Source organism: Mobula hypostoma, unplaced genomic scaffold (assembly GCF_963921235.1).
Source record: "Mobula hypostoma unplaced genomic scaffold, sMobHyp1.1 scaffold_36, whole genome shotgun sequence".
NCBI lineage: Eukaryota > Metazoa > Chordata > Chondrichthyes > Myliobatiformes > Myliobatidae > Mobula > Mobula hypostoma.
The window spans coordinates 1,192,167-1,336,345 of NW_026948187.1; the positions used below are offsets into that span (position 1 = coordinate 1,192,167).

At 45.5% G+C, this 144,179-nt stretch overlaps 2 protein-coding genes, 3 non-coding genes and 1 pseudogene across 10 annotated transcripts; 4 read left to right on the forward strand and 2 right to left on the reverse strand.

Moving 5' to 3' along the window:
* Positions 1–8,109: 8,109 nt before the first annotated feature.
* On the reverse strand, positions 8,110–11,972 carry LOC134341615 (GPI-linked NAD(P)(+)--arginine ADP-ribosyltransferase 1-like). The gene is made up of 2 exons (XM_063039506.1): positions 11,739–11,972; positions 8,110–9,054 (listed from the first exon to the last, which is right to left on the reverse strand). Exons 1-2 carry the CDS (start codon positions 11,779–11,781, stop codon positions 8,186–8,188), a joined length of 912 nt encoding a protein of 303 aa, XP_062895576.1. The 5' UTR covers positions 11,782–11,972; the 3' UTR covers positions 8,110–8,185.
* Positions 11,973–28,700: 16,728 nt separating this feature from the next.
* trnai-uau (transfer RNA isoleucine (anticodon UAU)) lies at positions 28,701–28,794 on the forward strand. Its single transcript has 2 exons — positions 28,701–28,738; positions 28,759–28,794. It is a non-coding gene; the product is annotated as a tRNA-Ile (tRNA).
* A 3,780-nt stretch (positions 28,795–32,574) lies between these two features.
* On the reverse strand, positions 32,575–60,069 carry LOC134341601 (NACHT, LRR and PYD domains-containing protein 3-like). Of its 6 annotated transcripts, none has more exons than XM_063039461.1 (11): positions 56,523–56,548; positions 52,169–52,261; positions 50,811–50,977; positions 49,602–49,773; positions 49,452–49,502; positions 38,309–40,046; positions 34,477–34,563; positions 34,149–34,319; positions 33,822–33,992; positions 33,498–33,665; positions 32,575–33,345 (listed from the first exon to the last, which is right to left on the reverse strand). In XM_063039461.1, the coding sequence occupies exons 1-11, from the start codon at positions 56,533–56,535 to the stop codon at positions 33,258–33,260; spliced, it is 2,919 nt and encodes a 972-aa protein (XP_062895531.1). In that variant the 5' UTR covers positions 56,536–56,548; the 3' UTR covers positions 32,575–33,257. The 6 variants fall into 6 exon arrangements, with proteins under 6 accessions (XP_062895531.1, XP_062895535.1, XP_062895536.1 ...); XM_063039462.1 differs by lacking the exon at positions 56,523–56,548 and adding an exon at positions 59,588–60,069 and having other exon boundaries at positions 32,576–33,345; XM_063039463.1 differs by lacking the exon at positions 56,523–56,548 and adding an exon at positions 58,940–58,982 and having other exon boundaries at positions 32,576–33,345.
* A 29,190-nt stretch (positions 60,070–89,259) lies between these two features.
* On the forward strand, positions 89,260–89,341 carry trnas-uga (transfer RNA serine (anticodon UGA)). Its single transcript has one exon. It is a non-coding gene; the product is annotated as a tRNA-Ser (tRNA).
* A 1,035-nt stretch (positions 89,342–90,376) lies between these two features.
* Positions 90,377–90,488, forward strand: trnal-cag (transfer RNA leucine (anticodon CAG)). Its single transcript has 2 exons — positions 90,377–90,414; positions 90,456–90,488. It is a non-coding gene; the product is annotated as a tRNA-Leu (tRNA).
* Positions 90,489–104,776: 14,288 nt separating this feature from the next.
* On the forward strand, positions 104,777–108,353 carry LOC134341533 (probable G-protein coupled receptor 139; annotated as a pseudogene).
* The last annotated feature ends 35,826 nt before the right edge of the window (positions 108,354–144,179 follow it).

Here is a 144,179-nt window from a genome sequence, read left to right on the forward strand (position 1 = left end):
GCCTCAGACGAGGCAAGGCGAGGCAAAGCTTCAGGAGGAAGGTGAAGGGAAGGGATACAGACGGGGGTTTGGACAGGAACAATCCAGCAGCCTGCGGCTGAATCCTGAAGCTATTTATGAAGCCAGCCCAAACGAGAATCAGCTGCCTCAAAAGAAACTGGGGGAACCAGAAAACGTGGAATAAGGAACATGAACCGGAATACGGCACCATAAAAGCTGCCCGGGAGGGGTGAAAAGCATTATCAAGGATGCATCTCACCCTAACTATGGACTTTTTTACTCTCCTCCCCTGTGACACTGCTGAACCTCACATCACAGCGCGAAGCAGTATTGCACCCATATTGTACTGTCTCAGAACTTCTATATTTGTGTGCTGTGGACTCACTTTTTTATTCACAATTATTTTGTAAATAACACCATTCTTTGCATTTCTGGTTAGATGCTAACTGCGTTTCATTGGCTTTGTATCTGTAGTCGGCACAATGATAATAAATTTGCATCTAGTCTGATCTAATCGCTCAATTCAGACCAAACCAGAATTGTTCAGGTTTCATTTAAATCAGTCCATGTATATAAGCACTAATTTCTACTCACATTCCTCCAGCCTCACTGGACAGGAACACTGAAACATCAAGTCAGAAACAGCAAGAAGTGGCCATTCAGCCCCTCTATCAATAAGATGACGGCTGCTCTCCCATCTCAGCCACATGTTTCTGCCTGATCCTCATTTCCTCGATCACTTCGGTCTCCACTCATCTGCCGGTCTCCGTTTTTATGTGAGGACTTTCAATGAGTCTCCACCGCCCTCTGTGGTGGGGATTTACATTCATCAACCTCGGAGTGGAGACATCTCCCCTCATCTCAGTCCCGGACAGTCCACCCCCTTTTTCAGAGACTGGGATCCCTGGTTCAACCGGTAATGATGTTGTGCATTTCAATGTGATCACCTCTCAGTCCTCGATTCTCTAAATGAAAGGGTTATCACATTTGATCTTTCTTCATATGATGACGCCACCACTCCAGGGATCAGTCTGGTGAATCTTCATTGCACTCTCTATGACAAATACTCTCCAACCTCTTTGTTAATCCTCTATGGAATTAATTTCCATTTTCTGCAGGCCCGTGTTGTCCCAATCACTCACCTCCCACCCCTGTCACTATTTCCACCTTCCCACCTCCCCCTCACCTGGACCCACCTCTCACTCCCCAGCTCTTGCCCCATCCCCACCCCTCACCTCTTTTCTCTGACTATTTCCCGTCCACTCTCAGTCCAGAGGGAGGGTCTCGGCCCGAAATATTGACGGTCCATTTCCCTCCACAGATGCTGCCCGACCCACTGAGTTCCTCCGGCAGTTTGTTCTTTGGTCTGTATAACCCGTGTTAGTGTGGGGAGCGGGATTTTACACCATATTCCCGGTACAATCTCAACAAAACACAAATAATTGTCACTTTGCCCGGACCATTGGCCCCGTTTGCAGGGCAACAGTCTGCCGGTGTTTGCCCCCCAATATGGTGAATCGCCACCACCGTGGGCTCAGACATTTCCACAGATGAGCCCCTCCTGTCCCCACCGGGACAAACATCCTGTCCGCCCCCTCTCTCACCGTCTTCATCCTTTCAATAAAATCCCCCTTTCCCTCCCCGGGGAACCGGCATCAAACCGACGGGCCGAGCGGTCTCCTCCTACCTCTCAGCGATACATCAGACTCCGGCCGCAGGAGACGCTTCACAAACGCCCCAACTTCCCTCGGAGGGAAATGGAAATAAATCAGAAAGCGGACATTTACTTTGGGATTTGTTCCGCTCTGATGAGGAGTTTGTCTTTTGGGCGGCGAACGGAGTCAGCGGGGTAACGCCCTCTCGGCTGGTCCGCCTCCACTATTGGGTGTAACCAGTGATTGACATCGCTTCGCACCAATGGGAATAGCGCAGCTGTGCAATCAATTCAATTCCTCTGTTGACTGTTCGGGGGGGGCGTGGCTCGAGCTCAGTAGCTCAGCCGTTAAACCGAAAAAGCTCCAGCACAGCAGCGCGTGTGTGACGTAAGGCACCGTGCTCGTGACAGCAGATGCAGATACGGGGAGACCATCGGTGACGTCAGGCGCGTGGGAGGGGGGTCTGCTGTGTGACGTCACGTGAAGGGGAGTGCTTCAGTTTTAAAACTCCTTTTGTTGGGTCCGATCTGGAACAACAAAATTAAATTCGGGTTTCATCGGGACCGGATCCGGTGTTGTGAGATGTGTCCGGCTGTGCCGTGTTGTTGGTGGAGTGGGCAGCGGGGTGTTTGTCTCCGGGCTCTCCTCAGCCCCGGTTTTCACTTTGCGACCGAGCCCGGGCCGTGGATCAATTCCTTGTGGTTGTGCAGGGGGTTTGGGGCGAAGGGACAGTCTGTCTGTCTGTGTGGGTCGGGGTTATGAGTGGGTGTGGGTGTGGGTCCCGGGACAAATTAACTTGTAAACACCGGACCATCTGGTGAATTGGATCAGACAGCTTCGCTCGCCTGTCCTTTCAGGAAACAACAATTCTCTCTTCATATTAATGACTGTCTAAACTTGCTGTGAACAAGATTCTGTGTTACAAGATTGTGAGTTACAGAGTCTAGGACAGCTGTCACCGTCATGGGCTGCGAGTGCAGACAGGGATTGGGGTCACTGAGCTGTGCATCAGAGAAGGACACGGGTTTGTACAGCCTCCTGTGGGGTAGAAATGTCCACACGGTGAATTCGGATCTGCTGGCACATCGGGAGTCTGAAAGGGAAAGGGAATAGGGAAGGGGCTGAGCAGAGAGTTTTAACAGGGGAACCTGTTCAGGGGTGGAGGGGTACAGGAGCTGTCTGATAGATCGTTTTAATTGTTTTTTATAATCTGACAGATGGTGACTGAGGAAGAAGCTTGTTGACGGAGGATACCCGGAGGCGAGCAGGTCAGATACGGAATCAGGAATTGAATTGAATTGATTTTATTTCTTACATCCATCAGGTGTAAAAATCTTTACGTTATGTCTCCATCTAAATGTGCAACGTGCAATCATAGTAATTTATAATAGTTTATAATAAATAAAACAGACAACGTAATATAGAGTACACTCAGATCAGCGTGAGTTCATCACTGACGGCCTGGTGGAAGAAGCTGTCCCAGAGCCTGTTGGTCCTGGCTTTTATGTTGCGGTACCGCTTCCCGGATGGTATCAGGAGAGTGACAGTGATGTGATTTCCTGTGTCACGGGTACAGACAGTCGTCTCAAGTGAGGAGTTTGTGTGGAGATGCAGCTTCCCTGGAGGTGGAGGAAAGAGGAGACACCAACAGGTGGAACCAGCTGTGGGAAGACATGGTTTGTCAGGTCTGACGATGAGCTGAATGTACCATAACCTCCAGACTGAATCAGAAAACCATTCTGAGGGTATTTGAAATGTCAGAAGCAGGGGAGATGTGATCACATGTGCAGAGGGCAGGGGTTGTGTCTCCATCAGACCCTCAGTCTCCATCAGACCCTCAGTGAGATGGTTCAAGTTGCAAGGTGCAGGGATGAAAGCACAATGTTTGGCCCAGACTTTATCACTGATTCTGACACAGTGAGAGGGTTAATTTTGCTGTAAGGAAGCAACATTAATGGAAGAAAACACAGGAACTTCATCATTTGCAGAAGTGACCAAATTGTATGTTACCTCGACAGAAACAGATATTCACAGTGGTGATAAAGGGGTTCAGTCTGGTTTATTTCAGGTTGGAGAGGGGTGAGGGGTTTTGAAATCAATGCCGTGCGGTGTCACCATCGTTAATTTGTCATGTCCGGAGTGCTGGATCACACAGCACGGAAACGGGCCTTTGGCCGGCCATACCTGTTCTGACCATCCACTCACTGTCTACACTGGTCCCATTTATCAGCACTTGGTTCATAGCCGACTGTATCTCGGTAGTTTCAATGCTCATCCACTTCGTAATGTTGTGAAGGGACCTGCCTCCACCACCACCTCGGGCAGTGTGTTCCAGATTTCAGCTACCATCTGAGTGAAAAATCTCTTCTTCAGATCCCTCTAAACCTCTTCGTCCTCTGTTTAAATCTACGCCCTCCGGTCTTAGCACCTCTGTCCCAGTATTGTGTGTGATATGGACTACAGTGAGGCCTTTGATAATGTCCAACATGGGAAGTTTCTGTGGAAAGTTTGATCATATGGGATCCAGGGGGAGCTGGCTAACTGGGTGCCCAGTTGGCTTGATGGTAGGAAGCAAAGCGTGATTGTGGGAGGCTGCTTCTTGGACTCCAGGCCTGTGCCTGGTAATGTTCCCCAGGGTTACGTCCATTGCTACTTGTCATCTGTATCAATAATTTGATTAATATCAATAATATTATTAATTTGAGAGTGTACAGGTAAGTTACATGATAGCAGCAAGTAAGTTCAAACAATTACATTTTTTGTAAGATAGTAAGTATAAACACTCCTCACTGTTTCCCCCTCCCCTACAACCGTCTCCATGCTCCCGCACCTTCTGCTTCCCACCTGCCTTTACTCTCCATCCCTTCTCCTTCCTCATGCGCCAGAGGTCATAGGTTAAAGGTGAGAGGTGATTTTTTAAGGGGAACTTGAAGAGGGTGCTTCTTCACTCAGAGTTTGTTGAGAATGTGGAACTGCGGAACTGGTGGATGGGAGTTCAATTTTGCTATTTAAGAGACATTCGAATAGTCCATGGAGGGAGGTGTGTGTGGGCCATGGCGCAGGTAGATGGGACTATGCAGAAAAAACGGGTCAACATGGGCTAGATGGCTGAAGGACCTTGTGCTCTATGACTCTAATAATAGCCTGATTTGTAATTTCCACAGTCAGTGCTTTGCTGCTGATAACTGGACACCAGAAATTTACTGAATGGGTGAAGAGTTTGCTCTGTGACTGTTCCTATGCTCAAGGTCACTGGGACGTCCCATCACTGAGCAGATATTGCCTTCTCCAGGTTAATATGGCATTACCAAACGTGTGACAGCTGGTTGATAGTTCAAAAAGCAATAACTTCAACCAAAAACCATTACTAATAACACCTCTTCTGAAGTAAATTGTGTTAAATTTTCACTGCAAGCAATGATGAGGTGAGCAAAGGGGGTGCGAATTAGAGGATGAACCGAGCTGGTACGTTGCTCAATTGACGCAGCCATTTAGAGAGGAGAAATCGAGCCGGAGGACTGCGTTGGTCAAGTTGGACAAAATGCTGAAAAATGCTCTGGAGCTCAGTGTGGTAAAACAACGCACTGAATTGAAAATCACATTGAAACCTCGTAGACTTAATATTATAGAATGTAGGCATAGAACAGTCCAGTTTGGGATCAGACTCTTCAGCCCAAAATATTGTGCTGAATCAAATAAATAGCTCACCAAAAGGCCAACCTAACTAATCCCTGATGCCTGCACAATTTTCTTCAGATTCATGGGTCTGTTTAAGCATCACTTAAAAGTCTCCAATATATCTGCATCTACCACCATGGCCAGCGTGGATTTTAGCCTCCCACCAATCTCTGTGTGAAACAACTTGCCTCGCACTTCTCCTTCCAGCTTGGCCCCTCTCATATTAAATGCATGGCCTCTGGTATCAGACATTACAACACTGCAAAAAAGAAACTGCGTGTTTTCTCTAAATATTCCTCTCATAAGCTGATAAACCTCTACAAGATCTACCATCAGCCTCTGCTGCTCTCGAGAGAACAATGCAAGTTTGGCCATCCACTTATCATAGCATCTGCCCTGGATTCCTTGTCAAAAAACCCTCACGAAGATGCATGTAAACAACATCCACAGCTCTACCTTCATCGATCATCCTTGTCACCTCATCAACATTTACAAACAAGTTTATAAAATATGTCTTGCTCCACACAAAGCCAAGATCGCTCTCCCTAATTAGGTCCTGGCTTTCCAAATGCTCGTTACTCCTCTCTCTCAGAATTCCCCTCGGTAAATTCCCTGGCATCAATGTGAGACCCACCGCTCTATGGTTTCCAGGTTTATCCCTGGTTCCCTTCTAAACTGATTACCTTCTCACCAGTCCTTCGGGCCTTGCATAAGGCTGGGGGTGGCACAAAGATATCTGGAAAGTCCCCAGCAATCTCTCCACTTGCCTCTCTCGATAACTCAGGCTTTATCCCATGAGACTCTGGGACATATTCATCTTGATGCTTATTTAAAAGACGTAGCACTACTGGTATTTCCAAATGCCCAGTATGCATATATAGCTTCCAAATCTTTAGTTATTTTTCCCTTTCCTTCTTGACGACATTCCTACCTTCCCTCGACATCCACAGTTCTCTTACCTTGCCATCCTTGTCCTTCCTTGTGACTGGAACATACCCGTCCTGTACTTTGTTCAGATGGTCTTCAAACCTTCCACGTGTCGGATGTGGATCTGCCCACTTTCGCAATCCTGGGAACAAACCTATATTCTGCCTTCAAATTCGTCCTTCCCAACTGAATCACTTCGTACCTTTCGAGGTTAAACTGTATCGGCCACTACTTAGGTCAGTTCTGCATCCTGTCAATATCCTGTTGCAACCTACAACAACTTCAGCACTGTCCAAATCTCCTCCACCTTCCATATCATTGCAAGCACACTAAACCAACCTTCCACTTCCTCATCCAAATCACTTATAAAAATCACCAAAAACAGAGATCGCAGAACAGATCTCTGTGGAACACAACTGATCGGCCACCCTGCAGGGAGAGCCCACTCCAAACGTAACTATCCTCTGCCTTCCATCCTAAATCCACCAGCCAACTTTTTCTGGATACCATGCCTTCTGGAAGAGCCTACATGGTGAACCGTATCAAATTCCTCACTAAAGTCCAATTACACCACAACAACTTCTCTACCTTTATCAATCTGCTTTGTTACATCGTCACACAATTCAACCGGACTCGTGGGGCTTGACCTGCCCCTCACAAAGCCAAACCGACCATCCCCAATCAGGTTTTACTTCTCCAAATTCCCGTAAGTCCTGACTCTAAGAATCTTCTCCAATAGTTCACCCACCACTGAAGTAAGACTCAGTGGATTATACTTTTCAGAGTTATCCCTGCTTCCTTTCTTGAACAAAGCAGTAATGTTTTCCACGCTCGACTCCTCAGCCACTACTTCTCTGGCGAGTGATAATGCAGAGATCAGCAAGTGTGCAGCAACCTCTTCCCTCACTTCCCCCGGTTACCTGAGCATAAAGGAGGATTTATCTATCGTGTATTTCAAAAGGTCCAGCACCTCCTCTCTCTTGACCTCGACGTGTTCCAGCACATCAGCCCATTTAACGCTGTCTTCACAAATTTAAGATCCCTCTCACTGGTGAATACTGAAGTAAAGTCTTCAGTAAGGACCTGCCCTACCTCCACTGACTCCAGCGCGTGTTTCAACTTCTATCCCTGAGTGGACCTACCCTCACTCTGGTCATCCTGTTCTCCACGGACATCGAGAAAGCCTTGGGGTTTCCTCAATTCTAGTTAAGACACCCTGAGGCCCTTTCTACTCTCCTAATTCACTCTTCATTTTGTCCCCGGCTGCGTTGTGACTCTCTACAACACTGTCTGACCTTGCTTCCAAAACCGTAAATCAGCTGATTTCATCCTCTGACAAGATGTCTCAAATCGCTTGTCAACCATGGTTCCTTCACACCATCATCCTTTCCTTGCCTCAATGTGCCAAATCTATCCAGAATCCCCTGCAAGCGCTCTCTAAAATCCCCCCACATTCCCACTGTGCATTTCCCGGAGCACGTGCTTTCCCGATTTATGTTCCGAGGTTCCAGACTGAGAGCATCATAATTGCACTTCCCACAATTAATTACTTTGCAGACGGACACCGACCTGCAGCGAGAGAGCGGGGCAGTGTGGTCAGTTTGTGGTCTGACACCGGGCTGTGAGAAGAGGGGGGACAATGGGATTAATTTGGGACAGACACAGGGCTCAGGGACATCATGGGGCAAAGGGATTACTTTGCGACTGACACGGGGCTGAGGACTTTTAGAGTGTGTTTCCCGTTTATGAAGGGAGGCTGCTGGAACAGAGTGAATCAAATTAACTGTTATTTTTATTATGTTTTACAAAAGTCTTCGGTTTGTGGTAATCCTTAAACGGTTAAGATATCTCCTTCACCATCGAGCAGCTCCCTCTCAAGGCCCAAACCCGCATTCTCGCGCTCTCACCCGACAATTCCTTTGACCTCAGGACCACGGAATCCCCGAACCCAGCAGCAGCACCAGCCCCAGCAGTGCCGGTACTCCGGGGCTCCCGCCCTCTCTGCCGCCGGAGATCCCCCGGAGCAGCTCCACCGAGGTGAGGAAGATTTCCACCCTTCCTTTCCCTCCCCACGGCCCTTTTGACCTCAGGATCTTATCGACCTGGAACGCTTCGCAAGGGGGTATCAGCACTTCCCTCTCACCGGGGAAGGGGGAGAGAGAGCCCACCGGAACCCCTCTGGCCGTCCGGATGTGGAACAGGGTCCCATCCCCTCCAGTAAAAGCCTCCGCCACTTCCCGGAAAGCCGAGGCCGAGGTGAATGCTCCAAACTCGATCGTCTGCCCCTGTTTGGCCCGGAAGGGGAGTGAGGCCCCTCTGTACACTGTCCAGGGATGGTCCACCCCCTCCCGCTCCCTCAGCTCCTTTAGTGCCCGGGACAGGAGGCTGCGGTAAGTCCGGAAGGCCACACAGGAGGTTGGTGCAGTTGGGGTCTGGAGACTGGAGGCTAGGCACAGGCGGGTCTCTCTATTGAAGATGAGGTAAAAGGGAGTGGAGGGCGGAGGAGGGTGCTCCAGGGTATAGGTCATGACGGTCCGGGCCAGCTCCTCGCTAATGGAGGGGCCGCTCCCTCCTGAACTCTCACGGAGCTCGAGTCCCGCTCGGCTCCAGGCTGCACTGAGCTCTGGCTGTGACTCCAACTCAGACTGCAGACGGGACAGGAGGATGGCTATATCCTTGTCTGCGTCCAACCCGGGACCCCCCGCTTCCCGCCGGCAGCCAGGAACCCGTCCCAGAGGGATCGTCTTGTCTGAGAATCGCAGGGGACGGCCGCAGAGCGCAGGAAGGGCGATCCCTGTGGAGAGAGAGAGAGGGAATGAGGGTCATGTCGGAGGAAGGGTGGGGAGCGGGAGAGCAAGGGAGGGAAATGTACCATCAGAACGATTGCGACAATGTGGCAGGTGCGCATGCGCTGTTTGATGGTGCGAGGTAACTCACACAAAATGCTGGAGGAACTCAGCAGGCCAAGCAGCATCCATGGAAAAAAGGTACTGTTGACATTTCGCGCTGAGTTGCTCCAGCATTTTGTGCGTGTTTCTGCCCAGTCTCTCTCCTCAGCTCACTACCGTCCTGGTATCTGTTTTCACCCCGTCTCTCTCCTTCCCCTGGTCTCTCCAAACCCCCTATCTCTCCCTTCTCTTATCTGTCAGCTCATTCCAAATCACTTTTCCCATACCAGATCCCTCTCCTTACCCGAGCCCATCTCCCCATCAAAGGACCACTCCCCTCTCTCTCCTGGTCTCTCCCCCCTCCCCCCACCTAGTCACCCCAATCTCACTCTTTACCATCAGTCTCTCTCTCCATCTCTCTCTGTCTCTCTCTCCTCCATCCCACCTCTCCATTCACTACTTCACTCTGTCTTTCCCAGATTATCTCTCTCCCCAGTCTCTTCCTTCCCCCAGTCTCCCTCTCTCCACACTCTCTACATCTCCCCGTCTCTTTCTTTCTCTTTGCCCCATACTGTTTCTCTCTTTTTGCACGGTGTCTCCCACCAGCCACCTCCCTATATCTTCCTCTTTCACTACTTCCCTCTCCACAGTCTCGCTCCATAGCGTCTCCTCCCCTTCTCTCTCCTCCCTGATCCTCTCTACCCCCATCTTCCTCGACTGCCTCGCGCTCCTCCATTTCTCTTAGTGTACCCTCCCAGTCATTCTCTCGCCTTCGACACCCCCCATTTTCTCCCACAACCTGTCTATCTTGACTTATCTCTCCTTCTCCCTTCTCAGTCTCTATCCTCACTTACTCTTCATCAGTGTCTTTCTCCCATCCTACAGTCTGGTCTGTTTCCACAGTTTCTCTCTTTCGACCCCTCAGCCCCTCTCTTAACCCCAATGCCCTTTTCTTACTCTATCTATCGTCCCCAATCCTTTCTACCTCAGTCACTCCCCAGGTCCCTCTCTCTCCCATCCTTCCCAACCTCGTCCTTCTTCCCCATTAATTCAACCAATTTCTCTTTCCCACCAGCCTCTCCCCGACAATCTCACTGGCCTCCCACAGACCCACTCTCATTCCCCAATCTCTCGTTGTTCCCAGTCACTTCTCCCAATATTTCTCCTGACCCCCATTCTTCTTGTCTCGTGCTGTCTCTTACCGCATTTCCCTCCCCCACTCTCTCATCTCTCTCTCTCACTCTCTCTCTCTCTCTCTCTCTCTCTCTCTCTCTCTCTCTCTCTCTCTCTCTCTCTCTCTCTCTTTCTCTCTCTCTCTCCATCAGTTTTGCTCTCCATGCCCTGTTTCTATCCTCCTGGTCTCTCTGTCCTCTCAAACTCACAGCCCGTCTCTCTCTCTCCAACGTCTCTTTCTCTCCCCGTCTTTCTCGCCCCGTCTCTCTCCCCGTCTCTCTTCCCTCCCATATCGCCCAGTCTCTCACCTTCAAGTTCATTGTTTCCTCCAGATTCTCTCTCCCTTCCGGTTTCTCTCCCTTATTCCCTCTCTCACGGAACGCACCCAGTCTGTCTCTCTCTCTCTCACTCTGATCCCGCTGTGTCCCCCTCTCTCGCTACAGCCCATTCTCTCTCTCTCTCTCTCTGATCCCGCTGTGTCCCTCTCTCTCTCTACAGCCCATTCTCTCTCTCTCTCTCTGATGCCGCTGCCCCCCTCTCTCACTACAGCCTATTCTCTCCCTCTCCCTCTCTCTCTCTCTCTGATGCCGCTGTGTCTCCCTCTCTCTACAGCCCATTCTCTCTCTCTCTTTCTCTCGATGCCGCTGTGTCCCCCTCTCTCGCTACAGCCCATTCTCTCTCTCTCTCTCTCTCTCTCTCTCTCTGATGCCGCTGTGTCCCTCTCTCTCTCTACAGCCCATTCTCTCTCTCTCTCTCTCTCTCTCTCTCTCTCTGATGCCGCTGTGTCCCTCTCTCTCTCTCTACAGCCCATTCTCTCTTTCTCGCTCTCTCTGATGCCGCTGTGTCCCCCCTCACTCTACAGGCCAGTCTCTCTCTTTTTCTCCATCTGCTTCACGCAGCTCTGAATGCCTGTAGGTTCCAGTCTCCGGAACGAACACTAACTCTATTTTTCTGGCAGACAAAAGCGCTTCTGTAGCCATCACCCATTGAAAGAGCGGGGGTGGTATTCTGGAATGAACAAGGAGAAAGATTCAGTGCCGAACAGTAGTCGGGAAGGGGAATGGGGGGGGGGGGGGGAGTCCAAATAGTGGATAATGAAAGTGGGAGGAACTGCTGCTGGGGAGTGAGGGGGAGGTGATGGAGAGAGGGAGTGTGAGGGTGAGGGGGAGGTGTTGGAGAGAGGGAGTGTGAGGGTGAGGGGGGAAAGACGGAGGGAAGTCAGAATGGGATCAGAGAGGCTGGAGGGAGGAGGGTGCGCTGAGGTGTGAGAGGATGATGATGTATGAGGAGGAAGAGAGAGACGAGAGTCGGTGACCGGAGTGTGGAGTGCGGAGGGAAGTCGAAGATGAGGGAGCAGAACTACACAGAGGGGAGGGGTAGGTGTGGTGGTAAGTTTCATTCCCTCAGTCTCACTCACAGTAACAGAGGAAGCAGAAGGCGAGGGGTCTGAGTTTCCTCATTCTCGCTCAGTTCGCAAATTCCTCTTGTTCACGGCCTTCGGAACAAGTCCCCGTTGTTCTGAAAAGATCTGTTCAGTGGTCGCTTCTCTGTCTGCCTGTTCCTTCTGTTCCTGAGCCTCGGAGCGAGTCTCTTTCCGCTGCTCTGAAAGGATCCGTTCGCTAGTCGGTGCTTCTTCCGCCTGTCGTCTCAGACTGACGCCAACTCTGAAATACTGACCTCTCTAACTCTCTCTCTCTCTCTCTCTCTCTCCCACCCGCCCCCCCCCCGTTGATCCCTCTCTCCCTCTCTTCCTCTCTCCCGCTCTCTATCCTTCTGGTCTCTCTCTCCCTCTCGCCACCCCCCCCCCCCTCTCTACACACCATTCCTGTGTATTGTATCAACTTTCTGGTTAATTCATTTCTTTAGCGGTGTTTGCTCACAGACACAATTGGGAAAAATCAGCATGCCTGAGACCATCTGGAAAACAGAACCCGACAAACTGTCTGATCGGACAAGTTCACTATTGTATTTTGCTTTACATGCTCCCGGATGTGTTGAACTTCAGCTGCAATATCTGCCTGTGTATCACATATCCAGCATCTGTAGGTAGAAACATAAGAAACAACGTAAGAAATAGAGGCAGGAGTCGGCTATCTGGCCTGTCGAGCCTGCTCCGCCATTCAATATGATCACGGTTGATCTGACCATGGAGTCATCTCCACCTACTGCCTTTTCCCTAAAACCTTTAATTCCCCTACTATACAAAAATCTATCCCACCCTGTCTTAAATGCATTCACGTGTCTATCCAAGTGTCTCTGAAAAGTCCAGAATCTGTCTGCCTCAGCCAGCACCACTCGTACATTCCAGGCTCCCAACAACTTTTGTTTAAAAGGAATCTGCCTCTGACAACTTCCGACAGGGCTGCGGAGAGGGAGAGTTTAAACTGGGGAAGCATGGTCAGGGGTGAAGGGGTACAGAGGCTGTCTACTAGGCCAGTGACGGAGGAGGAGACTGAGCCTGGAAGTGAGCAAGTCAGACATGGTATCAGGAGAGAGAGACAGCGATGTGGTTCCCTGTCTCAGGGTGATGAGCAGTCTTCTCCAGCGAGGAGCTTGTGTGAAGATGCAGCTTCCCTGGAGGTGGAGGAAAGAGGACACACCAACAGGTGGAACCAGCTGTGGGAAGGCATGGTTTGTCAGGACAGACGACGGGCTGGATGTACCATAACATTCAGACTGAATCAGAATATTAGAAATCAGGATAGATGTGATCACATGTGCAGAGGGGAGGGGTTGTGTCTCCACCTGTCCCTCAGTGAGATAGTTCAAGTTACAATGTGCAGGGATGAAAGCACAGTGTTTGGGGCCGGATTTAATCACTGATTCGGACAGTGAGAGGATTGGTTTTCCTGTAAGGAAACAACATTAATGGTAGAAGATACAGAAACGTCATCAATTTCCAGCTGTTTCGAGGAAAGTGACCAATTTGCATGTTACCTTGACAGAAACATATATTCACAATGGTGACAAAGGGGAGCAGCCTAGTTTATTGCAGGTTGGAGAGGGGTGTGGAGTTTTGAAATCAATGCCGTGCGGTGTCACCATCGTTAATTTGTCATGTCCGGAGTGGTGGATCACACAGCACGGAAACAGGCCTTTGGCCGGCCATACCTGTTCTGACCATCCACTCACTGTCTACACTGGTCCCATTTATCAGCGCTCAGTTCATAGCCGACTGTATCTCAGCAGCTTCAATGCTCACCCACTTTGTAAATGTTGTGAAAGAACCTGCCTCGACCACCACTCGGGCAGTGTGTTCCAGACTTCAGCTGCCCTCTGAGTGAAAAATCACTTCTTCAGAGCCCTCTAAACCTCTGCTTAAAGCTGTATCCTCTGATCTTTGATATCTCTGTCCCAGCATCGTGGCTGATACGGACACCAGTGAGGCCTTTGACAAGGGTCAGCATGGAAATTTGCTGCGGAAAATTAGAACACTTGGGATCCAGGGAGAGCTGGCTAATCGGATGCACATTTGGCTTTGTGTGTAGGAAACGGAGAGTGATGGTAGGAGGCTGTTTCTTGGACCTAGTGGTGTTCCCAGGGTTACGCCCATTGTCACTTATCGTCTGTGTCAATAATTTGGATGAGAGTGTACACTGTATGGTTAGTAACTTTGCAGCAAGTAAGTTCAAGTGATTACTTTATTTGAAATATAGTAAGTATAATCACTCCTCTCTCGTTCCCTGTCCGCACTCGCTCTGATCCTTTCCCGACCATCGTCCTCCCCCTCTCCACCCACTTCCACACTCCACGCCGTCTGCTCCTTCACGTCACAGAGGTCATAGGTTAAGGGGGAATATTGTTGGTGACCCTTAGGGGGAACTTCTTCACTCAGATGTTGGTGAGGGTGTGGAATGAGCTTCCTCCCGAAGGGGCGGATGCGAGTTAAATTTCAATATGCAAGGGAAATTTAGTTAAGTGCAAGGATGGGAGGGATATTTCGGGCGATGTTGAGGGTTGACGGGAGTAGACAGAAACAAAATGTGTCGGCATGGTCTAGACGGGCCGAAGGGCCTGTTTCTGTGCCGTTGAGCTCTCTGGATAATAACATTCTGATTTGTAATTTCCACAGTCAGTGTTTGCTGTTAATGACTGAACCAAGAAATTTGCAGAATGTCTGAAGAAGTTACCTGCTGTCTGTTGCTGTCCTCAGAGTCACTGGGACGTCCCATCACTGAGCAGGTATTGTCTTCTCCATTCTCTTTCACTCAGTCTGTCACTCAACACGTTGACAGGCATTCACATAACTCACAGAGAAGGGAATCTCGACAGAGGGGTTCCTGCTCTTCCTCAGCCTGGTGATGGGGAAACTCTCCCAGTCCCAGGGAGTGATGTGGGATTCCTTGCTGGAAATAAGGAATGGGTTGGCAACATTGGAAAAAGTGCTGTAAGAAGTTCTGGGGCTCGGTATGGTAAACTGAAAATAAATACACTGAACTGAATCTCCCATTGAAACATCACAGACTTAACAATGTTATGAGACACAGACATAGAACATCGAACAGCCCGGCACAGGGACAGGCCGTTCAGCCCACAGTATTGTGCCGAACCAATTAAATTAGTAATCAGATGGCGAACTAAACTAATTACTTCTATCTGCACAATGCTCATATTCCTCCCTTTTCCTCACATTCATGTGCCTATCTATCTTTTTCATAAAAAAACCATCATGTATCAGCCTCTACCACCAGGCCAGACACACACTCCAGCCACCCACCAGTCTCTGTGTAAAATCACTTGCCTCTCACATCTCCTTTGAACTTATCCCCTCTCACATTAAATGTGTGGCCTCTGGTGGTAGTAGACATCCGCTTCTCTATGTTTCTCATAATGTTATAAACCTTCATCAGATCTAGTGTCTGCTGCCCCACTTCCAAGAAAGCAACACAAGTTTCTTCAACCCCTCATTATTACCTCATTTTAACCACCCAGTAATCCTGCATAGGCACTGATCAGGAACAATGAACTTGTACCCCAAGATCTTTCTGCTCATTAACGCTTAAGAGTCTTACATTTAACAATGTGCTGTCTCTGTACATTTGACTTCATCAGTTAAAACACTTCACATTTGGCTAGGTTAAACTCCATCTGCCGTTTCTCTACCCAAAACTGCAAATGCTTGATCGGATATCCCGCTGTATTCTTTGCCAGTCATCTATGCTGTTTACACCACCGATATTTTTGTCATCTGCAAATTTATTAACCTAACTATATGCATTTTTCTTCATGTCATTTATATATATATCACAAACTGCAGAGAAATTCCTGTGGAGCACCACTAATCACCGACCTCCATCCAGAATTCATTTCCACTTCCACCCTCCGTCGTCTATGGGCAAGCCAGTTCTGAATCCAAACTGTCAATTCAACATTGACCACAGGGATCCTAATCGTCTAGACCAGACTCATGGGGGAACGAGTCAAACACTTTCCAAAAAATCATGTAAAGGACATCCACAGACCTACCTTCGTCAATCATCTTCGTCAGCTCGTCAAAAAGTCTATCAGGTTAATATGACACAATTTTCCCCACACAAAGCCACGTTGACTCTCTCTAATTAGGCCATCATTCTCCAAATGCTCATAAATCTTATCCTATGAGCATCCCAATCACTGGTGCAAACTCACCGGTCTTTAGTTTCCAGGATTATTTCTCGTGATTATTGGATCAACATTAGTTACTTTCCAGTCCTCCAGGACCTCGTCTGTGGCCAGGCAGGACACAAAGGTATCGGTCAATGTCCATGTAATCTCTTAATTTGCCTCGCTCAATTACCTGGGGCATATCCCATCAGGCTCTGCGGACATCCACCTTCTTTAAGAGAAACAACAATACCTCCTCCTTTACTACAAAATGCCCTGGCATGTTAACCGTCTCGGTACTGATCTCCCCATCCAATACATCCTTCTCCTTGGTAATGCAAACATAAAGTTCTCATTAAGTACCTCAATGACATCCTTCATATCCTGGTAAATATCCCCCACCCCACTTTATCGTTGAGTTGTCCCACCTTCTCCCTAGTTAGCCTCTTGCTCCTGATCTATGTGTAGAATGTCTGAGGGCTCTCATGAATCCAACCTGCTAGGGACATTTCATAGCTCTCCTGCCTTTCCTAATTCCCCTCTCGAGTTCTTTTCTGCCTTTCTTGTAGCCCTCCAGTGCTCTTTGATTCTGGCTTCCTAATCTGGGAATTCACTATTTTTTTTTCTTCTTGACTGAATTCATGACGTCCCTCAACACCCACGGTTCTCTTACCTTGCCATCCTTGCCCTTGCCTCTTATTGGGACGTACCTGTCTTGTATTGGTGCAGTTAATCTTTAAACAGCCTCCGCATGCTGGATGTGGAATTTTCCAAAATCAGCCATTCCTAAATTACTCTCCCTAGTTCCTGTGTAATGCTCATGTAATTTGTGTTGCTCCCGTTTTAAACTCTCCCACAAGATGAATGCCCATCTTTATAACTATCTTCAAATTTAAGCTGTGCTCACTGCTCACCCACTGAAAGGCCCCTAGCCTGGCCAGACTCATTACCCAACACCAGATCCAGCACATCTTCTACTCTGGATTTAGGAACCTTCCTTGGAGGCACCTAACAAATTCCGTCCCATCTAATCAACTTGGACTAGGAAATCCCAATGAGAGGTCTCGGCCCGGAACAACTACTGACGAACGCTTCAAATTCGACCACCTTCTGCTGATGGGCCCGATAGGAGAGCAAAGACCCTCTGTACACAGTACCGGGACGTTCCCTCTCCTCCCGCTACCACCGCTCCCGCAGCGCCTGAGACAAAAGCATGTGGTAAGTCCGTAAGGTCATGAAGGAGTTTCGGCTGTTTTGTGTCCCGGGAATGGAGACTAGGCACCGGCTGGTCTCCATATTGTAGAAGATAAACCACAAACAACAGAAGATTTTGGAAATCCAGTTTATACACACAAAATTCTCGAGTAACTCAGCAAGACAGCCAGCGTCTTGGAAAGCAGTAATCAGTTGAGATTTCGCCGAAACCTTTCAAACATCTCCATCTCTCTCTCTCGCTCTCTCTCTCTCTCTCTCTCTCTCTCTCTCTCTCTCTCTCTCTCTCTCTCTCTCTCTCTCTCTCTCTCTCTCTCTCTCTCTTTCTCTCTCTCTCTATTTCTTCCCAGTCTATCTCTCCCCCCGCCATGGTCCGGTCCGTAAGGTCCGGTCAGTGAAGTCCGTATTCCGATTCACGGTCCGGTCCAACGACCCTTGCTCCAGGTTTTCCTGTCTACCCTGTTTCTGTTCTTGTTCAGCTGCTCTAATTGAGGCTGCTGATGCTCGTTGGGGCTGGCTGCATAAATAACTTCAGAGACCAGGCCGTGGCTGCTGGATTGTTCTTGTCCTTACTCCTTGTATCCCTTCCCCTGCCTTCTGTTTCCTCGCCTGAAGCCCTGCCTTGTCTTGCCGGTAACTCTCGCCTCGCCTGAAGTTCTCGTTTCGCCTTGCCTTGCCTAAAGCCTTGCCTGGTCTTGCTGGTAACTCTCGCCTCGTCTCGCCTTCAATCTTGTCCTGGAGTCACCCCGTACCTAGCTCCATTCCTGTCCCTTGCCTCCGTCGGGTTAGTTAGGCCGTATTGCCGGTACCTACGGTTGGTTCTGTCCCTTCCTAACCCTTGCCTCCGTCGGGTAAGCCAGGCCGTCTTGCCGTTACCTGCGGTTGATTCTGTCCCTTCCTGTCCCTTGCCTGCGTCGGGTGGTGATCCGGCACTGCCCAGGAGTACCGCGTCCTGCCCAGGAGAAAAGAGCCCTGCTCAGGAAAACCGCGCCCTGCCCAGGAGAACTGTGCCCTGCCCAGAAGACCCCAGCCTTCTGCCTCCTGCCAAGCCTCGTCTCTAGTCTGAAGACTCCAGCCTCAAGCCTCCTGCCAAGCCTCGCCTCAAGTCTCTAGCCTCAAGCCTCAAGCCTGAAGACTCCAGCCTCCTACCTCCTGCCAAGCCTCGCCTCAAGTCTCTAGCCTCAAGCCTTAAGACTCCAGTCTAGTCGTGCCTGCCAGCCGCCTCGTCCGTGCCTAGTTCTGTGGTCCGAGCCAGAGGCAAGACCCAGGTACTGGGTCCTTGACCAGTCTCTGGCTTGGAGTCCAAGCCCGGGCTCCTAGCTCTCTTGTCCAGTCCTATTCCGAGTTCCCGGTTTTCTTGTCCACGTCTTTGCCCTCGCGCTGTATCCTATTCCTGTCCCTAGTACTTCAGTGTCTGTGTCTTGCACTTGGGTCCGTTCCTAGCCACCTCCGTATGACACCCCCAGTTTCTCTCTCCACCACTCTCTACACCGCCTCTCTCTCTCCACCGTCTTTCTCCTCCAGTCTCTCCTGTCCATTCGCCATTTCTCCTCTCGATCTCTAACCCGCAGACTTTCTCTCAACCCAGTCTCTGTCCCTCTGTCTTTTCTTCCCTCGCAGTCTCTCGTCCCCAATCCTGTCTCCCCCGCGTATTATCCCCGTCCTTTGATATCCCTCTTTCCTTCCTCTAGTCTCTCCTCTGTTCCGCCTTCTCTCTCTTTCTTCCCCCACGGTGTCTCTCCATATCGCTGTCTTTATCTCTCTTCCTATCGTGTTACTTTGCCTTCGTTTTTATCTCCCCCCCCCATCTGTCTCTCCCCGACTTCTTCTTCCTGTGGTGTTCGAGATGTAACAGCATATATACCATCTAGATAACGTCCAATATTAAGCATGACCATGGATATTTCTATCTTCCGGTATTTTCCCTCTCTCCTTTCCCTCTCATTTTACTATGGCCCGATACTCTTATTTTTACCTGCATATCACCTCCCTTTGCTGCCCCTCCTCCTCTCCTTTCTCCCATGATCCTCTCTCCTATTGGAAACTTTCCTGTTGGCATTTTCCACTTACCATCCCAGACCATTTACTTCGTCCCTCTATTCCATCAACTTGGCGCCACCTAACACCTTCTAGCTTGTCCTCCTCTCCTCCCGCAGACTTCGTATTTGGGCATCTTCCCCTTTCCTTTCCAGTCCTGTTGAAAGCCGCGACCCGAAATGTCGACTGTTTATTCATTTCCATTGCTGCCTGACCTGCGGAGCTCCTCCAGAATTTTGTATGTGCTGCGTATTGGTGCAGTCCCTGGTATAGTAAACCAGCTGCCATCGAAGGTCACACCACTATGAAGCAAAGTAATTCAGTCACTGTACACATGTCTCTGGAGTTGGTGCAAATACTTAAACCGACAGAACATCTGCATTTATTGCATGTGTACCAACAATGACAATTGCTTTGCAGATGCTCGAAATTGGCAGCGTTGTTAACGAGAGGTAGATATTCGTATTTACTTATCTGACGATCTTAAACGTCCTTTCACTGTAAATACAACACAACAATCTATATAGTTTATTTTTCCGGACGTGTTAACTCCATGTGCTCAATGGTCTGAACAGAACGGCACAGAAGGAGAGCCTTTCACTGTGTCTCGATGCTGATTGCAGTCATAAGCCAAAGGCTCGTCACATATGCGATGAAATTGATCATTTTGTCTGATGGTCCGACAAGAGCAGGCAAGGATAATGACAAGGGCTGCGAGATTCACATAAAGTGACGGCATTCTCGTGATGTAGAGAAGGACAAGAAAACGGGTGTTCAAACATCAATAACCTTTTCAAATGCCGATTGATAACGTGGTGTTGAACACATTCCGAATATCTGCCTTCACTGACCGGAAAGGCCAAGACATAATAATATATAATACTTCACAAACAAGGGAAAATCTGCAGATGATGGAAATCCAAGAAACACACACTGAAATGCCTATATAATATTTGTCTGATTAGAGTTCTTAACTTTCCTGCTGTGAATGCAATGGAACCGATGCAGCAGGGTTTCATCAGGAACATGGAACATTTCAAATATCAGCGGAGAATCCTTCATTCTCTCCTTGAAGCAGGGGAAGAAGAGATGCTTCATACAGATGATTAAAAAGTATCGGAGAGGTACTTGTGTTCACTATGGTCACCATTTCTCCATATCAGCTGCATCTAACACGGTGTACACAGGTTCAGTGGAAGTGTAGGTTTTAGAGGATGTCGCGTAATGTGTTGACGTTCTTTGTTCCATTCTGACGTAATACAATGACGCGACGATTTAATTGAACATTGCCGGCCGAGGCTACTGCACTTTCATTGTTCACAACGAGAAACATTATAACAATAAACACACTGAGTTTGGCTGCTCAATCTACGGAATACTTGTCCACGCGGTTGATCCCGAGTTCCTGATTAATGCTGAATCCACTGATATCAGGAACTTAATCTCCATCTGCGGTGGGGGATGTGTGTGTTGATGATCCTGCCGCCTTTTGTTTCCTTCTTGGTTTCATTTCCTCCCGAATTAGAAGAAGATTTGTGTAATTTGATAATAAATATACCTTTTAACCTCAAGTTATACCCGCTTGAACTGAAAGCGAAGATCGATAAGGAGGTTCATCGATCAACCTTGCTTTTATAAGATAAAACTCGCTCTTATTAGTCGAAGCCTTAAGTTCAAAAGTGAAGGGGTTGTGTTGCAAGTTTATAAAACTCTGATTAGGCTATTTCTGGAGTATTGCATACAGTTCTGGTCGCCCTACTGTAGGAAGGAAGTTCAGGCTTTGAAGAGGTTGAAGAGGAGGTTTACCTGGACGTTGCCGGATTAAAGGAAATGTGCGTTTATGAAAGGTTGGATTAACATGGTTTCTTTTTTTCTGGAGCACCGGGGGTTGAGGGGAGATCAAGTAGACGTTTAGAAGATTATGAGGGGAAGAGTTAGAGTAGACAAGGTGTGTCGCTTTCCCAGAGTTGAAGTAATTAATACCAGATGGCATGCATTGAAGATGAGAGGAGGTAGATTCTGGGGAGATGTCAAGGTCAAGCTTTTATGATATGTTTACGAAGACACGTCGTTCTCTTTTATTGTCATTTAGTAATGCATGCATTAAGAAATGATACATAATTTCCTCCGGTGTGATATCACAAAACACAGGACAAACCAAGACTGAAAAAACTGGCAAAACCACATAATTATAACTTATAGTTACAAACAGTGTAACAATACCATAACTTGACGAAGAAGTCAGTGAGGACAGAGCACCTGCATTCATTGCATGTGTACCAACAATAACAATTGCTTTGCAGATGCTCGAAATTGGCAGCGTTGTTAATAGAGAGGTAGATATTCGTATTTACTTATTTGACAATATTAACCGTCCTTTCACTGTAAATACAACACAACAATATATATTCGGTTTATTTTTCCTGACGTTTTAACTCGATGTGCTGAATGGTCCGAACTGAACATAAAAAGAGCCTTTCACTGTGTCTTGATGCTGGTTGCAGCCAAAAGTCAACGGCTCGACAGATATGCGATGATATTGATCAGTTTGTCTGCTAGTCCGAGAAGGACAAACGAGGATGAATACCGTCCATGGATAACAAGGGCTGGGCGATTCACAAAGAGTGACGGCGTTCTCGTGATGTAGAGAAGGACAAGAAAACAGATGTTCAAACATCAATAACGTTTTCAGATGCCGGTTGATAACGTGGTCTTGAACACGTTCCGAATACCTGCCTTCACTGACCGGAAAGGCCAAGATATAGAAAACTTCACAAACAAGAGAAAATCTGCTTATGATGGAAATCCAAGAAACACACACTGAATTGCGTATATAATATTTGTCTGATTAGAGATCTTAACTTTCCTGCTGTGAATGCAATGGAACCGATGCAGAGGGGTTTCACCAGGAAGGTGCCGAACATGGAACATTTCCGATATCAGCGGACATAGAACATAGAATAGTACAGCACAGTACAGGCCCTTCGGCCCACAATGTTGTGCCGACCCTCAAACCCTGCCTCCAATGTAAGCCCCCACCTTAGATTCCTCCATATACCTGTCCAGTAGTCTCTTAAACTTCACTAGTGTATCTGCCTCCACCACTGACTCAGGCAGTGCATTCCACGCACTAACCACTCTCTGAGTAAAAAACCTTCCTCTAATATCCCCCTTGAACTTCCCACCCCTTACCTTAAAGCCATGTCCTCTTGTATTGAGCAGTGGTGCCCTGGGGAAGAGGCGCTGGCTATCCACTCTATCTATTCCTTTCATTATCTTGTACACCTCTATCATGTCTCCTCTCATCCTCCTTCTCTCCAAAGAGTAAAGCCCTAGCTCCCTTAATCTCTGATCATAATGCATACTTTCTAAACCAGGCAGCATCCTGGTAAATCTCCTCTGTACCCTTTCCAATGCTTCCACATCCTTCCTATAGTGAGGTTACCAGAACTGGACACAATACTCCAAGTATGGCCTAACCAGAGTTTTATAGAGCTGCATCATTACATCGCGACTCTTAAACTCTATCCCTCGACTTATGAAAGTTAACACCCCATAAGCTTTCTTAAATACCCTATCCACCCGTGAGGCAACTTTCAGGGATCTGTGGACATGTACCCCGAGATCCCTCTGCTCCTCTACACTACCAAGTATCCTGCCATTTACTTTGTACTCTGCCTTGGAGTTTCTCCTTCCAAAGTGTACCACCTCACACTTCTGCGGGTTGAACTCCATCTGCCACTTCTCAGCCCACTTCTGCATCCTATCAATGTCTCCCTGCAATCTTTGACAATCCTCTACACTATCTACAACACCACCAGCCTTTGTGTCGTCTGCAAACTTGCCAAGCCACCCTTCTACCCCCAGAGAATCCATCATTCTCTCCTTGAAGCCGGGGAAGAAGAGATGCTTCATACAGAAGATTAAAAAGTATTGGAGAGGTACTTAGACATAAAACCATAAGACAAAGCAGCAGAAGTAGGCCATTCGGCCCATCGAGTCTGCTCCACCATTTTATCATGAGCTGATCAATTCTCCTATTTAGTCCCACTGCCCCGCCTTCTCACCATAACCTTTGATGCCCTGGCTACTCAGATACCTATCAACCTCTGCCTTAAATACACCCAATGACTTGGCCTCCACTGCTGCCCGTGGCAACAAATTCCATAGATTCACCACCCTCTGACTAAAAAAATTTCTTCGCATTTCTGTTCTGAATGGGCGACCTTCAATCCTGAAGTCATGCCCTCTCGTACTAGACTCCCCCATCATCGGAAATAACTTTGCCACATCCACTCTATCCATGCCTTTCAACATTCGAAATGCTTCTATCAGATCTCCCCTCATTCTTCTAAACTCCAAGGAATACAGTCCAAGAGCGGACAAACGTTCCTCATATGTTAACCCTCTAATTCCCGGAATCATTCTAGTGAATCTTCTCTGTACCCTCTCCAACGTCAGCACATCCTTTCTTAAATAGGGAGACCAAAACTGCCCACAGTACTCCAAGTGAGGTCTCACTAGCGCCTTATAGAGCCTCAACATCACATCCCTGCTCCTTTACTCTATTCCTCGAGAAATGAATGCCAACATTGCATTCGCCTTCTTCACTACTGACTCAACCTGGAGGTTAACCTTAAGGTTAACCTGTACGAGGACTCCCAAGTCCCGCTGCATCTCAGAACTTTGAATTCTTTCCCCATTTAAATAATAGTCTCCCGTTTATTTTTTTCTGCCAAAGTGCATAACCATGCACTTTCCAACATTATACTTCATTTGCCACGTCTCTGCCCATTCTTCCAATCTATCCAAGCCTCTCTACAGACTCTCCGTTTCCTCAGCACTACCCGCCCCTCCACCTATCTTCGTATCGTCAGGAAACTTAGCCACAAAGCCATCTATTCCATAATCCAAATCGTTGATGAACAATGTAAAAAGAAGCGGCCCAACACTAATTCCTGTGGAACACCACTGGTTACCGGCAGCCAACCAGAACAGGATCCCTTTATTCCCACTCTCTGTTTCCTGCGAATTAGCCAACGCTCTATCCACGTATGTAACTTTCCGTAATTCCATGGGCTCTTATCTTGTTAAGTAACCTCATGTGTGGCACCTTGTCAAAGGCCTTCTGAAAATCCAAATATACAACATCCACTGCATCTCCCTTGTCTAGCCTACTGGTAATTTGCTCAAAAAATTGTAATAGGTTTGTCAGGCAGAATTTTCCTTTAAGGAATCCATGTTGAGTTCTGCCTATCTTGTCATATGCCTCCAGGTACTCTGTAACTTCATCCTTGACAATAGGCTCCAACAACTTCCCAACCACCGATGTCAAGCTAACAGGTCTATAATTTTCTTTTTGCTTCCTTGCCCCCTTCTTAAATAGCGGAGTGACATTTGCAATCTTCCAGTCTTCCACAACCATGCCAGAATCTATCGACTTTTGAAAGATCATCGCTGATGCCTCCGCAATCTCCACAGCTACTTCCTTCAGAACACAAGGGCGCATTCCATCTGGTCCAGGAGATTTATCTACCGTTAGATTATTCAGCTTCCTGAGTACTTTCCCTATCGTAATTATGTCTGCGCACACTTCTCTTCCCTGCCACCCTTGAGTGTCCGGTATACTACTGATGTCTTCCTCAGTGAAGACTGATGCAAAATACTCGTTCAGTTCCTCTGCCATCTCCTTATTTCCCATTACAATTTCTCCAGCATCATTTTCGATCGGTCCTATATCTACTCTCACCTGTCTCTTACTCTTTATATACTTGAAAAAGCTTTTAGTATCCTCTTTGATATTATTTGTTAGCTTCCTTTCATAGTTAATCTTTTCTCTCTTTATGACCTTCTTGGTTTCCTTTGGTAAGGTTTTAAAAACTTCCCAATCCTCTGTCTTCCCACTAATTTTTGCTTCCTTGTATGCCCTCTCCTTTGCTTTAACTTTGGCTTTGACTTCTTTTGTCAACCACGGTTGCATCCTTTTTCCACTCGAAAATTTCTTCTTTATTGGAATATACCTGTCTTGCACATTCCTCATTTGTTGCATAAACTCCAGACACTGCTGCTCTGCTGTCCTTCCCACCAGTGTCTCTTTCCAGTCAACTTTGGCCAGTTCCTCTCTCACGCCACTGTAATTTCCTTTATTCCACTGAAATACTGACACATCAGATTTCGGCTTCTCCTTTTCTAATTTCACAGTGAATTCAATCATGTTATGATCACTGCCTCCTAAGGGTTCCTTCACCTCAATCTCTCTAATCACCTCCGGTTCATTACACAATACCCAATCCAGTACAGCCGATCCCCTAGTAGGCTCAACAACAAGCTGTTCTAAAAAGCCATCTCGCAGACATTCTACAAATTCTCTCTCTTGAGATCCAGTGCTGACCTGATTTTCCCAATCTACTCGCATGTTAAAATCCCCCATAATTATCATAACACTGCCCTTCTGACAAGCCTTTTCTATTTCCAGTTGTAATTTGTAGTCCACATCCCTCCAGCTATTTGGAGTCCTTCAACCAGGTCTCAGTGATGACCACAATATCATACCTGCCAATCTGTAGCTGTACGACAAGATCATCCACCTTATTCCTTATGCTGCGTGCATTTAAGTACAACACCTTAAGACCAGTATTTGGTAATATTTGCTTTGATTTCACTGCAACTTTATTGCACTTCAACTCATCCCAATGGTTACAAATTTGTCCCATCACCTGCCTGTCTTTCCTGACATCTTTGCTGCTCACTATCGTAGATTTATTTCTGTTTTGCCCTTCCTCCGCTCTATCATTCTGGTACCCATCCCCCTGCAAAATTAGATTAAACCCTCCCTAACAGCTCTATTAAACTTTCCCGCCAGGATATTCGTCCCTTTCGGGTTCAGGTGTAACCTGTCCTTTTTGAACAGGTCATACTTCCCCCAGAAGAGATCCCAATTATCCAAGAATCTGAAGCCCTGCCCCTACACCAGTTTCTCAGCCACGCATTCATCTTCCTGATCCGACTATTTTTGCCCTCGCTAGCACGTGGCACAGGTAGCAATCCCGAGATTACTACCCTGGAGGTCCTGCTTCTCAACTTCCTTCCTAACTCCTGGCAATCTCTCTTCAGGACCTCCTCCTTTGTTCTATCTATGTCAGTGGTACCAACATGTACCAAGACAACTGGCTTCTCACCCTCTCCCTTTAGAATATTCAGGACCCGATCCGAGACATCCCGTACGCTGGCACCTGGGAGGCAACGCACCATGTGGGTATCTCTGTCAGGCTCACAGAATCTCCTGTCCGTTCCACTGACTATGGAATCCCCTACGACTACCGCATTTCTCTTCTCCCTCCTTCTCTCCTGCACAACAGCGCCAGGCTCAGTGACAGAGACTATGTTCAGTATGATAACCATTTCTCCCACATCAGCTCCATCTAACACGATGTACATAGGTTTAGTGCAAGCGTAGGTTTCATAATATGTCCCGTAATGTGTTGACTTTCTTTGTTTCATTCTGACGTAATGCAATGACGCGACGATTTAATTGGACATTTGTCGGCCGAGGCTACTGTACTTTCATTGTTCACAACGAGAAACATTATAACAATAAAATCACTGAGCTGGGCACCTCAATCGACGGAATACTTGTCCACGCGGTTGATCCCGAGTTCCCGATTAATGCTGAATCCACTGATATCAGGACATTAATCTCCTTCTGCGGTGGGGGATATGTGCGTTGATGATCCTGCTGCCTTTTGTTTCCCTCTTGCTTTCATTTCCACCCGAATTAGAAGAAGATTTGTATAATTTGATAATAAATGTACCTTTTAATCTCAAGTTATACCCGCTTGAGCTGAAAGCGAAGATCGATAAGGAGGTTCATCGATCAACCTTGCTTTTAAAAGATAAAACTTGTTGTTATTAGTCGAAGCCTTAAGTTCAAAAGTGAGGGGGTTATGTTGCAAATTTATAAAACTCTGATTAGGCTATTTCTGGAGTATTGCATACAATTCTGCTCGCCCTACTGTAGGAAGGAAGTTCAGGTTTTGAAGAGGTTGAAGAGGAGGTTTACCTGGATGCTGCCGGGTTTAAAGGGTATGTGTGTTTATGGAAGGTTGGATTAACATGGTTTGTTTTCTCTGGAGCACCGGGAGCTGAGGGGAGATCTAGTAGAGGTTTAGAAGATTATGAGGGGAAGAGTTAGAGTAGACAGGGTGTGTCGGTTTCCCAGGGTTGAAGTAACTAATACCAGATGGCATGCTTTGAAGGTGAGAGGAGGTAGATTCTGGGGAGATGTCAAGGTCAAGTTTTTTTGATCAGAGTGGTGGATGCCTGGAGTGCACTGCCCAGTACGGTGGTAGAAACAAAAACATTAGAAGCTTTAAAGAGATCAGATCCAAAATTCAGAAAAAAAAAGAATAGGGTTTATTATCGCCAGCATGTATCGTGAAATTTTGTAACTTAGCAGCAGTAGTTCAAAGTAATACATAATATCGAACAAGAAAATAAATAATAATAAATAAGCAAATCAATGATAGTATACGTATATCGAATAGATTAGAAATCGTGTAAAAAGCAGAAATAATATATATTTGAAAATTGAGGTCGTGCTTATGGGTTCATTGTCCATTTAGAAATCGGATGGCGGAGCGGAAGAACCTGTTTCTGAATCGCTGAGTGTGTACCTTCAGGCTTCTGTGCCTCCTGGTAACAGTGGGAAAAGGGCATGTCCTGGCTACTGGAGGTCCGTCATAGTGGAAACTTTCTGAGGCACCGCTCCTTGAAGATGTCCTGGGTCTTCGTAGGCTAGTATCCACGATGGAGAGGAACAAATTTTACAAACCTCTGCAGCTTCTTTCGGTTCTGTGCAGTATCCGCCACCCACCCACCCCCCATACCAGACAGCGATGCAGCCTGTCAGAATGCTTCCCAATGTACATCTATAGAAGCTTTTCAGTGCATTGGTTGACATACCGAATCTCTTCAAACTCCTGATGAAGTATAGACGTTTTCTTGCCTTCTTTATAACTTCATCGATCTGTGGTGACCAGGATAAGTCCTCAGAGATATTGACACCTAGGAATTGAAACTGCTCACTGTCTCCACTTCTGATCCCTCTATGAGGATTGGAATGTGTTCCTTCGTCTTACCCTTCCTGAAGTCCACACGCAGCTCTTTCGTCTTGTTGATGTTCAGTGCCAGGTTGTTGTTGCGACTCCACTCCACTAGTTGGCATATCTCACTCCTGCAGGCCCTCTCTTCTCCATCTGAGATTCTACCTACAATGTTTGCATCATCAGCAAATTTATGGGTGGCATTTGATGCGCACATTTGATTACTCGATATGCACATGGATGTCAGGAAGATCGAGGGATATGGACATGGTACGAAGGAGGGATTAGAGTTTGAGTATCTTTGATTTGCTGTTTAGATGCTACGGCAATACACTGTGGGCTGAACGGCCTTTTCACGTATATTTCTATGCTCTTTGCTCCACGATATAGGGAGTTCTTCCATTTTTTCTTTCCAGATATTTAAAACGAAGTGTTTGCAGCACTGGGCTCTAGTGGCGCAATCGGTTAGCGCGCGGTACTTATATGGCAGTACACGGCGGAGAAGTGCCGAGGCTGTGAGTTCGAGCCTCACCTGGAGCACTTGTGATTTCAATGTTTACAAAGCCCAGGTGACTGGGCGTTTCTCAAGCTGAGCATTCAACTGAAATGTTACATTTGATTTTGTGCTTGTGAGAGGCCCTGCTTATTATTTGTATTTAACTTCGAATGTCAGTCTGGACTCTGAGTATTGAGGAGTCTGATGGCTTGGGGGAAGTAACTGTTGCACATTCTAGTTGTGAGAGCCCGAATGCTTCACTACCTTTTGCCGGATGGCAGGAGGGAGAAGGGTTTGTATGAGGGGTACGTGGGGTCCTTCACAATACTGTTAGCTCTGCGGGTACAGCGTGTGGTGTAAATATCTCTAATAGCGGGAAGAGAGATCCCGATGATATTCTCAGCTGACCTCACTATCCGCTGCAGGGTCTTGCGATCCGACAGGGTGCAATTCCCGAACGAAGCAGTGATGCAGCTGCTCAGGATGCTCTCGATACATCCTCTGTAGGATGTGGTGAACATGGGAGGGAAGCTGTATGTCTAATCCGGGAAATCTGTGATAGGACGATGCGATGGAGCTTCACTCTGACTCTGAAACGAGGAGTGTCTGATGGGACTGCGTCGAGGGACCTTCATGTTGTGTCTGATGCAGGGAGTAGAAACATAGAAACATAGAAAATAGGTGCTGGAGTAGGCCATTTGGCCCTTCGAGCCTGCACCCCCATTCAGTACGATCATGGCTGATCATCCAACTCAGAACCCTGCACCTACCTTCTCTCCATACCCCCGAACCCTTTAGCCACAAGGGCCGTATCTAACTCCCTCTTAAATATAGCCAATGAACTGGCCTCAACTGTTTCCTGTGGCAGAGAATTTTAGAGGTTCACTACTCTCTGTGTGAAGAAGTTTTTCCTCATCTCAGTCTTAAAAATCTTCCCCTTTACCCTCCAACTGTGACTCCTCTTTCTGGACTTCCCCAAAATCGGAAACAATCTTCCTGCATCTAGCCTGTCCAATCCCTTTAGAATTTTATACGTTTCAATGAGATCGCCCCTCAATCTTCTAAATTGCAGAGAGTACAAGCCTAGTCGATCCGGTCTTTCATCATATGAAAGTCCTGCCATCCCAGGAATCAATCTTGTGAACCTTCTTTGTACTCCCTCTATGGCAAGGATGTCTTTCCTCAGATTAGAGGACCAAAACTGCACACAATACTCCAGGTGTGGTCTCACCAAGGCCTTGCACAACTGCAGTAGTATCTCCCGGCTCCTGTACTCGAATCCTCTTGCTGTGTACCTGCATGCCCACTTTCAATGACTGGTGTACAATGACACCCAGGTCTCGATGCACCACCCCTTTTCCTAATCGGCCACCATTCAGATAATAACCTGTTTTCCTGTTCTTGCCACCAAAGTGGATAACCTCACATTTATCCACATTAAATTGCATCGGCCATGAATTTGCCCACTCATCTAACCTGTCCAAGCCGCCCTGGATCCACTTAGCATCCTCCTCACAGCTAACACTGCCACGCAGCTTCGCGTCATCCGCAAACTTGGAGATCCTCCATTTAATTCCCTCGTCTAAGTCATTAATATATATTGTAAACAACTGGGGTCCCAGCACTAAGCCTGGCGGTACCCCACTAGTCACCGCCTGCCATTCTGACAAGGTTCCGTTTACTCCCACTCTTTGCTTCCTGTCTGCCAACCAATTCTCTATCCACATCAATACCATAACCCCAATACTGTGTGTTTTAAGTTTGCACACTAATCTCCTGTGTGGGACCTTGTCAAAAGCCCTTTGAAAATCCAAATGTATCAAATCCACTGGTTCTCCTCTATCCACTCTACTAGTTACATCCTCAAAAAACATTATGAGATTCGTCAGACATGATTTTCCATTCACAAATCCATGCTGACTTTGTCCGATGATTTCACCGCTTTCCAAATGTGCTGTTATCACATCTTCGATAACTGACTCTAGCATTTTCCCTACCACCGATGTCAGACTTATACGTCTATAATTCCCCGGTTTCTCTCTCCCTCCTTTTTTAAAGAGGGTGAGGGGGTGTGTGATGAGACTTCGTCGAGGTATCTGCATTCTGTGTCTGAATCGGGGAGTGTGTGATCGGACTGCGTCGAGGGACCTACATTCCGTGTCTGAATCGGGGAGTGTGTGATCGGACTGCGTCGAGGAAGCTTCACTCTGCGTCTCATCTGGAAATATGTGATGGGACAGTGCCGAGGGATCTTCCTTCTATGTCAGATGCAGAGAGAGTGGGATGAGACGGTGTGGAGGCAGCTTCACTCTGTGTTTGATTTGGGGAGTTTATGATGGGACGTTATGGAGGGAGTTACATTCTGTTACAAATCCGAGGAATGTGCGATGGGAGACTGTGGAAGGAGTTTCGCTCTGTGTCGTCCCCTGAGAGTGGGATGATGCAGAGGAAGCTTCACTATGTGTCTGCCCTGGCAGTGTATGATGGGACGGTGTGGAGGGACCTTCACTCTGTTTCTGAACCCTAAAGTGTTTGATGAGATGGGGTAGAGGGAGCATCCGTCTGTGTCTCATCCAGGGATTGTGTGATGGGTTGATGTAAAGGGAGCTTCACTCTGATTCTGACCCGTGTTCTGTATGATGGGAGGGGGTGGAGTGAGCCTAACCCTGAATCTGATCCGGTGTTTGTGAGGTAGGGTGGTACGGTGGGAGATTCTCTCGATGTCTGACCTGTGAGTGTGTGATGTGACGGTGGGAGGGAGGCTCAGTCTGTGTCTGAGACAGGGATTTTGTAATGGGATGGCACGGGGTAGATTTTCTCAATGTCTGAACCTGGGGGTGTATCATGCAATGATGTGGAGGGAATGCTCTGGTTCTGAACCTGTGAATGTGCAATGGTACTGCGTGGACGAAGCTTCACTCTCCGTCTGATGTGGGGTTTGTGTGAAGGAAAATTCACTCTGTTTCTGATGCTATGAGTGTGTGATGGGATGGTGGAGAGGGAGCTTCAATCTGTTTATATCTCCTGTAGTGCTTGGCGGGACGGTGCGCAGGGAGTTTCACTCTGTGTCTGACAGCGGGAGTGTTTGGTGGGACGGTGTGGAGGGAGCTGCTCTCTGAGTCTTATCCAGGGAGTTTTTGATGGGACTGTGTGGAGGGAGCTGCACTCCGTCTCTGATGCGGGGAGTATGTGATGGGACGGTGTGGAAGCAGCTTCACTCTGTGTCTGAGCCGGGCTGTGTGTGATGGGACGGTGTGGAGGGAGTTTCGCTGTGTCTAATCCCCAAAGCGTGTGATTGGACGGTGTGGCGGGAGCTCCACTGTGTGTCTGATTCGGGGATGTGTGTTGGGGCAGTGTAGAGAGAGCTCCACTCTGTTTCTGGACCCAGGATTGTTTGATGAGATGGGGCGGAGGGAGCTTCACTGTCTTTGACGCTGGCATTGTGTGATGGCACGGCGTGATGTCATTGTGTGATGTCACGGTGTGGAGGGAGATCACCCCATGTTGATCGCTTCTGTTCCATTCCCCATCCCTCTCTTCTTCGCGACCTTTGTGGATACAGGTCAGACGTTATACAGTCTATGAACTTCCAATCTCTTTTGTCGTTTTTGTCTGCCAGAGCACGGAGAGCGCGCAGGAAGACGGGGGCAGAAGAGTGCGAGTAGGGGGTGGTCAGCCTGGATGGGGATGAGGAGTGAGGAGATTCTGGGAAGCCGATATTATCGGACTGACATCCCCCAGACTGGAGCTGAGACGCTGCTGTACCAGTGTGAGGAGCTCAGACCCATTATTGCAGTTCACCAGGTGCGACGGGCAGCAGTAACCCCAGGTCACTGTTTCTCCTCTAATGAGACTCAAGTCCGACACCAAGACAGGAAGTTACAGCGGTTTATTGATTTCATCAGGACAAATGTAAATTAAGCAATGTGGGAGCTGCTAACCGGCGGGAATAAAGAAGCTGCTCCCGATTCACTCACAATCAAACACAATTAACTGACCGGCGACAACGAGTGACAGGTTGAATAGTCAGTACCGTTTCTCACCGTCACTTTGCATTGGGGAACCGATAATTATAAAATCATTCAGGGGAGCGTCCGATTTCGCTGCAGATCCAGGACCAGGACTGAGGAATTTGTCTATTTAACATTATTATATCGGCCAACCTGTCGAATTCACCACCTTCAGCAAAGGGAGCAAAAAAAAAAAATCTCTCCCCGGATAATGCGACCCGGGACAATGATGTATCAGAGTGAGCCCTGCCTCGGGGCTCTTCCTGTCTCTGTAATTCCCCGGGATCTCACAAAGCCGAACGTCCGGCGGAGGCAGGGCCGCTGGACGGGAGGAGGAAGTACGTCACTGCGGGACCGCCTCTGACGTCCTAACGTGCTTGGAGCGAGTCAGGGTCCGTTGGCATTTTTGGGAACTAAACCTGGACCTCGGCCGTTAAAGGGGAGGGTGGAGAATCACGCTACATATCCCCATCCCGCGAGTGGGGATGTTCACATATTCAGATGTTCACTGTCAGTCCGGGTCTGGGTTCCAGCAGAGACCTCAGTTTCTTCTGCCCAGTCCAGGTGAACAGGTTCCCCACCAGCCTGAAACAGATGGAAATATAAAGGTGAAACAGACTGAATGCACAACAGTGTCAACAACAAGAGACTGGAGTTAATGTTTCAACAACACTCACCGAAAAATATCACAAGAAAACACGCCGATGTATTTTATTACATTGTATATAAGCACTCACACGATCTGCTCCAGGCTCGGGAGGGTCATTATGAGGCGGCGGAGAGCGGGGACAGATCGGTCCTTCAGCGAGTTTGATCCCAGGTTCAGCTTCGTCAGTGATGGGATTATACTGAGATCGGAGACGAGAACTTCGGTACCAGAATCTGTGAGACCGACATCGTTCAGCCTGGAGATGAGAGAGATTGAGGGTGAAGGACACAGAGAGGCAGGAGACGGTACAAATCCCCAGTTTTTAATCAGTAACAAACTTGCTGATCACATTAACATTCAGTGTCATATACACAGTGACTGTAAACACAACCTCCCATAATCTGGTACTTACCACAGTTTCTGTATTTTACACTCCGGGTTCCTCAAAGCCGCAAACACCAATTTCACTCCTGAATCTCCCAGGTTATTGATACTCAGGTCCAGCTCCCTCACAGATCGGTTTGTACTGAGGGCGGAGACGAGATCCTCGACACCAGAATCTGTCAGACCGACATCCCACAGCCTGGAGATGAGAGAGAGTGAGAGTGAAGGACACAGAGAAAGAGGAGACGGTACAAATCCCCAATGTTTTATCAGTAACACAATTACTGATCATTTTAATGGTCAGTGTCAGACACCTAGTGACTGTAAACACAATCTCCCACAGTCTGGTACTTACCGCAGTTTCTGTATTTTACACCCTGGGTTCCTCAGAGCCGCAGACACCAGTTTCATTCCTGAAATTCCCAGTTCATTATGACTCAGATTCAGCTCTGTCAGTGATAGGTTTGTACTGAGAGCGGAGACGAGATCCTCGGCACCAGAATCTGTGAGACTGACTTTATTCAGCCTGGAGATGAGAGAGAGTGAGGGTGACGGACACAGAGAGAGACAGGAGACGGTACAAATCCCCAGTGTTTATCAGTAACACTATTACTGATCACATTAATGTTCAGTATCAGACACCCAGTGACTGTAAACACAATCTCCCACAGTCTGGTACTTACCCCAGTTTCTGTATTTTACACTCCGGGTTCCTCAGAGCCGCAGACACCAGTTTCACTCCTGAATCTCCCAGTTTATTGTCCCCAAGGCTAAACAGAAAAAAGCGAATTGATGACCAAAGTGATTCAAACCGTGTGTCTGATGGAATTTATCTCACTCTGATATTTCAGGAAATATAAAACCGTTCAGTAAATCACTGGTCGGAGTTCCTATCACTGTTAATGTCCCTCACTACCCACCTGCAGTGTATTCACCGAATGTTAGTAATTTCGTCTGTCGGTGTGACCCTGCAAACTCCACATATTCTGTCCCATTCGCCGACGGCGAGATAAGTGTTCCTGAGATGTGAAAGGGTCGTCAGGGGCAGGGTTGAAGGATGGAAAGAAGTCCCACAGTGAGGAAGGGTTGTGGATGGGAAAGTGTCAGTGGGAGATGGTGGAAAAGACCCCACCCGAGGAATAGGGATAGGAAGACAAACCTACAGCAGGGAGGTGGCTGAGGAAGATAAATCCCACAGGAGGCATGTGGGTGGGAGTGAGAAGCCCACCCACCTGAGGATACCGATGGGAAAAGATCACCATACAAGACGAGGAGGCACAAATAGATTGCGCATGAGAGGTGGTCTGAACTGAATCAATCGGGAGCGGAGATGTCTACATGGGGCCTGAGTATCTGATCGTGAGCAAAGTCACACCGGTGAGAGTCATACCAGGTGAAGGGCAGGGGAGGACAATATAGAAGCATAGGAATACAGAAGAAACGGCGCAATACAGGCCCCTAGGCGCACGATGTTGTGCAGAACATGTACTTGCTTTAGAAATTACCCCAGGATACCCATAGCCCTCTATTTGTCGAAGCTCCATGCAGCTGTCCAGGAGTCTCTTGAAAGACACTATCGAATCCACATTTACCACCGACACCAGCAGCCCATTCCACGCACTCACCACTCTCTGAGTAAAAACCTTACCCCTGGCATCTCCTCTGTACCTACTTCCAAGCAACTTAAAACTGTGCCCTCTCGTGTTAGCTATTTCAGCCCCAGGAAATAGCTTCTGATCATCCGAACGATCAATGCTTCGCATAATCGTATACATCTCCATCAGGTCACCTCTCATCCTCCATCGCTCCAAGGAGAGAAGACCAAAGTCACTCAACCTATTTTCAGTTCCCCAATCCAAGAAACATCCTTAAAAATCTCCTCTGCACCGCTTCTATAGTTCCCACATCCTTACTGTAGTGAAGTGAGCAGAATGATCACAGTACTCCAAGTTGGGTCTGACCAGGGTCCTATATAGCTGTAAGATTACCTTTCGGCTCTTAAATTCAATCACACGATTGATGAAGGCCAATGCACCGTGTACTTTCTTGACCACAGAGTCAACCTGCGCAGCAGCTTTGAGTGTCCTATGGAGTAGGACCCTAAAATATCTCTGATGCTCAACACTGCCAAGAGTCTTACCATTAATACTATAAATCTGCTGTCGTAATTGACCTAACAAACTGAAGCAAATTATTCATTAGTAACTCCGTTATCTCCTCCGGTTCCATACACTCTTTTCCACTGCCAGACTTGATTGGTCCTATTATCCCACGTCTTATCCTTTTGCTCTTCACGTACTTGAGGAATGCCTTGGGGGTTTCCTTAATCCTTCTCGCCAAGGCCTTCTCATGGCCCCTTCTGCCTTTCCCAATTTCATTCTTAAGTTTCCTCCTGCTAGCCTTGGAGTCCCGTCTTCAGCAAAGGGAGTTAGTGTTAGAGATAGAGCTCCTTCTTGAACTCTATCATTACCTAATTTTTTGAACCTTTCGTAAGCTTTACTTTTCTTCTTGACTAGATTTTCAACAGCCTTTGTACACCACGGTTCCTTTACCCTACGATCCTTGCCCTGTGTCATTAGAAAGTACCTACTTAGAACCCTACGCAAATATCCCCTAAACATTTGCCAGATTTCTGCCGTACATTTACCTGAGAATATCTTTTCCTAATTTATGCTTCCAAGTTCCTACCTGATAGCATCATATTTCCCCATTCTCCAATTAAACGCTTTCCTAACTTGTCTGTTCCGATCCCTCTTCGATGCTATGGTAAAGGAGATAGAATTACGATCTCTATCTCCAAAGTGCTCTCTCACTGAGAGACCTGACACCTGAACAGGTTCATCTCCCAATACCAGATCAAGTACAGCCTCTTCTCTTGCAGGCTTATCTACATGTTGTGTCAAGAAACATTGCTGAACACACTTAACAAACTCCACCCCATCCAAACCCCTTCCTCTGGGGTGATTCCAATCAATATGTGGGAAATTAACATCTCCCACCATGACAACACTGTTATTATTGCACCTTTCCAGAATGTGTCTCCCTGTCTGCTTGTCGATGTCCCTGTTACTATTGGGTGGTCTATAAAAACACCTAGTAGGGTTTCTGATCCCTTCTTATTCCTGACTTCCATCCACAGAGACTCCGTAGACAACCCCTCAATGACTTCCTCCTTTTCTGCAGCCGCTTTGTTGATAATGCTTTTTGCATTAAAGTAGACACATGTCAAACCATCAATCTGAGCGCTTCGCTTCTCTATCGCGTGCCTATTCTCTCTCACACACTACCTGCAAACTTTCTCTATTTTTGAGCCAACCGCTCCTTCCTCCGTCTCTTCGGTTTGTTTCGCACCCCCAGCAGTTCTAGTTTAAATTCTCCCCTGTAGCCTTAGCAAAACTGCCTGCCAGGATATTGGTCCCCTCGGTATTCAAGTGCAACCCGTCCTTTTTGTACAGGTCACACCTGCCCCAGAAGAGTCTGCTCCAGAAATTTGAATCCCTGCCCGTGCTCCAATCCCTCAGCCACGCATTTATCCTCCACCTCACTCTATTCCTATACTCACTGTCACGTGGCACAGAAAGTGATCCCGAGATTACTACCTTTGAGGTCCTGCTTCTCAACTTCCTTCCTAACACTCCGAAGTCCGTCTCTTCTCTTATCCTCCCTATGTCATTGGTACCAATATGTACCACAACGTCTGGCTGTTCACCTTCCCACTTCAGGATATCGTGGACGTGATCAGAAACACTCCGGACCCTGGCACCTGGGAGGCAAAACCATCTGTGTTTCTTTGCTGCGTCCAGAGAATCGCCTGTCTGACCCCCTAACTATAGAGTCCACTATCACTGCTGCCAATCTCTTCCGTTCCATACCCTTCTGAGCCACAGAGCCAGACTCTGTGCCAGAGGCGCGGCCACTGTTGATTATCACAGGTATGACGTCCCCACCCCCCAAAAGCACTCAAACAGGACTACTTACTGTTAATGGTGACACCCACAGGTGTACTCTCTAGTGTCTGACTCGTGCCTATCCCTCTTCTGACTCTTCCACGGCCCCAGTGTGAGTACTTGCCTATAACTCCTCTCTATCACCTCCTCACTCTCGATTTCACAGAGGCATTTCTTTCCTTATCACTGGGACAGCCTGCTGACGGTCTCTTGTCCCTCACCAGTGAAGCTCTGACCCACCTGCTGCAGTCAGGGTTGGTCTGGGTGTCAGGAATAGTGAGGTGGAACATTGTCAATGGACGTGTCACAGGCAGCGAGAAACACGGCCGTTCCTGTGCTATACTACCATTAAACCAATGGCCGTTTTTCACTGACCTCATAGAGTCTCCAACATCCCCTCACGAAAAACAACAGAACCCTCCCGTCCTTCGGGGATTACTGCAATATCCCTGGAAATTTGTCACAATTCTTATCAATTGGACTTACTACAGCTTTCCCAAATTTCTTTACATTGAAGCAACATAATTGAACAGTTTCACTGTTAATAGTAAGAGATAAATCAAGTTACCTCAACTCCTGGCACTTGTACAGCACAGGTCCGAGCCGCTGGACTCCTTCACACTGAATGTGGCAGCCAACCAAGTCGAGGTGTTTTATTGTACCACAGTTCCCGATGACATGAGACAGGACCGCGCAGTCAATCGGGGTCAGAGTCCTTCCACGGAATGAAAGTATTTCCACTGATTCCAGTGTGTCCTGAGCCAGCCCACGATTCTGTGACTCAAACAGGTAGTGCAATGTGTTCAGGAGGCTATTTTTACCAGCTTCACTCTCTGTGTTTCCACTCTGGCGTTTAACCTCTTCCTTCACCCAGTCAATCACCCGGCAGGTTGTTTGATGAGGAAATGGACCCAGAAACTCCTCCAGGCCCCGAGCTGTCATTGGGGAGGACAGACCAGCAACAAAGCGGAGAAATACCTCAAATCGCCCATCTGCCATGCTGTGGGCTTTTGTGAGGAATTGGAGGATATCCCCGGGATGTGGATTCAGGAATTGTGCAACTGCAGCTACAAACTCCTGGATGGTGAGATGTGGGAATGTGTACACCACACAGCGGGCAGAATCCTCTCTCTCCAAAAGCTGCATCTGGAACCCGGACAGGAACTGAGAAGGCTGCAGATTGCAGTTGATCAAATCTCCATCTGTGAACACAATCTTCTTCTCGGACACTCCTCTGAAGGCCATCTGACCAACCCTGAGTAACACATCACGTGGGTTCTCAATCTCACTGCCGTGGTTTTTCAGGATGTTGTAAATATAGTAGGAATACAGTTGGGTGATGGTTTGGGGAACTCGCTGCAGGTCCCTGTCACATTTTGTGAAGAAGGGGCCCAGTACCAGAACGAGGATGCAGCAGTAGGCGGGGTTGTAGCTCATGGTGTACAAAATCTCGTTTTCCTCCACGTGTTTAAAAACAGCTTCTGCTACTGTCTGATCTTCAAAATGCCTATAGAAATATTCCTTCCGTTCCTCACCAGAAAATCCTAGTATTTCAGCCCAGAAACTGATCTTAGCCTTTTCCAATAAATGCAACGCAGTGGGGCGGGTGGTCACCAGCACTGAACACCCTGGGAGCAGCTTGTGCTGGATTAAACTGTACACAATGTCAGACACCTTGCACCGAAATTCAGGATCAGTGCATGTGTACTGCGGTTCTGTGTCTCTCCGACTATCAGCAAAATCAATTTTGTCCTTGAACTCATCCAAACCATCGAAAGTAAACAACAATCCCTTTGGGTTCTTCCAGACTTCACTCAGTAAATTCCCAAAGTAAGGATACTGATCCAGAATCAGTTCTTTCAGGTTTATCCGACTGTTAACGGAATTTAAATATCGGAATTTGAAGCTGAAGATAAACTGGAATTGTTGGTATATTTTCCCTGTGGCCCAGTCATAAACAATCTTTTGCACCATCGTTGTTTTCCCAATCCCGGCGACTCCAGCCACTGCTGTTGAACTCCCAGATTTGCATTTACTCCGGGAAAAGCTGTTCTGAAACAATTGCTCAGTCCGGATTTTTTCTTCTTCTCTGCGAAACTGTTTCTCCATCCACTCCTCGTGGTCTCTGCCTCTTGCGAGCAGCTCGTGTTCCACCAGTGCCCGATCTCGGACAGTAGAAATGACCGTGAGCTCAGCGTATCGATCAACCAGCTGGAAAACCTTCACCTTCTCCCTCATCAGGATCGGGTTCACTCTCAGTGTCTCAGTTTGCGCCCGCAGAGTCTCCTTGTGTTTCTGTTGGACATCTTCCATGGGAACAGAGAGTGGTCAATCTGTTAGATGTCTCAACTCAGAACTCAGTATCTGTGTACACAAGTGTTAGCTCAAAGCTATTGCATTAAATGAATTCACCAATGGATGTTCGTACATTGAGGTAAACTCGATTGACAGACCCCAGACGGGACAGAAAGTCGCGGTCTAGATAAACACATCATCATATTTCCACACTAACTCTGCTGTGAAGTTGAGGATTTCCCTGGTAATATACTGACCCCGACTGTCCCGTACTGGACAAATTCCCACTTCTGCCACACCCCTATCATTGCTGTTTTGGAAGAACTTTGAAAGCCCAGTGTTGATGTAGCGTGTGGAGATAGAGAAAAGGATAGTTGGCATTCTGTCAAAGGAACAGGTCGAGGAATCACAGTTCACCCCTCCCCTCTCATCGCCACTGATTCAAAGTACAAAGAATATTTGTTGCTCAGTACGTGTACTGTGGGTGGGCAGCTGAAGTAGAAAATGTGACTGTCTTGTTCGGGTAAGTGAGACAGTCAACATTTTGACACAAAACGCAGACAATTCCCCATTTCCATCATCACAGATGCTGCTCAGCCCACTGAGTTCCTCCAGAAAATGGTTTAAGACGGCAGATATGCAGTCTCATGTCTCTTAAAGAGTCTGTGTTGCAAATAATTAACAGATTCAAGATATCAAATGTAAAGGAGAAGGAAATAGTTATTATTCCCGATCTGATGTAGAACAAAAATTCAGATAAAGAAAGCAATGATAAACACAATAAATATAAATACATACGATACAGGAGTCACTCTGAACTCAGGTAGTTCTGAAGGGAAAATTTTAGAACCGTGCTGGTGGTGGGGTGGGGGTTGTTAGATGTGGAGGGGTGGCTTAGTCTTTGGAGATGTTGATCAGCCTTACTGCTGGAGGAAAGTAACTGATTTTGTTCTTTTTTAATCTTTGTATTAGTTGTCAAGTTCATAAATATAATAACAGTCGTGATACAGAGAGATTGTAATTACATAATTGGTAATAAACATATACAAGAGAAACTACAAATAGCACAAGTGTAAATGAGACCATAAGACCACAAGACAAAGGAGCAGAAGTCGGCCATTCGGCCCATCGAGTCTGCTCCGCCATTTTATCATGAGCTGATCCATTCTCCCATTTAGTCCCACTCCCCCGCCTTCTCACCATAATAATCTTCCAAGCTCTTGATATAATTAATCATGAAGAAAAAAGAAATAAAAAGAAAATGATATCACAAAGAGAAATCCCAAACAAACAAAAAAGCTAAGAAAAATGTACTAAATTATTAGACCCACCCGCCAAAAAAAAAACAAACGGAGCAAAACAAGGTTGAACCAATATATTAGATCAAATACATTCATTCATATCGTCAACTCCGCTCCTCTATTCATATATTCTAAATTAATAAAAAGGATTCGGAAAAGGTCAAACTACATCATATGAAAATGTTGAATAAATGGCTTCCAAGTTTCTTCAAATTTAACTGAAGGATCAAAAATGACACTTCTGATTGTTTTTTTCTAAATTTAAACATGATATAATTTGGGAAAGCCATTGAGATGTAGTAGGGAGACGAGTCTCTTTCCAATTCAATAAAATGGATCTTCTGACCATTAATGTAACAAATGCGATCATCCGACAATCTGAAGAGGATAAAGAGCTATGTTCCATCATTGGCAAACCAAAAATTGCCGTAATAGGATGGGGTTGTAAATCAAAGCGCAAAACTCTTGAAATGATATCAAAAACGTATTTCCAAAAATTTTCCAAGAGAGGGCAAGACCAGAACATATGAGTCAAAGAAGGCACCTCAGAGTGATATCTGTCACAATTAGGATTTATATGGGAGTAAGAACGAGCTAGTTTATCTTTAGACTTGTGGGCCCTATGCACTACCTTAAATGTATCAGCGTATGTTTAGCACATATAGAGGAAGAGCTAACTAATTGTAACATTTTCTCTATAGGTAAGTGAAGTTAAAGTTCCCTTTCCCATTCATTTTTAATTCTATCAGATATAACTGGCTGTATTTTCATAATAATATCAGAAATAGTTCCTATTAATCGCTTCTGATAAGGATTTAAAACTATTTTTTTCCCCGTGATTTCAGCTCAGTATGAAATCGGAAAGGTAGGCAGCGTGGTATTTAAAAAGTTTGTTATTTGTAAATATCTAAAAAGAAAAGGATCTGGGCAAGTTATATTTATTAAACAAATGTTCAAAAGACATGAAACAGTTATTCAAAAATAAATCACGGAAACATGTTATACCCCTTATTTTCCATATCAAAAAGCCTTTATCCATAACAGAGAGTTGAAAAAAATAGACATAATAGGGCTCGATAATATAAATTGGTTCAAACCAAAAAAAAACAAAATTGGAATTATATTCGTAATGTGTGTTTAATTATTGGATTAACCATCTGTTTATTCAATTTAGAAAACACAAAGGGAAGTGAAGTTCCTGAAATAGAAACGAATGAAAACCCTTGTACAGAGTGACCTTCAAGATTTACCCATTGTGGACTTGGAATTATATCCCAATCTTGTGTCCAAAATACTGAATATTGAATATTATTTGCCCAGTAATAGAATCTTATTTTCGGCAGTGCTAAACAACCATCATGGACTTCTTGGACTTCTGTAAATATTTTTTACTATACCTAGGATTTTTATTCTGCCTTATATAAGAGGAAATAGAATCAATAGTATCAAAAATAAAGGTCTAGAAATAAAAATTGGTACCGCATGAAATACATATAAAAATGAAGGTAAAATAATCATTTTAATGACATTTACTTGGCCAATCGGTGATAGGGACAATGGGGACCATTTAGCAAGCAGTTGTTTAATCTGACTAATTAAAGGTAAAAAAAAAAATGAGCTTGAATAAGTCCTTATGCCTCTTAGCAATTTTATTCCCAAATAAGTGGAATAGTCAGTAATCAATCTAAATGGTGAACATCAATAAATGGGAGCCTGAATTTTTAATGGAAAAAGTTCACTCTTACTAAGATTCAATTTGTAACTAGAAAAACTACTAAACTGAGCAAGCAGAGATAATACTGCCGGAATGGATTTCTCAGGTTCAGAAATATATAATATATCATCATCAAACTTGCCAACCCACCCTTCTACCCCCACATCCACGTCGCTAATAAAAATCACGAAAAGTAGAGGTCCCAGAGCAGATCCTTGTGGGACACCACTAGTCACAATCCTCCAATCGGAATGTCCTCCCTCCACCACGACCCTCTGCCTTCTGCAAGCAAGCCAATTCTGAATCCACCTGGCCAAACTTCCCTGGATCCCATGCCTTCTAACTTTCTGAATAAGCCTACCGTGTGGAACCTTGTCAAATGCCTTACTAAAATCCACATAGATCACATCCACTGCACTACCCTCATCTATATGCCTGGTCACCGCCTCAAAGAACTCTATCAGACCTGTTAGACACGATCTGCCCTTCACAAAGCCATGCTGACTGTCCCTGATCAGACCATGATTCTCTAAATGCTTATAGATCCTATCTCTGAGAATCTTTTCCAACAGCCTTCCCACCACAGACCTAAGGCTCACTGGTCTATAATTACCCGGACTATCCCTACTACCTTTTTTGAACAAGGGGACTACATTCGCCTCCCTCCAGTCCTCCGGTACCATTCCCGTGGACAACGAGGACTTAGAGATCCTAGCCAGAGGCTCAGCAATCTCTTCTCTCGCCTCGTGGAGCAGCCTGGGGAATATTCCGTCAGGCCCCGGGGACTTATCTGTCCTAATGTATTTTAACAACTCCAACACCTCCTCTCCCTTAATATCAACATCCTCCGGAGCATCAACCACACTCATATTGTCCTCACCATCATCAAGTTCCCTCTCATTGGTGAATACATATTGCGCCAGTGCTTGAACTCCCCAGTATGTCCTCTCTGAGTGCAGCTTTGAAATTGCCCAGATCAGTAAATAAACCTCTCCAACTGTATTACCTCATCTCTCAAATCTGATATATCACAACTCTGGAATATCGAGCAGCGAATTCTGTCTCTCTCAATCAAGTTCTCATAAAGGCAACAACATCACATTTCCATGTGCTGATCCACTGTCAAGGTCCAAGTACGTGACCCGCAACACTCTCTCCACTCAACTAACCAGCTCAGACTCAACCATTACATCATGTTAACTTGTCCGGCCCTGCCGGCCGGCCTTACAATGAGGATTATTAGCCTAACCTTTTTTCAACCCTTCTTGTCAGGAGATACTGTAGCTGGACAAGTGTTTGGAGTGTCATTTGTAGAGTATTCTGGAAATAGAGACCAGCTCTCTCAGTTATGGAAAGAGGTGGCGATGCCCCGCGTATTGAGGTCCTGAATTAGGGGAAGACAGATTTCAATGTAAGACGAGATCTGGATGAAGTGTGGGAACAGTTACTTGCAGCTACACGACACCTGATGGCAGACTTTTAAAAGGATCTGGGACATTACGGTCTATTAGGACCCTGGTAGGTAAGTACAGGATTTCACGGAGTTTGAAGTGCATGTGAGGTGTGTGCGGGATCTCACAACGTGTCCAGACACTGCCACTGGTTTATGAAGTCTCGCAATGTGTTCGGACCCTGCCAGGAGTGTGCGGTGCCTCACAGTACATCAGGACACTGCCAGAGGGTGTGGAGTCTCATAGTGTGTGAAGAACCTGCCAGGGGCGTGTGGGGTCTCATAGCGTGTTAGGACCCTACCAGCAGTTTGTAGAGTCTCACAGTGTGTCAGGACCCTGCCAGCGGTGTGTAAAGTCTGACACAGTGTCAGGGCCCTGCCAGGGATGTGTGGGATCTAAAGGTGTGCAAGATCCTGCCAACAGTGTGTGGTGTTTCCCAACGTCTCAGGGCCTGAAAAAACAATAAGGGGAGTTTAGAAAGAATGAGGGAGAGAAGCTGAGAGAAAGGACGGCAAGGATACTAAGCTCGAGATTGCTGCCTGTACCACGCGATAGTCAGGACAGGAATACAATGAGGTGGCAGATAAATTCGTGTCTGAAGAATTGGAGCTGGGGCAAGGATTCGGATTTGCGAATATTAAGGACCTCTTCTGCGGTAGTTGAGAACATTTCAAAATAGATGGGTTGCACTTAAATCCTAGGAGTGCCAATACTCTTGCGGACAAGTTTACTCAAGCTGTTGGGAATGGTTTAAAGTAATATGGCAGGAGGATGGGAACCAGTATGATATAATTGAAAATGAGCCAGCGGGTTTACAATTAGATGATGGGTGTAACATGAATGCAAGAAAGTTACCCATGTCTGGATAACACAGAGAGTTAATTTGTACCACTGAGGCAAAATTCAAAAGGGTGAAGAATGCAGGACTGAAGGTGCCGCATTTAAATACGGGTAGCTTTCGGAATAGGGTGGATGAACCCGTGATGTCACTAGACGAATTGGTGGGCATCACTGCGTCATGCCTGAAATTAGACCATAGTTGGGAGATTATCATCGAAATATATTCTTTGCATCGAACGGACAGGCAGGAAGGCATATGTGGTGATGTGGCTCTGTTAGTAAGAGATGGAATTACATCTTTAGAAAAGGATGACATAGGGTCAGAGAATGTTGAATTTTTGTGGGCGGTGTTAAGAAATCGCAATGGTTAAAAACCCATTGTGGGAATCATATATATAAGCCTCCAAATAGTAACCACGATGTGGGGCTGAAATTACAAAGGGAGCTGGAAAAGGCACGTTATAAGGTTAATGACATAATTGTAATGGGGACTTGAATATGCAAGGGGATTGTGAAATCAGGTTGGTGTCGGATCGCAAGAGCGGGAATTTGTTAAATGCCTACGAGATAGCTTTTTTAGAGCAGCTTGTGCTTGAGCCCGCTCGGGGAAATTCTGTCTTATTTCGGGTTCTTCCAATAGGCCAGATATTATTTGGGAGCTTAACGTAAAAGAACCCTTAGGGGGCAGTGATCATAATATGATTGAATTCATACTGCAATTTGAATTGTATTGTATTGAATTGAATTGAATTGAATTTATTTCTTACATCCTTCACATACATGAGGAGTAAAAATCTTGATGTTACGTCTCCATCTAAATGTGCAACGTGCGATCATAGTAATTTATAATATTTTTTAATGAATGGAAAAGTCAATATAATATAGAGTACAGTATAGTCAGCGTGTGTTCATCAGTCTGACGGCCTGGTGGAAGAAGCTGTCCCGGAGCCTGTTGGTCCTGGCTTTTATGCTGTGGTACCGCTTCCCCGACAGTCGCAGCTGGAATAGACTGTGGTTGGGATGGCTTGGGTCCCCAATGATCCTCCGGGCACTTTTTACACACCCTTCCTTGTAAATATCCTGAATCACTGGAAGTTCACAACTACAGATGCGCTGGGCTGTCCACACCACACTCTGCAATGTCCTGTGATTAGGCAAGTACAGTTCTCATACCAGGCAGAGATGCATCCCGTCAGAATGCTCTCTGTTGTGCCCCTGTAGAAAGTTCTTAGGATTTGAGGGCCCATAGCAAACTTCCTCAACCGTCTGAGGTGAAAGAGGCGCTGTTGTGTGTACAGACCACGTGATGTCCTCGGTGATGTGGATCCCGAGGAACTTGAAGCTATTTACCTTCTCAAACCCAGATCCATTGTGTCAATAGCGGTTACCCCGTCTCCATTCCCCCTGTAATCCATAACCAGCTCCTTTCCTTTTTGCGACATTGAGGGGGAGGTTGTTTTCTGGACACCACTGTGTCAGAGAAATTACTTCTTCGCTGTCGGCCACCTCGTTATTGTTTGAGATTAGGCCAATCAATGTAGTATCGTAGAAAATTTAATTATCAGATTGGAGCTGTGGGTGGCGATACAGTCATGGGTACACAGGGAGTAAAGGAGGGGACTCACTACGCAGACCTGTGAGGCTCCTGTGCTGAAGTTCAAAGGGTCGGAGTGAGGGAGCGCACACTTACAACCTGCTGGCGACCTGAGAGGATGTCCAGGATCCAGCTGCATAAAGCCAGGGTCAAGGATGAGGTGTTTAAGCTTCTTGTCGAGCCTGGATGGAACTATTTTGTTGAATGCTGAAGGAGAATGCTGAAATGTTTGAGAAGGAGAAGCATACCTCACATGTATCTGTATTGTAATGGAATAAAAGGAATTACAGATTCATGAGAGAGCACCTTGCACCGGAGGGTTGAAGGAGGATACTGCCGCGAATAATGGCAGAGCAGAGATGGCTGGAGTACATGGGAATAATTCACAAGGCACAGGATAGATATGTGCCACAGAGGAATAAGTACTCAAATGATAACCGGTAACCGTGGCTAACAAAGAGAGCCATTTCTTAGAGGAAATCAGAAGCAGGGTGAACAAAAGAGAGGCAGTGGATGAGAAGGCGTTTGATAAAGTGCAAACATGAGGCTGATGAACAAGATAAAGCTGGTAGAATGAGCAAAACATTGGTATATGGAATACAGTGTTGGAAATTTTATGGCAATGCATTTTTGGTAAAAAAAAAGAACAGTAGTGCTAACTATTATCAAAATGACGAAAAGGTTCAAACATCAGAGGTGCAGACTGAGTCTGTGGTAAAGAAGGCAAATGCGTGTCTTCTTTACCACCGAAGGGTCCAGGCAACTGTGTGTCTGGACGCTGTCAGGAGTGTGTGGAGTCTTACCGTGTGTCAGCACCCTGTTAGGTGTGTGTATGGGTTCTCACAGTGAGTCAGGACCTTTTCAAGTGTGTGTGAGGTCTCACAGTGTGTCAGGACCCTGCCAGGGGTGTGGGGGTCTCACGGATGTCAGGACCCTATCAGGTGTGTGTGTGGGGGGTCACAGATGTCAGGACCCTATCAGGTGTGTGTGGGGGGGGGGTCTGAGAGTCTGTCAGGAACCTGCCAGGGGTGTGGGGGTCTCACGGCGTGTCTGAACATGCTGTGAGTGTGTCGGCTCTCTATTTAACGTATTCGGTGAAATACGGATCGTAGGAAAGCATTGAATGTTGGAATAGTTAATTTAGACAATGTGACAGTGGCAGAAATGTTGTTCTTCAATAATCAGGGATAGAATCTGTTTTGGCGGTGGGAATTTCACTGCTGGGTCTGCTTCGTCGGTAAACAACATGGAGAAGAGTGAAGAACAAGTTTGCAGGCAATTTGTAGAGATTTACCAAATCCATGGTGCCGGTAAACTGAGGGGTTTTATTGCCTGAATGCGGACTGGAAAAGCATTAACAAAGGTGACAGAGACGGGAGCAATTTGTAAACTTCCTGAATCATCTCTCTCTCTGGTCCCAAATTAAAATTAACGTCTTTGGAATTTGTTCTTGGAAATGAGAGAGGCTGAACTAGGGTTCTGACCGAGATTCCTTATGTTTCTGTTCAAGAGCTTCGAATAATCGGATAAGATATGGTCTGATGCAATATCAATAAGTTTTGTGATTTCCCTTTCCTTCGCACTTTCCTCTGTTAAATGTGGAGCTGTGTGATACAACACAGACAGCGATGGTGAAGCTTTACAACACGATGTGCTTACGGACGTAGTGAGCTTCTCATCCACACGGTAACAAATTAATGATTTTTTATATTATTTATAGATATATTCAGTTCTTTCCACCTTCCCTGCCGCAATCTCAAAATACCCGGTTTCTCTGTCTTAATTCCCGTCTCTTACCCTTCCACAGTGCCCACAAGACAAAACCGGCACACATGAATTCCAGCTTTTGCGGACTGAGCTGAGCATTTTGTCTCCCATTTCATCCTCACTAGCATTGTCTAAGGGACTTCCCAGGATTGTGGAGTTGGAAATTACACTGGATACCTGTAGTAGTGTTTGCACTAAGGTAGTGCAGATGTGAACAGAGTGGGGTTCATATGCTGCTCTGGTGGTGAACAGACTACTTGGGTTGTAATCTGCTTTTCTCATTAAATGAATGGTCTCATTGTTATTCTGTGACGAGAACCTCAATGGACCCCCAACTCTTAAAATGACGACCCGTATGATCTGAGGGAATTTAGGAAAGTGATTTAGGTTGAGGGCTGTTCCGGATGGTGGGTAGCTGTAGGAGAACGATTTCACCATTTGCAGTGAAGAAATTTCTCTGATTTTCGCTCCTCCGGATTGTCCTCTTCTCCACTCCGACGCCGGTGGAGGGACATGTCATTGCAGGACCCAGAGAGGAGTGATCCCTTTCAGAAAACTTCCCAACTCTCTGAGTTGTTCCTCATACAGTTCCATGAAAACTCTTCGTCCAGCAAACATTTTCCATGCGTCTGACTGTGCACTGTGTCAAGGTGCCAACACTTAACTAGGTAAATATCCGTGGCTCAACAACGATATGGCCCTATGCAATATCAACCAAAAGTCTATCAAACAGACTTTTCTTCACTTACCTTTCAGGTCTCTGGGCATCGTTGGTACGGGTCGATGGACCGGAACACAACCTGTTCGGATTTAAACAATATGAGGAGTAGAAATCTGTAAGATTATTTAGTGTCTTGTGTTTAAATCCAAAATTAAATCAATCTCTAATATTATCTCACCATGTCCCTGCATTTCTTTCAGTATTTTGTCTAACTTTGGGACACCATTCCGCATTTCCACAAAGGTTTCCCACATCACCCTCCGGGCGCGGGAGCCTTTCTCCATCACCAGGCTCAGGAGGAGTCTAGAACTGTCCGCCCGCTCTCCCTTGTCAGCGAGATCAGAGATTTTCTGTGAAGAGTAACAGTGTACATATTGGGGACTGACAGAGTCACACAGAGAATGAGAATTAAATGATGTGCTCTGTAATGGGATCACACTGAGCAGTCACCCGGACGGGAGTTGATCCTGTCTGGACATGGACTGTACATTCTGAGTGCAGAGCACACGGAGGGACATTCACCGTGAACCTGGTCCACCAGTCAATGAGATCCTGGCTGGTCTGTGACCGCTTCATTGACGTGGCTCCAAATCCATAAATAATTTGTCACCGGATGTCACGGTATAAAATAGAAACAAGAAAATATCGATCACAGATGAAGGAAAAAGACAAAAAAAAACAGAGCTGGTTTTAGAACAAGGTGTGCAGTCTCAGAGAAGTTGCAGCAAAAGATGATGTGATTCATCTCCTCAGTCCACCAGTGTCCAACATGACAGCGGATTGCCAGCTGACAGCTGACGGCCTTTCTTATGGCTTTCCCAGCAGAGGTTTATTCAGTGATTACATAGAAACATAGAAACATAGAAAATAGGTGCAGGAGTAGGCCATTCGGCCCTTCGAGCCTGCACCGCCATTTATTATGATCATGGCTGATCATCCAACTCAGAACACATTACAACGTGGCAGTATTCCCAAATCGACACTGTCTGCAGTTACAGATCGTAACACAAACATCACCACGCAGAACAGAACACGCTCGATTCCTGTGACATCCATTGATGATGACCCTCTTCTCACTGATATCCATCCGACACGCTCCACGGTCTTCCCAAACCGAAACTTCCTGTCATATTTCCATTTAATATCCTTTACTATAACCACTTGCAGATTTTTTCTTCCCGCTCCCCTTGCTTTGAACACTGCGCAGCCGCCTGGAGTATTTTCACCCGTTTCTATCACTGATCCAGATTCACATTTTGAGATTGGACTTACAGTATTTATTTTCAAGTTGTTCTTTTATCTGCGTTAATACCTGATGAGTCAGAATCCCGACACGCATCGGTCCTGTGATGTGCGAAACTTCAAACCCATTCTCCCTCTCACTCACCCGATGCTCCTCTCCACTGAACTGATTCTCGGCCGTTAACGCCAGGCTCACTCCGTACACCCCTCCTTCCATCGCCTGCTCCAGCCTGTCCCGGTAGAAATCCGTCAGCTGCAGCAGCTGGAAATCGTCCCAGCCTGCCAGGAGCTCGGTGATCACTGAGCTCGGACCTGTGAAGGAAAATGCAGAAAATTAAAGGCATTACTGACCCCGTATTAGGCAGCAACTTTCTCTCTGGAACCTGAAGATGGAGCGACAAACACAGTCCGACATATAAATAGGGCCGGGGGAGAGCGGGAGAGGCTAGAGAATGTGGGATAATAGAGGCGGTGGGGGATAGATGGAAGGGGGATGGTTAGTGGGGAGAATAATAGAGGGAAGTGAGTTGAATAGAGTGAGGGGGAAAGGGAGTGGATGGGAGAGAGGGGGTTGGGGAATGGAGAGGGAGGGGGGAGAGAGGGAGGCGGAGGGAAGAATGGGGGGAGAAAGAGGGAGGGGCTGGGGATGAGGGAGGAGACGGCGGAGAGTGGGAGGCTAGTGCGAGGTGGGGAGAAAGAGGAGAGGGGGAGAGAGGAGAAAGGGAGAGGGGAGGGGAGAGAGAGGAGATGGGGGGGAGTGTCTAGCTCCATCTGTTGAAGGCTGTGATCTTTCCTGTCCCCTGGACTATACGGTCTCTATTTGGGACCTGTACTTGGAAAGGACTGTGCTTATTCCTGAGAACATATTAACCCATCACCATCACTCTCCTGGTACTGCCCATCACCACCGTTTTGCTTTGGTCAGATTCTGGTGCTCTGCCTGGCTGGTCAACCCGTTCCTCGAAAACTCTGTGGAATATCTCACAAAATGCTGCAAGAACTCAGCAGGTCAGGCAGCATCTATGGAGGAGAATAAACAATCAACGTTTCCGGCTAAGGTCCACCAGCGGGACTGGAGATGAAGCGGTCAGAAATTCTAGATACTGACCCATTCCTTTCTAGTCCTTATTGTCAATTGTTTATTCCTCTCCGCAGATGCTGCCTGACGTGCTGAGTTCCGTCAACATTTTGTGTGTCTTTGTGGAGCTCAGAACTTTCAGCATCTAGAGAGTGTCTTTTGTTCAGGAACGCCCCATTGTTTTAATGTGCATCACAATATACTTGAAGGAGCATGAATCAGACAGTAAATGTACCCAGTCCACGCGTGACTGTGCTTCGCCAACCTTCCCAACCCCCGCCATGAGCTATTTCTCTCTCTCTCTCTCCTAATCTCCTAATCTCTGCTCAGTCTCTTCACAAATATTTTGTGCATTGCCAATACTGAATTAAAACCAGACACAGAGTAGATTTAATGTTTATCAATTAAAATACTTCGCAACATACCCGTGTCCTTTCCTGATGTTGACGTCATTGGAATTCCTTCTGTACTCTCCCCCTTAATCATTCTGAGGACAGGTGTAGTCAGATTATGGAGCTCTGTAACAAACAAAGTTTACAATATGGTCAGACTTTGAATGAAGTGTAAAGGAAGATGCCCTTTTATTTTTAAACAGAACGACACACTTCCAAACATATTCGGCCTATCCACCGAACACGTGATCTTCCTGCAGCCATCCACACACTGTCACACAATGTCCATTTCCACTGTATCTATGGATTGTACACAGTGCCGTGATTGTCCGGGGTATCTACTCGCAATGCCAATATCCGTTCTATCCATGAACGCTACAGAGGGCCGGGATGTTCCGAGGTATCTATTCTCCATATTGCAGTCGATTCCGTTTTAGAAAGCAAACTTGTGTCCTAGACCTGTCATGGTCCCGTCTGGCTGCCCCACAACACCCCATCCCGCTTCAATCTCCTTGATTCTGCCTTAATTCCAGTCGTTAGATTCCCAATTCCTGCTAGTTCACTTAATTACAGCACACCTGCTTTCCATCAGAGTCTGCAGGATAACAACTCTGGCATCATAACCACGGGTCGCCAGTTCGTTCGTCGATTCCTGTCTGGTAACCTCGTCTCCCGATCACTTAGGAACTTTAGTTCTAAATTCAGCCCCAGTTTCTGGATATTCTACGAAAACCTCGTCTCCGGGTCAAGACTCCCCTGGTTATCTGTTCCATGGTCGCGACTGTGCGAGTACCTCTCAACCCTATCTCTGTGTCTGTGTCCTGCACTTGGGTTCGCCCCCAGTCACTCCTTGTAACAGAACGAACTGTCCAAGAATGAACCCAGCGGACACAAAACCCCTGCAACGGGCCCTCGCCAGCCAGGCTACCCTACTGTGCCTACACTATCAACAGCTCAGAGACGTCATGGAGAGTCTCTGTGCCCTGTCCGAGAATGTAAAGAAGGTCAGTAAGCAGGTCTACCGAGTATCCTCTTACTCCGTCCCTTCCGAGAACCCAGTCTGACCACCCCGCACAGCCTGGGATGGCAACGCCTGGAGGGTCGGCAGCACGATCACCAAGAGAGTCGCACGTACCCAAACCGAAACCCTACGCTGGGGACATAGGGAATGCCTGTGGAAAACACTCCCATCGGCCACCCGCTGGATTACGTCGTCCCCTACTTGTCCCTAGTCGTCCCTGGTCTCACAAAGCACTGGATTTTCTCACGGGATTACTCCCTTCACATGGGAGCACCGCCGCCCTCACCGTGGTGGACCGTTTTTCCAAGAGTGTGCACTTTGTAGCCCTCCCTAAACTCTCTTCTGCTCAGGACACTGCAGACCCTCTCGTCCACCACTTCTTCCGCATTCCCGCAATTCCTTCGGACATTATCTCCGACCAGGGCCCCAATTCTTTTCGCAAGTCTGGAGATCCTTTTCTTGAGCCCTGGGTGTCTCAGTGTCCGGCTTCCATTCACAGACGAACGGGCAAACGAAACGGGTGAACCAGGATTTGGAGGCGGCGCTACGTTGCATAACAGCCAACAACCCGTCTACCTGGAGCAACCACCTCGCGTGGGTAGAGTACGCCCACAACTCTCTGGTCAGTACCGCCACCGGAAGATCTCCCTTTGAATGTTCTCTTGGTCACCAACCCCCGCTGTTTCCCGATCAGGAAGAGGATATTGCCCTGTCTTCTGTTCAGGCCCATCTCCGCCGGTGCCGCAAGGTCTGGCAAGACACACGCACGGCCCTGCTCCAATCAGCCGACCGCAACCGGACTCCTACACCCGAGTATCTACCTGGTCAGAAGGTGTGGCTCTCGACTAAAGACATTCCTCTCAAGAACGAGCCCAAGAAGCTCGCCCCTCGTTTCCTGGGACATTTCGAGATTGAGAGGATTATAAACCCCACGGAGGTTCGACTCAAACTGCCTAAATCTATGTACGTCCATACTACATTTCACGTTTCACAATTAAAACGAGTTTCTGTCAGCCCCTTGTGCACTCCAACCGAACCCCCTCCACCTGCCTGGATCATCGACGACTACCCGGCCTACACCGTCCGGCAGTTACTGTATGTGTGCCGTCGGGGCAGGGGCCTCCAGTACCTGGTCGACTGGGAAGGATACGGCCCGGAGGAACGTTCCCAGATTCCACACTCCTTCATCCTGGGCCCTTCCATCATCCGTGACTTCCATCGGGACCATCCAGACAAGCCTGGGAGATCGCCTGGAGGCACCCGTTGAGGGGGGCTACTGTCATGGTCCCGTTCAGCTGTCCTCCTTCTTGCTCCCATCTCCTTGATTATGCCTTAATTCCAGTCATTAGATTTGCAATTGCTGCTAGTTCACTTAATTACAGCACACCTGGTTTCCATCAGAGACTGCAGGATAGGAACTCTGGCGTCACAACCACGAGTCGTGTGAGGGGATCCAGGAGTGCCCCTATTCACTGTTTGAAGAGAGGCAGAGAGAGACATTTATCATTGATGGCTTGTTTGGAAAGGAGAGAGAGACGAAGATTGACGGGTGGACTGACACGGGAGTTAACTTTGGAGTTTTACTTTGGAGATAAAAACTGAGCAGCTGGAAGGTTGCTATGGTGACCAACAGCACATTATTGATGTCACTTCCAAGGACTTGCTGCCTGCTCGAATTCCTTTACAGACAAAGGAAAGAGGCACTCTTTGAATGACAGGTGATGCTCAGCCTGGTGAAATAAATAGGTCAGATGATACAGACCTTAGACACATGATCTGGACACTGAGTGAGCATTGTTGTGCCCGCAGAGAAAGTGGGTTTTGGAGGATCGATCAGGTGGATTGATCCCAGTGCTCTGCCAGTGAAAATTGAAAGGCAAGACCGATGGGGAGTTGTCCATGTGTCCGACCCTGGCCTGGGTAGACAGCTCAACCACGCCGAAGTACGGTCCCCTTTGTTGTTAAGTCACAGTCGGTGACTTGTGAAGGATTTCGGAGGACGACAAGAAGATCGACGGCAACAGCTCACCTAAAGACTCAATTCTCTCTCTCTCTCTCTCTCTCTCTCTCTCTCTCTCCTCAACTAAATTCCACGAACAGAACTGAACTGAACTTTACTCAACATCGTAAGACTGTATCTTGTTACCCCTAGACTTAAAGAAGCTTGGTTATCATACATATTTTTCCACACTTACTGATTTACTTATATATATAAAATTATTGCTAACCTGTTTGATTTATTTATATTGATATTTATTGTATTGCGTAGTTGTTAATAAATATTATTAGTTATTAGCAATACTAGAATACAAAGTGGTTTCTATTTCTGCTGGTTTCTTTATTCCCGTCACAGGGTACGTAGCAGTTGCCAGTTCCTTAGTCGATTCCCGTGTGTTAACCTCGTTTCCAGATCACTTAGGACCGTTAGTTCTAAATTCAGCTCCAGCCTTTAGATATTCTACGAAAACCTCGTCTCCAGGTCAAGATTCCCCGGTTATCTGTTCCATGTTCGTCACTGTGCGAGCACCTGTCAACCCTATCTCTCTGTCTGTGTCCTGCACTTGGGCTCTTCCCCAGTCACTCCTTGTAACAGGACCGGGAGTGTTGTGTCAACCGAAAGGCAAGTTAGGTTTTGCAGTCAGCGCCCATCTACAACACGCGGGTTGAAACACTTGTGCGGACCACCTCGTCACACATCAGTCAGACCTGACTTCTCAGACACATGTGATTCTCGCCGTCTCCTTTCAGTTTCACATTGCCTGGCATTGACATCTGTGGCAATATGTGGTTTGAGTCTATGTAGAAACGCTCGGACATCCCGCAGGACGCAATCTCACCCACAGCATCGTGACATCCTGTCCTGAACCACTATAGTTTCTCCGGTAGGATCTTAAGACCAGTATTAGCACCTAAACTCCAGTCAAGACTTCTTTGTCCATATGACCTGGCTATTATCAGAGTGCTGTTTAGCACCTTGTTAAGCACGATGTAGACCCACCATGCATCCAAAAACAAAAGCAAGCTGACAAAAACAGATTTAACATAAATAAAACAAAATGCTGGAATTATTCAGGCTTTCAAGCGATATTTACATTTGCCGAATCCAGAGATCTTATTTTGGGATCTGTGACACTGTTCCGAAAACAACCACAAAATGCTGGAGGATAACAGCCGATCACGCAGCACCAATAGAGAGGAGTAAACAGTTCCCGTTTCGGGTTATGAAAGTCCTCTCTTTCGATGCTGACTGACCAGCTGGGCTCCTCTAGCATTTCGCGTGTGTTACTTTATTTCCTGCATTTGTAGACTGTCTCGTGTTTACTATTTCCAGTGGCGATTTCCCTGCTATTCATAATGTAAACTCACCACCATTCCGCATTACTAGCACCTCCACATCGGGACTGAACAACACGCTGATTGTTTACTTATCACCCACGCTGCCTCGATGCGTTTGATCTGTTCTTTTACAGCATCGCGTGTTCTATCATAATGAGCAGCCAAATCTGGTCATTTTACAGCCGCATCTCCGGAACAGCGATTAGTCCGGAGTCAAAGGTGATGCTTCTGGAAGAGTAAAGAAAATCTATAGAGGTTTTCATTTGGACAACTATGATTAGACGAAGTGCAACATCGGAGAAAGCTGATATTGGAGAAAAAAATAATCTTTAGAACGATTTTGATTGTGCGAACAACCGCTGAGTGAAACGCAGCGATGAAAGTACAGAATACTGTGTGTGTGTGTGGGGGGGGGGGGGGAGATAATGTAGGAAAGGAGGAAAGAATGGGGCTAGATCATAATAATTATCAAGGGACCGAGAGGCGCGCTACCCGCTCACTGTTATTCCGGGTACAGACTCCCCATCGCTCTCACGCATCAGCTGTTCAGCTCACCAAGTGAGTTACACGGTCCATCTACAAACCCACATGGGGAACAGAATTAACGCACAATGTTGGGTGAAAGTCCTTAAACAGCGTATTGTTTGTTGTCAGTTCAACCACATACAGTTGCCTGCAAAAGTTCGAGCACCCCAGGTCAAAATTTCTGTTACTGTGAATAGCTAAGCAAGTAAAAGATGAACTGATTTATAAAAGGCACAAAGTTAAAGATGACATATTTATTTAATATTTTAAGCAAGAAAACTTTTTTTTTTAAATTTCTTTCTTTTACAGTTTCAAAATAACAAAAAAGGGAAAGGGCCCCAAGCAAAAGTTTGGGCACCCAGCACGGCAGTAGTTAGTAATACCCCCTTTGGCAAGTATCATAACTTGTAAACGCTTTTTTGTAGCCAGCAAAGAGTCTTTCTATTCTTGTTTGGAGGATTTTCGCCCACTCTTCCTTGCAAAAGGCTTCTAGTTCTGTGAGATTCTAGGGCCGTCTTGCATGCACTGCTCATTTGAGGGGTATCCACAGATTCTCGCTGCTGTTTAGGTCAGAGGACTGTGAGGGCCATGGCAAAACCTTCAGCTTGCTGCTCTTGAGGTAGTCAATTGCGGATTTCGAGGTGTGTTTACGTTCAATTTCCTGTTGTAGAAGCCATCCTCTTTCACCTTCGGCTATTTTACAGATGGTGTGATGTTTGCTTCCAGAATTTGCTAGTATTTAATTGAATTATTTCTTCCCTCTAACAGTGAAATCTTCCCCATACCACTGGCTGCAACACAAGCCCAAAGCATGATCGATCCACCCCTGAGCTTAACATTTGGAGAAGTGTTCTTTTCATGAAATTCTGCACTCTTTTTTCTCCAAACATACCTTTCCTCATTGCGGCCAGAAAAGTTATATTTTAACTTCATTAGTCCTCAGGACTTGTTTCCAAAATGTATCAGGGTTGTTTAGATGTTCTTTTGAACCTTTCGAATAGAATGTTTTTCTATTCAACCTGCGTGGACAGTTCAGTCTGAGATGAGGTCTATATTGACATTTTCTGGCACCAGTGGGAGCTAAATAACTCGCACGTCGCTTGACGGTAGTTGTCTTACAGATGACGGGCGCGCAAGGTTTCCCAAATCGTCTCAGAGTGAGCCCCGGAGCGCGAGAGTAACAAACTCCGCGAGAGGGCGCGTGTTGGGCGGGGTCCTGGTGCAGGAGAGCCCCAGGGAGTCTACGGCAGGATTAAGAGGGAACGAGAAGCGTGCCTATCGGTCCACTACCGTGCTGTTCATCTCACAGAGTTAGTCATAAATTCGATCCCCTAACGCAGCTGGGGCACATAAGTAACGCACAAATCTGCATGTTAATAATTTATTGGTTTAATGTTTGTTTTCAGTTCAACCGTAAACATAAAATCATATCTCCCTTCGCATGCAGTCATTATACCAGCTTACACTGATAAAATTGTTGGAGCTTTTCTAGTCAACACACTAACACGCATAACTGGACCAGGTGGCCCCTCGAATCTGCTGCTGTAGATAAGGAGATCATGTCTGATCAGATCTAGAATTTCATTACGTACTCCGCCACGTCCATCCCCGTAATACTTCAAACCCACAGTTTATCAACAATCAAAGACTTTGCTTCCACTAGCCATCGAGGAAAAGATCTCAAAACACCCACAATCGACACAAGAACAACACAAGTATTCCTCTGAAATAACAAATTATGAAAAGGTAACAGGTGATTATTGTACAAATCACGCACTCTTGCTTTGAAACAGGTGGCCATTGCTCTTAATCTTTACTTTACCTGTGGAAAATGCCAATCGTAAAAACTGGAAGCAGTAGAGACAATTGGTTGTTCAGAAACAATGATCCGACATAAATACCAGAAGCTGAGTTACTCTCACCTCAATTCCACTAGAATATTCTGAGTGGGGTAATTGTTTGCCGTTCCTTACAAATAACCCTGCCCACTACCGCACACTGATCTCTTGTAACCATGGCAACACACTCTATGCAGGAGGAATTGTATTGAATACAATATTAAACTTCTTTCACACTTGAATGGCAGTGTTTTGTCGAACGGCCTCTCCCTGTTCTGAGGAATGTGCGCGGTCAGGAAGCTGCCCTACACTTAATCTGAGCTCCGGCTGTCACTAAACAATAACCCGCATCTTTCAAATCAATCAATGACCTGGCCTCTTCCCTTTCCATTCCAGCCCCGATGAAGGGTCTCGGTGCGAAACGTTGACTGTTTATTCCCATCCGTAGGTGCTGCAGAGTCTGAGCTCAGGGTCTGTGTGTGAGCAGCTTCCTGTCCGCACACATTCCCCAGAACAGGGAGCAGCCGTTCTGACGTTCTCCAACCGGTTCGACAAAACACTGTCATTCAAGTGTGAAGACATTTTAATATTGTTTTTAACCCTTTCTGCATCACTACCGATATGAAAGATGCATTCTTCCACCCTGGAGAGTATTTGTGGTCCCGATCCCGACCAAAGCCTAGCTTCGCTGTAAGCGCTGAATAATTGTAAAGGATCATAGACAACACTTACTGTCCCTCTGATGTCGTAACCGGACGGCGTTCAGTGTGGTCCCGGGAAATCACAGTCTGACATTCCGAGTGAACGATAATGGTCCTGCACCGGTGTGCTCACTCTGTACGTCTGAGCTGTTGCTTACGGTGGCCACTCGGCTATAAAGTGACCGTCGGCTGATTACACATGAATAGGGCCGGGAGAGCGGGAGTAAAGTAGGACAGCCGCACTCCGGGTCACACTAACTCTCGACGGCCCGGGATAGGACCGGCAGCAGGAAGAAGCGGGATTGGGACAAATATAGCAACAGTAAACAGGAAAGAAAACAGGCTGAGTTAACCTTCCCTCACGGCCGCAGATAGTTTCTGTCTGGATTTCCCTGTTCACCGCTCCTTGTTCTTTCATCTCAACAAGTGGAATCTCAACCAGTTTCATTCAGCCAGTCCAAAGCTGAGAATTTGATCCAGCCCGGGTTCGGGGAGGGTCTGAGCTCCGCCCAGTGTGAGACGCTGCTGCCCGACACAGAACGAGTTTCTGCTCAAACTCCCCCCTCACCTATCCCTACACAAGGAGCCGCATTTCTGCTGAAACCAGACAAAACACATTCGACAATTTACTCCCACCTAACAGGAACACAATTTGCCAAAGATTTTCTCAGTGCTTCTAGATTCAGGGGAGTTCATTCACATTCATTATTTAACACTACCTTTCAAAGATTACTGCTTTTGCATCCGGGCAACTGCTGTCGCAATACCTCCCCGCAACCACGGTTAACAGCGGGTTTCATTTCACAGGCCGAGGTTGTTGACCCGACCTGGCCAAAATCATCTGTGGAATTTTTCTCCCTGAAAGTCCACGAGAATATAAGACCATAAGATGTAGCCGCATAATTAGGCCATTTGGCCCATCGCGTCTGCTCTGCCATTCCATCATGGCTGATTTATATTCTTCTGACCCAAATCTCCTGCCTTCTCCTTGTATCTATTCCTGCCATGACCAATTAACAGTCGACCATAGACGTCCTTAAATATACATGAAGACTTGAACTCCATAGCAGCCTATAACAAAGAATTCCACAGATTCACCGATTTCTGGTTGAATAAATTCCTTCTAAAACGACGCCCCTCTATTCCGAGGTTGTGTCCTCTGGTTATAAACTCTCCCACCACGGGAAACATCCTCTCCACATCCACTCCATCAGGATTCTTCACCGTTCGATCAGGTCACCTCGTATGCTTTTGAATTTGAATTAACACAAGCCCAGAGCCATCAAACGCTCTTCATATAACAAGCCATTCAATCCTAGAATCATTTTCGTGAATGTCGTTTGAGCTCCTTCCATTTTCAGCAAACCTTTCTAAGAAAAGGGCCGTAACCTGCTCACGATGCGGCAAGTGTAGCCTCACCGGTATTTTACCAAGTCTCGTCATGACATCTTTGCTTTTATATTCTGTTACTCTTGAAATGGGTTCTAATATTGCACCTGCCTTTCTTATCACAGACTGAACCTGGAAATGAAACGTTAGGGAATACTACACAAGGACTCCCAAGTCGCTTGGCGCCTCCGTTTTTTTTTTGCAATTTCTTTCCATTTCGAAAATAGACAATCCTTTCACTTCTTCTACCAAAGTGCATGACAATACATTTCCGGACACTGTATTCTAACTGCTACTTTTTATCCATTCCCCTAATCTACCTAAATCCTTCTGTAGCCCCTCAAATTCCTCAAAACTGCCTGTCCCTCTACCTTTCTTCATACTGTCTGCAAATATTTCAAGAAGTCCATAAATTACACATCCAAATTCTGCATTATAACGTAAAAAAAAAAGTAGTCCCAACACATGCCCCTGTGGAACACCCCTAGCCATCACCAGCCAACCAGAACAGGCTCCCTTTATTCCCACACTGCCGCCTGCCAATCGGCCACTGCTTCACCTACGCCAGAATCTTTCCTGTAATACCATGAGTTTGTAACTTGTTAATCAGCCACATGTGTGGAACCTTGTTAAAGACCTTCTGAAAATCCAAGTGCACAGCTTCGAGCGATTCTCCTTTGCCTCCCCTGCTTGTTATTCCTTCAGATAAGTCCAACAGATTTATCAAGCGAGATTGTCCTTTGAGGAAACCGTACTGACTACGGCCTATCTTATCATGTGCCTCCATGTACCCTGAGAGTTACTTAATAATAGACTCCAACACCTGTCCAACCTCGGAGGTCAGCCTAACTGGCCTGCAGCTTCCTCTCTGCTACCTCTGTCCCTTCTTGAAGAGTGGAGTGACGTTTGCAAAATTCCAGTCTTCCGGAACCTTTCCAGAACCTAGTGCTTCTTAAGGGATCATTACTAATGTTTCCACGTTCTCTTCAGGCACCTCTTTCAGAATCCAGGGATGAACACCATCTGCTCTTATCTTATCTTCAGACCTTTCATTTCCCCAACAATCTTCTCTCTAATGATAGTAACTTCACACACTTCATGACCCATGACACCGAGAACTTCCACCATACTGACCTCTTCAGGCTGTAGAGCGGGGTAGGCATCCTCAATGGATTTCTGTGCAAACTGGAGGCGAGGTTTGGGGCTGCGAGCTGGTTAGCGTCGATCACGATGACCATCTTCTACAGGGTAAATGGAGGGCGGGAAAGGGGATGGGAAGAGATTGGGGAAGCGATTGCGGAAAGGGAAGTGGAGAAGAGGAGAAAAGATGAGTAAAACCATCATCACCCCTGTGTCCTACATCTCCCCTTATCTTGCATATTCGGTCTCTCTTTCCACCCCTTTCTTTCCACTCACTCTGTACTCTCTCAACCCCCTCGCTCTCCGCTCACAGTTTCGCCTCTAGCTTAGCACCTCTCGTTCAGTATCTCTCTCATCACCACTATCCTCCCCACAGCACTCCCTTCTCTCCTCCATTCCCCTCCCCCCCCCCACCAGTCTATCCTTCTCTCTTCCCGACCTATCCCTCTACTCCATTAACCCGACATATAAGCCTCAGAATTTGTATGGTCTCTATCAAATGTCCCGGAATTCTATGTTGCAAGGAATGAAGTCCTAACCTAGAACATAGAATATAGAACATAGAATAGTACAGCACAGTACAGGCCCTTCGGCCCACAATGTTGTGCCGACCCGCAAACCCTGCCTCCCATATAAGCCTCCATCTTAAATTCCTCCATAGACCTGTCTAGTAGTCTCTTAAATTTCACTAGAGTATCTGCCTCCACCACTGACTCAGGCAGTGCATTCCACGCACCAACCACTCTCTGAGTAAAAAACCTTCCTCTAATATCCCCCTTGAACTTCCCACCCCTTACCTTAAAGCCATGACCTCTCGTATTGAGCAGTGGTGCCCTGGGGAAAAGGCGCTGACTATCCACTCTATCTATTCCTCTTATTATCTTGTACACATCTATCATGTCTCCTCTCATCCTCCTTCTTTCCAAAGAGTAAAGCACTAGCTCCCTTAATCTCTGATCATAATGCATACTTTCTAAACCAGGCAGCATCCAGGTAAACCTCCTCTGTACCCTTTCCAATGCTTCCACATCCTTCCTATAGTGAGGTGACTAGTACTGGACACAGTACTCCAAGTGTGACCTAACCAGAGTTTTATAGAGCTGCATAATTACATCGCGACTCTTAAACTCTATCCCTCGACTTATGAAAGCTAACACCCCATAAGCTTTCTTAACTACCCTATCTACCTGTGAGTCATAATCCTCCAATCTGAATGTACTCCCTCCACCACCACCCTCTGCCTTCTGCAGGCAAGCCAATTCTGAATCCACCTGGCCAAACTTCCCTGGATCCCATGTCTTCTAACTTTCCGAATAAGCCTACCGTGTGGAACCTTGTCAAATGCCTTACTAAAATCCATATAGATCACATCCACTGCACTACCCTCATCTATATGCCTGGTCACCTCCTCAAATAACTCTATCAGGCTTGTTAGACACGATCTGCCCTTCACAAAGCCATGCTGACTGTCCCTGATCAGACTATGATTCTCTAGATCTCCATAGATCTTATCTCTAAGAATCTTTTCCAACAGCTTTCCCACCACAGACGTAAGGTTCACTGGTCTCTAATTACTCGGACTATCCCTACTACCTTTTTTGAACAAGGGATCAACATTCGCCTCCCTCCAATCCTCCGGTACCATTCCCGTGGATAACGAGGACATAAAGATCCTAGCCAGAGGCTCAGCAATCTCTTCCCTCGTCTCGTGGAGCAGCCTGGGGAATATTCCGTCATGTCCCGGGCACTTATCTGTCTTAATGTATTTTAACAACTCCAACACCTATTCTCCCTTAATATCAACATGCTCCAAAACATCAACCTCACTCACATTGTCCTCATCATCATCAAGTTCCCTCTTATTGGTGATTACCGAAGAGAAGAATTCAATGAGGACCTCGCTAGAGGCCCATAGCCTCTAGGCACATCTTCCCACCTTTATCTCTAATCGGTCCTACCTTCACTCCTGTCATCCTTTTTTTCTTCACATAATTGAAGAATGCCTTGAGGTTTTCCTTTACCCTGCTCGCCAAGGCCTTCTCATGCCCCCTTCTTGCTCTTCACAGCCCCTTCTTAAGCTCCTTTATAGCTTCCTATTTTCCTCAATAGACCCATCTGATCCTTGCTTCCTAAACCTCATGTATGCTGCCTTCTTCCACCTGACTAGATTTTCCACCTCACTTGACACCCATTCTTTATCTTCCTCACCGGGACAAATTTATCCCTTACATCCCGCAAGAGATCTCTAGACATGGACCACATGTCCATAGTACATTTCCCTGCAAAAACATCATCGCTATTCACACCCACAAGTTCTAGCCTTATAACCTCATAATTTGCCTTTCCCCAATTAATTTTTTTCCTGTCCTCTCTGATTCTATCCTTTTCCATGATAATGCTAAAGGCCAGGGAGCGGTGGTCACTGTCCCCCAGATGCTCACCCACTGAGAGATCTGTGACCTGACCCGGTTCATTACCTAGTACTAGATCTAGTATGGCATTCCCCCTGGTCAGCCTGTCTACATATCGTGACAGAAATCCATCCTGGACACACTTAACAAACTCTGCCCCATCTAAACCCTTGGAACTATTCAATCTTTTCTTATAACTTTGTTCCTGCAATCGGGGCAACATCCTTGTAAATTTTCTACGTATTCTTACAAACTTATTTACATATTTCACGTAGTTAAGTAACCAAAACTGCAGACAGTACGCTACATTAGGCCTCACCAACTTTAACATAACATTGCATCTCCTGTACCCAGTACATATATTTATGATGTCCAGTGTGCTACAACCTTTCCTTACGACCCCATCAGCATATGACACCACTTCCAACGTTTTATGACCTTGTATTCCCTGATCACATTGTTGTACCACACTCATCAGCGTCCGACATTCACTCTGTGAACCATAGCCTCCTGGCTGCTACCGAATTCCAACAACTTGCACTTGTCTGCATTAAATTACATTTGCTATTTTTCCAGCTAATCCAAATCCCGAATTCCTCTGCAAGATATGATAGCCTCCTTCGCTGTCCAATACATCCCCACTCTTGCAGTCATCCGCACATTTGGTGATCCAGGTTTCCACATTACCATGGATACAGATGACTAGCAACAACAGAGTCAGCACCGATCCCGGCGGCACTACACTAGCCACAGACCTCCATTCAGAGAGGCAAACGTCTGCTACCACTCTGTGGGATCTCCCGCCACCTGGCCTTAACCCACCAGGACAAAAAATACACGTACGTTCGAATGCTGTTCACAGAAACTCAGTTCAGCAATCAACACAATCATTCCTCAGAAACTGATCGGAAAGCTGAGCCTACTGGGCCTGAACACATCCCTCTGCAACTGGATCCTAGACTTCCTGACTGCGAGACTTCAGTCAGTCCTAATTGGTAACAGCATCTCCAACACCATCACACTGAGCACGGGGTCACCCCAGGGCTGTATGCTCAGTCCACTGCTGTTCACTCTGCTGACCCACGACTGTGCTGCAACACACAGCTCGAACCAGACCATCAAGTTCGCCGATGACACGACCGTGGTGATCAGCAAGAACGATGAGTCAGCATGCAGAGAGGAGGTGCAGCGGCTAACGGACTGGTGCAGAGCCAACAAGCTGTCTCTGAATGTAAACAAAGCAAAAGAGATGGTTGTTGACGTCAAGAGGACACGCAACGACCACGCTCCGTTGAACATCGACGACTCCTCCGTGGAGATCGTTAAGAGCACCAAATTTCTTGTTGTTCACCTGGCGGAGAATCTCACCTGGTTCCTCAACCCCAGCTCCATAGCAACGAAAGCCCAGCAGCGTCTCTACTTTCTGCGAAGACTGAGAAATGTTTATCTCCCATTCCCCACTCTCACCACATTCCACAGAGGTTGTATTGAGAGCATCCTGAGCAGCTGCATCACTGCCTGGTTCGGAAATCGTACCATGTCGGATCGCAGGACCCTGCAGTGAGGTCAGCTGAGAAGATCATCGGGATGTCTCTTCCCGGCATCACAGACATTTACACTACACGCTGCATGCGCAAAGCAAACAACATTATGAAAGACCCCACGCACCCCAGATACAAATTCTTCTCCCTCCTGCCATCTGGAAAAAGGCACCGAAGCATTCGGGCTCTCACGACCAGTCTATGTAATAGTTTCTTCCCCCAAGCCATCAGACTCCTCAATACCCAGAGCCTGGCTTGACATCAGCCTGCTGCCCTCTACTGTGCCTACTGTCTTGTTTATTATTTATTATTATTTGTTGTAGTGCCTGCACTGTTTTGTGCACTTTATGCAGTCCTAGATAGGTCTGTAGTCTAGTGTAGTTTTTGTGTTTTTTCTTACGTAGTTCAGTGTAGTTTTTGCGTGGTTTCTGTCGCACCATGGTTCTGGAAAACGTTGTCTCATTGTTACTATGCTCTGTACCAGCGATTATGGTTGAAATGACAATAAAAAATGACTTGACTTCACTTGACTAGACTTGACAAAGCTGATGGTTAATCTGATTTACTACGTCATCTTGAAAGCCCGGCGACTGAAACTTCCTGAGCAGCCTTCCATGCGGGACCTTGTCAAATGCTATGCCGACAAAGTCTACTAACTTGCCTTCTCACTACGCTGTTTTTATAAGTCTTTGGGGACTTACCTACCCTAACTTGCCTCATGTCGGCATACACGCCATCTTCTATAAGCAGTACAGAGTCTTTGAACTCACTCTACTTTGCCTTACATCTATAGACTCCATTTAAGATTTTCCCCATTTTACTGGTTCCACATATAGATTTCTCTTCGGTAATACAGAAGATCAATTCTGTGCATTTCAATCCTCTTTCTCTCATAATTTATGTATAATCCCTGGGGATTCTGCTTCACGTTTTCTACTGGGACAAACTCATGCCTTTTCTTAGGCCTCTTAGCCCTCTTTCTTCAGTATTCACTCGCATTTCTTATGCGAGGCGTGATTGATATGTTAGTGGCCAAAAGTAAAAAGTGTCAATTTTAGAAAACCTAGCACATTTAATTTTCAACATAGTCGCCTCCTACATTTACACACTTAGTCCAGCTGTCGTCGAACATATGGATCTTGGTCCTCCAGAAAGTGTCCACAGCCCAGGGCTGATTGATAAGTTCGTGGCCTAAGGGAGAAGGAAATGAGTTATACAGTCCACCTTACATGCACATGCAGGTCAACCCTTTGAGTGATAATGCAGAAAGTTTGAAGTTAATAACTCATCTACTTCTACCTTAGGCCACGAACATATTTCACCCCTCGTACTCCACAAATTCCTCGCTCCCTACACATGCTCTGAGTCTCCAGCTATGTTATTTACCAGGGCCTTAATACCAAGGTTCTCCAAAAGATTGTTATACTTACCGTCTATTCTGACATCCACACACAAGCTTTGAATTCTCAAAATTTCACCTTTGAAGGTCGACCAGGTATCAAGCACACCTTTGACAGAGAACAGACTGTCCCAATCACACTGGTCAGAATCTTTCAGAGATCTTAAAAATATAGTTTCCCAAATTAGGATCTCAACCCAGGAGGCAGTTATAATCTTTGGCATATTACGTTTGAATCTAACAACGTTGTGATCACTAGGTGCAAAGACTTTACCTACACTAACGTTTGTCATGTGCAGAGTCTCACGCTCCCACACTCTCTCATTGGGACTTCAAAGTACTGAGTTAGAAAGCATTCCACAACACATTTGACAAATACCAGCGCATCTAATCGTTTTACAGTGCGAGTATGCCAGTCCATACCTGGAAATTTATATCATCCTCCTGTAACAGATTATATTTCTTGCAACAGGGTGCGATCTCCCTAAAAAAATGTTCCTCTTAATCCCACAGATAAAGCCGCACTAGACGAGTTCTCCAGTCTATACTGAAAAAGCAGTGACGTCACAAATCTAAAGTCTGAAAGGAGGGAACCCCGGAATATCCAGCGGCCAATACTGCCCTTCTTGCAGCCAAGTCTTACTAATGTCTGCCATATCATAATTCCAGGTGTTGATCCACGACTTGAGCTCAGCTCCCTTCCCTTCATTTTTTTTTTGCATTGAAATATACGCTGTTCACGTTAGTCGCAACATACCCAACCCTTTTTAATTCCCGACTTTGCCCGAGGACTTAACAATTTCTGTTTGAGAAACTTGGTTAAGTACATGGATGGCAGGTCATGATCTGACAAATTTACAGTTCAACACAGAGACCGGGAGCAGTGCGTGAAAATCACAATATCCCCAACCCCCACTTCGCCCCACAACTCCCCTCCCCCCACCGCAGCGTCGGATTGCAGAGCCGGAACCAGGTGTGGTAAAACTTTTGCTGTGGGATTCCCAGACGAAGGCCATAATCTCCACTATAACTAACATATTTACCACTGTGAATAAATAAATTGTTAGTTTAATCATTCTGACCAGACGCAGCGCCTCTCACTGATCCATGTCTCCTCACTGCGCCTCCCCTTCACAATGGGCTCTTCTTTCAGCCTCTTCCTCTTCCCTTCCGAATCATTCCACTCTCCTCGCCACCCAAAACAGTGAACCCTCCTTTCCGCGATCCTGGCCAGTTTACCACACCCTCCGCACTGCACACCTTCACTCATTTTGCTGCAAGCTCCTCTCCCCCCACCCCTTGACGCCATTTTCATTCACCTCTCCTTCCTCGCCGGCCCTATCGCTCAGCCACACTACCTCGGCACCCTGCACACTCATGCTCCTTCACTCCTTTCTGTCGCCCAACACGCCTCGCCCCCCAATTCCCCGTTTTCTTCCCAATCTCGGTATAAAAACGCTCACACCCCCTTTCTTTTACCCTCTATCCTTTTCCCTCTACCTCGCAATTGCCCACTCTCAACATCATACCTTGCCAGGTTTGATGATGTGGCCATCACTGTATCGCGGCTGAAGGATGATTGTAGTTGGGAGCTGAACATTCAATGTTACATGCCATATCAGGGGGACAGGAAGGTAGGCAGAGTGGGTAGTGTGGCTCTGCTGGTAAAGAATATCATCAGATCAGTAGAAAGATGTTACATAGGATCGGAAGATGTTGAATCTTTGTGAGTTGAGTTAAGAAACTGCAAGTGTAAAACAACGCTGATGGCATTATATAGAGGCCTCCTAACACTGGCTGGGAGGTGGACCACAGGATGCAGCAGGAAACAGAAAAGGCGAGTCAAAAGGGCAATGTTATGTTAGCCATGGGACATTTTAACATGAAGGTCATTTGGGAAAATCAGGTTGGTAATGGATGTTAAAGGAGTGAGTTTTTTGAATGCCTAAGAATATCTTTTTAGAGCAGCTTTGTCGTTGAGCCTACTAGGGGACCAGCTATACTGGATTGGATGCTGTATAATGAACCGGAGGCGATTAGCGAGCTTAAGGTAGAAGAACCCTTACGGAAATGTGATCACAATATGAGTGCGAGCAACGAAAAAATCATTAGAAGGGAAACGATGAAATAGAAAAGCAAGCTAGCAGATAATATCAAAGTGGAATAGAAAAGTTTTTGTTCAAGTATGCTAAAAATAAAAGAGAAATTGGAGTGGATCTAGGACCGCTGGAAAATGAGGCAAGAGAAATAATAACGGGGGAAAAGGAGATAGCTGATGAAACTAAATTAGTATTTTGCATCAGTCTTCTCTGTGGAAGACACTAGCAGCATGCCTGATGTTGTAGTGTGTGAGGAAGAGAAGTGGGTGCAGTTACCATTACAAGAGAGAAGGTGCTCAAAATGCTTAAAGACCTAAAGGTACATTAGTCACCGGGACCAGATGAACTGCACGCTAGGGTTCTGATTGAGGTAGCGTTAGGGATTGTGGTGGCATTAGAAATAATTTTTCAAATTCATGAGACTCCGGCATGCGGTCGGACTGGAAAATTGCAAATGTCACTCCACTCCACTCTTTAAGAAAGGCAATTATATTTCAGTTAGCCTGACCTCAGTTGTTGCGAAAATGTTAGAATCAATTGTTAAGGCTGAGATGATGGAGTTCTTGGTGACACAGGACAAGATAGTACAAAGTCAGCATGGTTTCCTTCAGGGAAACGCTGCCTGACCACCCTGTTGGAACTCTCTAAGGAGATTACAAGTAGGTTAGATACAGATGAGGCAGTGGATGTTGTACATTTGGAACTTCAGAAGGCCTTTGACCAGGTGCACACACTTGAACTCCTTACCAAATTAAGAGCCCATGGCATTAAAGGAAAGTCACTAAAATAGTTAGAGCATTGGTTGATTGGTAGGAGGCAGCGAGTTGGAATAAAAGGACCTTTTTCTGGTTGGCTGCCAGTCACTAGTTCGGCAGGGGTCAGTGTTGGGAAAACTTCTTTTTCATGCTGTATATAAATGATTTAGATGATGGAATAGATGGTTTTATTGTCAAGTTTTCTGATGATGCGAAGGTTGGTGGAGGGGCAGTAGTGTTGAGGAAACAGGTAGGATGAAGAAAGACTTAGACAGATTAGGAGAATAGTCAAGAAAGTGGCAAAGGAAATACAATGCGGGAAAACGCACGGTCATGCAGTCTGGTGGTAGAAATAAATGTGCGAACTATTTTATAAACGGGGAGAAAATCCAGGAATCTGAGATGCAGAGGGTCACGGGAGTCCTTGTGAAGAACACCCTGAAGGTTATCTTGCAGGTTAAGTCGGTGGTGAGGAAGGTAAATACCATGTTAGGATTCATTTGAAGAGATCTAGAATATAAGAGCAAGGATATGATGCTGAGGCCTTAAAGGGCACTGGTGAGGCCTCACCTTGAGGATTGTGAACAGTTTTGAGGCCGTCATCTTGGAAAAGATTTGCTGCCATTGGAGAGGGTCCAGAGGAGGTTCAAAAGGATGATTCCAGGAATGAAGGGTTATCATACGAGGAACATTAGATGGCTCTGGGTCTGTACTCCTGAAATTCAGAAGGATGAGGGGGGATCTCATTGAAACCTTTCGAATATTGAAAGGCCTGGGCAGAGGAGGTGTGGAAAGGATGTTTCCATGCTGGGGGAGTCTAGGACAACAGGGCACAGCCTCGGGATAGAATGGCGCCCTTTCAAAACAGAGATGCGGAAACATTTCTTCAGCCAATGTATGGTGAATGTGTGGAATTCGTTGCCACATGAAACTGTGGTGGTCAGACCGTTGGGTGAATTTAAGGCAGAGATTGATATGTTCTTGACTGGACATGACATCGAATATTACGGGGAGAAGGCCAGAACTGGGATTGAGGAGGAGAAAAAACAAGGTTTAGCCATGATTGAATGGCGGAGCAGACTCGATAGGGCAGATGGCCTCATTCTACTCCTATGTCTTATGGTCTTGTGGTCTCTCTCTCTCTCCCACCCCCCCCCCCCCGCCTCTCTTTTCCCCACTACCTCTCCACACACTCACTTTCATCTTCATCTACCCGCTCTCCACTTTCCACACACAGCTTTCTCAACCCCTCACTCTCCAGCTCACTCTCCTCCTACTCCTCAGCCTCATTCGACCTCTACCTTCACCCTCATATCAAAATCACTTAACAGGTTAGTAGCACCATAACTGCGAACGCTGCATATTCCAGATTCTGGGTAATATTCGTTCAGGAAATCACAGTTAGGAACGCCACGTTACGTAAAGCAATCTTGATAAAAAAATATGTCTAAATCAAGTGCAGATGATACGAGACTGAGGAAAAGATAAAAATGCTAGAAACTAGTAACAAACAGGACAGAACTGTAACTGGTAACGTTGCAGGTTCGAGACCCCAGGTGAATTTCCTTCAGTCACATTAAAGTATCCATCTCTTTTCCCTGTAGTAGAAATGGTTAACTACATTATAAAAGTGAGTGCTTTCACACCCGAATGACAGTGAATTATCCGACTGGTTGGATTAGATTTCAGCAGAAATGCGTTTTCGTTCGGTGTAATGTGCGGGTTCCGGCAATTGCTCACACGCAAACCCTGAGCTGCGAATCTCCCAGAACAACAACCCGCATCTTCGAAATTAATCAATTATCTGGCCTTTTCACCCTCCGTTTCCAGTTCCACTGAAGGATCTCGTTCACAAACGTCAACTTTGTATTCAGATCCACAAATGCCGACGGACCGGCTGAGATTCTCGAGCTCTTTGTGTGTTACCAGGGTTACGAAATATCAGCCAGAGGGAGCGGTTGGGGTTGTGGGCTGGGCGGTTTGATACGACGTCAACACATGGGGAACCAAGGTGTGATTAATTCAAATTCTGCTATCAATTTCGGATTTTTATTTAATCAACACGTTGTGTTCTGAGTCAGGGACCAAGCAGCTACAGAGTCATAGAAAAGTACAGCACTGAAACAGATCCATATCAAACCCATTTAAACTGCCCACTCCCATCAACTTGCACCGTGTCATAGTACCTCACCCCTACCATCTTAACTGTCTCCTAAACGCCGAAATAGAGCTCGCATAAACCACTTGTGCTGAGACCTCGATCCACACACTCAGAACCATCTGAGTGAAGATGCTTCCCCTCATGTTACACTTAAAGTTCTCACCTTTTGCCCTTAATCCATGACCTCTGGTTGTAGTCCTACCAAACCCCAGTGGAAAAACCCTGCTGCATTAATCTTGTCTGTACGCGTCATAATTTTGTACAGCTTTATCGAATCTCCTATCAATGTTCCACAATCCAAGGAACTAAGTCCGAAACTATTCAACCTTTCTTTATAACTCAGGTCCACCAGAACTGGAGACATTCTTGTAAATTCTCTCCGTATCTTCCAACCTTATTTACATCTTTCCTGTAGGTAGGTCACAAAAACTGCACAGAATATTTCAAATTCGGCCTCATTAATGTTTCTTAAACTGAAACATAACAACCCAGTTCCTGTCCTCAATACTTTAATTTATGAAGTCCAATGTGACAAAGGCTTTCTTCACAACCACACCTGTAACACTGTAGTTTACCTGTGTCGTTACTTTCAATGACTAACGGACCAGTATTCCCAGCCCTTTTGTTCTACTGCGCTCCCTAGCTCCCAGCTGTTCACCGTATGTGGCCTACCCCGGCTGGTCCGACAGACGTGCGAAACCGCACACTTGCCTGCGTTAGATTCCATTTCCGATTTTGAGGACATTTTTCGAGCTGTTCAAAATCCCTCTGCAAGCCATGATAGCCTTCTTCACAGTGCACTGCACTCCCAAACAGCAAGCTTGCTGATCCACTTAACCACATTATAAGATAGTTTGTTGTTATAGATCACTAACAACAACGGACCCAGCACCGATCCCTGCGGCTCTCCACTAATTAAAGGCCTCCAGTCAGAGAGGCAACCATCTGCTACCAGACTGATTTCTCCTTCAAAGCCAGTGTCTAATCCAATTTACTACTTCGTCTGGAATGCCGAGCGACTGAAACTTCTTGACCAACCTCCAATGTGGACCTTGACAAATGCCTTGCGAAAGTCCATGCCGACAAATTCACTGTCTTGCCTTCTCACTACCGATATCAGCCACACCGGCCTTGAATTTCCTGGTATATTTTCAGCCTTTCTTAAACAACGGAACATTAGATATCCTCCAATTGTTCGGTACCTCACTGTCACTAAGCATAATTTAAAGATATCGACTACGGCACTTGCAATTTCCGCACCTGCCTCCCCGAGGTTCCGAGGGAAGAACTTTTCTATGGCTGGTGATTTATTAATCCTAATTTTCCTCAGGTTAGTAAGAATCTCCTCCTTTACAAACCATATTCGGGTCCATGACCTCACTTCTGGAGATTCGGAGACCGTTTCCCGAGTAAACACAGATGCCAAAAAAAAAAACAAACAAAAAAAAGGCTTTAAATCTCCCTCATTCTGATCACTATATGCAAAGAGATCCCTTTCACAAACTCCTGTCACGTATATTCTCTCATTTCAATAGAAGATTATGTATCAGACACTCGCTCTGTCGGGTCTAAAACAATGGAACCCCGGAATATTGAGCTGACTACCCAGGCCATTCTGCAACCATAAGAGCATAAGACATAGGAGCAGAATTAGGCCATTTGGCTATCGAGTCTGTTCCGCCATTCAATCATGTCTGATCCTTTGCCCCCACCCCCCCGTGTCCAATCAAGAACTTATGAGGCTCTACCGTAAATATACCCAACGACTTGGTCTCTACAGCTGTCTGTGGTAATAAATTGCACAAGTTCTCCACCCTCTGAATAAAGAAATTTCGCCGCATTTTTGTTATAGATGGACGTTCCTCCATCCCAAGGCTGCACTCTCTTCTCCTAGAATACCCCACAATGTCAAACATCCTTTCCAGTTTCACTCAGTCTCGGCAAATCTCATTGAAAGGTTTCAATTAGACTCCTGCCCTTATTCTTCTAAATTCCGGAGGTATCCCTGTGAACATCTTCTGAACACTCTTCAATGCCAGCACAATTTTTCCTAGATGAGGAGCCCAAAACTGTTCACAATGCTGAATGTGAGACCACATCAGTGCCTCATAAAGCCTCGGTATCACAACCCTGTTCTTGTATTCTAGACCTCTTGAAATGAATGCTTACATTGCATTTGCCTTCGACCCCAGCGACTCAACGTGCAAATTAACCTTTAGGGTGTTCTGCTGAAAGACTCCCAAGTCCCTTTGCATTCCAGACTTTTGGATTTTCTCCACGTTTAGAAACAGTCTGCGCATTCATTCCTACCATGCATTTTCAACATTGTATTTCATTTCCCACTCTCTTGCCCATTCTCCTAATCTGTCTAAGTCCTTCTGCAGCCTATCTGATTCATCAACACTCCCTGCCCCTCCATCTTCGTTTCATCCAGAAACTTGGCCACAAAGCCATCTATTCCGTATTCTATATTATTGATATACTGCATGAAAAGAAGCGATCCCAAAACCGGCCCCTGTGGAACACTGGGGGTCGTGGCAGCCAACCAGCCGAGGATACTTTTATTTCCGCTCGCTGCCTCCTACCAATCAGCCAATGCTGTATTCATGCCATTACCTTTCCAGTAATAACGTGGGCCCTTAACTTGGCAAGCAGCCTCATGTGTGGCACCTTTTCAAAGGCCGTCTGCAAGTCCAAATATACAACAGACATTTTATCCCCTTTATCTATTAGGCGCGTAAACTCCTCAAAATAACATTCCAGCAGGTCGTCAGGCAGGGCTTTCCTAAAGAAAACCAAACTGACTTTGTCCGATCTTGTCCTGTCAGCAAGTACTCCATAACCTCAACCTTAACAAATGACTAGAGCATCTTTCCAACCAACTCTCCCTAATGACTACAACATCATATTTCCATCTGTTGATCCATAACCTGCCTTTCCTTCACTACTTTTTCCGTTGAAATATTCGCAGCTCAGAAAATGAGTCGCAGTACGCCTGACACTTTCATTGCTGAATCTGCGTGAGGGCTGAGCACCATCTGCTTGAGAAACTCGGATAAGTACATGGATGGTCGGGGTCTGGAGGGCAGGTCAGTGTGTCGCGACAGACGAACAGAACGACAGGGAGACGGGGAACTGTGTACAGTCAAACTCCCTGCGTAGGATAGGGAGATTGGAAATCATGCACAGTAAATCACGGTGTGGGATATGGGAGTTTGGAACTATAATCTCACCGTGGATTTATTCAATAGCGTGCTCAGCCATTACTAGCATTGTTGCCGCTGCAGATGATTAAGCAGTGAGTCAAATAATTCTGACCAGCCACAGCGCCGCTCTCACACATCGCTGCCAACTTACTGCGGTTGTCCATCACCCTCCACTCTTCTCCATACACCGTTTTCTCCCCTCCCAACTCTGTCCACTCACCGCTCCTTGATCTCTGCGCCTCTCGCTCAGCCATCCGATGTCAGCCCCTCGTGTATACTACCCTTTCCTCACCCAACTTCTCTCAGCCCACTCTCACTCCGTAACCTACTCCCTCTCATTCCCTCTCTACTCTTATCCCTCTGACTATCCCTCATCCTACCTATCCCAACACTTTTCTCTCTCCCCGCTCCCCTTCCCCTCTCTCTTCCCCGTCTCCCTTTCTCTCCACTGTTTCCAGTCTAGCCCAGCCCCACTCGCTACCCTTGTCACACACCCTCTTCCGAAGCCTCACATTCCCTTTCTCTCACACTGCTGGTCTCTTCCTTCCTCTCCCCTCTCCCCGCTGCTCGTTCACTGGCCCCTTTCCTTCTCGGTCTATTCCCCTCTCTCTCCCGCCCTCTTCCTCTCTACCCTCTGGCTAACTCTCTTCCCTTCAACCTGCCCCTGCTGCAACGTCAACATCCGCCTCTACCTCATCCTGCCCCTCCTCGGACCGCTCACCCCCTCTATCTACACCACACTCTCCTCCTTTCCATCAGCCTCTACCCCCTCCCCCGCCCCCCACGCTCACAGTTACAGAAAAAGCATTTAAAAATTAATGACAACTGTAACTGGGAACATAGCCAAGTTAATGTTGCAGTCAGGAATGCCGTGGACTGATTATTTGAAGGAATCCTGAAAATACTTGTGGAATAATTGCAGATGCTGCGAGTCCGAGGGGAACATAAAATGCTGGAAACTCGCAGCACTGCAGCGGGTAATGTTGCGGGTTCGAGACCCCAGGTAAGTTCCTTAAAGACACATTAATGGTTCTATCGGTCTTCCCTGCGGCAGAAATGGTTAAATACATTATAAAAGTTAATGATTTCACACCTGAATGACAGTGAATTGTCGAACTGGTCGGATTTGATTTCAGCAGAAAGGCTGTTCCCTGTTCCGTGGAATGTGCGGGTCCAGCAGATGCTTCCACAGAGACCCTGAGCTCCGAGTTTCACAGAACAACAACCCGCATCTTCCAAATCAATCTATGATCTGAGCCATTCACCCTTCCTTTCCAGTTCCATTGAAGGGTCTTGGCCCGAAAGCTCGACTTATTTCTCCGTTCCATCGATGCTGCCGGTCCTGCTGATTTCCTCCAGCATTTTGTGTGTTACCATGGTTACGAAATATCCGCGCGTGGGGCAGAGAGAAGGGGCAGCTTGAAAAGTCTTCAGAACATATCCTCCTTGTTAGAATATTCTTGGGGAATTAAGCCGCGAAAAGTTAAACTTCTGAAAATTATTTCTGATATTTGTTTCATCAACCCGCTGTCTCTGTTATGAATGAGAGATCAAGATGACATAGAAAAGTACAACACAGAAACAGGCTTTTCGGCTGAGCCATTTAAACTGCCTAATCGCATCGAGCTGTACCGGGGCCAAAGCCCTCCGCACCCCTCCCATCCAAACTATCTCTTCATGGTTGAAATCGAACTCGCTTGTAACATGTGTAGCCTGTAGATCGTTCCACACTCTCACGACCCTCTGAGTAAAGATGTTTCCCCTCATGGTCCCCTTAAACCTTTCATCTTCAACCCTTAACCCATGACTTCTGGTTGCAGCTCCACCCAACCTCAGTGGAAAACGACTGCTTGCGTTTACCCTATCTATACCCCTCATAATTGTGTCGACCTCTGTCATATCTCCTCTCGATCCTCTTCGTTCACAGGAATAAAGTTCGAACCTATTCAATCTTTCCTTACAACTCAATTTTTCTATTTATTCTATTAAAAAAATCTGCAGATGATGCGAGTCTGAAGTAAAAATAAAATGCTGGAAACTCACTTGAAACCGGGCAGTAACTATGACTGGTAAAGTTGAGTGTTCGAGACCCCAAATTCAGTTTTCTTTGAATCACGTTAAAGATCCTATCACTCTTCCCTGCAGCAGAAATGGTCAAATACGATAGTAAAGTGACGTTGTTCATACCTGAATGAGAGTGAATAGTGGAACCAGTAAGATTTGATTTCAGTCGAAAGGCCGCTCCCTGTTCTGAGGAATGCGGGCGGGCAGGCCGCTGCTATCACACATACCAGAGCTCCGAGTCTCTCAGAACAACAACCCGAACCTTCCGAATCAATCAATAATCCGGCCTCTTCCCAGGTTGGCAAGAGGGAGCGTTTGGTGTAGTGGGCGGGGCTGTTTCAACGACCTCAAAACATATCCAAGAACATCCGCGAATACACTTGGTGAATTTAGGAGTGAATAATACAACATCTGATATTTACTTCGGATCTTTGTGTGATGAACCCCTGGACTGTTATGAATCAGCGACCAAGGAGTCACAGAGTCACAGAGTTAAAGTGTCAGAGAAAAGCGCCGCACAGAAACAGACCCTTCGGCCGATCTATTTAAACTGCCTACTCCCATCGACCTGCACGGGGGCAGTATCTACCATACCCCTATCTTCTAAACTATCTCCGAAACGTTGAAATCCAGTTCGCATGCGCCACTGGTGCTGGTATCTCCTTCCACGCTCTCACGACCCACTGAGTGAAGAAGTTTTACCTCATGTCCCTCTTAATTTCTTCACCTTTCACCCTTCACCCCTCACCCCCGGTTGTGGTCCTACCAATATTTGTGGAATAGTCTGCTTTCATTTACCCTACCTATATCCCTCATGACATTGTATACCTCCATGAAATCTCCTCTCAATCTTCTACAATTTAAAGAACCAGATTTAATCTGTTCAAACTTTCCTTATAACTCAGGTTTTCCTTGTAAATTTACTCTGCCTTCTTTCAACTTTACTTACATATTCCGTGTGGGGAGCTGGCCAAAGCCGCGCTCAACCTTTCAAATTAGATTCCAACAGTGTCTTGTACAAATTCAGATTACCATCCCATCTCTTGTACTCAGTACTGCGGCCTATGTTCCAGCAGCTTGCTTTACGACCCCACTAATCTGTGACGCCACTTTGCCACCAGGTCCACATTCCGCTGCAAGCCGTTGTAGTATTCCTTGCTGTCAAACGCACTTCTAAGTTCGGTGTCATCCGAAAATGTCTTGATGCATTTAACCATATTATGATTCAGATCGTTGATATCGATGAAAACAACAGAGGACAATCCCTGATGTATCCCTCTAATTTGTCTCAAGGCAGCAAACATCTCCTCTGTAATTTGTATAGTCATGGAGCTGGTGCCGTTTTGCTTTACCTCTGCAGACTCTCTCTCCGTCTCCCAAGTAAATACAGGCACACATTAAATGCATCTCTTTGGCTGCACACACGGTTTACCATTCTGATCTCCCAGAGGACCAAGTCAGTCTCTTGCAATCCCTTTGCTCTTAACAGATCTGCAGCACTCCTGAGGAATCTTTTTTTCACGTTGTCTGCTAAGGAAGCATGCTGCCTTCTTTTGACCCTTCTGCTTTCTTTCGTAGGTGTTATCTTGTATTTCTTACGGTCCTTAAGCACCTCGTTGCACGAGGGGTTTCCTGCGGCTCTCCATCTCTGGATCTCTGGCACCCTGTCCCTTGTCAGCTCACCGGAGTCTCCTGCGCCCTCTGCTGGTGACTAAAACGTTCCCGATGGTTAATCCATTCGATAGAAGTAATGGGAGTTACAGAGGTGAGGATGCAATTAAATAATTTTATTGGCATCGCGAAAGATAAGGACAAATAATATACAGAAGGCGAACAAATATATGGAGTAGTTATTATTGTATAATACTGTGAGAAACGAAAATACCAGTCAATTTTCCTTAAGGAGGATCCACTGTAAGTGTCCCCAGAATCATTGCCGCGTTTTTCGTGGTGCAATATTTTATTTTAATTGTTTTGGCAGCAAATGGCCACAGATCGATCAAAAGTGAAGGTGACTGTGTACCAGATCGAACAAAGAGAAACAGCGTGGATTGTAAACACCTTTTTACACTCAGACCAGAAGAACATTTCGATTGTCATGTAAACGTTCAGAATCCTGCTCGATATCTGGTCCAGGACAGCGACCAGCAGATCCGTCGTTTCCAATGCAACCAGTTAGCGAGTGAGAACTCCGGAGAGAATTCAACATGCAGAGATGCAAAAGTAACTTCGGGTCCTTGTGCAGGATAGCCTAAAGTTTAACCTCCAAGGTTGATTCGGTGGTGAATTAGGCGAATGCAACGTTGGTGTACATTTCTAGCAGTATAGAATACAAGAGCAATGATGTGCTTGTGAGACTCTGTAAGGGCTCGAGAGACCACACTTGAAGCATTGTGTGCAGCTTTGGGCTTCTTATTTTAGAAACGGTATACTGACATTGGGAAGGGATCAGAGATGATTGACGAGAATGATTCCAGGAATGAAAGGGTTACCGTACGAGGAACGTCTGGCAGCTCTTGGGCTGTATTCCCTGGAGTTCAGGAGAATGATGGGGGATCCCTTAGAAAACTCCCAACTGTTAAAAGGCCTGAATAGATTACATATGGCAAAGCTATTTCTCATGGTAAGGGAGTCTAGGACAAAAGGACTCGACTTTAGGATTGAAGGACGTCCATTTAGAACTGAGATGCGGAGAAATTACTTTAGTCAGGGTGTGGTAAATCTGTGGAATTTGTTGCCAATTCGTTGGGTGCATTTAACCATATAATCACATAACAAATACAGCACCGAAGCAGGCCATCTCGGCCATTCTATTCTGTGACGCACTCTTACTCTCACCTAGTCCCACGGACCTGCACTCAGCCCATTACCCTCCATTCCTTTCCTGTCCATATAGCTGTCCAATTTAACTTTGAATGGGAACATCGAACCTGCCCCAACCACTTCTGCTGGAAGCTCGTTCCACACAGCTACCACTCTCTGAGTAAAGAAGTTCCCCCTCATGTTACCCCTAAACTTTTTTCCCTTTAACTCTCAACTCATGTCCTCTTGTTTGAATCTCCCACGCTCTCAATGGAAAATGCCCATCCACGTCAACTCTATCTATCCTCCTAATAATTTTAAATACCTGTATCAAGTCCCCCCTCAAACCTCTACGCTCCAAAGAATAAGGACCTAACTTTTTCAACCTTTCTCTGAGATGAAACCCAGGCAACATTTTCGTAAATTTCCTCTGTACTCTCTCAATTTTATTGATATCTTTCCTGTAATTTGGTGACCAGAACTGTACACAATACTCCAAATTTGGCCTCACCAATGCCTTATGCAAATTCAACATTACATCCCAATTCCTATACTCAATGCTCTGATTAATAAAGGCCAGCATACCAATAGCTTTCTCCACCACCCTATCCATATGAGATTCCAACTTCAGGGAACTATGCACCATTATTCCTAGATCCCTCTGTTCTACTGCATTATTCAATGCCCTATCATTTACCATGTATGTTGTATTTTATTTTGTGCTACGAAAATGTAGCACCTCACAGTTTTCAGCATTAAACTCCAGCTGCCATCTTTCAGCCCACTCTTCTATCTGGCCTAAATGTCTCTGCAAGCTTTGAAAACCTACTTCATTATTCACAGCTCCACCTATCTCAGTATCATCTGTATACTTACTAATCCAATTTACCACCCCATCATCCAGATCATTAGTATATATGACAAGCAACATTGCACCCAGTACAGATCCCTGAGGCACAACGCTACACATCGTCCTCCAATCTGACACACAGTTATCCGCCACTACCCTCTGGAGTCTCCCATCCAGCCTCTGCTGAATCCATTTTACTACTTTGATTTTAATACATAACGATTGAACCTTCCTAACTAACGTTCCATGTGGAACCTTGTTAAAGGCCTTACTGAAGTCCGTATAGACAATATCCACCGCTTTACCCTCGTCAACTTTCCTAGTAACCGCATTAAAAAAATTAATAAGTTTTATCAAACATGACCTTCCACGCACAAATCCATGTTGACTATTCCTAATCAGACCCTGTCTATCCAGATAATTATATATACCATCTCTAAGAATACTTCAGAATATTTAAGGATTACATAGATATTTTCTTGATTAGCCAGATCATCAAAGGGTATGGGGAGAAGGCAGGTGAGTGGGGATGACCTGAAGAACTGGATCAGCCCAAGACTGAATGGCGGGACAGACTCGTTTGGCCGAATGGCCTGCATCTGCTCCTATATCTTATGGTATTCTGCTCATATAGAACCATAGTTAAATCAGCTCAAGATTAAAATCGTTATAAGATCATTGGGAGGAACATTAGAAAGAACTTAGTGGTTACACATCAGGGCACGTTTTCCTTTAATTTCATGAGGCACAATGTTTCAGTTCAGAGATATGTTATTACAACTGTACTTGGCTCGTTTCAGCTTCGACTGAAACGCTAGTCGTAGAATTCGACAACGCACTATTGGGAGAAAGATCCTCAGCACAAATGTGCTGCAGAGTCTCAGCAGCATGTTCCTGAATGGAAAATTTCATAACAGGGACACATAGAAAGATTCAGTTTCACCCGTACAGGGGTGCATTGTGGCAAGGTCCGGCAGCTGCCCTGCAGATGACCACAGAATACTGGAGAGTTGTGGAACCAGCTCAGCTCGGTAAAGCAGCCACCATAATCAAAGACCAGCCCAAGCCGTTAATTCTCTTTCCCTCACCGCCTGCTGTCATTGCCTTCTGAAACTTCCGCTAATGCCCCACCTCCCCCTCGTACCCCATCTGTTATTTATTTATATACACATATCCTTTCTCTCACTCTCCTTTTTCTCCCTCTGTCCCTCTGACTATACCCCTTGCCCATCCATGGGTTCCCTGCCCCCCCCCTTGTCTTTCTCCCTGGACCTCCTTTCCCCACGATCCTCTCATATCCCCTTTGCCAATCACCTGTCCAGCTCTTGGCTCCATCCCTCCCCCTCCTGTCTTCTCATATCATTTTGGATCTCTCACTCCCCCTCCCACTTTCAAACCTCTTACTAACTCTTCTTTCAGTTAGTCCTGACGAAGGCTCTCAGCCTGAAACGTCGACTGTACCTCTTCCTAGAGATGCTGCCTGGCCTGCTGCTCCGACGCATCTGCTCTCAGGATGAGCCTTTTCATTTTTTAAAGAAAGGGGCTTCCCTTCCTCCACCATCAACTCTGCTCTCAAACGCGTCTCCCCCATTTCACGCACATCTGCTCTCACTCCATCCTTCCTCCACCCCACTAGGAATAGAGTTCCGCTGGTCCTCACCTGCCACCCCACCAGCCTCCGGGTCCAACATATTATTCGCCGTAACTTCCGTCACCTCCAACGGGATCCCAGCATTAAGCACATTTTCCCCTTCACCCCCCCCCCCACCCCGCTTTCCGCAGAGATCGCTCCCTACACGACTCCCTTGTCCATTCGTCCCCCCCTCCACCCATCTCTCCCAACTGATCTCTCTCCTGGCACTTATCCTTGTAAGCGGAACAAGTGCTACACATGCCCTTACACTTCCTCCCTTACCACCATTCAGGGCCCCAGACAGTCCTTCCAGGTGAGGCGACACTTCACCTGTGAGTTGACTGGGGTGATATACTGCGTCCGGTGCTCCCGATGTGGCCTTTTATATATTGGCGAAACCCGACGCAGACTGGGAGACCGCTTTGCTGAACATCTACGCTCTGTCCGCCAGAGAAAGCAGGATCTCCCAGTGGCAACACATTTTAATTCCACATTCTATTCCCATTATGATATGTCTATCCACGGCCTCCTCTACTGTAAAGATGAAGCCACACTCAGGTTGGAGGAACAACACCTTATATCCCGTCTGGGTAGCCACCAACCTGATGGCATGAACATCGACTTCTCAAACTTCCGCTAATGCCCCCCACCCCCCGCCCCGTACCCCATCTGTTACTTATTTTTATACACACATTCTTTTTGTCACTCTCCTTTTTCTCCCTTTGTCCCTCTGACTATACCCCTTGCCCATCCTCTGGGTCCCCCCCCCCCCCCCGCCCTTGTCTTTCTCCCTAGGCCTCCTGTCCCATGATCCTCTCGTATCCCTTTTGCCAATCACCTGTCCAGCTCTTGGCTCCATCCCTCCCCCTCCTGTCTTCTCCTATCATTTTGGATCTACCCCTCCCCCTCTCACTTTCAAATCTCTTACTCACTCTTCCTTCAGTTAGTCCTGACGAAGGGTCTCGGCCTGAAACGTCGACTGTACCTCTTCCTGGAGATGCTGCCTGGCCTGCTGCGTTCACCAGCAACTTTGATGTGTGTTGCTTGAATTTCCAGCATCTGCAGAATTCCTTTTGTTTGCACCGTAATCAAAGGCAGACCGACACCGTTAATCCTCTCCCACCCACCCCCACCCTAACCGCCACCGTCCGTCGGGACGGTGATACAAAAGCCAGAAAGTCCCTGCTACAAGGTTCAGTCACAGATTGTGTCCCGCTCTAATAAGACCATGAAATGTTTCCATAGTCCAATTAGATTAAATCCTCGCCGCACAATCTTCCTCGTTATCAACTTGCACCTATTTGTTTACGAATGCAGTACCTGCTCTATTAATGTTACACTTTATTGTTATTATTTATTTATCTTGCTTTAAGCAATAACTGACAAGTGTCCGCTGTTATTAACCACTTCGCATTGCATAACGCTTGAAATTCAGCATATACAAGGCACGGGAATGAGGCCGGGGGAAGTATAGCTGGAAAAGACAGACAAAGGTGAAACAACTGTCAGAACACCTCTTCCTTTACCGATCTACAGGGCTTTAAAATAGCCATGCCGGTTGAGACAATCCGTCACACGCAAATCCCGAGGCATATGTGTCTTCGGCGCCCCCTTCTGGCCAAGCCGAGACAAAAAATCCCAGAGCAACTGCACTCTATATTCCGGATTGGCATTCTCATCTCCACAACGCGACCATACAACTTGCAACCTGCCGTTCATATTGAGATTGCGAGGTGCTTCTGGAATCCTTAATATAGTCACAGCTATACCCGGGACAATAGCTTATTTTCGGTTTTCATCTGCGAACTAGTTTGCAGTGAATAACTCAGATAAAGATCACTGATGATTTAGGCAATTTCATAAGTTGTGAGGGAAAAGTGGTCAGTGGGGCTTCAAAAACACACACCCATTAAATTCAGAATCAAAAGCCGGTTTATTAACACCGGCATCTGTCGTGAAATTTGTTAGCTTAGCAGCAGCAGTTCAGTACAATACATAATATAGAAGAAAAAGTAAAAATTAATAAATCAATTACAGTATATAGGTATTGAATAGATTTTTTAAAAAGTGCCACAACAGAAATAATATATATTTAAAAACTTGGGTAGTTTCATGGGTTTCACGTCCATTTTCGAATCGGATGGCTGAGGGGTAGATGAATCCTAACAGTGACCCACTGAAACTGGCGGAAGCAAAGGATTTTGGGAATCCCTGGGGTGGAGCACCGCGGGAGGAGTGTTGGACAGACGTCATAGGAGGAGTGACAGGGGCGGAGCGTGAAGCGGATGCAGATATACGCAGCCATGATATTTTGAGGAATAGAGAGCATGCCGGCAGAGTTAGTATTTTGCTCTGGGTGTCGGATGTTGGAATCCTGGTAATCTTCCAGTCTCCCTTGATGGCCACATCTGCACCAGGTGTACCGAGATGCCGCTCCTAAGATACATAGTGAGGGGAACAGACAGGAGATTCTGTCAGCCTGATGGAGACACTCGTATGGTGTGTTGTCTCCCAGGTGCCAGTGTACGGGGTGTCTCGGATCGGGTGCAGAGTATTCTAAAGGATGAGAAAGAACAGCCAGAAGTCTTGCTACACGTTGGTACCAAGGTAGAAAAAGGGAGGAGGTCCTGAAGACAGAATCCAGGGAGTTGGGGAGGAAGTTGAGAAGCAGGACCTCCAGGGTTGTAATCTCGGGATTGCTGCCGAGATTACAAGTGCTAACGAGCCAAGAATAGCAGGATTAGGGATATTAATGTGTAGCTGAGAGACTGGTGTAGGGAGCAGGGCTTAGGGTTCCTGGATCATTGGGGCATCTTTTGGGGCAGGTACGACATGTACAAAAAGGATGGGTTACACCTGAACCAAAAGGGGTGAAATATCCTAACAGGCATGTTTAATAGAGCTATTCGGGAGGATTTAAACTAATTTGGCAGAGAGATGGGAACTGGTGTGATCTGGTTGAGGAAGGGGAAGACATAAATATATCGCAGATAGCGTGCAACAGAGATAATAGAAAAGAATGGCAGGAGATGAGGCATAAACACAGCCAGTGCGATGAGTTACAGAGCAATAGAGGCGTGATGCAGTTAAAACAGAAAGCAACAAATACTGGACTGAAAGTGTTGCATTGAATGTACGCAGCATAAGGAATAAAAATGGACGAACTTGAAGTCAGCTACATATTGGCAAGTATGTTGTTGTGGCCATCTCTGAAACTTGGCTAAATGGCGGCAGCCATTGAGGGCTGAACACACAATGATATACGGTGTATCAGAAAGATAAGTGAATAGGCGAGGGGCGGGGGTGGGGGAGAGGGGTGAGTGCAGCCCTGTGTATAAGAAATGATATTAGATTATTAGAAAGGGATGACATAGGGTTGGAAGGTGTAGAGTCTCTGGTTTGAGTTAAGAAATGGCAAGTGTAAAAGTACTGGACCTCAACAGAGAGAAATTGTAGAATGTCTAAAGGATGATTTTTTAGAACAGCTTGTTGTTGAACCCATTAGGGGATCGGCTGCGCTGCATTGCGTGTTTCGCAATGATCCGGATGTGTTAAGAGAGCTTAAAGTTAAGGAACGCTTAGGGAACAGTGATCACAATATGATCGAGTTTACTTTCAAATTTGAGAAGGAGAAACTAAATTCCAATATGCCGTTATTTCAGTGGAATAAAGGAAATTACAATGGCATGAGGTGGATAACTGGCCAAGGGTGACTGGAAAGGGACAGTAACAGGAAGGGCAACAGAGCAGCAATGGCTGGAGTTTCTGCGAAAAATGAGGAAAGTGCAAGACAGATAGAGTATATTCCAAACAGGAAGAAATTTTCTGATGGAAGAAGGACACTGCGGTGGCTGTCAGTGAAGTCAGAACCAACGTAAAGTAGAAGAGAGGGTATACAAGAAAGCCAAAGCTGTTGAGAAGATAGAGGATTGGGAAGCTTTTACAAACTCGCAGTAGGAAACTACGAGGGTCATTAGGAAGGAAAAGATCAATTATGAAAGGAAACTGGCGACTAATGTCAAAGAAGATACTAAAAGCTTTTTTTTAATGTATGTAAATGGTAACAGAGGTAAAAGGGCCAATAGAAAATGACGCTGGAGATATTGTAATGAGAGACGCAGAAACAGCAGAGGAACTGAATGTATATTTTGCATCAGTCTTCACAGTGGTAAACATCTGCAGTATACAGGACATTCAAGAGGGTCAGGGAAGTGAAGGATGTGCAGTGAAAATTACGACTGAGAAGGTGCTCAGGAAGCTAAATGATCTGAGGACGGATACGTCTCCTTGACCTGATGGAATACACCCTCATCTTTTGAAGGAGGTAGCTGGAGAGGTTGCGGAGGCACTAGCAATGATCTTTCATGAATCGATAGATTCTGACGTTGTACCGGATGACTGGAATATTGCAAACGTTACTCCGCTATTTAAGAAGGATGGGGAGCAGCAGAAAGGAAACTAGAGACCTGTTAGCCTGACATCAGTGTTGGAAAGTTGTTGGAATCGATTGTTAGGAATGAAATTGCGGAGCACCTGGAGGAACATGACGAATTAGGCCAAAGCCAGCAGGGTTTCCTGAAAGGAAAATCCTGCCTGGCTACCCTACTGCAAATCTTTTGAGGAAATTACAACCTGGGTAGACAAAAGAGATGCAGTAGATGTGATGCACTTGGATTTTTCAGTAGGCCTTTGAAAAGTTGCCGCACATGAGGCTGCTTAACAAAATAAGAGCCCATGAGATTACAGGGGAGTTCCTAGCATCGGAGGAGCATTGGCTGATCATCAGAAAACAGACAGTAAGCAAAAAGGGATCTTATTCTAGCTGGCTGGCAGTTACCAGCGGAGTTCCACAGATGTCAGTGGGACCGCTGCTTTTTTACGATGTACATCAATGATTTAGACTATGGTATTAATGGATTTGTGGCTAAATTTGCCGATAATACAAAGATAGGTGGAGGAGCGGGTAATGTTGAGGAAACTGAGGGCCTGCTGAGTTTGAGATACAGGAATGCTTAAGAGGCAGTGCTTACGATATGATCGAATTCAACCTGTAGTTTGAGACCATGGCTGTAGATGTAAAGACAGACATCAACCCCGGCACGAAAAAAAAATAAACAAATCTCGCAGACCCCAAAATGCCTCCTCCCTTACAGCAAAAAAAAAAATAGCGACAATAACAGTCCCCGATCACGTCACTCGCAGAAATAAAATCAGGGACCATAACTGTCCTCGACGTCGTCACTCGCAGAAAGGAACATCGACCAAAGTCTGGAGTTGACCAAGTGGATTGGGGAATGGCACCCGCAGGGATAACCGCAGATCCACAATGTCGTGTGTCCCTGGGGACAATTGGGACGCGCAGGATAGATACATCCAAATAAGAATAAATATTCGAAAGGGAGGATGAGCCAACCGTGGCCGAAAATGGAAAGTAAAGACAGCATAAAGGCAAAAGTAAGGGCTTATAATATAGCAAGCATTAGTTGGAAGCCGGTGGTTTGAGACAAAAAACAAAAAAAAGGGCAATTGAAATTGATGAATGGAAAGATGAAATGGAAAACAATAGAGATGGAAGTATCAATTTTTCAGACATATGAATGAAAGGCAGGCGAGAGTGGATATCAGAAAGTTGGAAAATGACGCGGAGACGTAGTAATAAGGGAGAAAGGAAAGTCCGGTTAACTGAATGAATATTTTGCGTCAGTCTGCGCTGTAGAAGATACCAGAGTAATGGCATCGATAAACGTGTGTGAGAGGGTTCAAGCGAGAGTAGATGTTAAGACAACGGAGAAAGGGGCTTGTGAAGCTAATAGGTCTGAAGATAATTGTCAACTGGACCAGACGGACTTCACTCCAGGATTCTGAAAGAGGTAAATGAAGAGATTCTGGAGGCATTAGTAGTACTCCTTCAAGTATCGCTAAGTTCCGCAATGGTTCCTGATGACTGACAAAATGTAATTGTCACTCCACTCTGAAAGAAGGGAGGGAAGCTAAAGGAAGGAAAGTATATGCCAGGTAGGCTGACTTCAACGTGACCTTCATCTCAAACCGTGGAAATCTTCATTTACGACACTGACGCCAATGTTATCCGCCCACACTCATGTTCTGACCTAACGGTGTTGAAATAAATTCCCAAACTATCCATCAGCTATTTGTATCGGAAAGATGATTCGTCATTTCTGGTACGAAAAATAAACCATGTTCAACCCTCCCTTCAGGTGTAGTGCTACGGTGGGTGCTTAGCATAGATGGAGCTGCGATGGCCGAGTGGTTAAGGCTTTGCACTTGAAATCCAGTGGGGATTCCCCGCGCAAGGTCGAACCCTGCTCGCAGCGGTCACACTACGGCCTTCAGAGACCAGAAATACAATCAAATTTAACACCCTGGCTGCTGTCTTTGTGTGGCGAAGTCCAGGCGGCAGAGTTGAGGATGTTTACACTATTCAATGCAGTGCATTGTGCTGGGTTTATTTCTATTCCATTCTGATCAATCTCTGAGGCATATTAAACTCTCTGCATTTTGGAGCTTCGCCATCTCGTAACTCTAAAATAATCAAGCACGCAGAACGGATCCTCCAGCGTCAACGGGGAGAAGCGGACTCCATCCTTTCGCTCTACGATACACATGGCGATGTCTTCTCATCCTCTGTCAGACTCTGACCTCAATCAATTCCTGTGTTACTGCAGTTCTGGCAGAGTCCACGCAAGAGCATTAGCGTCTCCCTCAGCTGCAGCTGGAGGATTCCCCGATAAAATCTCCGGTACGTCTCTGCGCCTGGAGATGTCGCAGATCACGGGCAGCAAGCGGTAGAAGCGGGCAATGCGTGACGAGTGGCACACAGTGTCATTGACTACAAATGCCCCAGTCCCTGAGATTTGACATAGTACAGTTCCTGACGGTGATACTATTCACCAAACCGACATTATTTATTTGATAATCGGGTCCTGGCATTTTAAGTCGCCGTTCCGTCTGCACATCAGTCGGGGAGGCCGATTCCATGAGTTTTAATTCTTGCTAAATATCATGACCGCCTCCCACCCTGTGGTGTCAGATTCCGTCCAATGTATAAACGTCTGTTTCCTCACTTCCCTACATGTAAAGACAGCGGGTCTTCCAAGCGTTCTTATCACTATTACAACCTCCTTACCAAATTTCTGCTGTGGCGCGTCTAACGAGTTTTGATCTGTAATTTTAACACTAATCCTCTTTCCACAGATGCTGCCTAACCTGAGAAAACTGTAACAAGCTCGTTTTCATTTCTCATTCCCAGGATGTGTTTGTGTGTATATAACTCTGTTCTCAACTCAGGCATTCAATCTGTTCCCAAACACAACCATTTGTTTTGGATGTGAAGAGGGTGATGGAAAGTTGTCAGGGTGGCCGAGCGGTCTAAGGCGCCAGACTCAGGGAATGAAAGTCCTTCCTACAAACGCGAGTGTTCTGGTCTCCATCTGGGGGCGGGTTCGAATCCCACTCCTGACATCTTTTGTCTTTGAACATTCAATCGAGAGGATGTTATTACTGCGAAGAGAACGTGGGCTGTTGGTGTGGATTAGGAAAAGGGTGGAAAGAAAAGATTGCTCATTCGTCACGGCACATCGCAGCACAACCGATCACCGTACATCGAATCCTAGGTGCCGGATTTCTTTAGAAACAATTCCCTGATGGAGGATCTCGGACCGAAATGTCGACTGTTTACTCTTCTCCACAGATGCTGCCTGACCTTTTGAGTTCCTCCAGACAGACTCAGCTAATCAATATATAAAAGTGTTTAAAGTGAAGTCATTGGTTGTTGGAAATGTGAGCCACGTGAGTGTAAGAGATCACCTTTTTTATCGAAAGCCTGATGATCGATGGGCAGTGACTGTCCTTGTGCGTGGTGGAGCGAGTGAGTCCTGAGGCTCGTGTACTTTCTACCTTCTACCTGAGGGCAGCAGCGACAATAGAGCAGGGCCGGGGTGGTGAGGATCTCTGATGATGGATGCTGCTTTCCGATGACACCGGTTTATGTAGATTAGATAAATGTTTGGCAGAGCTTTACCCGTGATGGACTGGGCCGAATCCACGAACTTGTTTTTAAGGTTTTTCTTCAAAGGCCTTCCTGTTGCCGTATCAGGTCGTGATGCAGGCAGACAATATACTCTCCACTACACATTTTTAGAAGTTCGTCTAGGTTTTTAAATGTCATGCCGAATCTCCGCAGTCTCCTAAGAAAGTAGAGGAAATTGTAATACCCACCAATATAAAGTTACTTCCACTGTCCACCTCTGATCCTCGGATGAGAACTGGCTCATTGAACTTCATTTTTTCCTCTAGTGAAGACCACAATCACTTCCTTAGTCTTGCCGACATTGAGTGACGGGGTGTTGCCACATCTTCATTAAAATTATCCCCTCTTAGATGAAATGTATGCCCGATGGTATCAGCCATGTCGACCGTGGGATGGAGATAATCTCTGTGTGCTCTACCTTTATTTATGCCTCTCATAGTCTCAGAAACATCTATTAGATTCCCGCTCGCCCTCGGCTACTCCAGAGAAAACAACCCAAGTTTGACCAAAGTCTCATTATCGCCCAAATCGTCTAATTCAGGTAGCATCTTGGTAAAGCCTTTCTGCCCTCTCGAAAGCCTCGTCACCCTTTCTATGACCATTAGCCTGAACTGTATGCACTACATGTTCCAGTGCTGACCTGCTGTATGTTTTAATTTCTCACATGCTTGGCAACCTGAGGAAATGCAACATGTCTATTTTCATTTCAAATTCCAGGATATCCTGTGTGTTTGTATGTATACTCTCTCACAGAAGCAGTCATACAGACTCTTCTGAAACAGAGCTGTTTATGTTCGATGTGAAGAGATTACTGCAGGGTTGTCAGGGTGGGCGAGTGGTCTAAGGTCCCAGACTTAAGGCGAGAACATCGCATCCTTGTAAACGCGAGTGCTCTGGTCGCCACCTAGAGGCGTGGGATCGAACCCCACTCCTGACAACAACTGTGCTTTACAAATGGACCATTCAATCACTGTAATGTTATTGCAGTCATCAAAGCATGGTCCGTTTGGCAGAAAGATAAAGATTTTGCTTTCGTCACAGCAGAGAGCAGTACAACGGGTCACAAGACATCGGATTCAAGCTGCGGAGTTTGAAGAGAAAGAGGCCTCGGTGAAGAGTGTCTGTGGTCTGTGTCGCCTTCCCAGAAGAGAAAGAGGACTCGGTGAAGAGTGTCTGTGGTCTGTGTCACCTTCCCAGCCGTAGCTGTTGGTTGGACTGAAAGACACAGTTGCCATTCAGACACGTTGTTCGTCGCTATATTGAAACGGCATTTTACATCGTCGTTCTTAGGCGTACATCTGCCGCGGAGCGCAGTACAGTGCGTTTAACAACAATCTGGATGTGGGAATATCGCATTGATCATTCCGGACTGGATTATGTTCACCTTCTGTGGTTTAACAGGCTACTCTTCCTTATTTTTCAATGCAGATGTTTTAAGACGTACAGTACAGAAAATAGCCTTCGGCCCAACTAGTTCAAAGTTCAAAGTAGAAAGTAAATTTGTCATCACAGCGTATATATGCATATATCACCATGTACAACAATGGGGTTCACTTTCTCACGGGCATCCAGGAAACACAATAAAATCCATGCAGGACCACAATAACACACAGTGCAACGTAAACGAAATGATAGTGACCATAGCAATATTAATTGTTATATTAAGTATTATTCGGGGGCGATGAATCCCGCTATAGTTTTTTTTTGAGATTTAATCCCTCTCTCAGAGACAACTTGACACAGGATTGAACATGGTCGATGCGAAATTGTTCACACCTCTATCAGTGAAGATGAAATCTTCTCCCCAGTTGCAACAGAAAACACCGCTCACTTCCCTGATCTGGAGAACTCTGTGTTCTTTCTGCCACTGCGTTGCCTGTTGTCCTGATCTGTCTAAGTTTAGGAGCCTCTCTACTTCTTCCAGTTGTCCCGTCGCGTAGTCGGCAGTCTGGATTAAAACACATTTGCCCGCCGTCTGGTCAAACTGCCGTTCCATGATCGTAACTTTCCTACTATTTACGGTCAGTAAAAGTCTTAAACAACAAATCATCTGGGCTGCTCTTCAGACGCCACTTTGTCCTCGCCCGTCCGGCTGTGGCTTGTCCTGTTTATCCAGACTGTGAATTTTATGCTCAACTTCCTGTCGAACAGTGACCCCGGGAAAGATACGGAGGACGTAGCCAATCTCTAGTATTAAGATTGGGAGTGGTTGGGGAGCGGTCAGAGGCTTTCACAAGAGAAGCGCAAAGTGGGAGAATGAGTGGTAGAGACGTGGTGCTAGGCAAACAAATTCCCTCATTACAGTCCTGACCGAGAATGTACGCAACTCCACCGTCAGATATGTTTCTCATGTAAAAGAACGATATCCCGATTTATTTGCTTCGTGATGTCCCAATCGAGTGTTTCCCGGCCTAACCCCCTTCTCATTCTGTATCCGCACATAAATACTACTATTTGCATCCCAGCAGCAGGTTCCCTATGCAGTCCCAGTTTCAAACCCGACCTCGGCGATTAAAATTTCGCAAATATTTTGGCAAAATAAACAAAAACACGGGCATATTCCATCTCATTATTCTGACGGAATGATCTCTTTGTCTCGTTTCTCTCTTTTCTTTCGCCTCATTCTGAATCTTTCCTTTCCCATCAGTCAATTTTCTACAACCATCAACCAACTGTACTTCCCCCCATCCCGCCCCCACCAACCTCTCTTTCTCAGCCTGGGCTGCCTCCCACCCAGAATCTGTGTGACATGTCGTCAGCGGGATTCTCCTTCATCGCCACCTTCAGACATCCTGTCCTCTTCTCGCTCTGTGCCGCGATCCCAGTGCGGTAAGTACAACAGCTGGACTTCACGGCAAACCATCGGCAGCACCTTCCTGCACAGCGGCCTGTCAACATTCCACGCTGTCGCTTCATTCCACCTGTCACACTTGGGATCAGTTTACTATTTACCTGCCAAAGAATGGACCATGAGTAGTCTGTGTTCTTTGAGTGGTGTAAAAAACCTGTGAAGGCGTCCGTGATTTCGACGCGAACGAGCTGTGCTGATGGTGACAGAGTTGGCTCACTAGATTTTGTGTGGGAGGATTCATATCAGTATAATAGACTGTTGGGGAGACGTGTGGTTGTTAGGAGCTCGTGGAGGAAGTGTTTTTTTTACATGAGAGAGCGTAGTGATGGCGAATAGTCAGTGGTGTAACCTGTGGATAGACGTGTTTCAATGGGTGTACCAGTGAGGAAGGCACTAGGTGATTGGAAGTGGCTAATGGAGGAGTGGTGGTGTCTCCGGAGGCAATCTGTTGTCGAAGGTGGTGTCAGTCTATATGTCCATTCCGAGACACACATAGACAGTTGGAGAGTGTAGTGCAAGGGGCGTGTTTTACCAGACGCGAGCTATAAGATTTTTTCTGAGTGAATTTCGTAAGCGGAGGATATCAGTCATTCATTTCTAAGTCTGGAGCGTAGCGTGACATTGTGATAGTGCAGTTGGTTACAGATTTTGAAATAAAAGTGATTTTATTTGATATTGAAACAACATATGTTATGGAAGGAAGGAATGTTGATTAAATTATGGATTTTACGAGTTATATAACCATATAACCATATAAAAACTACAGCACGGAAACAAGCCATCTCGGCCCTTCTAGTCCGTGTCGAGCTCTTACTCTCACCTAGTCCCACAGACCTGCACTCAGCCCATAACCCTCCATTCCTTTCCTGTCCATATATCTATTCAGTTTATCTTTAAACGACAACATCGAACATGCCTCAACCACTTCTGCTGGAAGTTCGTTCCACACAGCTACCACTCTCAGAGTAAAGATGTTACCCCTCGTGTTACCCCTAAACGTTTGCCCATTTAACTCTCAACGCATGTCCTCTTGTTTGAATCTCCCCCGCGCTCAATGGAAAAAACCTATACACGTCAACTCTATCTATCCCTCTCATAATCTTAAATACCTCTATCAAGCCCCACTCAACCTTCTACGTTCCAATGAATAAAGACCCAACTTGTTCAACTTTTCTGTGTAACTTAGGTGATGAAACCCAGGTAACATTCTAGTTAACCTTCTCTGTACTCTCTCGATTTTGTTGACATCTTTCCTATAATTTGGTGACCAAAACTGTACACAACACTCCAAATTTGGCCTCACCAATGCCTTGCACAATTTCAACATTACATCCCAACTCCGATACTCAATGCTCTGATTTATAAAGGCCAGCATATCAAAAGCTTTCTTCACCACCCTATCCACATGAGATTCCACCTTCAGCGAACTATGAACCATTATTACTAGATCCCTCTGTTCTACTGCATTCTTCAATGCCCTACCAATTACAATGTATGTCCTATTTTGATTAGTCCTACCAAAGTGTAGCAACTCACATTTATCAGCATTAAAATCCATCTTCCATCTTTCTGTCCACTCTTCCAACTGACCTAAATCTCTCTGCAAGCTTTGAAAACCTACTTCATTATCCACAACTCCACCTATCTTAGTATCATCTGCATACTTACTCATCCAATTTAACACCCCATCATCCAGATCATTAAAGTATATGACAAATAACATTGAACCCAGTACAGATCCCTGTGGCACAGCACTAGTCACCGGCCTCGAGTCTGACAAACAGTTTTCCACCACTACTCTCTGGCGTCGCCCATCCAGCCACTGCTGAATCCATTTTACTACTTCAATATTAATACCTAACGATTGAACCTTCCTAACCAACCTTCCGTGTGGGACCTTGTCAAAGGCCTTACTGAAGTCCATATAGACAACATCCAGCGCTTTATCCTCGTCAACATTCCGAGTAACCTCTTCAAAAAATTAAATAAGATTTGTCAAACATGACCTTCGACGCACAAATCCATGTTGACTGTTCCTATTCAGACCCTGTCTATCCAGATCATTATATATACCATCTCTAAGAACACTTTCTATCATTTTACCCACACTGACGTCAAACTCACAGGCCGATAATTGCTATGTTTACTCTTAGAACCCTTTTTAAACAATGGATCAACATGAGCGATACGCCGATCCTCTGGCACTATCCCCGTTTCTAATGACATTTGAAATATTTCTGTCAGAGCCCCTGCTATTTCCACACTAACTTCCCTTAATGTCCTCGGGAATATCCTGTCAGGACCCCAAGACTTATCCACGTTTATATTCCTTAAAAGCTCCCGTACTACTTCTTCTTTAATCATCATAGTTTCCATAATTCCCTACCCGTTTCCCTTATCTTACACAATTCAATATCGTTCTCCTTACTGAATACAGAAGAAAATAAGCTGTTCAGAATCTCCCCCATCTCTTTTGGCTCCACACATAGCCGACCACTCTGATTCTCTAAGAGGCCAATTTTATTCCTCACTATCCTTTTGCTATTTATATAACTGTGGAAACCCTTTGGATTTATTTTCTCCTTACTCGCCAAAGCAACCTCATATCTACTTTTTGCTTTTCTAATTTCTTTCCTAGGATTCTTTTTATATTCTTTATATTCCTCGGGCACCTTATTTACTCCATGAGTTGGGGTGTATATTTTGTTTTTCTTTGTTTCATCTGGTCCGTCTATGTAAGGGTGCACAATTTATTTTCTTATATTTATAGCCGTCTATTTTTTATGCTTAAATATATTCTATATGATAGGCACTGGGTGGGTAAATCATTACATACAGATGGTGGAGTTTAATAGATTAGAGGCAGAAATTTGTATTTTACTAAGTAGGATGAAAGTATCAGTCAATAAGTTCAATCTATATGCACATAGATGAGGTTTTAAGGTTTCAGTCGCGAAAATGCAAGTTATATCTTTTACAAATAGTATTAATAGATGCAAGTTATATATATCCTGCACCTATTTTCTATGCTTCTATGTTTCTATATCTTTTACAAGTAGTATTAATAGACCCTCAGCTTAGTTCAAACTCTTGACAACATCAGTAAAATAAGTGATAAATGTAAAGTGTAAAGTGTAAAATGTAAAATATTTACAAATGTCAATGTCAATATTCTTGAGTTGCCACTCGAACATCTTTGTTGAACATCTAATTTTTGCTTAATTACATGTTTTTGATTATGGCTGTATGGCTTATGGATCAGATTAATTTCTTCTTTAAAAAGTTTGGGTGTAATGCAATACAGGCTTTAGGATTGTGTTTTGATGAAGTAAGGTGTCTGGTTTGCTGGTTGTAATGGAGCAGGTACATTTACAATTTCGGAGGTTGAAGTTGCTGTTAACATGCTGGATTAATTTGACAGGGGCAAAATAATGAATATTTTGTTAAAGATGTGCTGGACGACTAATGCTTAAGGAAGTGGCCCAAGAAATAGTGGATGCATTAGTGATAATTTTTCAAAACTCGTTAGATTCTGGACTAGTTCCTGAGGATTGGAGGGTGGCTAATGTAACCCCACTTTTTAAAAAGGGAGGGAGAGAGAAACCGGGGAATTATAGGCCGGTTAGCCTAACGTCGGTGGTGGGGAAACTGCTGGAGTCAGTTATCAAGGATGTGATAACAGCACATTTGGAAAGCGGTGAAATGATCGGACAAAGTCAGCATGGATTTGTGAAAGGAAAATCATGTCTGACGAATCTCATAGAATTTTTTGAGGATGTAACTAGTAGAGTGGATAGGGGAGAACCAGTGGATGTGGTATATTTGGATTTTCAAAAGGCTTTTGACAAGGTCCCACATAGGAGATTAGTGTGCAAACTTAAAGCACACGGTATTGGGGGTAAGGTATTGGTGTGGGTGGAGAATTGGTTAGCAGACAGGAAGCAAAGAGTGGGAATAAACGGGACCTTTTCAGAATGGCAGGCGGTGACTAGTGGGGACACGAAGCTGGGTGGCAGTGTTAGCAGTGAGGAGGATACTAAGAGGATGCAGGGTGACTTGGATAGGTTGGGTGAGTGGGCAAACTCATGGCAGATGCAATTTAATGTGGATAAATGTGAAGTTATCCACTTTGGTGGCAAAAATAGGAAAACAGATTATTATCTGAATGGTGGCCGATTAGGAAAAGGGGAGGTGCAACGAGACCTGGGTGTCATTATACACCAGTCATTGAAAGTGGGCATGCAGGTACAGCAGGCGGTGAAAAAGGCGAACGGTATGCTGGCATTTATAGCGAGAGGATTCGAGTACAGGAGCAGGGAGGTACTACTGCAGTTGTACAAGGCCTTGGTGAGACCACACCTGGAGTATTGTGTGCAGTTTTGGTCCCCTAATCTGAGGAAAGACATCTTTGCCATAGAGGGAGTACAAAGAAGGATCTGATTGAAACGTATAAGATCCTAAAGGGATTGGACAGGCTAGATGCGGGAAGATTGTTCCCGATGTTGGGGAGGTCTAGAACGAGGGGTCACAGTTTGAGGATAGAGGGGAAGCCTTTTAGGACCGAGGTTAGGAAAAACTTCTTCACACAGAGAGTGGTGAATCTGTGGAATTCTCTGCCACAGCAAACTGTTGAGGCCAGTTCATTAGCTATGTTTAAAAGGAAGTTAGATATGGCCCTTGTGGCTACAGGGGTCAGGGGGTATGGAGGGAAGGCTGGGTTCTGAGTTGGATGATCAGCCATGATCATAATAAATGGCGGTGCAGGCTCGAAGGGCCGAATGGCCTACTCCTGCACCTATTTTCTATGTTTCTATGTTTCTATATCACAAGAAGGGTTTTTTTTTAGTTCTGGGTGGCTGGGATCGAATCATGCTAGGAATATGGGTATGTTGGGTTTTGAATTATGTCCCATTGTCCCATTCTCTGTAGCTCCACCTTCTTATTTTTCCAATGACTTCAGTTGATTGTAGTTTACACGATTCAATAAGGACTAAGGATTCCGTTATGCCTGACAGTATGTTGGTTTATCATCATGATCGGATCATTCATGAGTCAGGGGCAGAAATAAACAGGAGTTACAGGGAGATAGTCACTCCTAAAAGTCAGGAGACATGTAGCTTGATGACTGTCAGGAGAGGAAAGGGGAACAGACAGAAAGAGCAGAACACCTCTGTGGCCGTTCCCATCAATAATAGGTATACCGTTTTGGATACTGTTGGTGGGGACGACCTACCAGGGACAAGTTGCAGTGGTCGCCTCTCTGGTAATGACACTGGACCCTTAGCTCAGAACAGAAGGAGGGAAAAGAGGAGAGCAGTAGTGATAGGGGATTCGATAGTTAGGGGGACAGATAGGTGGTTCTGTGGGAGAGATCGAAAATCCCGGATGGTCTGTTGCCTCCCTCGTGCCAGTGTCCGCGATATCTCGGATCGAGTTCTCGGTATTCTCAGGAAGGAGGGTGAGCAGCCAGATGTCGTGGTCCATGTAGGGACCAATAACGTGTCTTGGAAGAAGGAGGAGGTCCTGCAAAGAGATTTTAGGGAGTTAGGTGCAAAGTTGAAGGACAGGACCTCCAGATTGCAATCTCAGGATTGCTACCCGTGCCGCGTGCTAGTGATGCTAGAAATAGGACGATAATACAGCTAAATACGTGGCTAAGGAGTTGGTGCAGGAGGGGGGACTGCATGTTTTTGGACAATTAGGCCTTGTTCCAGGGAAGGTGGGACCTGTTCCGATGGGACGGGTTGCACCTGAGCCGGAGGGGGACTAACATCCTTGCGGGAAGGTTTGCTTTTACTGCTCCAGCGGGTTTAAACTAGATTTGCAGTGGGAGGGGAACCAGAGTGTTAGAGCAGATAGTGAAATGGAGGGGGATAAAGGTCATGTAAGAGCTGCAACTGTAGTGTATGGAGTAAAGCCGGATCGAAAATATAATGAGGCTTTGATGAAAGAGAAACAGAATAAAGGGTGTAAATGCAGTAAGGTAGAAGGGCTAAAGTGCATGTACTTTAATGCAAGAAGCATCAGGGACAAAGGTGATGAACTGAGAGCTTGGATATATACATGAAGTTATGATGCAGTGGCCATAACTGAGATTTGGCTGGCACCAGTGCAGGAATGGATTCACAATATTCCTGGATTTCAGTGTTTTACAAGGGATAGAGAGGGGTGATAAGGGGAGGAGGGGTGGCATTACTGGTCAGGGATACTATTACAGCTACAGAAAGGGGAGGTAATATGTCAGGATCCTCTTCTGAGTCAATATGGGTAGAAGTCAGGAACAGGAAGGGAGCAGTTACTCTATTGGGAGTATTCTGTCGGCCGCGTGGTAGCAACAGAGATACCGAGGAGCAGATTGGGAGGCAGTTGTTGGAAAGGTGCTAAAATAACAGTGTTGTTATCATGGGTAACTTTTAATTCCCTAATATTGATTGGCACCTGATTAGTTCCAATGGTTTTGAGGGGACAGAAGAGGTATGAACAGAATAAAACATAAATACTTTACAGAACAGTCAGATAAAACTTCTAAGGATGTACTTTCATTAACAGAAATATGACTAACAGCTCCAACGAACATATATTATTGTGATAGGAAGTACACGAAACTGAAATTAACTGAAGCACAAAGATGAAAATGAAGGAAGTATCACTACAGTAGAAACTACCTGTGACGCCACTTTCAATAAATTATGGACTTGCACTCCCAGCTCCCAGCTCCCTTTGTTCTATCGCATTCCCCAGTGCCCTACCGTTCAATCTCCCCGGTTATTTCTACCGAAGGGCAACACCACGCACTTCTCTGCTCTAAATTCCATCAGATATTTTTTTCAGCTCATTTTTCCAGCTGGTGCAGATCCTGGCTGTCCACTACAGCTCCAATCATGCTGTCATTCGCAAATATCCAGGAAACAACATTATCATTCAGATGCTTGATATAGCCGAGAAACAAAAATGTGTCCAGCACTGATCCCTGAGGGACTGCAGGAGACACAGGTCTCCAGTCAGAGCTGCAACAATCTACCTCCACTCTCTGGCTTCTGCCACAAAGCCGATGTCTTATCCCAGTTACTACGTCATCGTGAATGCCGAGCCACTGAACCCTCGTGACCAACCTCCCACGCGGGAGCTTGTCATCTGGTTACTTACACAGACACAATCACGCGGCAAACTTCATTCAGCAAAATCTTACTTTAAAAGGTGCCATCCATTACTATAAATCCTCGTCATGTTTCAGAGTCAGCGTCCTACAATAACATGACGACCATACAGTATTATGTGTAGGGTAATCCGAAATACATGGGATAGCACACCAGGACACCCAGTCGTAAGCAGGAAGTAAAGGCGATAATGCGTGTGGATTTCAAAGATAGGTATCCGGGTAGTAATAATAATAATAATAATAAGAGGAAGAAGAATCAATAGTAATAATAGTTATATTATTAATAATAATAATAATAAATAGTAATAATAGTAATAATAATAATACTTGATGAACTTAGAGAGAAGAGCGAGAACATACATTTCAGTAAAAATCTAAAAGATGTGAACCCTACATTCGGTGGCATGAGGAAGGAACAATGGGATCAACATGCAGGAAGCAGCGCACTCTAACGCCTTCAGCAGCGTTTTGGGGGATGTCAGCCAGGCCAGCCTGAAAAAAATCACGATGAATTACTATGAACAGATTACCTGCAATAGCAGAGGAAGCAACACACTGAAACACTGTCACACCACCATCAAGAATGCCGACCGTGCTATTCCACGCCCTCACTTTGGGAAATCTGATCACCTGGCTGTACTTCTACTCCCTGAATATAGGCAGAGACTGAAGACTGCAGCACCAGTAGTGAGGACCAAGAAGGTACGGACAAGGGAAACGCAGGAGCGCCTACAGGACTGCTTTGAATCGGTGGACTGAACTGTATTCAGGAATTCATCTTCGAATCTGGATGAGTATAGTGTAGTTGTCACCAACTTCATTAAAACTGTGTGGCTGAATGTGTGTCTACAAAGAATTACTGTAATTCCCAAACCAAAGGTCGTGGATCAACCGGAGGATACGTCGTCTGCTCAAGTCCAGATCTGTGGCATTTAAATCTGGCGATCTGGTCTGCACCAGAAAGCCAGGTATGATTTGGGGAGGGCGAAGCTACAATTTCCAACGAGGTTCGAGGTGACATCGGATGTACAACAACTCTGGCAGAGTTTGCAAGACATTACTCCCTATAAAGCAAAACCCAATAGCATGAATGGCAGCGTTGCTTCACCACCAGATATACCCAACTATGGGCGAGTACAACTACAGCTGTGAAGACCCCTGCTGCGCGCGGTGACGCTCTGATCTTCGTCTCAGAGGCCGATGTTAGGCTGTCCTGAATGTGAGTGAATCCTCGCAAGGCGAAAGGTTCGATAAAATTCCTGGAAAGACTCTGAAAACCTGTGCCAACCAACTGACGGGACTTTTTTATACTGTCCATTACTTCCCTTGTCAGCCACGGCCTCCCCTTGCTCCCCTTAGGATCTTTCTTCCTCTTTGGAATGAACTGATCCTGCACCTTTCGCATAATTCCCAGAAACACTTGTCATTTCTGTTGCATTGTCATCCCTGCGAGGGAATCTTTCCATTCAACTTTGGCCAGCTCCTCCCTCATAGCACCACAGTTCCCTTTGTTCAACTGTAATACTGACACTTCCGAGTTTCCCTTCTCCCTCTCAAATTGTAGATTAAAACTTATCACATTATGGTCACTACCTCCTAATGGCTCCTTTACCTCGAGGTCCCAGATCAAATCCGGTTCATTGCACAACACTAAATCTAGAATTGCGTTCTCTCTGGTAGGCTCTAGTACAAGCTGTTTTAAGAATCCATCGCGGAGGGACTTCACAAACTCCCTTTCTTGGGGTCCGGTACCAGCCTGATTCCTCCAGTCTAACTGCATGTTGAAGTCCCCCATAACAACTGTAGCATTACCTTTGCGACATGCCAACTTCCTTCCCTCTGCCATCCGATTCCTAAATGGGCTCTGTATCCGTGAACACTGCCTCAGTTTCTGTTTTGCCCGATGTTTTAGTCTATTCAACACACATATACTGTAATTGATTTACTTAATGTTTTATTCTATGATGTGTATTGCATTGAACTGCTGCTGCTAAGTTACCATGAGAGGGCGCACAGGAACGAGATACACCAGCTAGTGGAGTGGTGTCTCAGCAACCACCTTGCTCTCAGGGTAAGTCAGACAAAAGGGCTGATTGTGAACTTCAGGAACGGCAAGACAAGGGATCAGGTACCGATCCTCATTGAGAGATCAGAAGTGGAGAGAGTGGGCAGTTCCAAGTTCCTGGGTGTCAAGATCTCTGAGGACCTAACCTGGTCCCAACATATCGATGCAGTTATAAAGAAGGCAAGACAGTGAATATACTTCAGTTTGAAGAGATTTGGTATGTCAACATATACACGCAAACATTTCTGTAGATGGGCGAGCATTCTGACAGGCTGTATCACTATCTGATATGGAGGGTTGGGGGCTTGGGGGGGGGGGGGTTGCGGTTGCTACTGCACAGGACCGAAAGAAGCTGCAGATAGTCGTAAACTTAGGCAGCTCCATCTTGGGTACCAGCCTACTATGTACCCAGGACATCTTCAAGGAGCCGTGTCAGTGTCCATTATTAAGGCCCCCCAGCGCCCCGGGCATGGCCTTTTCCATTGTTACCATACAGAAGCCTGAAGGCTCACAGTTAGCTATTCAGGAACAGCTTCGTCCCCTCTGCCATCCGATTCCTAAATATCACATATACTGTAATTGATTTACATATTTTTTTCTTCTATATTATGCATTGCATTGAACTGCTGCTGCTAAGTTAACACATTTCAGGGCACATGCCGGTGATAATAAACCTGGTTTTGATTCTGTAAGTATCTGTTTGCATCCGGAGAGAGTGAAGGACATGTCAAGACACAGATGACCTCACGGTTCTTCACTGGAAACAAGAAAGAGGTCAGTTTGTGACGGTTGTTTGTACCATTGAACACAGACTTCTGAGGTCAAGAGAGTGGAACTGTCTCAATGCAACTGATTTTGCAATTTACAACTCTGTCTCTCGCTCTTTCTCTCTCTCTCTCTCTCTCTCTCTCTCTCTCTTTCTCTCCTGTCTCTCTCTCTCTCTCCCCTCTCTCTCTCCCATTCTCCTCACTCTCCCCATTCTCTCTCTCTCTCTCTCTCTCTCTCTCCCCCCTCTCTCTCTCCCCTGTCTCTCTCTCTCTCACTCCTCTCTCTCCTCCTCTCTCTCAGTCTCTCTCTCTCCCCCTCTCTCTCTCCCCTGTCTCTCTCTCTCTCTCTCACTCCTCTCTCCTCCTCTCTCTCAGTCTCTCTCTCTCTCTCTCTCTCTCCTCTCTCTCTCTCAGCCAGACTCAAGCCCCTCTGCTTTACAATCATAAGATTCAAAAGAAATCTTATGAAACAAATATCGTTTTCTTTTTAAACGTGATTAATAAGGGAAACTACACATTTTACTTCATCTTCGAAATCTACTTTGCCTCATTTTTTGCTAAATCTGCTGAAAAGCGTCCAAGCAAATTATGAATATATAAAACCTTAATGCTCGAAGTTATTTGACAACAGCTCCCCACACCTTCTGCTCAGCTGCTGTGCAAAAGGGGTTAACTGGATCTGTCATTTCATTAATGCCAACATCGTCATTTCCACGGAGGGTTCAGGCGTCAGAAGGGAGTTCCCCTCTCCTATTAATAAGCATCGGAATCACTGAGTCCTCACTGATCAGCCGCTCCGGCACTCATAGCGGTTCGCCAATCCACACAGCGGGACAGAGAGAGCACACTCTGCGGAAGGAAGGTTTGTTCGTTCCGTAATGGGCCAGAATCCGGGAACAGCAGCGTGGAACGCGACAGAAGCTCCGAAGAATGTCTTCTGGGCTGCTGAGTTGATCTTTGCGAAGTATGAATGGATGACCTTCGATCTTCGAATCGCGCACGCATTAAAAGTCATTCAAGTGATTTACTACCCTGGTCTGGCTATCATTGCTCTTCCCGGTGAGTGTCTCTTCAAAGCTCAACTATACAACAATATTTAACTGCTTTCTAATGTTTATCACCCATTTGAAATTATTGCTACTGTCGCACACTCCAGGTAAGAAAACTCCAAATGTTCAAACTCTGCAACGATGCTGTTCACTGTGGCTCTTGTAATTGTGCATGTGTAATGGTCAATGATCCAATCGGTAACCTCCGTTCAATCGTTGCTCACATCAGTTCATGAACGAGGTTCTGATATTTTGCCTCTGGAAGCGTTGCTTCCAATCAGTCGCTCCATCGTCCGCTCGAAAATATCGAGTTTTGAATCAAGTTGCTTCAAACTCCTTGTGTTTGCAATGGAATTTAATCTGACTTCCAAGTGCGGATCATTCTCGCAGACAACCGGTCTGACTATCAACTACCCGCCAACATCACTGCGCACCCAGCACCGCCAAGCTTCGTACGTGCCTGCCACGTCATCGAACTGAACATTCCGCCTTCCCACTTCTCCCAGAACCGACTGTCTATTCTAAAACTCTCGGGTTGTCCAGGGAATCCGTGATCCTTTCCTGACGGTTCAACACTGGCTTTCGTCCCGCTGCAGCTCCATCTCCGCATTATCGGAATTTGTCAGCAAATGTCTGAATTGTTTCACCTCTGCCCTTTCCTGTGGTAATTCACGTGATTTAAAACAATCCTTCATTCGCTTTTCAAATGTCACTCTGAGGCTTTCGCCGAACTGGGTTATAATGATGATAAAGAGAGACTGCTTATTATCTGTCTTCTCCTGAGAGAAGTTACATTATGGTGAATATTATCGACTCTCTTATTCTCTGGTTATTTCAAACAATATTCATCTGAATAACGCTGTGCAGCAGAAAATGTAGTTGTCTGTATGGACTGAATTCTGCAATTCCATTCGAAGTTCAGAATTCTTCCTTGAAATACATAGGCATTTTATTCAAAAAAAAGGGAAAGGGATCTCATTTTTACTATATTATCGTTAAAGTCTCCTCACAATCATTCGCTCTCCTCTGACGATCCTCGTCCAATCGATATCAGTATCGGATTTGATTCTCTGATTGGAACTCAACGATTATTTCTTTCTGTGTGTTTTATTTTTGAATGTTTGACCAGTGAAAATTGACTGTGATCTCAGTAATTTAGAGTAGTCCTGGTACAAAACCGATTCCATTCTCCTATTGAAATTCAAAGACGTCCCCAACTGATGATTTTATTATCGTCTGCGTTTACATTTGACTGTCAACTCGGTCAGTGTTCTGAAGCAACAAAAACTGAACAAAATATCTGAGCACTGAAAGATTACGAACAGATCATGAGATTCTGACAGCGACGCATTGCTTTGGGGATAAAAGAGGGTTATTATTGCCGGGAGGCATTTTTATTTTACCACGACTGAAATAAAATGCAAAGGAATGGAGGAAAATATCTTTAACAAAGGAATATCATTTGCCCAGTTAACTTTCGGCTTCTGAACATAGCATCGGCTGCAGCAAAACCTGGTCTCCCGCTGAACGTGTCAGAGCAATGTCAAATCTGAACGACCAGCTTCTCCGAGCTTTAGGTCAGCGGATTCAAATCGGTTAATGGGTTGTCTGAAACTTGGATAGATTCCGCTGTTCGGAATTACTCGTACACTGAGTGAATTCCTCGGAACTACTGCTGACAGGATGACCAGTGACAGTATTTTATATATAGCGAGGATGCCCGGGACCTTTCCACCGTACCGTAGTAATTGCGTGTATTCCACTGTACTGCTGCCGCACAAAAAGGAACTGATCTCTTGACTTAAGATGGTGACGTTCAATCTGATTCTGATATGGGTGTCGTTTGTCGACTAAGAGTGGGAAGGGGTCAGGGTAAGAGAATCGTAGTTGGCAAAAGTGGGAGGGAGAGGGGAGGGAGCGGGAAGCACCGGGGAGACATTCTGTAATTGACAATAATTTTCAACATCATTTTCTTCCGCCATATTTGCAACCTGGTTCTCCGCTCTACCTTGACAATACGGTCTTGTGCAAAACGCTTAGTCTACCTAACTATATATATGTTTGCCAAAGACTTTTGCAGAGTAGCGTATAATGATCAGGGGAGGGAGCCTGCCCTTGATCTAAACAGTCATTGTTGAGGAAATTTATCTAATGGAATTCAAGATTCTGTAGATTTCGTATTTGAAGTTCCATTTCCACTGATTGTGTTTTATGCTTCTTGCAGTGAACCTGGTGACGATTTTAATCCTGTCCAGAGGAAAGTGCGGTCTCTCCAGAGTCGTCACTCGCTACCTAGTTGCCATGGCAGCGGCGGATCTTATGGTTGTTGTCCTGGACCTGATATTGAGCAAGATTCCGAATATTTACGCGCCAATTGAACTTCTCACCTGGGCTGCGGACACACCCGTGTGTCAAATCCAGCCGTCCTGCTTTACACCGCCACCGATTGTTCGGTCTGGTTCACCGTCACTTTCACATTTGACCGGTTTGTGGCCATTTGTTGCCAGAAGCTGAAAACAAAATATTGCACCGGGAGAACTGCGGCTGTGATGCTGGGGACAGTGACTGCGATCAGCTGTTTAAGGAACATTTACTGGTATTTTCGACTCTCGGGATATTATGCAGCGCTGATCGCTCCATTTATTTGTGTAGATACCGCAGATTATGTGCCTTTATTTGTCGCAATGTCAGTTGATTTATTGAATTACCTTCTCACTCCTGTAATCCCATTTCTGCTGGTCCTCCTGACGAATGGATTAACCATCCGGTACGTTTTAGTCACCAGCAGAGGGCGCAGGAGACTCCGGCGTGCTGACAAGGGACAGAGTGCCAGAGACCCGGAGATGGAGAGCCGCAGGAAATCACTCGTTTTACTGCTGATCATCTCTGGCAATTTCGTCCTGCTGTGGGCACCGTTCACTGTGCATTCTGCTTGGAACCGACTGTCTGCTTTGTCTGCCGTGACGCTTCCTGCTGATTCTCTGCGAGGACTGGGCTCGATGCTGCAGATTCTGAGCTGCTGCACAAACACGGCTCTTTACGCCGTCACCCAGACCAAGTTCAGGGAGCAACTGAAGGACGCGATAAAACATCCCCTGGCTCTCATTGCTGCAAGGATGTCATGAATTAGTGATGTTTCCCTGCCTGGCCCAAATAATTCACCACCCATTGCAAACAATCTCTGCACCAATGAAGCCAGGCGTTCTCCTTGTTTATCTCATTCTTCGCCAGCATGATTGCTCGCTCTGGTTCACTGACTATCATTTTAATCTTTTTTTCCTGCATTCACCAGTTTATATCGCCCCTCTCTTCCCCAGTGGAACGACCTACATTTGTTAGTGTAGACCACCGCCATCGTTGTGACCTACAGTTCTGTTCTCCTGTTCCAGCCGCACTGCTCCGCTCCAGCGTGAAACCTCTCCTGTGTTCCCGAAACCTCTCCCGTTTAACAGTGAGTGCGAACGGTCCGGTTCACCCAGCTCGCAGGTCATACTGGAAATTATCTCTTGTCCCGGGTATCGCTCTGATAAATCCTAGCATTCCAGAAACATCATGCAATCACAATGTTAAGAGAAGTTTGAAAAATCGATGTTAGTGGTGAGGAAATGCGAATGCCAATCCGCAATGTGGGGTGCAGTTGCTCTCGGTTATTTTTAGTATTAACTTGGCCGCAGCGGCATCCGAGGACAGACATGTCGAGGGATTTGCATTGCATTTGCAGTCTCTCCCGACAGGGCTATTGCAGGGCCTGGGTAAAAGAACAGGTGTTGGTACAGATCTTCCAGCTTTGTCTGTCTTTCCCAGCTACATTGTTCGTTTTTACGGTACTGTGTGGTGACAAAATTAACAATATTTTTTTAGAGCACGACCGCTATCAGGTTTTATCGAACGCGGCTGGTTGAAGAGAGCCGAAACTCTACGGGTTGCCGCCATCACAGAGGCCGGATCAGACCGAAACTGTATCACTGAATGTGTCTCTCTGAGCAGAGAGGAAGGAGAACTGACCGAAGAACTGTTTTCTGGAAAAGATCAGGAACGCGCGAGTAAAGCAACAGAGTACAGCAAACACATAACTACAGGCTCGGGCAGGTCTTCTGCTCTGCTGATAAAATATTGTTGAAATGATCCCGAGTACGATAATATGGACTCTTCACCTCCCAGTTTATTCCGTTGTGATTTTCCTCCTTTTTTGTAGACTTGTTGTTCAGTGTTTCTGTGGTTGTTACATTTTATTCAGAATTGTAACTGTTTGACCTTTTTCTGTTTATTCTACTTCACGGCTCTATATAATGATTTGAACTGTACACAGGACTGGATTTTCACAGCATCTCAGTACATGTGACAATATTAAACCGATTCCAATTCCATCCACCTGGAGATCATATCTGAATCAGTCTCCCTACCATGGGGGAGTCACAGTCCGTGGACGGATCAGGCCGCTCACATGGAGTTCCCTTGTCCGGACCACAGTGAGAAGTGAACGGCTACTTGGATATCACAGGTTCGCAAGTTCACAGAGTACGAAACGGCGGCACGTCATTTCCGGTAAGGTGTTCTCCCTGACTAGAACTGGATGGCGAAACTTTTACGCCCCTTCTATCCAAATGTTCACCCAGATCCTTCTGCTCTGTCAGACTCTCTGCCGCCGCCGGGCGCTCACGCAATCGGTTTCAGATCTGCAGCAACTCACCCGGTGAGGAACAAAGCGATCCGATATTCTCTGTGTTCGCTGTACTTCAGAACCATCTGTGGTGCCTGGATGCTGACGCCTCCTTGCGTGGGGTACATTACAAACTGGTTATCATCTGTCGATAATCGCGATCCTCTCAGCCTCAGGGTGTTTCGCTACAGCGGTCACACACCTATCCGGCTCATCGGTTTCGTGCTGGTTTCGGATTAGTCCTCTCACGTGTACCGAGATACAGTGGAACTGTGTCTGGCGTTTTATTCCATGAAACTCCAATGATTGCACAGATAATTGAGTAGAACGATGTACAACAATATCATGTCTCTGTTCTTATGCACCGTGTCTCGTGTAATTAAAGGAAGCATGCATTTCAGTTTATATGGAAATGTTGGGCTGGGAATTCATCGTTCAGTGGCTCCGGGAATCTGTTACATCCAGGAAGCCGTTCTGTTCTCACCCCGGTCTGGGTAAAGAAACGCGGGGGAAATACAGCGCATATTCTTTGGTGTTTTACCTATGGGGATCTGTAGACTTAAAACTCTGGAACAGCTCGTTCCTTCAGACTTATCACAGATTTAATGTCATTGGCGTGAGTTCTAAATTTATCAGACTTCCCGAAAATCAGTTAGAGTCACTTAGAGTCTTTGGACCAGCCGGAAAATTGAGCTGAAAAGTGGTAGATGGAATTTCATGCAGAGAACTGCGAGCCATTGCACTTTGAGAGGCTTACACGTTGAATGTTGGGGCACCGATGAGTGTGGTGGAACAGAGGGATCCGGGAATAGAGATCCATAATCTCTCGAAGGTGTCATCACAGGTCGACAGGGTGGTAAAGAGAACTTTTGGTACATGGACCTTCATAGGTCAAGGTATTGAGTATCGGAGATGAGATGTTATGTTGGAGTTGAATAAGACGTCAGTGAGGCCGATTAGGCGTATTGTGTGCAGTCCTGGTCACCTTTCGGAAGGAAAGATAGCAATGAAATTGAATGAGTTCATAGAGATTTTCAGGGGTTGGATAGGGTAATAGTAAGCATGTTCTTTCCCACTGAGGCTGGGTGGGACTAATGGTCGGAGGTTAATGGTGCAAGGTGAAATTCTTAAGGGGAACATGCGGGTGGTGAGAGTGGAACAGGCTGGCTTCGGGACTAACGAGCGGAGGATTGATTACAACATGTGTAGGGTTCTCTGTAATGTTAACTGCTAAGACTACTGTAGTGGCTTCCCTGTAATGCTAACTGCTGATGTACTGGTTTCTCTGTAGCTGCGATGTTTGGGTTATACTTACAGATAACGGGAAACTAACCAATGGGAGACATGTTATTCTATCTTATATGTCTGGGAACCGAGTTTGCTCGCGGGCTTTCGGTCGAGGCGAGGAAAGAGGAAGAACGCGTGCGGGGAGCGCTCGGTGTTCAGCAGACGGAGAATATGGGAATTCGAGTGTCCGGAGAATGGCGGCGTTTCGGCGGAGGTCGTTAAAGGAGGATTTTGTGCACGAAATGTTAACTTTAATAAGAGTGGCGCTTTTGTCTTTTATATTTTGTTTCTCTGCTAACCACACAACAAACCAAGAGTTATAAAGTGTAATCATTGACTCGGTTATTGCGTACTGTCTGAAATTTGCGTTGTGAGTTTGTACTGGGGTACTTACACAACATCCGCCCCAGTTTGAATGCTCTGTTTTGGCGGGGCCGAAAGCTGGTTTCCCTAGACGAACGTGCGGACAAGCCTACTCGGATACACATGCAACAGAAGTTTGGGAATGGAGTGCAGGGCTACCGTCACGGTGCAGGTCAATGGGACTCGGCAGAATAGTTCAGCATGACTACACGGGCCGAGTGGCCTGTTTCTGTGCTGTGTTTCTCCATGTCTTTAGAAATTTCCATCCAGACTACCACACACGCCATGGGATAAGATCTCCCTCAGCCCTGGGAATTTGTTCTTTTTTTACGGACATGAGAATACCGATAATTATTTATGGAGAACAGCGGCAGAATTTCCGCTTTCTTTTAGTGAACACTACCACTGTAAAGATGGATTTTCTGACGAATATCGACAGGGAGTATTATTATTGTGTCCTGTCTCTACGTTTAGAGCTTCTGCTCTCCGTTTAGATTGCATATATTGTACCCCTGCAGTACCAGCACTTTCCATCAGCGTTTGCATGTCCATGTTACGCTGAAAAAAACCTTTGCATTAATCCTAATGACGTCAGCTGGGAATTCCCTTCATCTCCAATTGGTCATATTGACAGTTTCCTGAACCGTGAATTCGCGCAAACAATATGCTATAGATTCAGGTACTTCGTGAATGAAAGCACAGTTTCACCATCGAGCGTGAGGATTAGCAATTAATTTCTTTACACTTCTCGAAAGTGAGTGAGATCACTGGCAGGACTTCCTCCTTCAAAGTGACCCATCACTTCAACATACAGTAAACGGAACGATCAGACTGCTGGTGGCGCATCACTGACATCTAGTTTACTTTTATTTTCTTCAAGTAATTTCTCACACTTCAACTGAAACTGTTTCATAGAAACATAAAAACATAGAAAATAGGTGCAGGAGTAGGCCATTCGGTCCTTCGAGCCTGCACCGCCATTTATTATGATCATGGCTGATCATCCAACTCAGAACCCCGCCCCAGCCTTCCCTCCATACCCCCTGACCCCTGTAGCCACAAGGTCCATATCTAACTCCCTCTTAAACATAGCCAATGAACTGGCCTCAACAGTTTCCTGTGGCAGAGAATTCCACAGATTCACCACTCTCTGTGTGAAGAAGTTTTTCCTAATCTCGGTCCTAAAAGGCTTCCACTCTATCCTCAAACTGTGACCCCTCGTTCTGGACTTCCCCAACATCGGGAACAATCTTCCTGCATCTAGCCTGTCCAATCCCTTTAGGATCTTATACGTTTCAATCAGATCCCCCCTCAATTTCTAAATTCCAACGAGTACAAGCCCAGTTCATCCAGTCTTTCTTCATATGAAAGTCCTGCCATCCCAGGAATCAATCTGGTGAACCTTCTTTGTACTCCCTCTATGGCAAAGATGTCTTTCCTCAGGTTAGGGGACCAAAACTGCACACAATACTCCCGGTGTGGTCTCACCAAGGCGTTGTACAACTGCAGTAGTACCTCCCTGCTCCTGTACTCGAATCCTCTCGCTGTAAATGCCAGCATACCATTCGGCTTTTTCACCGCCTGCTGTACCTGCATGCCCACTTTCAATGACTGGTGTATAATGACACCCAGGTCTCGTTGCACCTCCCCTTTTCCTAATCGGCCACCATTCAGATAATAATCTGTTTTCCTATTTTTGCCACCAAAGTGGATAACTTCACATTTATTCACATTAAACCGCATCTGCCATGAGTTTGCCCACTCACCCAACCTAACTCAGTAATCCTTTCTCTGAAGGTTTCTACCTCCTTTCTTTCTGTTTCAATCTTTTATATTGAGGTTCAAATTGATAAACATAACAATGATAATAATACAAGGAGATCTGGATCACATTGATAACGGTGAACGTACACAGACACAGACTCCGAGGGGTATATTTAATTTAAGCCTCCCAATCTCTTAATAACTGAACATGAAAAAAAAATCAAACAAGTTTTTTTTTACCCCCTACACTAAAAACAAAACAAAACAAAACAAAACATAGACTGGGCTACCATATTTCATCGGTTAAAATCATTATTTGCCATTATCTCCGCTCCTCTATACACAAACAAAAAGTTATTAAAAAAAGATTTGGAAAAGGTCAGCTTAGATCATATGAAAATTTTGAATAAATTGCCTCCAGGCTTGTTCTTTTTTTTTCAAATTTAACCGAAGTATCGATAGTACCACTCTTTTTTTTACAAGTTTAAACATGTTATAGTTTGGGGAAAACCATTGAAATGTAGTAGGGGGATTAGATTCTTTCCATTGAAAAAAAAATGATCTTCTGGCTATTAATGTTACAAATTCAATCAAACGACAAGCTGAAGGGGATAAATGACTAGCGTCCATCACTGGTAGTACAAAAAAATTGCAGTAATAGGATGAGGTTGTAAATAAATCAGCAAAACTACTGAAATAATATCAAAAATGTCTTTCCAATATTTTTCCAAAAGCGTGAAAGAACATAAGATATGTGTCAAAGGAGCTACCTCAGAATTACATCTGCCACGACAGGATTTATATGACCATAAAAGCCAGCTAACTTATCCTTAGACATAAGGGCCCTATGGACCACCTTAAATTGTATCAAAGCGTGTCTGGCACACATTGAAGAAGTGTTAACTAGTTGGATAATTTTCTTCCATTTCTCTATAGGTAAAGATGCCTGAAGTTCTCTTTCCCATTCATTCTTAATTTTATCAGCCATTCCTAAAGGTATTTTCGTAATTAAATCATAAACAATTGCTATTAAACTCTTCTGATAGGAGTTTAACCTGAAATATTTTCTGATATTTCAGTTTGCTGTGATATCGGAAAAGTAGGTAAAATAACCTTCAAAAAGTTTCTAATCTGTAAATATCTCAAAAAAATGTGATCTAGGCAAATTGTATTTATTAGACAACTGTTCAAAGGACATGAGATAATTATCTATGAATAAATCACGAAAACATATTATTCCTTTCGTTTTCCATAAAAGAAAAGCTTGATCAGTTCTGGATGGTTGGAAGAAAACAACATTGGATATAATAGGAGTTGTTAGGACAGATTTATTCAATCCAAAAAATTTACGAAATCGAAGTCATACTCGTATTGTATGTTTAATTATTGGATTAATATTCTGTTTATTCAGTTTATTAAGTACAAAGGGAAGACAAGCCCGTAAAATAGAAGCCAATGAGAACCCCTGTACAGACTCACACTCGAGATTCACCCATCGTGGACATTGAATTTCATCCAAATCTTGTGTCCAGAACGTTAGACATCGAATATTAATTACCCAGTAATAGAATCTAAAATTCGGCAACGCCAAACCGCCATCCTTTTTTTTGATTTCTGTAAATATTTCTTATTTAATCTAGGATTTCTATTCTGCCATATATATGAAGAAATTTTAGAATCAATAATATCAAAAAAAGGATTTAGAGATGAGGATTGGTACCACCTGAAATAGATACTGAAATTTAGGTAAAATAGTCATCTTGACCAATCAATGATAAGTACAATGGTGATCATTTGGTAAGCAATTGTTTAACATGATAAATGAGGGGTAAAAAGTTAACTTTAAATAGATCCTTATGCTTCTTAGTAATTTTAACAGTCAAATAAGTAAAATAATCTGTAACCAGTCCAAATGGTGATTGTTAATAGATTGGAACTTGAATATTTAATGGAAAAAAGATCACTGTTATTAAGATTCAACTTATAACCAGAAAAAAAACCTACTAAATTGAGCAAGTAATAATATTACTGCAGGGATGGATTTCTCTGAATTAGAGATATATAGTAACAGGTCATCTGCATTAATGATACCTTATGCGTCCCATTCCCACGAATAATGCCAAAAATATTGGGTGAATCACGAAGAGCGATTGCCAAGGGCTCCAAGGCAATCTCAAATAGTAGGTTTCTATGTCCTTTTGGAGCCTTTTGTGTTCTCCCTCCAAGCTCTCTCTCTCGGCGTGAGCTCTTTGCAGATATTCCAGGACTTCCTGTTGCAACCTATCTCGCTCGGCTTCTGCTTTATGTTGACATTCGTTTTCCCCTTCTAATCTGTGCCATTCTGCCTTAGCACTTTCTCGTAATTTAATCAAATGATCCATTAAACTAGCAATTACGACTGATTTTTGTAATTGTTTAAATTTTCTGCCAGTCATCCTCCATTCAAAACAATCCAAGTCTTTTGGACTTGCTGAATTTCCAAAATTCTTCTTCCTGGGGGGTTGGAGGTGGAAGCACCCGCTAACTACCCAGTCCCAGATCTCTCTGTACCTCACCTACGTGGTCCGACCCGACTCTCCCGCTGAACAGAGAGATTTGTTCTCGAACCCCAACAGGGACTTCAGTTCTGTTACAAGAATTACCCTTTGTAATAATGATCAGTGAGGCACAGAGAATCCGTGTTTGCCGAAAAGTACCTGCTATTGTCTGAACTAAAAAGCGCGGGTTCACAAACTATCTCCCAGGCGTGCACCCTACTTGAATGAAGAGAAAAGTTATTACCTGGGAAAAGGTGACTAGGCTGTCCAGGCGTTGCCTGTGGTCCCGATCACCACGTGTCCGTGGGATCCACCTTATCCGCGGTGGTAGGTCTCTGGTTGCTGGAGAGTTATCTCCCCTGCGTATTTGCAGTTCCTGAGTCTTATACTGTCCCTCATTAACTGGGCTGTTGGATCTCCGTCCATTTGACTCAAGGTCAGCTGAACTACCTGGATGACCTTCTTACTGGTCATTGTACAGGGCTACAATCAACATTGTTTCGTGATTCTGCTCTCCCCAGCCTTGTGTGTTTCTGCCTTTACACTCTGAGTGGTCCAATACAGTTAAATGAGGCAACCCAGGCAGAGATTCACGAGATTACAGATTGCTTCTTTGGTAGGTCCGGCATTTTACATAACAAGTACCTACTCCCATGGGAACAGCCTCAGATTTAGCAGGTCAATACCTTGTTGCTTGTATCCACATTCAATTACTCCTATTAGATTATCCAACAGTAAGAATCAATTCAGAGTCCGCAAAATAGGGGGGAACAAAGACAACTGGTTTGCCTGCGTGTCCTGTCCTTGATTAGACTGTAGTTTCCTCTGGCTAACACCAGGGAGGAAGTTATGTGCTGATTAAAAGTTGGAGCTAGGGACGGAGTTAAAAAGCCAGAATTTAATATTGTCACCAGGGAGATAGTGACGCGTCGAGTTAGTATCGTCACTAGGAAGGAGGGTGACAATGTTCACCAGGGAGGGAAAATAGGCAGAAAGAAAATGGAAAATACAGAGACAGAAAACGGATGTCAAGAAAGCGGCGACTCACTGAAATCCAAAGGGAGTGGCGGGCCGCCATGAAATGATCACTGACGCCTTTGTTATTATGGTCGAAAGGAGAGAGTGACGAGCAAAAAGGGAAGGAGAGGCCCACCGGGTAAAATGGCCAGAGGAGACGGAGTGACACATTGAGAAGAAAGAGAGGGTAACGGGTCGGTGTAAAATGATCAATTGGGAAGGAGTGACGGACTGACCGAAAGTGTCTGATGGGCTGGTTGGGTTAATGATCACTTGGTTAAAAAGAGCGCCTGGAAGGAAAGGAGTAAGACATTGATTGAAAACGACCGTCACTACGGTTAGTTTTGTCGAGGCAAAGGGAGAGGTGTGCTGGCTGAAAGAGAACCCGTCGGATGTGTAGACAGGGGCATCAAGGAGTTAGTGACGCCTTAGAAAGGTGAGCGGCAGAGAAGGAGTGAATGAGTGAATGACACATCGAAAAGTCAGGGGAGACGTAGAGCGGTGTGGAAGAGGGAGAGTCACTGAGACAGGCAGGGGCGCAGGGGAAGGAGGGACGCGGAAGAGACAGAGCGTCACCCGGTTCGGATATGACCCAAGTGCGGAGTGAGAGACACTGGAGCCGGTCGATATTTCACAGACCTTAATGCGAACAGTGTTAAAGGGAAAAGGAAAACAATAACCGCTCGGCCAAACAGGGTCATTGACCAAAATGCTCAAACGGAAAACGAAGCCTACACTGCGGCTCGAAAGAACAACCAAGAATAAAACGAATACAGTACCGCTCGTCTTCAGAGTCAGCTGAATCCACAGTCCGATTTTACAGCCAAGGTGGAATGCAGATATCAAAGCGTAGCTATGTCCAAGTCTCAAACAAGCACTACGAGGACGAGTATGGAGTTAAATATTACCACAATGAGTTAATAATTAGTTGACACGTGCATGTCCACAAGCGCAGTTGCCGTATCTACTGCGCTGCCGAATCCGTGGCTGTGACACAGAGAGGCTACAGGTGGATCTCAGAACCACTGCGGTTAACAATCACATTTGACTTCTAGGGACGAGAAGAAGCCCAGATTGACTCCAAATGCCCGCGGCGTCACTTGAAGTGGCTGCTGGAAAGGGAGTGATGGTAGAAATGGGCACAAAGTTGGGAGTGACGTACTGACTTAAATGGGCGAATCCCTGCTCAATGTGAGCGTCAGGGATGCGGTGAGACATTCACTTACAGTGGCTACTGCCGAACACAGAATGGCTGCGAAAGGACATCCAATGTCCACGGACACAATCCAGGGATCGACTGTGATCTAGATGGCAATAGCGGTATTTAACCTTGAAACAGTAGATGGACTGTTTTATATCGTCTTGTTTATGTATGATTTAATTCTAAAGGCTGACTCATTGAATGAACTATATATATAGAATCCACATGCGTACATATGTTCCTCGCGGGGGTGGGGGGTGGTGGCACCGATGGGCTTGGGAGGAAGAGGAGGGATAGGACAAAGAGGGCACTGGTGAGACTATGGGCGTTGTGAAGTACCTTCTACAACAATAGACGAATGGAAGGGCAAGGAACTCCCATGTGAGTTCATTGCTGGGGTAAGTTAAATTATCCCTTCTGCTGGAGGAGCCTGATCATTTACGAGTAGAAGTATTGATGAACCTGTTGCTATGGGACCTGACGCTCCTGTCACTCCTTCTGGATAACAGCATCGAGAAGTGAGCATCACCTGGGTGGTGGGCGTCCCTGATGATGAATGCTGCTTTCCTGTGATTTCGCTCTTTGTCGATGTTTTCAGCGGCGGGGAGGGATGTTCATGTGATGGACTGGCTGCATCCACAACTTTTCATTGTTTATTCTATTCAAGGAACTCGGTGTTTCCATACCAGACAACGAAGCAACAAGTCAGGGTACTCTCCACTATACTACTCTAGAAGTTGGCCTAAGTTTCAGGTGACATGCTAAATCTGCACAGACTGACGTCGTACAGACGGTAAATATCGCTAAGTCTTTACACGATAATAACGAACAAATCCTTCTCCTCTGAGCTTCTACACTAAGGATCCCAGTTAATTTGAGGGATATTATAGCTACAGATGAAAATGTACTCCAAGATCGGGCCTTCTTGTCAGAACCGGGAAGCCGGGGTAACAGATTCACCACAAGCTTCAATTTAATCGTGGTGTGTTTACAGTGTTTACAGTGTTTACAATGTTTATGGTGTTTACAATGTATAAAATACCTTGGGATTCCCGTTAATACTCTTCACTCTAGTCATTTCCTAGTCATTATTCACTCTCCCAATTCACAATTTAACTTGCTTCTTGATTCCTCATGTTCCCCCGAGACCCAGTACAATATCAGCATCCCAAACTTTACATTATCTTCACATATTTCTCGCATTCAGGATATCTCCCTCCTATCCGTCCCCCCACATCTCTCTCTCTCTCTCTCTCTCTCTCTCTCTCTCTCTCTCTCTCTCTCGCTGTGGTAAAGACAATGGTATTTTGTTGTCATATGTAAGACAGTTACAATTGTGCTACTGGAAGATAGTTCATGATAACTGAGAGGAGAACCTACAGGTTGAGAAAGGGGAGAAAACAAGGGTGAAAGAAAGAACGGGTTACGACAGGAGCAGGAGTGGTTGTTCCTGACGAAAGTATACCACATGATCAGGCAGTTGTGTTAGAACCGGGAAACAGAGGTAACAGATTCGCCACAACGTTCAATGTAATCGGGGCGTGAGGTAAGGTGCAAAGTGGATTTTACTGGGACGCTGAAGTCAGTGATGCCGTCAGAATCAGCTGTAAGAAACTGGTATATTACTCCGAGGCAACACACACAAAATGTTAAAGGAACTCAGCAGACCAGACAGCAAATAGAGAAAAAGAGTAAATCCGAATAGTGTGTGGTGTTTTCTACTTCGAGCATCAGCAGATTTTCTCCCGTCTTAGTTCTATAACTCTGTTCATCACATTGTTTCCATTTATACACAAGTGGGTTTACAAAATAAGGATCATGAATGCAGCTTGATTGTAATAAATTACAGTATTTATTTCCAACGTTTAATTTGGTCCACAATCCGATTCATTGGGTATTTCAGCATATCCCTGAGTTCTTCTCGGAATTTGTTCTGGGTCAGGGCGTAAATAAAAATGTTGGTTCAGGAACTGAGAATCTGCAGCATTCCCGATATTTCCTCGGTGAGGTAGTGGGGATCTGTTACAGAATAATAAACAGAACTCATTGAAATCCGCTGATAGATATAAAATGCCTGCCGTGTTACCGAGCACAGTATGAAACTACCGGTTATGCTGAAGAGCAAAACGATGGATTTGCGCCGGTTCTCCATCTCCCGGTCCTTGTCATTCTCTCCATTCCTTCGTCCCCGGAGCCCCCGGCGGGCTCGGCTGGCTGCTAGAATCTTCCTAACAGTTCGAATATTGAGCAGCAAAATCAGAAAGAATGGGACACAAGGGGTTAAAATGCGGTGAAACATTGCAAATGCCGCTCATGAGGGAGAAATTTTGTAGCTCGATGTATAAACACAATACCAGGGAACACTATCCATTATTACTAAGGGCTCGTATACAAAGCCCCAGGGGACAGTCTCCAAACAGGCCAACACACTCACTGTCCCGATAACCACAGCCGCCGTTCTCTCGGTACAATATTTTGTTTTCAGCTTCTCGCAGCAAATAGCTACAAATCGATCGACGGTGAAAGCGACAGTCAGCCAGACTGAGGTCGCAGTGCTCGCAAAAATTAACCATCCACAAAATCTGCACACAGGAGTGATGAACAGGAATGATCGGGGAAAATAAATCCAAGCAGTCCACGTCAGCAGCGGATAGGAGATAACCAGCAAGAGATCGGCGGCGGCCATTCCCATCATGTAACGATTGGCGCATTTGGACAGACCGCACTTTCCCCGGGACACAATCACAACCGCCAGCAGGTTCGCTGAAAGAGAGACGGGGAACAGCAAGTTGAAAAAACACTGAGCAGAGGCTAGTGCAGCAATGTGAGCGGATACCGTGATACTTCCAGGTCATTGACGCGTTTAGTGGTGGAAGATTCCAAAGAGGGCGCAGATCTGGATGAGACAATGAAGGACGTTACACAGAAAAATAAAATCAATGTAATTTGTGTACGGATTCCTTACTGGTGACCGAAATGTGAAGTGGCAGCGGGAAGTGAAAACTGGGTATTTACCTCCTCAGAGTCCATAGTGGATGGAACATTTTCTACTGGCGCCTCCGCATTTCGTGAGATAAAATGAATACATCCGCATCCTGATTGCGGGATAGTTCCAACTATCAAGCAGGGGAGAGGAATTCATCGTCCAGTAGCCAACTCGGTGTCTCTTTTAGGTAACTGTATTGGTGTCAGATGTAGATAATATATAATACATTTCATAGTGTTGATAACTATGAAGCCACACGTCTGTTGTGATAATTGGCCCAACAACGACTTCATTGAGTTGTCCATCAACTGCTTCACATTCAGTCACAGCGCACACATATGTTAAAAATCCACAAGTTTAATGCTGCAAATGGAATTCCTCACATTTACTAAAAAGTTACTACCAGTCGATGGTTTGATTATTGCACCTCACAAGACCGCTCACATACAAATGCAGACAATCCGTCCATATAAACACGGGGAGCTGCATAGACGTAATATTTTGTGATTTCAGTATAGCTACTCCACGACCAAAAGCAGATAATCACGAACATCACATTATTCAACAGAAGCAACTGGGAGAACTCTGCCTGAACCGTTGAAATCAAGAATCGCTGAATTCCATCATCGTTTTTTTTTTAGATCCAGATCCCCAAATCTACATTCTCGATCTTTCCATTCCCTTCCTGAAATGCTGCAGACTGGGACTGGATATGTGGCAGTGGAATACAGCGACAGAAACAATTACAACAATGGATTTCAACTTCACTTCCCACCTACAGCAGCTGATACGGCGTCTTACCGGGAATTCCTAAGGCTGAAATGAAAGGATAGTAAACTTCCGCTATTCTCAGGATGACTGGATAACTCATTTTAGTTCGAATTTGTGATCTGATGCTTTTGAATTCACAGCGCCGGCAGAAAATCTGAGCTGGTGCTTTCAAAACGTCCCTGATTTATACAAAGGAGCAGTCTCGAGAGATACAGTTATACCCCTGACTAACGTCATTAGTTACAATGACTTGAGCAAACACTTTTATTCAACACCGTTGACTCTGATGTAAATATTGGGCAGATTGAAAAGAAATATATCAAAATTATTGGGTATTACGTCAACAGTGGAAATTATGACAAAATCTGAGCTTTCTGTCGGAGCAGCCGTATTTACAGGTTTCATGTTTTTGTTGACTACGTATTAATCTGTAAACAGGTTTCACCGACACCGTACTAATATCTGATCCTGCGGTTTCCAATTTTCAGTGTTTCACCGTCCTGCTGGCCACACACACAGAATACAAACACACACAGTGCCCTGTAGGTAGAGAGACTGACCCTGATCATTAATGTCCACACACGGTGCTGGGAGGACTGCAGCAGTAGGGTTGGCAGAGTCAATGTGGGTTCAGGATACGACAAACAGCTGGAACATTACGAACTGATGAATGTGGTGTTGTTGGAGTTTTAGAAAGTTTCTAATCAGCAAATAAGGTTCTGGTGTGCTTGTGTAGACTTAGAATTAGTCAGCAGTTCAAAGACAGAGAGAGGGAATAAATGGGCCACTTTCGATTTGGGAAGCTGTGACGAGTAGGGTGAATCAGGGTTTGGAGCTGAGATCCCAGCTGTTCACAGTCTACATCGCTGATTTGGATGTGCGATGTTATCAATGTCTGCTGGTGTTACAGAGCTGGGTGGCAGGATCAGTAGTGAGAAGGATACAGAGTGGGTCCGGGGACGCAGGCAGAAGTGAATGAGTGAGGACCTGGCAGATGTACAAAGTGCGGGTGACTTGAGGCCGACCATTCCGAGAGAACAAGGTAGGAAAAGCCATTTTTACATGGGGACGGAGGTCATCCTTCAGAGGGACGTGAGGAGCATTTTAAACAATTCTCTGGGAGCTAACATTCAGGTACAACAAATATTAAGGGAAACAAATTTCATTTTGTCCTATGAAGCAGAATGACTGGGGAAGAGGAGGTGTCTATTTGGGTTCTGGTGAGAATGCATCTTGAATATTATAACCATATATAACCATATAACAATTACTCCATGGAAACAGGCCATCTCGGCCCTTCTATTCCGTGCAGAACTCTTACTCTCACATAGTCCCACCGACCTGCATTCAGCCCATAAACCTCCATTCCTTTCCTGTCTATATACTTGTCCAATCTAACTTTAAACGAAAACATCGAACCTGCCTCAACCACTTCTGCTTGAAGCTCGTTCCCCACAGCTACCACTCTCTGAGTAAAGACGTTCCCTCCTCATGTTACCCCTAAACTTTTGTGCTTTAACTCTCAACTCATGTCCTCTTCTTTGACTCTCCCCCACTTTCAATGGAAAAAGCCTATCCACATCAACTCTATCTATCCCCCTCATAATTTTAAATACCGCTATCAAGTCCCCCCTCAACCTTCTACGTTCCAAAGAATAAATACCTAACTTGTTCAACCTTTCACTGTAACTTAGATGATGAAACACGTGTAACATTCCAGTAAATCTTTTCTGTACTCTCTCTATTTTGTTGACATCTTTCATATAATTCGGTGACCAGAACTGCACACAATACTCCAAATTTGGCCTCACCAATGCCTTGTACAATTTCAACATTACATCGCAACTCCTATACTCAATGCTCTGATTTATAAAGGCCAGCATACCAAAAGCTTTCTTCACCACCCTATCCACATGAGATTCCACCTTCAGGGAATTATGCACCATTATTCCTAGATCCTTGTGTTCTACTGTTTACCATGTGTGCCCTATTTTGATTAGTCCTACCAAAATGTAGCACCTCACACTTATCAGCATTAACCCCACCTGCCACCTTTCAGCCCACTCTGCTAACCGGCCTAAATCTCTCTTCAAGCTTTGAAAACCTATTTCATTATCCACAACTCCACCTATCTTCGTATCATCTGCATACTTACTCATCCAACTTAATACCCCATCATCCAGATCATTATTGTATATGACAAATGACATTGAACCCAGTACAGATCCATGAGGCACACCACTAATCACCGAACTCCGATCTGACAAACCGTTATCCACCACCACTCTCTGGCGTCTCCCATCCAGCCGCTGCTGAATCCATTTTCCTAATTCAATATTAATACCTAACAATTGAACCTTCTTAACTAACCTTCCGTGTGGGACCTTGTTAAAGGCCTTACTGAAGTCCATATAGATTCAATAAGATTTGTCAAATATGACCTTCCACGCAAAACTCCATGTTGACTGTTCCTAATCAGACCCTGTCTATCCAGATAAATATATATACCATCCCTAAGAATACTTTCCATCAATTTACCCACCACTGACGTCGAACTCACAGGCCGATAATTGCTAGGTTTACTCTTGGAACCCTTTTTAAACAATGGAACAACATGAGCAATACGCCAATCCTCCGCACCGTGCCCGTTTCTAATGACATTTGAAATATTTCTGTCAGAGCCCCTGCTATTTCCACACTAACTACCCTCAAGTTCCTCGGGAATACCCTGTCAGGACCCGGAGACTTATCCACTTTCATATTCCTTAAAAGCTCCAGTACTTGCTCTACTCTAATCATCATCATTTCCATAACTTCCCTACCTGTTTCTCTTATCTTACCCAATTCAATATCCCTCTCCTTAGGGACTACTAAAGAAAACGAATTGTTCAGAATTTCCCCCATCTCTTTTAGCTCCACACATAGCTGTCCACTCTGATTCTCTAAGGGACCAATTTTATTCCTCACTATCCTTTTGCTATTAATATAATGGTAGAAACCCTTGGGATTAATTTTCACCTTACCTGCCGAAGCAACCTCATATCTTCTTTAAGCTTTTCTAATTTCTTTCTTAAGATTATTTTTACATTCTTTATATTCCTCGAGCACCTCATATTCTCCATGTTGCCTGTATATATTGTAGATATCTCTCTTTTTCCGAACCAAGTTTCTAATATCTCTTGAAAACCATGGCTCTCTCAAACTTTCAACCTCTCCTTTCATCCTAACAGGAACATAAAATTCTGTACTCTGAAAATCTGACCTTTAAATGACCTCCTGTCATGGTCCGGTCCGTGAAGTCCACATTCCGGTTCACGGTGCGGTCCATCGACCCTTGCTCCAGGTTTCCCTGTGTACCCTGTTTCTGGCTTGTTGAGCTCTATTTGAGTCAGCTGATGCTCGTAGGGGCTGACTGCATAAATACCTTCAGAGACCAGGGCGTGGCTGCTGGATTGTTCTTGTCCTTACTCCTTGTATCCCTTGCTCTGCCTTCTGTTTTCTCGCCTGAAGCCCTGTCTTGGCTTGCCGGTAATTCTTGCCTCGCCTGAAGTTCTCGTCTCGCCATGCTTTGCCTGAAGCCTCGCGTTGTCTTACTGGAAAGCCTCGCCTCGTCTTGCCTGCAGGCTTGTCCTGGAGACACCCTATACCTAGCTCCCTTCCTGTCCCTTGCCTCCGCCCAGGTAAGTCAGTCCGTCTTGAAGTTACCTGAGGTTGGCTGTGTCCCTTCCTGTCCCTTGCCTCAGTCAGGAAGTGATCCGCGCCCTGCCCAGGAGAACCGCGCCCTGCCCAGGAGAATCGCACCATGCCCAGGTGATCCGCGCCCTGCCCAGGTGATCCCCGTCCTGCCCAGGTGAACCGCGCCCTGCCTCCAGCCTCCAGCCTCTCCTCGCCTCAAGTCTCCTGCCTCCAGCCTCCAGCCTCCAGCCTCCAGCCTCTCCTCGCCTCAAGTCTCCTGCCTCCAGCCTCTCCTCGCCTCAAGTCTCCCGCCTCCAGCCTCGCCTCGCCTCCAACCTCCATCCTCCAGCCTCGTCCCGCCTCAAGTCTCGTCTCCAGCCTCCTGCCAAGCCTTGCCTCGCCTCTTGCCTAGCCTCGAGCCTGAAGACTCCAGCCTCCTGCCTAGCCCCAAGCCTGAAGACTCTAGCCTCTAGCCTCTAGCCTCTTGCCAAGCCAAGCAGAGTCTCTAGCCTCTGGACTCTTGTGAATTCTAGCCAAGTCTCTAGTCTCTAGCCTCAAGACTGAAGACTCCAGCCTCGTCCTCCCTGCCTGCCAAGCCTCGTCCTTGTGTAGTTGTGGGGTCCGAGCCAGTGTCAAGACCCAGCTCCTGGGTTCTTGTCCAGTCTCTGTCTCGGAGTCCAATCCCAGGGTCCTATCTCTCTTGTCCAGTCCTGTTCCAGGTTCCTGGTTTTCCTGTCCATGTCCTTGCCATCGCCCCGTATCCTAGTCCTGTCCCTAGTACGTCAGTGCCTCTGTCTTGCACTTGGTTCCGTTCCCAGCCCCCTTCTTATGACACCTCCATTTCTCTGTTCTATTCTTCCCATAAAACAAATTGTCCCAATCCACTCCTTCTAAAGCTTTTCGCATCTCCTCAAAGTTAGCCTTTCTCCAATCAAATATCTCAACACTGGATCAAGACTTATTCTTCTCCATAATTATGTTGAAACTAATAGCATTGTGATCATTGGACCCGAAGTGTTCCTCAGCAGACACCTCCGTCACCTGACCCATCTCATTCCCTCACAGGAGATCCGACGCTGTCCCTTCTCTAGTATTGCTAGAAAAACTGTCCTGCACACATTTTACAAACTCCAAACCATCCAGCACTTTTACAGTATGGGCTTCCCAGACAAATTATTATTTGCCGGTCTTGTCGCATTTCCTCAGTAAAGTCATCCCTGTAGCACCGAGAGTGCAGGGATTATTCCTCACACTGTCTGCACTGGATCCAGGCATGGGACGGTGGTGTGTGAGGAGAACTTGTGTGAGCTGAGCCTGTGTTCTCTGGAATTTATGAGGAGAATTGATTGATTCTTTAAGGTTATTCAGACCGGTTGGAGTGATAATTCCCCTGAATTAGGATTCTGTTACCATGGGTCATATTTCCAACATGAAGGAATAGAAATTCAGGTCGGAGAGGGACAGAAAATGTCCTTAATCGGTGATTATTTATCTGGCTAGAATATATAACAGTTTAGGACAGGAAGGCACCCTTTGGTCTGTGATGTTGGGCTGACGTAATTGAGCCAGTGATGCCTAATTAAATTAATCCATCTGCCTGCATGTTGTCGATATCGCTTCGCTCTCTGTGTGTTTCTTTACCTAAGAGCCTCATAAATGCCGCTGTTTCACCTACCTCCAGTACCACCCGGAACTCCATTCCAGAACCCCACAACTCTTTCTTTTATTTTCTTCTAATTACTTCCTGCTCATGCCCTTTGAATATTTTCCCCTCTCACCTTAACTGCATGCCCTCTGGTATTCGGTATTTGATGCTCTGAGAAAGATACCGGCTGTCTACTTTATTTACGACTCGAGATAAACATTTCAGTCTCCTTTTCGCTTCCAGCACTCTGCGAAGAACAATACAAAATTGTGCAACTTCTCCTTTTAGATCTGCTCCTAAACTCCTCCTGTTGAAAGTCTTCTATGCCCTTTCCAAAGGCTCGGCATCTTCCTTCAGTGGGGCGACCCAAACGAGATGCAACATCCCAGATGCAACCTGACCAAACTTTTATAAAGCTGCAGCAGTACTTCCTGACTCATGAACTGAAACCTTTACTAATAAAGGCAAATATGTCACGGAGCAGGAGCAGTGGAGGAGAGTGACTCATCAATATGATGCTGCAGATCTGGAAATGAGGCCAAAGAAAAAGATAACGAGGGGAAAGGAGATGGCAGATGCACTAAATGAATATTTTGCACAAGACTTCACTGCGGAAAGTACAAGCATTGCGCCAGATGTTAAAGGCTGTGAGTGGAGCGACATGATTGCAGTTACTATAACAAGGGAGAGTGTGCACAAAAAGTTAAAAGACTAATAGAGCATAACTCCCCCGGACCAGATGAACTGCAGTCTAAGGTTATGAAACAGGTAGCGCTCAAGATTGTGCAGGCATTAGTAATGATCTTTCCAAAATTAAGTGGACTCTGGCAGAGGACTGAAAAGATTGCAAATGTCATTCCACTGTATAAGAAAGCAGGAAGGCAGCAGAAAGGAAGTTGTAGATCAGTTAGCCTGACAGCAGTGGTTGCTGACATTTTGGAGTTATTTGCTAAGGATGAGGTTATGAAGTTCATGGACACACAAAACAAGATAGGGCAAAGTCGGCATGGTTTCCTAAAGGGAAGATCTTGTCTGACGAACCTGTAGGGTTTTAAAAGCTTGCCATTCATCTTTCTTCGTACTATTTGGTGCTTTATTTTGCGCCTCGCTTTTACCTTTGCTTTAAGTTTGATTTCTTGACTCTGAGTTCTCTGTGTCCCGAACAATGAAGAAAAACTTCCCACAGATGCCCTTTACGATTGTGTCTAACTGTGTTACAACTTCTGTCCGTTGATCACTCAGTACATCAGTGCTGTTCAAGGTCATGGCAAATTGCAACACCTCACACTTGCCGGAATGAAATTTCACTTTCTTCATCAACTCTCCTGGCAAACAATCAAACCGTTTCCAACCTTTCCATTTCAGATGTTGAGAGACTGTGCTCAATAATAATTTTGTGCTTTAGTCAGTAATGGTTTCTGGTGTCCCTCAGAATTCTCTCCAGCAATTCTGTCAGCATTGCCGTGATGATGACTTACTATAACAACTTACGTAGTCTGTGTGCGTCCATTTGTAAACACCAATCAGGAGCCGTCCTGGTCTCCAGCATCACACTGATATGTCACTCTTCTCCACTGTTGCTGCTCCTGTTCCCTTCCTCCTTATTCGGCCCCTCATGCCTTCTACATGATTCGACATCAGAGTTATGTGTGTGCTTTTCAACAAAAGCTCCCATTCTTTTTTTTTTAAGTTTTATTTTTATTGAAGGAATGACACAATACAGAATATATAATGGTTCACATTTTCCTCCATTTTGCTTTAGTATCGTACCCCCAAAACAAACCTCCCTCCCCCCACCCGCCCTCCCCGAACATATCATGGCAGCTAATATATTTACCAAAAAAAAATTCACAAATACAAGTAAGGACATTTCACAACCGTACCCCCACACTACTTCAATACGACGGCTCATACACATCTGCAACATGTCAGATGATCCAAAATACACTCATATTTACAATTCATCAACCACCCTGTGAGGTAAATTATAAGCGTGTTAAATGGGAGGCAACTTCCTAAGTACAATCAAATGCCCTCAACTAGTAGGTAACTCCTTAAGACTCCCAAAATATGATAAGAAAGGTCCCCATTTCGAATAGAACTTTTTCACAGACCCCCTCAAAGTGAATTTAATCTTTTCTAATTTCATCTTCTAACCAAGCAGCAGCCGTTGGGGGAGTGGCAGATTTCCAAAGCAGCAAAATTCTCCTACGGGCCAATGCGATATAAATGCAATGATATCCGATTGGCTTGCATTTAAACCCAAATCATCATCTGCCTCACCAAATACAGTTATAAGCGGGCAAGGTCTCAGTGTCACCCTCAAAACCTCACTTATAATTTTAAAAACCAGTGCCCAATAGTCATCAAGCAGAGGGCATGACTAAAATGCATGTACTAAACCAGCCGGAGAGAAGTAACACCTGTCACAGCCAGCGTCTGTCCCAGGGTATACGTCTGCCAGTCTGGCTTTACTTAAATGTACCCTGTGTAAAACTTTGAATTGTATGAGCCCCAGTCTAGCACATGATGTTGAGAAATGAACCCTATTCAATATTTTTGCCCAATATTCCTCCGCATGGTTCATACCGAGGTCGTCGTCCCACCTGCTCTTTAGTTTTGTTTAGATCTTGAACTCCCAAAGACATCAGCTGAGAGTATAGTTCAGAAATCAGCCCCTTATTGTTAAAGCTAAGAGTGAATTTTTCCCATAACATAGCAGGTGGTAGAACAGGAAAAGAGGGAAAATTTTCCTTGACAAAGGGTCGAATCTGCAGCTATTAAAAAAAAAAAATGGTTGTGAAGAAGGCCATACTTACCGCGCAGGTTATCAAAACTATCAAATATGTTATCAGTATACAAATCCTTAATGTGCATAAGACCGTTCAAACCCCATTGTCTAAAAGCTGAATCGAATGTGGAGGGAGGAAATAAATGTTTTTTTATGAATGGGGCCCAAAACTGAAGCTGATATGAACTTATAGTGGTAGCGAAATTGATTAAAAATGTTGAGGGTGGAGAGCACGACCGGGTTAGATGTGAATTGAGAGGATTTCAATGGTAAGGATGAATACACCAAAGCTGGGAGAGACGAGGAGTGGTAAGACCGTGATTCAGGCAGGCACCAGATTATATCTGGCCGTTGAAGCCAAAATAATACTTTTTGAATGTTCGATGCCCAGTAATAATGAATAAAGCTGGAAAGACCCATTCCACCTACGTCACAACCTCTTTGAAGAATGCGCTTATTAACCCCTGGGACCTTATTTTCCCAAATAAAGGAGGTTATGACTTAATCAACTGATTTAAAAAATAAATTAGATAAGAAAACTGGCAAACACTGAAACAAATAGAGAAATCTGGGAAGTATAGTCATTTTCACTGACTGAATTCTCCCAGCTATAGTAAGGGGTAAACTGCGCCATCTCTCGAAATCAGCCTTCATTTGGCTAACCTGAGGCCTGTAGTTAGCTTCAAACAGAGATGTAAAAGAGCGAGTAATATGTATTCCTAGGTATACAAAACCATCTTGAGATAAAATAAAGGGCAAGGACTCCTGTCGGATCTGTAGGGCCAAGTTATTAATGGGAAAGCATTTGCTTTTTTGAAAGTTCAGTTTATAGCCAGAGAAGGCTCCAACTTGACCTAATAATGACACAATGGCAGGACTACCACCTATAGGGTCGCTAACATAAAGTAAGAGGTCATCAGCATATAGGGAAACACGTTGTTCCATGTCCCCTCTTCTAACACCTTGAAATAATGTAGTTGACTTGAGTGCAATAGAAAGAAGCTCAATTGCAATTGCAAAAAGAAGAGGGGACAGTGGGCAGCCTTGGCGAGTGCCACGTGTTAATGGGAAATAGTCAGATCGAAAATAATTTGTCTGTATACCCGCTAAAGGCGAGTGGTATAATAGCTTAACCCAAGCTATAAATATTCTGCCAAATCCAAATTTCCCCAAAACACTAAACAAGTATACCCACTCCGCTCTATAAAATGCCTTCTCCGCGTCCAAGGCGATAACAACCTCTGGACTTGGAGAATCACTCGGTGAATAAACCACATCAGCCAGTCGACGGATATAAAAAAAAAGAATAGCGATTTTTAATAAAACCTGTTTGATCATCTGAAATTATCTTGGGAAGGGGACGTTCTAAACGACATGCAAGCACTTTAGCCAAAATGTTCACATCTACATTCAAAAGTGAGATGGGGCGATATGATCCACATTGAGTCGGGTCCTTGTCCTTTTTAAGAAGTAGTGAAATAGCTGCCTGTGAAAGAGAAGGGGGTAAGGAGCCATTCTCCAAAGATTCCTGAAACACTTCTAGAAGGACCAGTGTGAGCTTATCCTTAAATTTCTTATAAACTTCTATTGGATAACCATCAGGACCTGGGGACTTACCACTCTGCATAGCCATAATGGCATTATTAATCTCTTCCTGCCCAAGAGCCCGATCTAGGTTCTCCACTTCCTCTGGTTCAAGAGTTGGTATTTCCAAATTATCTAAAAAACGTTCCATATTTGTTTTACCTGAGGGGAACTCTGAGGCATACAGAGAGGAATAAAAAGTTGCAAAGGTGTTATTAATCTCTTTTGGATTGCTTGTCAAGTGCTGGTGCATGTCTCTTACCTGGGGAATAAGTCGTGATGCAGCTTGATGTTTCAACTGATGAGCCATAAGCCGGCTTGCCTTGTCACCATATTCATAATAGAGGTCACGTGTCTTAAGAATTAATTGTTCTGATAGGTTTGTAGATAGAAGATTAAACTTCGCTTGCAAATCAACCCGGCTTTTATATAATTCCGCAATGGGTGCCTCAGAGTATTTTCTATCCAGGTCCCAAATAGATTTCAATAACACTTGCATTTCCTTCCTACGCTTTTTATTGGCATGTGAAGTATAAGATATTATTTGACCCCTCAAGTAAGCTTTTAAAGTTTCCCAAAGTAAAGAGTGTGATACCGACTCAGTTTTGTTAGTCTCGAAGAATGTGTCAATGTTAGCCGATATATAACTACAAAATTTCTCATTAGAAAGCAAAAGGGGTTAAGTCTCCACAGAGGCCGTTCTCTAACGTTTAAAGGAAAACATAGGTCCAGTTTCACGGGCGAGTGATCAGATATAACTATAGCAGTGTATTCAATTTGTCTAATCATAGGTATCAAGGAATTATCTATAAAGAAATAGTCTAGCCTGGAATAGGAGTGGTGAACATGAGAGAAGAAAGAGAATTGCCTAACTGATGGATTCAAAAATCTCCAAGGATCCATATAACCATTTTGTTGCATAAACATCGAGAAGGCCTTTGCCATACCAGAAAATGTCCCCCTAGGGCAAGACCTATCAAGCAGTGGGTCAATAGCACAGTTCAAATCTCCAGAAAAGATTAGCTAATGTGTATTCAGGTTAGGTATTAATGACAAAACCTTATTTGCGAATTGGACATCGTCCCAATTAGGAGCATAGGCATTTACCAAAATAACAGGTATCTGAAAGAGAGAGCCAGAGACTATAATAAAGTGACCATTAGGGTCACTTATTACATCAGATGGTGTGAACTGCATTCTTTTGGTGATTAATATTGCCACCCCCCTGGACCTACTATTAAATCTGGAATGAACAACCTGACTAATCCATGCTTTACGAAGTCTATTATGGCCCTCCACTCTTAAATGTGTCTCTTGTAGAAATAGTATATCTGCTTTTAATTGTTTCAGATGAGAAAAAACTTTAGCTCTTTTAACTGGACCATTGAGCTCCTTTACATTCCAAGAAATAAACCTCACAGGGTGGCCTCCACCAGCAGCACTCAGGTTAACCATATCAAAAGACACACAGGGCCTACAATCCAAAACAGTGCGAGGGTAGAAGTTGCACACAATAACGCACAATGAAAAGAAAGTCTGATCAATCCGTAACACACAATATAATAAACTGCCATGATAATCCCCCAAAACACTCCCCCACCCCTTTACGCAAACAAAAAAAAAAACTATTAACCCCCGAAACCTAGACCTACCTCACCAATTGAGGATGATCGCAGGCAGTACCCAACAAAAAACTTCCAAGGCGTTCCCCATACAACCCAACTTTCAATCTAATCTAGGGTGGCTCCCCTCCTTAACATTTATCCTATCACTTATACTACCTTTGATATAACATATAGGCTAAAGATAACACAGGTCAAGCTAAGCATTAAAAACAAACAAAAAAAAAACACACTAGGCAACTTAAACACCCGGGATATAAATCCCAAATATTTACATTTTGCTGGTTGAAAGTTTTTGTTAATCAGTTTCGGCAGCATAGCAGTTCGACCCGATCGCGTTCCACAAATTAAACTGGAAAAAATGAACAAAGAAGTGGATTGTGAAAATTAACAGTTTGCTTCGGCATGAGGCCCCTTCAATGCTGCACGAATAACCTAAAAAAAAGTCATTGCTCTTCTCGCTCTTCTTCTCCCCAGCGCGAATGGTAAAACTCTTTGGCCACCTCTGGTGTATCGAAATAATGCTTTTTACCTTCATGCATGACCCGGAGCTGGGCAGGATACAAGAGGCCGAACCTGACCCCTTTCCCGTAATGCAGGGATTTCACCTCCTTGAAAGCTGCTCGTTTTTTACCCAGCTCCGCACTAAAATCTTCATAAAAAAACACGGCGTCCGCGGAAATACAGCTCCTGCTTCCGTCTGTTGATGATGCGTTGCTTATCTTGAAAGGAGTGAAAGCAAACCAGGGACGTTCTTGGTCTCGTTTGCTTGGCTCCAGAGACACCGGATGGTTTACGTCCGACTCGGTGAGCACGCGAAAGTACGAGAGGACTTGGGAAAAAATCGGCCCCCAGCACTTCGTCAAAAAACTCGGTCATAAATTTAACAGGGTCCGAACCTTCCAAATTTTCAGGAATGCCGACCACTCTCAAATTGGATCTCCGCGACCGATTTTCGAGGTCATCTAGCTTTACCTTCAGAACTGCGTTTTCGCTCTGCAACGCTGCAATGGCGGCTTCGGCGCTCACCAGTCGGTCACTGTAATCATTCAGGCCGTCTTCAACCCCACGAATGCGTTCGTCGTGTGTCTCGTAAGCAGACATAATTTGTTCCATGGTAGCAGTCACTGGCGATAAAGCATCTTCAAGTTCTCTTTTTAGGGCAGAATGCACCGCTTGCGTCATGTCAGTAATAAGTACTAAACGAAGCCTCTCCAAGTCATCGGGTAGGGAAGGTTCCGGGACCAGCTCCAGCAGCGTGCAACGGCGCCATTACTGTAACATCCGCCTTCTTCTCGAGGCTTCGCTATCTTTTTCCCCAGTTTTACTTCGAAGGTACATTCTACTTGCCATTTCAAGCTGTGTCCCGTGTTGTTCACAATGGTAAGTATCCAGTTATCTCGAGAATACGGCAAAGATAAACAGGTAGATTTTCAATAAAAATCGGGAGCCACACTCACACGCACCAACTCACTCCATACTCGACCCCGGAAGTCTTCTTTTCTAATCTTTCACTTAGTGACCTGGTGCTACGATTCCTCGCCCCCTACAAAACGAGCTGAAACCATCCTGAGTAGCATTAGCAAACCTCCCGACCACCATATTCCTTCCCCTCCATTTCAGGTGCAGCAGTTCTCTCTTTGAAAGGTCACCTCTTGCCCAGAAAAATGTTCCAAGGATCCAAGATTGAAACCCTGCCCCGTGCACCATCTCCTCTGTCACTCATTATTTGTGCTGTCATCCTATTCCTACATGCACAAGCCCATGGCACGGGGAGTAATCCAGAAATTACTACCTTGGAGGTCCTTCTCTTCATCCTATATCATAACTCCATATACTCAGTCTGTAGAACCTCTTCCACTCTTTTGACTATGACATTGGTGCACCACGACCTCTCTCTGTTCACTCTTCCCCTTGAGAATAGCCTGCAGCCGCTCGGATACATCTGCACCCAGGCACCGGGAGGCAACACAGCATCCTGGAGTCTCTTTTGTGGCCACAATATCTCCTGTTTGTACCCCCAACTATCAAGTCCCCTATCACTCATGAACTGCCTGACTTTACCCTTCCCTGCCACAGGGGAACCACCATTTTGAACTTAAAGTAATTAATGGAATCAGCTGCAGGCAAAAGTTACCAGAAGTGTTTATGGACAGGGTCTGACTGCCAACTAGAAAGTGGCCATACCGGTTTTCTTCCAGAGACCAAGGGCGAGCTGCATGGTGCATTCGCTGGCAGTGAGATAGTCCGTAGTGTACATGGGACAGAGGAGGAAAGCGGTGATATGAGACAGGGGAGTTACCGTGGATAGGGTCAGGGCCATATCCATGACAGATATGTCCTGCAGAGACCGAGTCCAAGTTTGATCTCGAATGAGGAGCAGCTAGAGCCAGTGCCTGATTCTGGGAGCAACTCTCAGCGATCCCGGGACCAGTGGAGTTGATAAATTGTGGCTGGGTGGGAATATTTTACTGGAAACGTGTTCATACTCACAAATTGCTGTACTGCCATTGTGTCCTGTCCTCGGTCTGTGGAGGAGCTCTGAGTGGAACTGGAATTATACCTTATTTCCGACTGCACCGATTTCCTTTCAGTGAGCAAAGGCAAGTTGGATGGTGTGTTCACTGGCCACAAAATACAGACCGATGTGTACATGGGTGACGGAAGGAAAGAGGCCTCTTTCCGAACTCTATACACTCAGTACGTAGGATCTCATCTCATTTTGTGACAATAACTTTTGTGCCAATGTGCACCAGGACCTCTGGATTTTCACTGTTCCCCTTGGCAATATCCTGCAGCTGCACGTATACTCCCTGGAGGCTAGCACCTGTGAGGCAATACGCCATCCTTGTGTCTCTTTTGTGGCCGCAGTATCTCCTGCTTGTGTCCAATAACTAGTGAGTAAACATTCACTATCACGCTGCCAGAAATTTACCCTTCCCTGCCACAGGGGAACCACCAGGGTTTCCTCATCTAGTTTTAAAATACGTAGAATCACGTAGAGGCAAACGTTTCCAAAAAGTGTTGGTGGACTCTGGATGACTGTCCGAGAACTTCGCATAAAACTGCTACGGTCTAGAGATTAAAGATTACAGAGATTAGGCCCAGCGGCCAAATCTTGGCTGGTGTAAATAGAAGGTGACCACACCGCTATCCTTCCAGAGACCAAAGGCGAGCTGGCTGTAAGATACTGTCATTTGTGTTGTTACGTAACCGGCAACAATGAATATCAATTGTGCCAGGTTATATAAAAACAACCAAACATTTATTAAATGCGGATAAACGATTAAAAAAAAGAAAACTTTAACCGGAAGTTAACCGTTATGCAGCCGTTCAGCAAATCGTCACTCGGCACTGGTTCTTAAAGTGTTAAATGGGAAAACAGTTCTTAAAGCGATAAAGTCAGATATAGTTCTTAAAATGCTAATTCGAAAGTCCAACAGATTTATACTTTCAATTGGGAGAGACTTCTCCGGAGAAGGATTTCTTCATAGAGGCAACTTTCCTGCTGGTTCTGTCCACAGGATTCACGATGCAGTAAATAAACAGTTTAAAACAACTGACTTTAATTTCTTTTAGATAGAGCAAACCTTTGCATGAACCCTTTTCAATCTTTTGGCAAGTGTTATTCGCGATGCAGGTCGCTACTCCTTCAACGAAGACTCAATAAGGTCGATCCTTTGTTAAACTGCCGAACGATACTGACCCCTCAATCCTTCGGGTTCTGTACTTCGATAAAGTCTTCACTCCCCCTTCTACTACTGCTGGAATAAGGTATATCAGCACATCTAGCAAAAATTTCCAGTCCAGAAATATTGTACCTTGCAACAAAACACACAACCGTTTCAAAGATGAAACTGCGTCAGAAAAACAAACACGTAACAAAAACGGAGACACAGCACGTTCTACCTGGAAATCTAAAAGCTAAAAACTAACTGCGTCATCTGGGGTCCACCCTTATATACACGTGGCGCACATGTCATCACGTGACCTCTCATCGACGGGAAAATTACATCAGGTGACCTCCAAAAGACCATTGCATCATTCTCACAAAAGAAATCACAGATCTCCTTGAGGCATGTAACAGTATATATGAGTAACCGAAGAAAAGAGACGATGTGAGATAGGAAAGTTACCATGGTCAGGGGAAGGGCCATATCCATGACAGTCATGTCCTTCCCAGAGAGAGCCCGAGTTCATGGCCATGACCTGAACTAAGTAAGGAATGCAGAAAAAAAGTAGTAATACATTTTAACCCTAGGGCATATGAAAATATGAGACCTCTAGTCAAGTGGGAAATTCAGATTGCCAAACAGAAGGATATTGCTGATAATATTAAGATTGACCAAGAGATTTTGTCAATACTTCAGTCATAAAAGAAATGTTAAGTGGAAAGTTAAGTGTATTAGGGATAGCAGAGTGTGTTAAATGATGCAGAGGATGACATAGCGGATACTCTTAACTCTTATTTTGCTCAAGTGTTCACCTGCAAAGATGTTAAAAATGAAGTTACTTAAGCTGATTCCGAGATTTTAGTAAATAAGTTCCTGCTTCAGCTGAAAAGGTTGGAAGTTAATAAATCTCACTGTCGGACAATGTACGTTCAGGGGTACTTAAAGAAGTCTATGATACAAAAATGCAAACACATAACAAGAATTTTTCAAAACTCTGTGAAGTTGAAGATTGATGAAATGGGCTAAAATGTTGCTGGTATATAAGAGGGGTGACAGCACGGATCCTTTTAACTACTTACCAGTAAGCTTAACGCGTATCGTGGCGAAGAGAAGAGAAACATTAATAAACAGAGAGTTGGAAAAGAATCTGATAAGAACAGGGATGCAGCAAGTGGGAATAAAAGGATCCTTGTCTGGATGACTGCCAGTGACTAGTAGTGTTCCGCAGGGATTGGTGTTGGGACCACTACGTTCGCAGTATATAAATGATTTAGATGATGAAATGGATGGATTTGTTGCCAAGTTTGCAGGTGATGTGAAGATGGTGGAAGGGCTGGTAGTGTGGAGGAAACAGGTAAGATGTGGAAGCACTTCGACAGATTAGGAGAAAGGGCAAGGAAGTGGCAAATGAAATATAACGTTGGAAAATGCATTGTCATACATTTTGGTAGTGATGAATAATGTGCAGACTATTTTCTAAAAGAGGAGAAAATCCAAAATCTGAGAGGCAAAGGGACTTTGGATTCATTGTGCGCAACATCCTAAAGGTTAACTTAGAGGTTGAGTTGGTGGTGAGGAAGGCAAATGCAATGTGAGCATTCATTTCAGAGGTCTTGGATACTAGAGCAGGGATGTGATGCTGAGGCCTCACCTTCAGTATCGTGTACAGTTTTGTGCTCCTCATCTCAGTAGCGATGTGCTGTCATTGGAGAGTCCAGAGGAGGTTCACAAGGATTAAAGGGTTATCATACGAAGAATGTTTGATGACGCTGGGTCAGTACACTCTGGAATTTAGAAGGATGAGGGATGTTCTCGTTGAAACCTTTCGAATGTTGAAAGGCCGAGACAGAGCCAATGTGGAAAGATGTTTCCCATGGTGGGAAAGTCCAGGACAAGAGGACATAGATTCAGGATAGAGGAGTGTCAATGCAAAACAGAGATGTGGAGAAATTTCCTTAACCAGAGGATGGTGAATTTGTGAAATTTATTGCCACGTGCAGCTGTGGAGGCCAGGTCGTTGGGTGTATCTAAGGCAGAGATTGATAGATTCTTGATTGCACATGGCATCAAAGCTGATGGGGGAAAGACCTGGAAATGGGTTTGAGCAGGAGAAAGAAAGGATCAGTCATAATTGAATGTTGGAGCAGACTCAATGGGCCAAATGTGCTAGTTCATATATTTTTATGGTCTTTTGTTAGCAGAAAGGCAGCATGGTTTCAGAAAGGGTAAATCATGCTTTACTAATATGTTGCTGAAATTTATGGTAACAATAAAGAGGTGATATCCTTTACTTGGGCTACAGAAGGATTTTGAGAAGGTACCCAGAAGAGGTTAATATTCAATTTACAGGAGGTAGGGATTCAGGGTATGGGATGCGAATATGTGCGGAATTGGCTCCAAAACAGAAAGGAAAGAGTTATGGTGCGAGGTTTATTTTCACACCCAGGAGATGTTAAAAGTGGGATTCCACAATAATCAGTTTTGGGGTTGCTGCTGTTTTTATTTATATTAATGATTTGGATAAGCACAGAACTAATAAACTAGTTAAGTTTGCAGATGACACATAATTAGAGAGATGGGCTACTAATATTCAGGGAGAAGAATCAGTACAGATAGATCTAAACAAATTCCTGACCTGGGCAGATAAATGACAGGGGAAATGTAATTGTAAGTAAATGTAAAATATTTAATATAGGAAGTAGAAGTATTAAATGTAGATATACAATGGGGTTCTTGAGTAAGGGAATGCATTGTCTGAGAAGGAATTGAGTCTCCTGGAAGACATCACTATCAACATCTAGGCAATGCAGTGAACCAATTAGGAAGGCGAATATAATGTTGGGCTATATAACGCGCTTAGAGGAGTTCAGAGCTAGATACGTCTCCTTAAGCTGTTTCATGCACTTGTGAGGTCACGCCTTGAGAACTGTGCACAATTCTGATCTCCATATTTTGTAAGGGATGTGAAGGCACTGGAAAGAGATCAGAGAAGGGCGACTACCCTTATTGCAGGACTGCACGTATGAGCTGTGCAGAAAGATTGAGAGAATTAAATCTATTTGGCCCAAGTTGTCATATAATGAGAGGAAATATGACAGAAGTGTTGAGAATCATTAAGGGTAGAGGTAAGTAGGATGCCAACTGCTACTTGAAAAAAATTAATCCATCAACAAGGAAACGTGGAGACTGGTTAAAGGGAGATTTCAGACTAACATCAGAATACCAATTCTTTACAGAGTGAATTGACAGATACACAATGAAAACACTCTCACACAGAAGCATAGACTGACAGGTACAGAATGAACTCCACACTCTGAGAATCAGAATCAGATTCAGGGTTACGTTCACCGACATGCGACGTGAAATCTGTTAATTTAGTAGCAGCAGTTCAATGCAACACATAATCCAGAAAAAAAGAAAATAATAATAATAATAATAATAATAATAATAATAATAATAAAGAATATAAAATATAATAATGATACTAAATAAAAATGTAAATCAATTACGGGATAAGTTAATTGAATGATTTTAAAAAACGTGCAAGATCAGAAATACCGTATATAAAAAAAGTGAAGCCCTACCTGCAACCTTTGCCTGAAGACTTGCCTGTAACCTTGCCTGCGTCCTCGCCTGTCTCGCTGTCAAGTTCTACCGCCGGAGCAAGACCGGAGCCTTGCTGTGTCTAGATAAGGATCTGTCTATAGTCGTTTGAAACTGTCTCTGTGCCCACGCCTTCGCTAGGTAGGTCCGGCCGTTTGCTGCTACCTTGCGTTGAGAACCGTCTCTCTGTGCCCTCACCTCCGGTGGGTAGGTCCGGCCGTTTGCCGCTACCTTGAATGGAGATCTGTCTCTCAGTGTTCTGTGTAGAGTCCCGGCCCCATGTCCTGTCCCAAAGGAGGGGTCCCGGCTCTGTGTTCCATGTTCCTGTTGTACCAAAACCAAGTATTTGTGTTCCTGTTCAGCCAAGACCAAGTCGCTGTGTTCCTGTTCCCCTCGACCAAGTCTCTATGTCCCTGCTCTGCCAAGACCAAGTCTTTGTGTTACTGTCATGTCCATGTGCCTCGCCCAGCCCAGGAATACCTCGCCTGTAATTCGCAGGACTATCCCTATTGCATTTCCTGAACAGAAAATTAACATTTTCCATTCTCCAATTCCCTGGTAGACCTGTTGTGCCCAGTGAAGATGCAAATATCATGTCCAAAGGCGCAGTAATATCTTCACCAGCTTTCTCTAAAAACCCGGGGTATATACCTTCTATCACTGGTGAATGGTTTATTTTAATGTTTTACAAGTTTCCAGCGCATAATTCCTAACGTAGGCATGTCCCTGTATATCCGCCTTTTTACGCTGGATCCACATTCATCATGGTCGAGCTCACTGGTGAATATCGAGGCAAAGTATTATTGAAGACTTTCACTTCCTCCTTGCCAGCCAGACACGTGCTTCCTCTTTTATTTCCGCTATGTCGCACTCTCTCTCTCGTCACCCTTCTGTTCTCCATGCGACCGTTCAAGGCATTCTCATGTCCCTTTCTAATTCATGTCTTGTCCTCGCCTCCGTGGGGTAAATCAGGCCGTTTTGCTGTTACTCTGCGGGCAACAGGTCTTGTCTTGTCTTTGCCTCTGTTGGTTCAGTCCGGCCGCTATGCCCTTACCCAACAGATGGACCTGTCCCACCTTGGTGTGGAGAGGTTCCATTCTGGCTTGTCTATGTATACGTCCCGGTTCTATGTCTATGAACTGTCCTGTCTCATGTTGGTGTCGTGTTAATGATGAGCCCCGGCTTTTCGACGGTCAAGTCCCGGCTCTATGTTGATGTTCAGTTCCAAGTCTGTCTCGCAGCTCCAGCCTCCGAGTTATCAGCCTCCGCATTTCAAGACGAAGATCCTGCAGCCAAGCTCCAAGAACCCAAACCTCGAGGATCCAAGGCCAAGCGCAAGAACACTAGCTTCCAGGATCCCAAGCCAAGCTCCAAGAACACTAGCATCGAGGATCCCAAGCCAAGCACCACGAACACATGCCTCGAGAATTTTAAGCCATGCTCCAAGAACACAAGCCTGAAGTCCCCAGCCTCCAAGCTCAAGATCCAAGACCCCAGCCTCAAGCCCCAAGAGCAAAGACCCCAGCCTGTCTTCAAGCTCAGGTCTCTAGACTCCAGAGACGTCCTGTCCTGAAGCCATGTCATGTCCTTGTCTGGTTCAGGGGTCCGAGCCCGAGGCAAGATCCAGGTTCTGGGTCTTTGTCCAGTCTCGGGCTCGGAGTCGAAGCCTTGTCTCCTAGTCCATGGTTTCTAGTCCTGGTTGCGCTTTCCCTAGCCCAAGTCTGCGTTCTTGTCCCTGCTCCTTGCCTGAAACTGGTCACGTCCCTACTCTGGTCTAGTCCTGTTTCTTGTACTTCAGTGTCTGTGTCTTGCATTTGGGTCCATTACCACCACACTTTTGTGACAATATCACTGTCAGATCTACATTGTTTTTTTTTCCTTAAAAGTGCGCAATAAGAATGATAAAGCTCACAGATCCGTAAACACGCGCGATTTTAAAGACACTGTTGATATGGTAGCAATACTAGAAATACTGCCGTGAAAGAAGGGCTTATTAAAACACCATAACACAGCCCAGTACGGTCCCTGTTATTACCTGGTGCTGGACTCCTGCGGCTGGTTTAAGCGAATCGGGGCATCTGAATGTTATAGGCCCTAACTATGAGTGAACACACGCTAAGTACCGTTCAGTTGAGAACACGCTCATAAACCCGAACTTCACAATATTCAGCACGTAACGCCACACCCTGTTCCACAACGACTGTGTTAAACCACACATAGACTCATTTTGCTTGAATGTCTTCCTAACATCTAGATACAGCCAGAATTACTACTTAAGTACACGGTGGCAATGATTACCTTTCTCTCTAAAATTTGATACGCTCCATCGTGGAATCATATCGCGTATCCGGGTTCGATTTAGCTGGTACAGTTTGGTTCACTGCTCACCTTGGGACCAGTTTATTGGCAGACTATAAACCGCAGCAGTTTTTGAGGGTAAAGGTCGCTATGGTTTTATTGCACAGAGACAGAAGGAAGGGCGCTGTGAACTCCGGTGAAAAGATATGCATTCGGGATAATCCTTTGCATTTATCACTGCACATTTTCTTTCTCCAAATCTAACTGTGCACCAGCTGCTTGGAGCATCTGGAGATGCCGTGATCTCAGGTTCAGCCATTTTAAAAGTCATTTTCAACAGTTGTCTGCCGTTGGACTACTGTATTCCAAATGTGAAACTTAAGCTTCCCTCGCTATTCACAAGCTCTCCCAGTGCTGCAGAGAACAACGTAGCCACAATTTTATCAATGAAAAATGCATAGCATATTGCAGACGTGTCTGAGCCTGTCATACGAACAAAGAGTCAAAACAATGCGAGCTTATTCTGTTTGCTGCCAGTAACTAATGGTGTTCCACTGGGGTCAGTATTGAGACCCCTTCTTTTCCTGTTAGATATCAACGATCTGGATGACAGAATTGATGGCGTGGTGACCAGCTTTGCAGTTAATACGAAGATAGGTGCCGGGTAGGTAGCTTAGAGCGAAGCGGGTGTCTAATGAAGGACTCGGACAAGTTTGAAGAACGGATAATGAAGTGCCAGATGAAATACAGTGTCGGAACTGCAGTCTACACAGGTCTCAGGTTCACTCAGCATAGTGTTGCACGAATATTATCAGTAAAACACTCCGATACAATACGGGTTTCATTTTGTTACAGACAAAAGTGCCATTTTGGTACTACAACTAAAGAACATTTCCACAGTGGTAAAGTGTCCCGACACCCCTCGCCAGGGATAGGTTTGGAGAACAGACAATGAAGTGCCAGATGAAATACAGTGTCGGAACTGCAGTCTACAGTCTCAGGTTCACTCACCATAGTGTTGCACGAATATTATCAGTAAAACACTCCGATACAATACGGGTTTCATTTTGTTACAGACAAAAGTGCCATTTTGGTACTACAACTAAAGAACATTTCCACAGTGGTGAAGTGTCCCGACACCGCTCGCCAGTGATAGGTTTGGAGAACAGACAATGAAGTGCCAGATGAAATACAGTGTAGGGACTGCAGTCTACAGTCAGGTACTCAGGTTCACTCGGCATAATGTTGCAGGAACATTATTAGCAAAACACTCCGATACAATACGGGTTTCGTTATGTTACAGACAAAAATGCCACTTTTGGTACAAGTAAAATATATTTCCACAGTGGTGGAAAAGCGCACAAACAACCTTCACCACCTGTAAAAACCCTTCCAATCCCTACAACACTCCCCATTTCTGTAAACCTCTCCGACCCGCAGAACACTCGCTATCTCTGCAAAACTCTCCACCATCCACCCTGGAGCATTCAGGCGACAGCTGACCCGAGAAAGACACTGCCCGTGGCAGGTGGCAGGGCTCATAAAACACCCTGCTGGCCAGAAGAAACTATAGACGTATGAACGACAAGGGAAGCAGACAAACCAGTTCTTTCTGCTGCCTGCCAGTTTGTCTGCTCTTGGATAATCTAATCAGAGCAACTGAATGTGGACACAGGACACTTCAGGTGATGATCTGCTAAACCTCAGACTATTCTCAAACAAGTAGCCTTTTGTTATGTAGAGTATGGACTCTA

Bases quoted from the DNA above. Each gene is read 5' to 3' on its own strand.
- LOC134341615 (XM_063039506.1), bottom strand. From the start codon at position 11,781: ATGAGGAAACTCAGACCCCTCGCCTTCTGCTTCCTCTGTTACT. The intron at 9,055-11,738 runs GTGAGTGAGACT...CTCTCTCCACAG, and splicing joins CTTCTGCTTCCTCTGTTACT to GGATCGCCCTTCCTGCGCTC.
- LOC134341601 (XM_063039461.1), bottom strand. The intron at 49,503-49,601 runs GTGAGATAATAT...AAATCCGAACAG, and splicing joins GAAAGAAATGCAGGGACATG to GTTGTGTTCCGGTCCATCGA. The intron at 33,666-33,821 runs GTAAGTACCAGA...TCTCATCTCCAG, and splicing joins TGTAAAATACAGAAACTGTG to GCTGAACGATGTCGGTCTCA.